At 42.1% G+C, this 125,606-nt stretch overlaps 2 protein-coding genes across 5 annotated transcripts; one reads left to right on the top strand and one right to left on the bottom strand.

The window, feature by feature from the left end:
* Positions 1 to 5,251: 5,251 nt before the first annotated feature.
* Positions 5,252 to 41,823, top strand: CAPN7 (calpain 7). 4 transcript variants are annotated; one of them, XM_068404719.1, is made up of 21 exons: positions 5,252 to 5,441; positions 10,121 to 10,229; positions 11,874 to 12,031; positions 14,269 to 14,336; positions 15,441 to 15,641; positions 17,180 to 17,266; positions 18,212 to 18,338; positions 19,076 to 19,161; positions 20,086 to 20,179; positions 22,262 to 22,408; positions 24,121 to 24,227; positions 25,749 to 25,869; positions 26,112 to 26,256; positions 27,988 to 28,087; positions 29,749 to 29,884; positions 30,338 to 30,413; positions 32,770 to 32,915; positions 33,506 to 33,568; positions 36,205 to 36,335; positions 37,531 to 37,623; positions 37,705 to 41,823. In XM_068404719.1, the coding sequence occupies exons 1-21, from the start codon at positions 5,340 to 5,342 to the stop codon at positions 37,847 to 37,849; spliced, it is 2,442 nt and encodes an 813-aa protein (XP_068260820.1). In that variant the 5' UTR covers positions 5,252 to 5,339; the 3' UTR covers positions 37,850 to 41,823. The 4 variants fall into 4 exon arrangements, with proteins under 4 accessions (XP_068260820.1, XP_068260823.1, XP_068260821.1 ...); XM_068404720.1 differs by lacking the exon at positions 5,252 to 5,441 and adding an exon at positions 8,111 to 8,178; XM_068404722.1 differs by lacking the exons at positions 29,749 to 29,884; positions 32,770 to 32,915.
* A 1,144-nt stretch (positions 41,824 to 42,967) lies between these two features.
* SH3BP5 (SH3 domain binding protein 5) lies at positions 42,968 to 97,016 on the bottom strand. Its single transcript, XM_068404723.1, has 9 exons — positions 96,899 to 97,016; positions 94,740 to 94,802; positions 84,628 to 84,756; positions 63,503 to 63,667; positions 55,350 to 55,480; positions 51,271 to 51,313; positions 48,725 to 48,944; positions 45,139 to 45,396; positions 42,968 to 44,434 (listed from the first exon to the last, which is right to left on the bottom strand). Exons 1-9 carry the CDS (start codon positions 96,977 to 96,979, stop codon positions 44,253 to 44,255), a joined length of 1,272 nt encoding a protein of 423 aa, XP_068260824.1. The 5' UTR covers positions 96,980 to 97,016; the 3' UTR covers positions 42,968 to 44,252.
* Between the last annotated feature and the right edge of the window lie 28,590 nt (positions 97,017 to 125,606).

Genomic DNA, 125,606 nt, shown 5'->3' on the forward strand with positions numbered 1-125,606 from the left:
CAACATACTTAACACGACTAAAATAATACAAATGACATGCGGGGGGGTCCAAATCAGTGACTAATTTTATTATTTATTTTACAGCAGTGACAACTTCTATCACAGTCTTGCTGTACTTGGAACTGTAAAAATAGAAGGAAATTACCTATAGTCTGACTAGACATAAAACAGTATAGTCCATGGAAGCAATGAGATAACACTGTCCTGGCTAACCAATAGGGTCAGCATACGAACAGCATCTCACGTAGAAGGTTTTGAAAGCACCTTGTGAAAGAAGAGCACTATGGAAAGGATAGTCTCTTACATCACTTGGAAAAGAGTAAGAATTTGGAAGGCAGTTCAATACAGGGGCACTTAAAGGTTTCCACACAGTGCCTTTCTTTAACAAAAACATGAAGGAAAAATTAATCATCAGTAAAATATATGGGACGCCAATTCTTAAAATGGCAATTAGGGAGGTCTCTACGGAATCTGAACACAGCATATCCAACTTCTGTTTCTGAACAAAGTGGTCAGCTACCGTAAAAACTCAGAAGTTATCTGGAACTGGCAGGAAATAACAAGGTGAAGAGGTATGCCAGTGATACAAATACTCCAGTTTGTGAAAGCCTACTACAGGAAGTTGCGCAAGGATCTCCTGTCACCGTGTATGTAATAAACAGCCTGTAAAATTAAATGCTGTTAAATCACAGGAGAGAAAATACCACATTAAGTACATAACGGCAGATGATAAACTATCTATCCTTTCTCAGGAAAGACGAGTCAATCTGGAGAGTTCTCAGAACTTCAGTCAATGCTCAGCAGTGGTTAAAAAGGCGAATACAGTGTTACGAGTCATTATGAAAGAAACAGAATAAAGCAGTACACCAGGACACAAAATTAATTATACAACTCTAATACTGCACACCATTCTGGTCACCCCATCTCAATGAAAACATAGGGCAGACTGAAAAGAGCCTCAAGGGTAAACCAAAGGTATTGGAAGGATTCTGTTCAAGCAGAAATTAAATGTATGAAGAAAGAAATAACTGATGAAAAAGATAGCAAAGAAGAACACAAACTTAAGGGCAACCTAAAAGATGCATCAGATGTGATCATTATTTCTTAAAAGCAGGGGAGAGGGGGCAAAAAATTAAACTGAGCAACAGGGGGGGTTTGATTTTTTGGGGTTTGGTTTTGTTTTGTTTTTTAAAAAAAGGGAATGTTATGTCATACAACAAATTTAAACTATATAGCACATTCCCACAAAATGTTTAGAATGCCAAAAGCAAGATGTGCTAAAGCAACAATTAGACTAATTCATTGAAAATAAGCCCAGCAAGAGGTATCAGAAGCAATGATACAAGTTCAACCCACAGGCTGCAGGAAGCTGAGACAAAATACTACTCTGGATTTGCCCTATTTTTGTCCTCTTCCCACAAGCATCAACTGCACTCCAGTCAGACGAATGCAGAACTAGTGGCCCATGCTCTGACTCTGTATTGCCACGACAGAGTGAGTGAAAGTAACCATGGAGGAATTCAAACACAGAGACCTGAGAGTAATACATGTGGCAGACCAAATTATATCATAGTTTTTGGGTTTTGTTTTTTAATGCCTGGGAGCATTAAAAGCTATGGCTGTAGTCAAATGAAAACAGGTAAGGCAATACACAAAACTTAGGTAAGAACCATCACCAACATGCAAATGCCTACCTCTACAGCATGTGTTTGGAAAAATGAGGAGAGGAAGAGGCAAAGAAGCAAGAATCAAAATCAGGAGGCAGGAAGAGGAGCTGGGAGACAGGAAATTATAGCATTATGGGAGACAAAAGGAAAAGAGAGGTGAAAACATCTCAAAGAGGAAGGACAAATGACAATGAGCTGATTCTGCCTAATTAGCAGCAAAGGAGTATGAAAGAGAAACAGAGACCTGAATTTCTTCATCTCATATTGCCTCTGCAAAAATGCAAGAGCTGGAGGGAATAAGATAAAGAGAACATATACAGCTACGATCTTCTCAGAGCATATTGCCTGCAAAAGGCAGGCAGGCAGGAAGGAGAGATAAGAAAGGAAGCATTAGATGAGGTCAGGAAGGAAGGCACATAAGGAAAGGAGATGGTGGGAAGCAAGGGATACTCAGGGCAAATATCACCAAAGGTAAGAAAAACTGAGGCAGCGGAGGACCTGGATGTGGAATCTGGATTTGTGCCAGTGGAAAAAGGGATATAACAGGAAAGGATGCCAGGAGACCTGTAGGAATGTTAGAATAGGAATTATAACAATAGGGAAAAGGAACAAGTGGCGGGGGTGGGGGGGGAGTGTAACACTAACGCAAAAGAGCAGGGTGAAGGATTGGCAAGTTTAAATGCGTACAAGCCCAAAGGAAAATAGGGTTCCCCGGTACCTGTAGAGCAAGTCCTTGTCAGGTAGGTGGAATCCAACACTTGCAGTGAGAAATGGAGGACAGCAATCAGTATCACTGGCAATTACCAGAATATACTTCTCCAGAGGGTGCTCTTACTTATGACCGAGTTCTTACCACAGGTGCATGTACTTAACACTTTTTCCAGCCAACTTCTGAGTGACTGAAGCAATTAAGTTTCTGCCCATCATCATCAGCCCTAATAACGTTTCTCTACTTCCCATTACTGCCTTCTGCACAAATAATAACATCATGTGATATTTAACAACCTTAGTAACTGGACATGATTTTCCACACAGTATCTTGGAAGACAAGAGTTAACCATAGATACAAAAATTTAAATGTCTGGGGTACATCAACATCAATGGAAAGAACTGACGCTTCTTCAGCTACAAACAAAAGGAGCCAATTTTAATATCTGGCTCCAAAACTAAAATGCTACCACAAGCAAAAGGCAAACATTGATACATATGAAGTCTTAGCCACAGTCAAGACCTCACTAACTCACTCTACTTTTTGTAGATTTAAAAGCTTCTTGTAGAATTTTACAGCAGATTAATAAGAAACAGAAACACAAAAGCCATTTATTATCTGAAGAGGGCCAATCACCAGTGACCATTCATTAGTGAAAAATTAATTCTCCCAAGTGACATTTCTGAATCCCAATCAGCTAGAAGAGATCTTAGTTTATGTTACAGAATAAACTTTTTTGACATGCAGATTTAAACAAGGAATAACAATGTCTGTTGTTCTGTCCAGTTCAGTCTCCTTTTCATCATGCATGTCACTCTGGATACTTCAGAGTTGCATTTGATCTGTAAATGATTTAGTCTGAAGCCATGATAGACAAATTAATTTTAAGCTATACGAGTTATGCCACTATGAACATCAAACTGAAACAGTCCTTGACTGAAATTCCTTGTTCATTTTCATGGTATCATTAAGTAAATATTGAACCAGCATGTCTTCATTCAGAAAAATCCTTTCATGTAATCTGGATCTTTCCCGTGCTTAGAAAAGTAGCATGAAACATACTTTGAAAGGAAAAAAAAAAAACACACACCAACCTAATCAGTAGCACAACCAAAAGCAAATCTATGAAGATTACAAGAACTGCCCCCTACATAGCAGATCACAAAAAACAAGTCATCTTTTACACAGAGTATTACTGCATTTTATATCAATGCTGTTTGTAAAGCACAAAAGGGATAAGGAAGAGAAGACGACAGAATGGGAACACTAACTCTGTACATACGAAAATCAGAGAGGAAAAATAACAGATTTTAGTATTTCAGGACCTAGTATTCCTGCACCTCTTACTAAATCTATGATCAGAAAACAGGTTGAAAAGTCACACACTCATAAAAAAGACCTTCAGAATAAGTTGCCAGGCAGTATTTTTACGTCTCATTAAAACAATGCCTTGAAATAAGCTGTATTTCCAGGCAGAAATAAAAGCCTGTAGAATCACGGAATTGCCCAGGTTAGAAGGGACCTCGAAAGATCACCTGGTCCAACCTTCCGTGGGAAAAAAGCATAGAAGAGATTATCTAGCACCCTGTCCAATATAATCTTGAAAACTTCCAGCAATGGGGACTCAACCACATCCCTAGGGAAGTTGTTCCAATGTATGCTTGGTTTTACTATAAAAAATTTCTTTCTTATGTCAAGATGAAACCTCTCCTGATGCAACTTGTACCCTCTGCCCCTTGTCTTTGCCATGTGCCTCCTGGTGAAGAGGCCCTGCCCCTCAAGGCCTGTACCTCATTAAGGAGAAATTCTGAAAGCACAAATGTATAGCTGAACTGCTTTTCACACTAAAGTGCATGCAATTCATGAGTTCACAGACACCACCCTTCTAGGGCACAGCCCTGAAGACACCACTTCCAGAAGCCATACAGACAAGGTTTCCCAGCCCAGGACTCTCAGAGCAGCTCAGCCTCAGGAATTCATCCTGCAACACAGGCTGGGGAGAGGAGAAAGCAGGTGCTATAACACAAACAAGAAATAAAGCACTAGCAGCCACCTCCCAATGAGGGCAGTTTTCCCCTAAACTGCTCCTAAGAAAAAAAACACTGAACAGCCTAGATAACAGATCTAGGTTACAAAACTGCCAACATGAAGCACACCAGAAGCATTAAGATTTTTAGTTTATTTTAAAGAGTGAGCAGTACAATACACCTTTTCTTGTTTTCTACTTTATACTTGTACAACATACAGATACACACTGAAAATGCTCTCTTTAAGACTAGAAAAACTATCCTCAAGAGCAAAACACTAACTACAAACAAGGACTAAAGCACCCACCTCTACAACTTAGGGCTTTGAAGAAGCTACTAAGTACTTCAAGCACCTCCATTAAAAGGTGAAGGGGGGAAAAAAAAAAACAACAAACACTTGTTTTAAAACACTGCAGGAAGCCCTTGACCCTCACCTCTCCCCTGGCTTACACGGGCGGCAGAGGCGGGCTGAGGGGCAGACATCGCCCCGCACGCGCCCTTCCCTCACCCGCCGCACGCGGCCACGCACCACCTCTCCTCCCCGCCAGCCCTCCCGCGGCACGCGCGCGCGCCCGCCTAAACCCGGGAACCCCGCCCTCCCACGCGCGCCCGAGCATGCGCAACGCGATCCTCGCGCCCGCCCGCCATGAGGCCGTCCTCCCACACCGTAAAGAAACCCACGCAACAACCCTGCGGGCGCATGCGCACGCCGCCCCCGCGGCCCCGGGCGGGGCACCGCTGGCCGCGGGTGCCGGGGCAGCCGCTGTCGGGGCAGGTGGGCGTGGCCAGGGGAGAAGGCGTTTGGGATGGGGGCGGGGTTGGCGGCCGTGGCGGGGTTAGGAAGGCGGGGGAAGCGGCCGGGCGGGCGCGGAGCCGGCGGCGTGGTGGGCTTGGAGGGGCGCTGCCGCCGGTGGCGGCACCCAAGGGGAACCGGCCATGGACGCCACTACGTTGGAGCTGGACGCGGTGAAGTTCGCGCAGCTGGCGGTGCAGCGGGACCAGAGCGGGCGCTACCAGGAAGCGGTCTTCTACTACAAGGTACGGGGCGGGGGGCGCGGCGGCAGCCGGTTCCCTCGGGGCGCCCGGTGTCCCCTGTGCCGGGAACCACCCTGAGGCCTTGGAGCTGCCGGTAGGTTTGCGCTCCTCCCCTCAGCCCACAGAGGGCCGGGAAGGGTGGCCCGCTGCGGCCCGGCCCGGCCCGGCCCTACCCTGCCGGCGGGGAGAGGTGCCCTGGGTCAGCGCTGCCTCAGCCGCCCCCTCCCCTCCGCGCGTACGCGCTGCGGGGCCTCGGGGAAGACGTGGCGGTTCCAGTGAGGGGAAAGCGGAAGGCCGGGCGTGCGCCTCGAAAGTTTGCCTGTTTCTGGCGGAGCGGCGTCCTCCAGGGCACGTTGCGACATGCGTTTTCCTTGCGTTTTATTTTTAGGTGGGAACAAGCACTGCCCGTGCGCCGCTGTCCACTGACGGGCTTAGGGGTAGCACTGCAGCTACGGTGCTTGGAAAGTGGATACGGAGGCTTCTCGCCGCTGCTGGAGGCACGACCCCTTCGGTGCTTCTCGGGAAGCGTTGTTGTAACCTAGCTAAAAACGTCTCTGCCAGTTTTATTCCTGGTGCCTTCCTACCCCCGCCAGGCCTGAAAAACTGCTCAGTTTTAAGTTGGAGATGTAAGCGCTGAGCTTTTTGGGGAGCTGCAGGTGGGCATGTTGCAGGTATTGAGTGTGCAGCTGGAGACAACGGTGATGAATAATCAGTCATCACACACGTAGAGAAGTACATGGCGAAATACAAGGTGCTCGACAGTGAGCTACCTTCAGATCGCAAGCTACAGGTGATGTGTTTTTTAACCACGTGTGAATATTCTTTCTATTAGGGATTCAATTTTACTATTTCAATACAGCTTCAGGTTGGTGTAACCAAGGGTGTGATGAGGTCGATTCAGTGTCTTGCTCAATATCTACAGATTTGCTACTGGTATTTAGTGGCTTCTGTGCAACCTTTATGCATTTTTTCACTTGTGTAAGTTGTCTCATTTTGTTGGATTTTGTTTTGCAGTTACGTTAAAGTTCCATATTGCCCTGGCTTTACTTCTCACCAGCGAGAAACCTATGTTTATCCTTGTTGCAGTAATCATTCCACATATTCCATTATCCTGCCGAAGTAATTCTCTTCCATTAACTTGCTAAGAGCTCTGTAGTTGGCCTTTTACTTCATGACTACTAGGTGTCTTTGAAATGTATAAAAAACGTAGCAATATTATTATGATGGCCTACGCATGTAAGTAGGAAAGGATAGGGAGAGTAGTATCTTTTTTTAACCTGGCTGTTAATGTAGGGTGAACTAAGTTTATATATGTAAAGTGTATATATATGCAAATGTTACAGTTACCCAAAATAATGCTGATAAGCTCTGTGCTTATCAGCAACTGTGTGTGTGCATGGTCGGATAGCTACGTGCAGTACTACTTTGTTACGTTGCTCAGTATATGTGGGAGAAATTATCAAATGCTCTTCAGAAGAAAACCGTCTTTTTGTGCAAATAATCGTTCTTGTACACTTTTGTACAGTGTATGGAAAATCTTTTTCATGTTCTGCATATAGGTGATATTTTTGCTAAGTGCAAAAGTGCATCCCTAGCAGTCTTGGTGCACCTCAAGCTGCTAGTGACAAAGAGTGTAACCTAGACAATGTTTTCTGGTTTGCAAAAGCTAGGCCACAGAGCAGCATGATTATGGGCACTGCTTCATGTGAGGAAAGCTGTCTTCGTTCAGCCCACACCCAGGGCTAGACAATGACAGTTGCTTTCTCACCCAACGTCCCGTCCCTGACCAAGGAAGGGAACTGGGAAAAGGAGGGAGACTTGTGGGTTAAAGTTCAACAGATTTAATAAAATAAAGAAACCAATATCAATGCTAATACAAAACACACAAAATTATACTTAGCTACAGAGCACTGGCAAGTTGCTTCAGGAATAGCAATCGTTGAGAATGCAAAAGAGGTAGAAGAGGAGAGCAAAAAGAACCCCACTCCTTACTAGCAAGCTTTACCTTTGATAGTGAACTTGACGTTAATGACATAGAATACACGTGTGGGTCAGCTGCCCTGGGTTTAACTGCTAATGGCCTGATCACCATGGCTGGCCACAACTGAAACAAAATCTAACAGAAACTTGATTCTATAAATTTTATCCCCAGAAAACCAGGACAAAAGCTTTGAATCAAAACTTTGCAGCTAAAATTTTTGGTATTCGGACAGGTGACTCTTGGCAGTCCAAGATTAGATACCGATTCTTGTGTCAGATCAGGTTTGAACACAAACACCTTCACGTATATTGTGATCAGGAGTGAGAGCAACACCAGCAAGTATTGTTAAAGCAGAATTCTTTATGTATGATTTAGCCTAGATAGATTAGGCTTTCCAAACTGTCAACGTTAGATCAAACAAGAGTAGTTACAAAATATCATCTAGTATTTTGGGGGTAGTTTATGCATTTTTTTGGATAGTGCAAATAAGCTCTGGCCTGTGGCCAACTTTCTTATCAACTGCTCTAAGCAGTTCAGAGCCCACTAGTGCAATTACTTGGAAAAGCTGGGTGCTGAACTGTGTTCTGCAAGAACTTGACTGTAAGGATGAAGCATGGGAAATGCTACAGTTTGTTGCCGATAGACAGCAAAAGGACCTGTCTGAATGGAGATCCTATGGCCTGCGAGTGCTGTTTGCTTCCTGCTGTCTTGTAACTTTGATAGATCCCTAGAGGACGGCTGTGTGTGACCCAGCTCAGGGTAAGTTGCTAATGGTGCTTTACAGAAATATTGGAAACGTATCTGGGCACCTGGTGACTTCAGCAAAACTGCTGAAGACTGTTGCTAAGTTTAACTGTTGACCAGCAGTTAGGAACTTGCAAACTGATGATCAGTAGTTAGCTTAGTGTGACTGCAGCACGCTACTCACGCCAAAGAACAGTAGTGGCATTGAAGAGATCATAAATACCAGCTCTGAATTGCACGTCCATCTTGTCACTGGAAACAGCTGGCGTGCTGGCTCTGCGGGCAGTTGGTGAACTGCTTCAGTCCTTTAGAGCCTTAATTAATAAAAGACTGTTTTCACTATGTTTACATCTTAAAACCAGGCAGAACAGTCGTGCTTGAAATCACAGAAGCAACATCAATTATGCATCGTTTTTGCAGCACTAGTTTGGAAATCCACATTTGTTCTTTGTGTCGTGTGTAGACAACTTACCCTTACGATACAGCACCTGTTTTGTCAGTGTGTGCTTGTGATGTGTCACAGACAAATATATACATCCTTTGAGCAGATATCAGTAGTGCAGTTTTTTTCCCCAAAAAAAAGAGTTGTATGCTAGATCTTAACGGTAGTTAATTGCTACATATAAATGGCACAGTACTACTGTTTACCTTTCTGTTGCTGTGGACCTTTTATGTGATGTAATGCGGTGATGGATGTTGACAGGGAATATGCGGTATTTGGTTCTGTGAGCTTGTCAGTGAAAATTTATCCTGATAAACAAGCACATGCTGTATCAGGATCAATTTTAAGCTTGGGCAAACTGGGCAGATGTGTATGGGAGCGAACTGCTCAGCTTGACAAAAATCATGGCCATAAAGCACATGAGAGACACTGTGGCTGTGGCTCTGTGCTCGCCCTGTGCACCGCAGCCTCCCTGAACACCATCTTTGTGGAGCAGCTCTCTAGTTATCGTTCTGCTTCCTACATACTCAGCCTGCTACATGACCGCCTCCTTCTCTCTTCTGCTGCTGCTGGAAAGATGAGCACTGCCACATAAGTGTGGGTTTTTTTCCATGCCAACAATGAGGACAAAATAAGGTTTTTATCCTCATTTTTGCGAGTGACAAATTTCAGTTCTCCATATGCTTCTGAGACTGTGTCAGCTCTGACTGTTTATTACAACCCTGCCAAACGTTGCATGTTTTTCATAAATTTAGTGAATGGATAGATGGCTTGTGCAACTGAAGGTGGTTTTTTGCAATAGATTCGTGCAGTATAGAAGAAGCCTTAATGTGGATAATGTAATGTGCTTCTGAGGGGGTGGCCTGTGCTCCCTCCTGGAAGTAGACTTTCATTAATATCCGGTGTTTTGTGTACACGTGAACAATTAAAAAACAAAGTTTGAGGAGCTAGGAAACTTTAAATTTGTAAACTTTCCAGATTTGATCGCTTTATGTGATTAATACTAAAAGAAAAGACTTTCTAAACCAAGATTCTGTGCATTTGATTTTGCAAAGCTTTTATATTGGTTTACTTTAATTATTATCAGATTAAATGCAAATAAGTAGCATGTAGCTTTTTTTTTCATAAACTTAAATCTGCAGCTTTAAAAATAAAAGGCAGTTTGTGGCTTGTGAGCTTTACTTAACTGATTTCAGTACATGCTTGAAAAATCGTACTTGAAGTCTCCTCGTTCCATGCATTACTCTACAGACAGACCTAAGGTCTGGCCTTATAGAACCTCAAAAGGTATTTTACAGTCCTATAGGTTGTCCCATGTGTGAGAAATTAAACGTGATCTCATTTATAACTTGAAACTTGTTCTTTCCAGCAGAACTTCTGTGCAGCCACTGAGTCTTTTTGCAGATGTAGGGGCTTGCTTTCATGCAACTCAAGGCTGCTGCAGGCCCTCTGTTTATGGAAAGTAATTTTCTAGGCAGCAAACATTAACTTTGTCTCAAATTCTTCTCCCTGCAGGAAGCTGCACAGGCCTTGATTTATGCTGGGATGGCAGGATCCAACTTGGAAAATATTCAAGAAAAAATAAATGAATACTTGGAGAGAGTTCAAGCTCTCCATTCAGCAGGTGGGTAAGGAGCTTTCTAATTAAACCTCTGCTTAAATTAATTGAGTGGAAAGCCTTTTGGTGCTGTGAAATATGTATCAATGATGTTTGCAACGTTTTTCATTATTCTAATTTTCTTGTCCTTTGTGAAGGACCACAAATGCAATGAGCACGTCAGTGTTTTGAATTCTGAAATACATCAGAAATGAAGCAGAGACTTTACTTCCTAAGGACTTGGACGTGGATATTCTTTCCTTTATAATATTCTTAGGAACCACATCTGCAGAGCAAACCTGAAAAAGTAATTAAATATAGGAATAAAAATTGGTCAGAAAGAAATCAAAAGTAACATCTAAGCCTCAGCTGCATGATGGATTTGAAGCAAGTGGGTTCTGGTGTTTATGTAGAATTGCTACCTTTGAGAGGGCAAAAGAGCTCTTTGCTCTCATAAGGGTTTCCTTGTTTGATCCAGTTTCAGTGTTTGTGCTTAGACCAAAATCTCAAGTTTTTGCACACCTGCAATTCTCAGTTAGAATCATTTGGCCAAAAAGGGACCTTGGGAGATCTGTAGACCAATTTCCTGCTCAAAGCGGGGTAGGCATTGAGTTTTGAACCAGGTTGCTCAGGTGTAGTCAGGTCCTGAAGATGCCTCTGGGCCCCTCTTCCAAGGTGCAATTGTCTTTCTAGTGATTTTTTTTTCTTTAATATATCTAGTTGGATTCTCCCCTGTTTCAGCTTGTAGCCACTGGCTCTCATTCCCTTTCTTTGCATTGCAGGGAAGAGCCTGAATGCATTTTCTTGATAACCTTGCAGTTACTGGCAGGTTGTTATTAAGTGTCCCCCTAAAGCCATCTCTCCTCCTGGCTGGACAAGCCCTACTCCCTCAGCTGCTTCTCAAAAGGCCAAGTCCTCTAGCTCTAATCATCATTAGGGACTCAAGATTGGATGCGGTATTCTGTATACAGTCTATTGAGTGCCAAGTAGAGGATGGTAATCACTTCCCCCATTGCCTGTCTGTGCTCCTGCTGACACAGCCCAGGGTGCTGTTAGCCTTCATCGCTGCCAGGGGCCTGCTGGCTTGGGCCTACCAAGCTGTCCCCCAGGACTCCAGGCCCTTCTCAGCAGAGCTGTACCCGGAAGGGTGTTAGTCTGTCCCAGACACAGGGCATAGCATTTGTCCTGGTTGAATTTCCTGTGGTTCCTGTCAGCCTGTTACTTCAGTTTGTCTGTGTGCCTTGGAATAGCAGCTGTGTCCTTGAGTGAATCGGTTTGGAAGGTGCACTCCAACTTTTCCTTCAGGTCTTTAATGAAGGTATTTAAGGAGGTAGACACCTAAGGAACTTGTATATTACCATAGGTGATGTGTTTTCACAAATGATGCAATATTTTACATACTTAAACGTCTTTGTCCTTAGTGTAAATATCCTGAGAGTGTATCTCTGCTTTGGGACCGGGGGGGCCGGGGAAGGACGATGGTACGGGACCAGGGGGGTGTTTTCTTGTCTTTGCAAAGATGTTTTTAGCAAAGTTTAGAAAGATTTTTATTTCCAGCCAAGAAATAGATGTTACCCTTCTGATTAGAACTGCTAGTCTTTCAGTACCATGTTAAGGATGTTTTTACATATCTGATGCTGTAAAAAGCTAAATACTTTCTTTTTCATTTAGTTCAGTCACAGAACACAGATCCTCTGAAGTCAAAACAACAGTTGGACTTGGAGCGTGCTCACTTCCTAGTTACACAGGCTTTTGACGAAGATGATAAAGGCAATACAGAAGAAGCTATAGAGTTGTACACAGAAGCGGTGGAACTCTGTTTGAAAACAGTATGTTAAGCTACAGGTTAACTTGGTGGAATTATGTGATGGTAAGAAATTCTTCCACTTACACAAGAGACTGACCCTTAAAGGCTGGCTTAAAAATGGAGTACCTGTATTACTAAAAACTATTTTTAAATCTCTTTTCCACTGTTTTTTTTCTTTTTTAGTGTTTCTTCCAGTCTTTATGTTGTGCTGCTATTCAACACTTGGGATTTATGTGTTTTTCTTGAACTGGATTATACTAAAAACTAGAAGTATTCTGGGACTTTTTTGATGTTAATTTTTGCACTGGAGCAAATGCAACACTAAAACAGAAATTAGAAGCAGTTAAAACTGAAGATGACTTGCTAATGTGTCAGCTGTATTACTTTCTGACTACATTAAAGGAAGTAATTTAAGGGAAATTTTGGTGTGTAACACTTTCTGAAAACATAACGATCTACTGATGCCAAAACTAGTAAAAATATTACTTGATTACTCAGTGCTCAACATTAAAGCTGTTATGAGTGAATTCAATTCATACTGAAATTAATGGTAGGGATGAATTGGCCTTTACTTAAATGATGGAGAATATAATTACAGGTACTGCTTTTTTCCCTGATGTCCAATAGCCTTAACTAACTCATTACAGGAAGAGCTCACCATCATAATGTAACTCCACCAAGTCTGTTTTTCTTTTTCCCTTCTTTTCCCTTTTTATAATGTAAATATGTGTGGGTTGTTGGGAGGGGAATGTTACTTTTGCTACATGCTGGAGTAGAATCTTCTTTTCTCTGAATTCTGTAAAATGGTTTTATGTAGGCTAAAAAACCCTGGTGATACAGTGTAACCAGATCAAGAGTTAGTAAAACTGCTCTAGTTTTTCCGCTTGAGCTGTTGGGAGCACAACGTCTTCAGTCTATTATAGAAAACCTACTGCGGCAGCATACTGTTTTTCCTCTGCTGTGTTCCTCCTTCTGTTGCATCAGTGCATGCAAATATCACTTACATATATAGAAGTTAGTCTGAAATTATCTCATATTAACACCTGCTTTTATCGGGTATTTCATTAGGTACAGATACTGCTCAAGTTACTTTTAATCTTGACTAGCATATTATTTTAAGATGACTGTAGGCTTTATCCCTCAGAGGGATCAAAAAGTACCTTCTTCCCAGGATGAAAGAAGGTTGAAGGAACTGTGCTATCCTGAAGCTTTTCTTCTGTCTTTCTTCTAAGTATATTCAGGTGGAGAGATGTGTTTTTTCCTTACCCTTGAAAGTACTCAAAGAGCAGCCATTCCTCCTTTTCTATGGCTGACCCCTAGATGGGTCTGCTGATGTTCCATCTCCACTGCTTACCTTCCTACATCTTTCAAAGTCTTTTCCAACCAGGAACTCCAGAGTGTAATTTATTTCCAAATGAAAATCATTGCTTTTAGAGAGTGTTTCTAGTTTTGTTTCTTGGGGTGAAAGTAGCTTGCCTTTTGTTTCCTCAGTTGACCTAGCTGACCTGGGAGAATCAGTCAAGGTACAAAGCTAGAACCTGAAGCCTGCTTGTGGGTGTCGCAGGAGAAGCCACACCTCATGTTGTGCCTCTTGCAGATTGCTTAGCTGCAGTAGCCGTGCTTCATCTGTAAGGAACACAAAAGCATGAACCGGTTGTATGAATGAACTGTCATGGCTGACCTCCCAGCTGGGAACAGAAATTAGCACTCTTGATAATCTGTTTTGGTGCCCTGTCATAGACTATTTTATGCCTTAGACGTGCAAGAACGAGATCTTTAACTTGCAAGCAGTCTTGTTTGTTTGTATTTTATGAAAGTAAACATTCAAATTTATTTTTTTCCTAAGTTACCATGATTATTTTTGATTCATTTGGGGAAAAGAATTGGAACACATCTAAGCTGGGTAGCATACCTAACATTTGCTTTTGTCATCTTTCTGCCTGTAGTGTTTTAATATGGTTAGCCCTTCTGGCAAACTTCTTTATGTATACACTGATGACCATGCTAAAGAATTTTAAATATCACTTTCATTCCATGAACATTCACTAGAACAGCAAAATGATATTTGCTTGCTTAGTATGCTTTTTATGCTTAGATTTAAAAAAAAACATATTTGCTCATTTCAAAAGAGAATTGGAAGAAAGAGCTAGTTACTGTTTACTGTAATCTGTAATTGTAAGTGTGGATTTTGACAAGCTGAGCCTATAAAACCTGTGGGTTTTTTGGATGTGTAGCTTTTTCTTTTATTTTGCACTTAAGGCTACTGAAACTTCAGAAGCAGGGCTCCAGTCAAAACTGAAACAGCTGGCTCGACAAGCACTGGATAGGTGAGTATTGCCTATGTTAGTAAACATACTTGCTATCAGGTCTAAGTACATTCTCTGACTTGGGTTCTCAATCTAGCGTGTCTGTTCTGTACTGCAGAGTAAGGATTCTGAGTAGCCCTAGCTCCTGTGGAGTTCTCCGTGGAGATAGCTGCCAGCTGCTGTACCGCTGAATATAGTAGCTGTTGTGCCAGCCCTCTGGGAATCTTCAGACATGTAGAATTAGGAAAGGAGTGTGTATCCGTTAGTACTGATGCACTGCTTCAGTCTTCAGAGATATAAATCAGAATACTATACTACAGTTTTTGGCTTCTATAAAAATGCTGAATTCAGGCCAGCACTAAGTCAGTGTGTCAGCGTCCCTTCGTAAGAAAGACAGCTTGGAAACTGAGAAATACTTATCTTGATGATAGCAATCTAAGTGTATGGGTAGATCTAATGGAATGGAGTCTGTATCTGAAACAAGTTACATGAGTGTAAGTTCAATGTAACTCTTTTTTAAATCAGCTGTATTATGGCAAATAATGGATTATGTTGGACTAAGTTTCAGTGTAATCCGGTTTTCAGCACTTCTCCATCTGTGTTCAAAAAAAAGCACATATTTTGCATATGTGTGACTATCCAGCAGCTTAATGCAACAACAGCAAAATATGGCTCTTGAATACACAGTCTTCAAGCAGTTGAAATGCTGGGTTGTGAGAATGGTAGTGGGTTTTTACTGCTGTTGTAGCTGCTAGACAAATCCTGAAGGTATGAGAGGATGCAAATCAGTTTTCTCTCTGTGTTTCAGTGATCTTGTTCTGAGGTTCCAGATAATGAACACTTACACAAATTCTCCTATTAGAATAATGTAAAGGCAACAAAAATCTAATGAGTTCTGCCAGAAGTAGCATATATATAAGTTGGAAATGCTATATTTTAATTGATTCTAGAACAGGAAAATAAAGAAGTACTGGCATCAGAAATTTGATTTTTCTTAGGAAGAGAGGTATGGGCATTTGTTCATTCTGTTTAACATGTGGGAACATGAACCAAGCAAATAAATAATTGAAGCATAACTATATTTTTACCATTGCTGTAAACAAAATGCATTTTTATTTGCTTTAGAGCAGAGGCACTGAAGGAATCTATGTCAAAGTCATCTCAGAAGGAGAAGTCAGCTGCAGCTAAACCAAATCAGCCAATCAGAACATTCTTTCCATTGGGACCTGATTTTTCTTTAAATGATAAACCACAGACAATCAGAGCAGTACAAGCTAGTGAACCTCAAGGTCAGAGATACACTGCAGAGGAGATTGAAGTACTCAGGTAAGTTGAAGACAAGTTTTTCCAAAATGTTATCATTTCTGGTCACATCCTTTGTGCATGTTACACAGTAGATTGAAACAGCTGAAGCATGAGGTGTATAAACAGAGGGTTGGAAAACCACCTCTTAGAAACCCCATTGCTGGTATTACCTACACATTAATAAGTTCTTGTGTTCTCTATGGTAATGTAATTAGTGGCTCTTATTCACAGAGCATACTTTCTAGTTTGTATTTAGAAGACAAATTCTTGTAACTGACTGCCGGGATTGTTTTTCATAGCCTTATTTTTGTATGTTATACATAACCTACCTGACCGAGGTCATGAAAGATCTGGCTCTCAGAAGCCAAGGTACAAAGATGTTTTTATAGATTATACAACTACTACTTCACTGGAAATTGAGGAAGCATAATATTTTGTAGGACTGTGACTTGTGTTATGTCAGGTTCCTTTTGCTTTGATTTTTATTATAGGTGGGATAAGCTACAAATAATCCATAAACCTTTAGCCTAAATTGTGAATTTGAAAACTGTCAAAGATATCTTAAAAAAGAAATGCATTGTCTTATAGGTGTTTCAACGTTTTTCCTCCTCCTCATGCAATAAAAAAGATTGACAGAGGTGATGCTCAACATTGTCCAGGATTTGATCATCAAATGTTTAGTCTGCTTGTTGACTTTAGGGGAATTAAATGGACTGAGGATGTAGTCATGAAGATAGAAATGTACATGTGTTGGAAAAGTTGCAGAGCATTAAGAATTGCCTTATTAAAATTTCACTTTTTTCCTCTTGTAGCGCCTGTGCAGTGAATGTTTCTGGTTTTGTGGATGGTTTGAGTGGTTTTTGGGTTTGTTTTTTTTTTGGAGGGGGGTGTGTGGATTATTTGTTGTCGTTGTTTCAGTCTTGCAAGAGAACTTCAAGTTGTTTCACATCTTTAATCATCATTTGATTTTAAAAATATTTCGCATGCCATTTTCAGTTAACTCATTGTTTGAAACTTAAATTACATTCACATTTAAATGATTCTCAGTTTTTAGAGAGTGTTATGTGCACTTTAGTCAAAAATGTCCTAATAAACAGGTGTGGTATTTTTGTTACTGTTGTTTCACAAAGTGTTCCAAAATACTGTCCCAATTAGGTGAAATCTAAGTGTTGCTAATTGTTAATTGCTGTCAACTTATCCTAAGACTCTCTTTAATGAGAGGCTTAAGTGACTTGAGAAATTCTATTCAGACAAGTGTAGTTTTAAATGTGACTTCTAGAACTATGAAGGGGTTTGTAGCTGATAATCACTTCTATCCTGGCACGGTCACTAGTCTGCAGGTATGGATTTGTAGGATTAGTGACTGAGCCATCAAGTACTGCACATTTCAAATCCGTATAAATACAGTGGTTGTTTCATTTTCAAGAAGTAGTCATTTTCAGAAGCGCTGTGTCTTGTTAGTTTTTAAAAACTAATTCTGTTGTTACCTTCTGGAACTTAGTCTTTGAAAGATGATAGATAGGTTTGTAACTGTATTTTTTTTTTCTTATGACTTTCAGGAAGACTTCAAAAATTAATGGCATTGAATATGTACCTTTCATGAGTGTTGATCTGAGGGAACGTTTTGCCTTCCCTATGCCATTTTCGTAAGTGTGGTTCAATTACTGAACTTTACTTTTGGTTTAATTTCCAAAGCTTTCCCATATTTGGTATTTCTATGTTTTTCAGAGTATAAAATTGGTTAAGTAGGCTTTTAAGCATAATTAAGGGAGAGATATTTAAATACTACCACTTCCTTCCTCTTGTCCGATCTTAAAACTTCAGTGTAAGCTGATCCTGCTCTGCAGTGCTTTTGCAAGCCTATAAGTGCAGTGTCTTAGCAGTGTCACTGCAGGCCTGCAGTGTCTTCAGGCCTATAAGGACAACACTATATTTGGCTTTTTGGAGTACTGGGTTTGGCTGGCAGCTTGGGTCCATTTCCTGATTCTGCTGCATGCTAACGAGCTTAGCTCCCTCTGCCTGTTACCTGTAAAATGAAGGTGATGGCCATTTCCTCTGTAAGGGACTATTCTGAGGAAGAGTGATATGTAACTGTTAGACCTTCATTCGTAAGCAATAATAATATGCTAAGATTTCATAGCCATAATAGACAAAAACACCTGGGGTTGCTTTGGTGTTTTTTTTTTTTCTTCAGTTTTCTGCTAAAGGCTTGTCAGTCAGATAAGCTCCAATGTTTTCAGAACTAAAGAAACTTTTTATTATTAGTTCATCATACTGAAATAAAGTGAAGAATTTGAGTTTCTGCTGGTGTGGGTGGCTTTTTGGAATTTCTTTCTCCTGTTCAGTCCTGTATGAAGGAAGCTCTTGGGTTTTATTTCATGTTTTAATATTTTTGCTTTTTTTGCCTAAAAATCACAAAGTTAGCAGTAGTGGTCTTTAAAATTGTTTTACAGCTCTGTATACAAAGCTGTGTAATTGTTCTGTGCGTATTTTGCACCATCTATCAGACGTATACAAGACTGGACATACCATGAAAAGCTTTTTTGAACTGCTATTGACTTATTTCTACTCTTTTTCTCTCTTAAATCTAGTGATAAATGTGGGAAGTTACCGTTATCCCCCAAACAGAAAGCAATGTTTGCCAAGTGGGTGCGACCAGATGACATAACAAATAACCCTACGATGATTTATACTGTATCAAGTTTCAGCATAAAGCAGGTAAATTGTTCCTAAAGTGAAATGTGTGCTGCTAGCAGTTTATTGCAGGGGATATAAGACCTTGTTCAAAAAGGAATCCCCAAATGTGAGAGTGATTTCCTTGGCTCTCATGAGACTAAATAAATAAATAGTATCACTTCAGATTCCATGCAGAATAACCGTGTGTGTTAGCAGTGGAAGTGAAAACGAGAATTTGAATTCCAGCTGAAAATCCTGTTTTCTAGAAATAGTGGTAAGGTTAGTACGAAAAATGGCAAGGTGTACTCTGCAGCAAATTGTTCACTTAATTTACTGCATGGAAAAAATACTGGGCAAGATTTTTAAATTTTTATTTGACAGGAAGCAGAGTGGCCCATTGAGAATAGTGGAAATGTCTTGTATAGTGTTAAGTTGCAGATGGCCCAGGCTATTCTGAAATCGGCAATAGATTATGCCATTGCATATGGTTTATACTACACAGCGTGTTTTGGGGAGGAGGGAGTAAGTGTGAGTGAGTGCTGAGGTATCTGCACTTGCTCTGTCAGTAATAACTCTAACTCTGGTTTGCTTTGTAGGGGCCTCATATTGAGCAAGCATACATTTCCTGGCTTTTTAGTAGTAACTTTGCTTCTTTTGGTTCAAATCCTTTCTCTTTTGAAGGGAATTACTAACTGATGATTTTCCTTCCCTCCACACACCCCGTTTGTCTTTCAGTATCTAAGTTATTAGTGAACATGCTCACTGTTTTTTCTTTATAGACAATAGTGTCAGATTGTTCTTTCGTGGCATCACTAGCTATCAGTGCAGCATATGAAAGAAGATACAACAAAAAGTTGATCACAAGGTAAGTAGCTGTTGCTTTCTAAAATTTTTTCAGCCTTAATACTGCCAAGCTTTTGCAATACGTTCTATGACAGTTGGACACAGTAAAAACTAGCATTTGTTTCACCTTCATCTCCCTGGGACTCATGTGGCTTTAGCACTTCTGAGAGGGAAGTCATCTTTGAATAGATGCGTGTACAGACACTGGAGTCTTAACTTTATATGTGCTTTGAGGAGGAATAAATAGTTTGGAACATTTTGTTTGGTTTAATAGAAATTTTACTTATAATGCTTTATAGGTTTATTTTCCTACTTCGCTATGCCAACTGCTGTGCAACAGGTGGTCCATCTTGCATCTCATTGCAGAATTAATGTTAACAACACTATCTCAGTTCCACTCAACTGGCATTCTGTGATAAACCTGATGCAGGTTTGGTAGACTGCTGGGAGCCCATTGCCAGACCACTGTGTGAACACTGTTCCTGGATTTTTGTTGTTTTAACCTATACTTATTAGAACTAAACTTGTATTCTTTTCAAGAGCAGTGAGTTCTGCACTGTATTCTCCTTCTTCAAATGTTTGACATGTTATTCAGGCTAATACTGTATTTATACTACAGATTTGTAAATACTGTTTGTTTAATAGCAAGATAAATTTGTTTGCCTTGCTTCTGTTGGAGAAACAATTAGGTTACTTATGTTCTTTTTGTCTATATTAAGCAGAGAACTGCAGCAAGAGAAATAAAAATAAAACCTATTTAATCATCACTGCCATTTTTACGAAATTTGAGTTGCTCTTTCATTAAAAATTCCATATTTATGTTCAGTGTAAATTCCAGAAACAAACTATCTTAATCCCACTTTTATTGTTGTCAGTGTTTGTACAGCCAAGTCATTTATGTCACAGTTTCCTCCATTTTGTTTTTCTTTTTTTTTTTTTTAAACAGTATAATTTACCCTCAGAATAAGAAAGGAGAACCAGAATATAATCCATGTGGCAAATACATGGTGAAGCTTCATATTAATGGCGTACCTAGAAAGGTAAATGGCTTTTGGGGAGACAATACTGTTACTGTTTAAAGTTGTGTATTTTAAAGGCTTGATCTGCTTTACTGTGAAGCTATGCTTGCATAGCAAAAACTTTAGATACGTTTTGTTGGAAAGTGATTTTTAATTGTTAAACCTTATGAGATTCATTTTGCTTGTTAAGTATGTAAAAGAACGTAGGTATTTCTTCTACAGACATTCATGAAAATAGCCTTACTCACATTAAATGCATTAAAAAAAATCTTTATATTGCTTAAAAGAATTATGAAAAACATACAGGAACAAAATTATGCATCCCATGTTTACGAATAGGGGATGCAAGTAATCCACTTTTCCACTCCATCTTAGGAAGGAAGTGTCTGTGTTTAGCCCACACCTGGGGCTAAACAATGAGTTGTTCTCTCACCCAATGTCCCTTCCCTGACCAAGGAAGGGAATTGGGAAAAGGAGGGAGACTCGTGGGTTGAAGTTAAACAGATTTAATAAAATAAAGAAACCAATATCAATGATAATACAAAACACACAAAATTATACTTAACTACGAAGTGCTGGCAAATTGCTCCAGGAGTAGCAATTGTTGAGAATGTGAAAGAGGGAAGAGAGAAGAGTAAAAAAAGCCCCACCTCTTCCCAGCAAATCCTCCCTTTTATAGTGAACTTGATGTCAATGATATAGAATACACCTGTGGGCCAGCCTAGGTCAGCTGCCCTAGATTTAACTGCTGATGGCCTTGATCACCATGGCTGGCCACAAACTGACACAAAATGTAACAAAAAATTGATTCTATAAATTTTATCCTCATGAAACCAGGACAGGAAGTTACAGAAATAAAAAGTACAGAGAGGGACGTCCAGGAAGAGTATAGACATGGAATGACCATAGAGGAATAACTCAAATGACCAAATTTTTAGGAAGGGAAGGAAATGCCTGAAGATACATGACAGAACTTCGTAAACTCACAAAAAGCTTCATTTTCTTTTCAGTGCAATACATGAGGGCATAAAATAATATATTTCTTCATATAATACTTATCTGCAGCACTGGTTATTGCAGACCATAGTGACTGATGAATGCTTATGGGAGTTCAAAAGTTGAGTGGTCATATTAATGGGTGGGGGAGTAAGGGGAAGGTCCTTGAAGGCTATTAATTGCTAAGATACAACCTCTGGGTCAGGAAGTCCTTAAGTTGCAAAATTCCAGAATCTGAATGAGTGTTTCAGGGAAGTATCATTTGTGTGTTTGCCTTGTTCTTAATACTCTTTCCAAAATATCTCCTAATGGCTGCCTTTTGTTAGGATGAATGGCCATTTGCTCTTCTGTGAAAAGGATTATTCATTCCTGCACGGACAGGATTTGACCAGAATATGTGCTGTGTTGGTAGCCTGTATTGGTAACAGACTAATGTCAACGTGAAACTGAAACATCGGTTCTGGGAAACTGTTTCAGACCACTACAAATACCAGAGTAATAATCTGTAATAATGCCAAATATATTCTACCTAATCTAAAGAAGAAATGTTAATACTTTCACAACTGGTGCTTTGGCTTTTTTTTTTCCTTTCCAGAGAGAACAACTTTAAATCTGAAGTACAGACTATGAAAGTGATGTGATGCATAGTTCGTTTCCTTATAGATAAATAACTGTTTATTTTTCTGCTGACTGCCAAGCACAGTCCATGCTTTGTTTCCTAATTAGCTGAGGGATATTGTTAGGCTTTTCTCTCCTTTTTCTAACGCTGGTAATTACACCGAACTTTTCTGTCGCTACCTTTTTCAACAAATACTAGACTCTTTATAAGAGTGTGCTGTCATTGTCCCCATTTTACATAGGGGAAAGCAAGGCAGGTGATCACAGGTCACCCAGTGGACCAATGCAAGTAAGAGCTGGCAACAGAATTCCTTGTTCACTTGGGCAAACCACTGCAGGATTGATAGAGGTGTCCACATGGGAGAGCGATGGTCAGATCTGGCTGTCTGAGAAGCTGTATATTAATGAGAGTTTGGTTTTATTTTTTTAAATACTTCCAAAATACTTTGTTAGCTTTATGATGATTTTTCATTTGTTTATTTCACACAGGTAATCATAGATGACCAGCTACCTGTTGATCATAGTGGGGAACTTCTCTGTTCTTATTCTAACAATAAGAATGAATTATGGGTATCGCTAATAGAAAAGGCTTACATGAAGGTCATGGGAGGATATGATTTTCCTGGATCAAATTCTGTAAGTACTAGATTAGTTCTAAGAGGCAAAAATTCCTTAGATCGTTTTTGGGTCAGATTGGATAATCTTGGGTCAAATGACTTTCCTTCTAGTGAAAGAAATTAATTGCTTGGGGAGGCAAGTATTGGGTTTGATGTTTTCTTACATTTTTTTATATTACTTTCTTTCACAAATATGCTTAGCTGTACTTGATGGGATTTATTCCATCAAAATAGAATAAGCAAGACATCTTGATGGGCAGAGTTAATCTTCTCTGACTGCAGGATTGGCACTTATGGTTGGGAAGTATATGTCCCATATATAAATATAGAGTCTGGATGAAAGTGCTGGGTAAAGTCATACATTTTTTGCCCATATCAATACTGCTGATTTTGGTTTTTAACTGTCGTTCAGTAAATAAGACAGTTTTCCGTCATTAGGTAGTGGAGTCAGCTACGAAAGGAACAGGCTAGTCATTTAGTACATGTCTATAGAGGGAGCAAGTACTTTGATCTGTGAAAGTTTGTTTATCAGATTGTTCCACTCATTTACATAAATATGTAATGGGTTCCAATAATGTGGTTACTAAAGAAACAGTCATCATACTGCAGCTATGCTGACGTGCAAATTATCCTTTTAAAGAGGGGTGGTTTACTGAAATGAGTAGCCCACATAATCTTCATTTGTTACTTAGGAAACATTTCTGATTGTAATTTAAAATTCTTTAAAATTTTAACATTATATTTTTTATTTCATGGTGCTGTTCATTCTAGTTGATGTCTTGATAATCGCATTCTTGGAGGGTATGCTAGGTATAGGGTATACTATACTATCACCTTTTGAAAAATGTTTATGGAGACAAATGTGGCTTGTATAAGGGGTAAATGTAGCATATGTTTTTATGTATGTTTATGTCAGTGTTGGGCTGCTTTGTTTTGGAGGACAGAAGCTGGTGAGAATAGCTGTGTTTTATTCTCATTGTCATCCTCTAACTTGCTATCTGGAAAAACAGCTTGACTTGTGACATTTAATCTCCACCCTCCCACCCCCTCTGCCTTATAGATTCCTTGTATAAGCAGGGTTACTTACTGGCTGTATTTACTTGTAATTCGTCAAGTTCCCACCCACCAGTGCTGGTGACTGACACTTCAAGCATTTTTAGTCTCTGCTTTTGCTTTGAGGAGTACAAAGCAAAAGAAAAGGGAATAAGCAATATTTCAAGGAGAAGAAATGGGGAGATTAAAGCATCTTTTTATGGAAATATATGTCAGTGTAAGCTTTACCAAAAAGAATAAAAAACCCTGAGCCTTAGAAGTAAAATTTAAATTATTTAAAATGCATATATAATAGTGAAGTTCCAAATAGTGCTTCTGAGTCTGTGCTTTAGAAGTCTGTGAATCGGCAAAATAAATAGAACACATCATAGAACTGAGCACAACTGATCATTCTGTTATGCTTCCATGGCTCTGCAATTCCAGTTTGTTTCATCAGTTTGCTTTCCAGCTTTTTTGTTTTGAGGCTATTTGGAAATATTGTCCTAAACTAATCAAATAAGATTTTGTTTGACTGTTTTCTTTAATATAATCTTAATCTTGAGCCTTTTATTTGTAGAGCTATATTGTAGCTTGTGTATACTTGGTTTCTTTCAAGGTGCTTTTATAATTTGTCTACAGGCATCATATGCTTATAGATGGATTATCTATTCTGATTTCTTTTGAATGCTTGCATTTCAGAATATTGATCTCCATGCACTGACTGGTTGGATACCTGAAAGAATTGCGATGCACTCTGACAATCAAGCTTTCAATAAAGACAGTACTTTCAGAATGCTCTATCAGAGGTAGAAGTTTGTTCTTTCCTAAGTAATTAAAATGCTTGCTGTGTAGTAGCTGCGTTACCACTGTAAAGTGGTACAATCACCATAGATCCTTCAATAGCATTTTGGTACTACTACAAATTGTATTTTATAAAACCTCTGTATGCTTTCTGGCAGAAGAAAAATTGAGGTATTGGTGGCTTTGATAGAACAGAGCCATAAAATATTGTGGAATTTTGTTTGAGGCTATTTTGCTTCTTTACATATGAAGAAAAAAAAATAGTAGCCCATTTCTTGATGAAGAAAATAGAATATAGAGTCAGAGAAGAGCAGCTTGAAACCAATATCCAAGTTTAAAGTGTTTAAAAAGTAGAAGGAAATGTGTTCTGTGTTCCCACACAGTTCCCCAGAACTTTGGCATTGATCTGCAGTCCTTAGCAAGCAGATACAATATTTCTAATCATATCACAAGATCATGCTTATTATGCCCCATTAGTAAATCTCCTGGAGGAGCAGCAAAAGTCTGTCAAAACTGCAATGCTGATCTGCAGACATACCATAACAATTCTACTCATGGTCAAAGATACAGCTGTCATTTATAAATGTTTTGTGCAACCTGTTTCTTACACATTTCAGTGCAGCAGAAGGGGGATATTCTGTTGACTGAAATGTCTGCATTCATGATAAAAGCGTGACTCTCTTTCTATGGTGCTTTTTCACTTGGTTAGGAGCTCTCAGTTTATTGTCAACAACTTTTCAGATATTCCAGTGTTGCAATTTGGAGGTGTGACTGCAATTAGGATGGGATCTAGCCATTATAGCATCACTATTGTTCACCTGGGCTAGACTGAAAATGTGTTGATCCGAAGTCCAGTGACCCTGTAAACTGTATAAGGACGCTGAGTATGTACTTGGATTTTAGCATGGGTTGGGAAACATGCTCGTGTGTTTTCACAATAATTGTTGCAAAATTAACAACTGCGATTCAGAACAACTGCAGAACTCAGTTGTTGTGAGTTGACAATTCAGACCCTGTAAGGCTTATGCTGGAGAACACAAAAAGTTAGTGTAAGCACCTGCAAAAGTATAGAAGCATGAACTTCTCATTCTTCAAGTTTTGTGAGCTCCTTCAGAATCGTAGGGGTGTGACAGAGTTGTTAATTTGCTATATGCAGTGATTGGCTAGGTGTTGATGAAACCACACTTGTGTTCAGCTGAAGATCTGTGAAGAGTATCTTTAAAAAGCGACACATAGTGAACTTCAAGTTGATAAAAGCTGATTTTTATTTATAAAAAATAAGAAATTTTATTAAAAAAAAAAAATTCGCTTCAAGCCTATACTTAAATACTGAAAGAAAATAGTTCCACTTTCTCAAGCTTTTTCAGTAGTGATTTCTGCTGACAAAAAAAAACTGTATTCCAGTTTTTATAAAGCAGGGTCACGCTAATGGACAGTGTAAAAACATACTATTACAGTGTCTGGCAAATGTTAGTTTGCAAGTTGCAAGATTTTAATGAAGCTATCTTTCACCCCTTTTTGAACAGATTTCACAAGGGAGATGTCCTTATCACAACAGCAACGGGGATGATGTCTGAAGAAGAAGGAGAAAAATGGGGTTTAGTTCCAACCCATGCGTATGCAGTCTTGGATATAAGAGAATATAAGGTATCAAGTAAAACTGAAGATATTTTCAGATGCCTGTTTGAAACTGGTCTGCGATAGGTAGCTACTGATTTTTTGCTCTAATGGCTGACATAGTTTATTTTGTCTTGAGCTCCATTGGGAAATTCCAGAAAGCTTAATGATGCTGTATTTTCTTGAGCTATTGGTCCATATTCCATGATAATATAAATATAAAAATTACCTTGACAAGACAAATCCAGCGATTTTATTTTGTATTTCTTTAGGGACTTCGATTTCTTCAGTTGAAAAATCCCTGGAGCCACTTACGTTGGAAGGGACGATACAGTGAAAATGACACAAGAAATTGGACCCTAGATTTACAAAAATACTTGAACTTTGATCCAAGAACAGCTCAGAAAATAGACAATGGTAATAATGTTTAAAGTCACTGTCTTTTCAGATAGCATAGATCTTTGTGGTGTGTTCCTGCAGGAAGGTGGAAAGAAATGCTTAAGCACAAGTAGAGGGAGAGTAAAACCAAATACTAGAAACTAAATAGCCCAAAAGTTTAGGAAGTATTTGTGTATTTGAATCTGTCATTTCAGGTTTCTCTGGGGTTTAAATAATCTGGACTGTTTAATATATTTCATTCATTGACAAGAAATCACCTCCTTGTTTAAGTGTTGCTATTTCAGTAGCTAGGCATGGGGGAGTTCAGTCAGTGCAAAGATAACATGCTGACAATAAGCTGTGTAATGCTGCTTTTTAATACATGAATAGACTTTTTGTGGGTTTTTTCCTCCAACATTTGCAAATATGTATCAACATGCTTACTGTAATCAGTGTTTAAATTAGTCTTGCCTTTTTTTTGAGGTTATGCATTGTGGAGGTAAGTGGGATTTTATGTCACTGTCCAGAGAAACCACTTGGAATGATGCCCAGTGTTGTCCTGTCCCATCTTCCCTAGGGAGCAGCAGAGTGTAGCATCTGGAAAGTCAGTGTGGGTTTCCTGGTGGAAGGGCAGGTTGCTGTCAGTTTAGAAATTCTGCAGGAGCTGCGTTTTACATTCAGAGATGTCTGCTCTTTTATAGTGTCCTAGTTGCTGTTTGTCCCTCTCTGTGAGGGAGCCCTTTCGTTCAGTGTTGTTTTATTTTGACAACAGTATGCATCCAAAACCATTAAATTATAGCATTTAATGATGAGCCTCATGCAAATGTGTAAGAAAAACTTCTGATATTTAAATATAAGAATAGCAGCCCTGTCTTTGTGACAGTTATGAGAGATTATCTCATTATTTATTTACTGATTTGTTCAGTAAGGAATTTATATTTAGTAGTTAAAGTGTATATAAAATTGCATTAATAATTTTAAGGCAATTGTTTCTTCTGACTGGATTTACATTCTGGTCTTGTTGTCTAAATGTGTGGCTATTCTGACTACACTTTTTTTCAGTGCTGCAAGATCTGCAACTGCCTGTGTCAGAGACTTGAATTATAAGGCTCTTCCCTTTTTGAGAGTTCGTTTCATCAGGAATCTGTCAGCTTGCAGGCAGTGTTGTTGGCTGGAGTTGCAATTAATGGAGCTATGGAGAATTAGAATAAATGCATGAGAATTTTGTAAAGATGAAGCAGATTCAGGGTGCTAAAGCAAGTCACGTAGATGTTGGATAAAGTAGCTTAGAAATACATTCGAACGTACTCACGTGTTGATTGAATACTTGATTGTGCTGGATGACTATTGAAGTAGGTTGTTGAATTGGGGAAACCTGTTTGACTATGTAATTTCTTGGGTGTGTTGTTTTTTTGGTTTGTTTTTGGGTTTGTTTTTTTTTTCAGAAACCCAGGACAGGGGAAGGCAGGTCAATTAATTAATGATGTCTCTTCCAATACAACAGATTATCTCATGCCTTCTGTGTAGTGCTTGAGAATGAAAAGCATTCTGACACCTTCAGAAAGTCTATGATGATAAGCAGACTAACTTGTTTTCTGGGTTTAACTTGTTTTGGGGGTTAAGTTTAAATTTAGAAATTTAGGCAATGCAGATGTTACTACTGAGTTTTGCAGAAATGTGGGTTTATATAAGCTAGATCATTTGCCTGGAAAGAGACTTTTGAAAACCAAGGTATCTGGTAAGGAAACAGTAACAGCATTTCCTTTTTAGGCATTTTCTGGATTGCCTGGGAGGACCTGTGCCAGTACTACGATGTTATTTATTTGAGTTGGAACCCAAGTCTCTTTAAAGAATCTACGTGTATTCACAGGTTGGTCCAAGAGATAAAGTTTTGTGTCGATATCTGACTAGATGTTCTGATGTGGTGTTTCCTTTCATCCATTCTTCTGAGTTACAGCTGAAGAGGTTGGACTCCAGCCATGCTCCCTTGAGCCTACCTTTACACTTTTAAATTCTAAGCCCAGGCTTTGTTTTTGACTACTTCTGTAACATTGTTGAAATTCCAGTGACCTTTTTGATGATGCTGTGGTCCTGAGGTTATGTAACGAGATTCTGACTTCTGTCCCACATCTGTCGGAATAGAAATAAGATTTTTGTGCAGTCTGTCTTTAGGCAGTGACCAGACAGTGCTTGAGTGACCTGGTTTTTATTTGGAATTCATTTTCCTGGCCAGTTGCAAGTTGTTTGTGCAGCGTGTGTCATGTTTATAGGGTGTCTTCACTGATGTCGTAGTTTAACTAATTCTGTTTTTCACCAGTCGTAGTTATCATAAGTAACCTTCCTTGCCTGCTGATTTTTTTCTGAACACGATACCTGTTTCCTACCTGGTATCCATCACTTTCAGTCTTTTTTGTCACCCTGTTTGAGATAAGTGTGTGTCTCGGTTTCTGAAAGCAAGGGTTTCTCTAATTTTCCACTCTGCTATATTTCACTTTACCACTGCTTTCATACTGTTGCTGTGTGTGTTAGCTCTGCACAAGCTACTTCATCCATAGTGCGACTGCTGAGCTTTATCCATAAAGGCTCCTCCCATCTCTGTGTTCAAATTAATTCTAAAATACACTGTGGTGAAGTAACAAGATGAGGTAATGTGTATGCTAATCTCAAAGCTCATCTACTAGTCTGTCTTTCCTTATATTATTAGTGATTGTCGTACCTCTGTGTAGGGAAATGCGTAGCACAGTGGCAATTGCCATAAAAAGTGGAGTAATGATGGTGCTAATTCGAAGCTTGGTTGATAACGGAGCCTTCCACACATGCTGTTCAGTTCTAAAAGTGTGGGAGGGTCAATGGGACTTACGAATAGTTTTATCCACTTCTTTTCCCAGCGTGCCACACTTTGCATTCAGTCATCATCACTTTTTGTTTTTTCATACCTTATTTTCCTTGTCTAGACAGTTCATGAGGCAGGAGGCAGATTTTGCAATGGCATACCTCAAAGATTTTTAACACTTCGTGCAGGCACCCTTCCAAACATAAACCAGATCAAATTTTAAAAGAAAAATTATCTGAATAAAAAACTGGAGGAAGAAAAATGGCAAGCTTTTGGAACTAACCGTAGCTTACATATGGAGTCTTACAGTTACAAAAGCATAGATGTTTTTCCCTTAATAATAAATGTGTGTGCAATCATCACGGTAACTGGCTAGCCTGGGCTCCCTGAATGGCTCAGCTTTTTCTGTGCTTTGTGTGGTTGCAGTCACCATACAAACAGCCAAGCTGTTTGTATTTAGCATTTTTTGTTATCAGGCTTGTATTGTAGTAAAGTAATTTATAAAACAGAATTGTAAGATAATGCTGTTGACACGAATGTGTCACGTAACCACTGTCATAGATTCCTGAAGAAAATTAGCCTTCAGTAACTTTGTTACTGATAACGGATAGCTCTGTACATATGTAGGATTTGGAGTTAGTTTTCAAAGCATGAGTTAGTATCTTACTCGCCTAATAACGTCTCTGTATTACTTTTAGTACTTGGGATGCAAAGCAAGGTCCAGTGAAGGATGCCTACAGCCTGGCTAATAATCCTCAGTACAAACTGGAGGTCCAGTGTCCACAGGGTGGTGCTGCTGTCTGGGTTCTGCTTAGCAGGCACATCACAGATAAGGTGCCAGGTTCTTTCTTACATTTTCTATATTGAGAGTTCTAGAATATCTTCTGTAAATCTTTTTATATAGCTTTCTATGTTATTAGTATATTACTGCTTATATTTTTGTGTTCAAGTATGTACACCTGTGTATATGTATAAATTTTAAATTGAGCAGGTACACATAATTGTATACAAGATTGTTGAAATAGACCCAGAGTAAAAATTTGAGTGAGGTGATTATATTCTCCACCATAAAGGTAATGAAATAACTCTGAACTGTTACAAGTGAAATTAGTGGCAGTTTGTTTTTCAGGTATTTTTTTTAATGAATCGGATCAGGTATCTTAGTAAATACAAATATCAGTGATGTGGTGATCGAAGGGGATGACAGAATATGTACTTGATTCTGCTTAAGCATTAGTTACGTTCCACAGAAGTGTTACAACTCTACTTGATTTATGTTTTTTATAGGATGACTTTGCACACAATCGGGAATTCATTACGATGGTTGTATACAAGACTGATGGCAAAAAAGTTTACTATCCAGGTTAGTGTACCTTAATTGTCAAGAAGATGGTGTTAGAAATAAATGAAGAGTTGCAAAGGATTTTGTGTAGAGGAAAGGCACTTTTTGCTTTAAAACTAGATACCTCACACCAAGAGGTCAATCTTCTGAAACAGTTGTTTCGCCCTGTTTGACCACCTTCAACAGTCTACACTGAAGGAGTAAACCAAGCTGTACATGCTGGAAGCACGCTAAGAGGTCTGTGTAGTCCTGCTGACACTTTGGGGCAGCATTTTCTTTATTGTTCTGTTTATTTTTGCAGTGGCAGTAGTTAATGCTTAGAGGGAACAGATGTTGTGCTTCTGTTTATCTGATAGCATAATTATTTCCCACATTTGTGAAATTATTTAAAGGGTTACAGCTTGCACTAAGTGAAAATAATCAAGGTTAATTGTCCTATGAACTTGGCTTAGTAAAGTACTTAAGCAAGCTCATGAGATACAGCTGAATACTTCAACGTATTTCAAAGTATCAGGTATGGAATGTTTAAGAAAAATATTTAGATATTCAAATTTTATCAAAGTGTTACTCTTGGTCATTATAGGTCAGATTCTACTCACCTTTAGAAGAAGGGGCTTGGCTTTTGGAGCTTTGTTGTAGTTGCATAAAAGCCATGTATGTTTTATTTCAAGACAGATAGCAGGTCCAAAACACAGGCTGAGACACAGAAGGTAAAGGTAATGCCCAGGTTGAATGGATAGTGTAGGCTGCAACTTTAAGGTAGAGCTAATAATATAATATTTTTATTTATTCTTTACATAAAGTTAGAGATCTCTGTAAAAATATTCCTTGGAGTAATTCAGTGAAGGTGCATCCTAAGGCAGGTAGGATTTGGCGTGTTGCTTTTACAGATAGGGAACCTCTTTAGAACCCAGGTTGCGTTCAGGTAGCTTGCTCATGCAACAGGCAATAGCAACGGTTGATTACAGAGTAGCTTTTAAAGCTGCTTTCACCAAAGAGTGGAATTTGTGGGTTTTTTCTCCTATTAGAATGGCTGGTAAGGGTTGCATTGTTCGTCTCTGGTCTTGTGCAGTGAACTCTTCCCACCAGTTCCCCTAGAATCCAAGCTGTCTTTCTGCGGAAAGCATCTGTTGAGACCTGACCAAATCATCATCTGTTTTTGCAAGAGCTGATCTTGTTAAAGCATCTGCTTCTCCTTACAGCCCAAGACTTGCTTCTGGTGTTGCTAGTACTTATAGCAGTGCTGATTTTACATGCTGTCTTACTGGAAACATTCTTAAGTGGGCAAACCAAACACGTTTGTATAGTGGAGGGAATTGTTCAGTTGTGCTTGAAAGAGACAATCTTCCAGCAAGACCACTAGCAAGAACCGGATGATACGTATGTTTTGTCTTGCTACCCAAACTCTTTTATGAACTTTTAATCTCACGAGCTCAAACTCGTTTAAAACCTTTTTCTGTGGAAATAGATTGGTCAAGCTGCAGTATTATTTTTACCATCTGTTAAAAATGAGATCAGAACAAAGCAGGTTAATCCTTTGGCAGTGAGGCCGAGATGTCCCATTGCTAAGCTGCTCATTGTTTTATATTAATCCTTTTCCCTCTCCCATGTTGCTTTGTGGAAGAAAATAAAAGGACCTGATCCTGGGCCTATAGAAGTAATTGGCTAGTCTCGTTCCTGCTTCACTGAAATTAAAAGAAGTCTGAAAAGAACCAATTAGAGGCCAAATAACAAATTACATTATCTACATTGTAAAAGTAAATATCTGGGATGTTTATAATAAGTACCGCTTGTACATTGGTACTGGGATCCAACTACAGCTGTGTAATGATCACAAGGATTTGGAGAGAGAGTGAGAAAATGTGTGTGATTTAGTTAAAGAAATTAAGATGTTTTAAAGTCTTTTTTTACCCAGTGGCCAAAGATTTTGGCAGTTTGCAGTCTGTCCAGCCAGTGGAGAAGGAACAGAATCCTCAGAGAAATTTTTAAAGAGAGCTCAAACATTCCTTATCTTTCTCTTTAAATTTCAACATAATCACCGTAGGTCTCCTTTGAGTAGTCGCATTGGTGGGAGATGGATAAGCTGTTCTTGCAAGTCATGGGACTTAAGCTGTACTTTCAAGTGCAGAATTTGTGTCCTGTCATGTGTGATGTACCTTTCCTGAAAATCCTAGATGCTCTTAAGATTATCTGTCCTTTTTACGAGCAAACCTTGAGGATCTATTCTTTTGAGAGTGCCCAGGTCTGTTTACAGTCTAACCTTAGTACCAACCATCTGACTTTCCTGGCAAAATTCACTGATATAAAATGGCTAAGAAGTTTACCAAGCTGGGGGATTTTTTGATTGGGGAAAAGTGTTTGTCCTTTTCTTTTTCAGCTGATCCTCCTCCGTATATTGATGGTATTCGGATCAACAGTCCTCATTATCTGACCAAGATAAAGCTGACCTCTCCAGGATCCTATACGTTTACCTTAGTGGTGTCCCAGTATGAGAAACAAAACACTATCCATTACACCATCAGGGTATGTACTGTTGATTTCATAATGAAGGTAAACAATCAAACTAGAAAGCGTCCTTTATTTGTAAGTTTGATTACAAAAGTGTACTTCTGGATCAATACTGCTATTTTTGGGGAGGGAGGCTATGAATAATGGAGCAGAACCACTAAGTGCTTGATAATGTTCTCCATTGTAGTTAAGACAATATAGTGTGTGTGGTTTTAGTAATTAAATTTTAGTAATGAAATCAGCTGAAAAATACTTCTATCTCCTAGAATAAAAAATTAATATCTGTGTACAGGCAGAGCACTGGCTCTCTACGTATCCAAAATAAGCCTATTTTAGATCTCAGTTAAGATTTAAAGTTTTTTTGACTTCTGTAAGTCCTTGGACTCAGTATTTGGCTTTTTCTATAACTGCTGAGTCATGCGATGATCAATGCTAGATGTCTCTTTTTGTCACTGAAAAAAGTAAAATGCCGATTGTTTCCATTTTGCTTTTTTTTAGTAAAAATTAAGTAGAACTAAGTCTTGTTAGTCCCAGCTTAACATGTTATGATTTCATATGAAAAGTGCAAGATGAATGTGTGACCAGCTGCTTCTTTTACAACACAGGTGTATTCCTTGTGCAAATTCACCTTTTCCAAGATTCCTACACCTTACACCATTTCCAAACGGGTAAAGAAATATTTTCTTTTTTTGGGTCACGGGATAATAATTCTAGTTTGCCTTTTCCGTATTTGAGATGTACAAGGTTTTTAAATATACTTTTATACTACTGCCCAAAAATGCCAGCTGAGGCCATCTTCTAACAAATGAAACTTCTTAACTAAAGCTTAATCTAAGCATCATTAGCACAAGACCAATCCTGTATTCCAGTTACATATAATTTTCCAAACAATTAGCTGCACTATTAGCATAATTCATACCAACACAGAAGTCCTTGGGCTGGCTCACTCTGTTCACACCACTCTATATGGATGGTGGCTTAACTTCCACTGGCATTTGGTATATAAGCTCTACCTTTGTTGCAGATTGTGTCATTACAGCTGTACCATTGCAGATAGACTGTAAAGCCTTTGTAGAATGGACTGGCCTTTAGAATGTGTACCCTAATATGTAATTACCCTGCAGAGATCAGATAGATTGTGCTAGCACTACTGCAGAGTGAAAACCCTGCAGAAGCATTGCTTGTTTTCCCTTGAGAGAATTGCTTGATCTTCTTGGAAAAACTCCTGGCATGATGGGACAAAATCAGCAACGGTAAACCAAAGGCACCAGAAGCAAGACCGTGACAAATGGACTTAGCATGGCAATATCACAACACATTACTGTTCCTAAATTTTGTGAAGGCATCTCAGAGGTCTGTAACCACTGGGATAAGCACTCGCATTGCCGAACAGAATCAAGGCGATGTACCCACAGTACATTTCGTGTAGAAATGCTCCCTGAGAGGACAGCAGCAGGGGCAAGAGCAAAAAACGTGACTGAAATTAAGTCAGAAGCCCAGGCGGTTTTGGGGCCAGCTGCTGTTCATATTTCAGCTGTCAACATGAGCTGCGGTTATACCTTCAGATGAAGTATAAATATAGCCAAGAGCTCACAGGATAAAGTAACTTGCATGTATTTTCATGTATTAGCAATTTTGTCCTCAAGAAAGAATAAGCCAGCAGCGGTTCACTTTAATCTCTGGGCTGACCGTGCATACCCTGGGGAGTCCTACTACAGGCAGAAGTCTTCTCTCCAAACTAACTTTTTCAGGAAGAGAGAAACAAGACTAGTTTGAGCCACAGTGGAACAGTCCATTTTCTAGGATGCTCGTGCCTGAAGCCAAGGGTTACGTTACTTTGCGTGGTCAGGGGGACACGTTGGCTTGCAGCTAGGCTCTTGTGTTCAGACAGTGTTTCATACCAGTTGTTATTTCTGGAACAGCCCCTTGAAGCTAACCTGTTCTGGTGAATGGCAAGTGCCTAGAGAGATTCCTGGGAACAGTGAGATGATTTGCTTGGTGCTCCCAGAAACCACTGTCCTTTTTAGCTCTTAAAAACTGGGCTTAGTTTGGGGGAATGCTTTAAGAGGTCAAAAACTCATTGAAGGTGACCAGCCTGTTTGAGGCAGGACATCTGTTTTATGTTGTATTATGTTTCAAAAGAAAATTAAGTATGTGGAAACCTCCTGTTAATTATTTGAAGATATCTGTCTAGTATTCAAATAACTGGCATGTTCCATCTATCCAAGGCCAGCTCTGTCATTATGATTAAATACAAAAAGTTAATTACCTGTGCTTAATGCTTATTTGGTGCTTGCTTAGCACTCATCACACTTAAAAACAAGCAGATGATAACTAATTCAGTTTACCAGTAAAAGCAGTTTCTGTTAGAGATCTTATACTAAAGTTGAGAGGTCACCTCTGGAGCTCACCAAGCCCTAGGGGCGTTTCTGGAACTAAGTGCAGCGGAGGTGGAAAAGGCCTGGAAAGCTAACTGCACACAGCACCGTTAGGTTCCTGGGTAGTAGCATGATGGGGGAGAAATCCCCCTTGCTTCAAAGCTTGCAATGTTTGAGGCTTTTGGACACTGAGTGAAAAAATCAAATCACAAGAAAAAATGTTGCTCCTTGCTGATTTGACAGAAAGAGGGAAGTAACAGGAGAAATAGATCTTGGCTATAAATTTGTGTGAACGCCTGGCATGTCTTACAAATCTAACCTTTCCGTTCAATGACTAGCAGGCGGAACTTGCAAACAGATGGCCTGTTTCTCAAAGTCTGAGCAGCATTTTTCCTCTTGTATGTCTTTGTCCTTGCGGAATACGTCCTTATGGAGATCTTGTCCCTGTAGTGCTGGTTCTCAGAGCGCATAGAGGTGAACGGATAGGGCTGGAGGCAGCGATTTCAAAAGCAAAGGTACAACACAGGTAGCATTGTATTTCCTGTACTGCTGTTGTTTCTCATTTAGTGTGACAGAGGAGTGTCTGAGCATAAAAAATAACCTGCATAGTCCAGTAGTCATGGGATAGATAGGAATATAGATCTTTTGTTAGATGCATTTTGTCATAGTCAGAAACAGTCACTTGTTACTTATTTAATATAAGCTGAAAAAGTACAGTACACTTGATCAAAGTAAGTGGAGGACTACAGTGAAACTTTCTGAATGCTTAACACAGTCTTTCACTTGCACTTTAAAAATTAGGAGAGATTACTAAAGTCAGTGACCTCTAAAGTGAGAGAAGCCTCTAGTCTTAAGTTTGTGTGTATAAATAAGCAATACAAACCCTCAGGATATAAAGTATTTTCTGTACTTCTGACTTCTTTCAGGTTAATGGACAGTGGAAAGGTCACAGTGCTGGAGGATGTGGAAATTTCAGAGACACCTACAAAAATAACCCCATTTATCAATTCCAGCTGGACAAGAATGGACCGTTACTAATTGAACTACGGGGACCAAGGTTTGTAGAGGAATAAGCGTGTGGTAACACAGCGAGAGCATTACGTGCTAAAGATAAAGCTGTGTCAGTATCCTCCATGGGGAGGGTGGGAGGCTCCCTGAAAATCCAGAAGCCAAGGTATGGGCGGTGGAAAGATTTAGTACTGTTTCTAACTTCACCATCGATAGTGATTTAAACCTACACGTTTGCTACTTGACCTACAAGGAAAGCAGGAGCCTTCTTTCTCTTTAGTTTTGGGGTCTGAGCAGAGCTAGGCCTTGCACAGAAGGGAAGAACGTACAAAGGACTTTTTCTTCCTCTTAAAACTAATTACAATCATAATTCCTTTTCTTTTGTAGTAGAGCTAATTGCAGGCTCTCAAACAATGGCCTATGCAGTAGCTTCAGCTCTGAAAGTGCATTTACTCTGCCACTAACAGGCTAGAAGTATTGGATGTCAGTGCCCTATAGAGTAGACCTATGCAGGTCAAATTCTTTTGGCAAAGTTCATGATCTACCTCAAAATACCAGTGTACAGCGCTTCTAAACAGCAGCATCTCCTGACATGCAGTCAAGTGTTCAGCTTTTGCAAAACTGTACAGTGGGCACCACAAAATGGCAGCATTTCTCTATGCATCCTCCCCTCTCTGAGGAAACTACTCCTCTCATGGAATGAAGTTGAGCGCAAAGGTGTGGCTCTACTGTTCCACTAATTGAGCGGGGTTTTTGTACGCATTTTTTTCTGCACTTGCAGATCATATTTGGGTAGTTTGAATGACAGGGGCAGTGGTGCCTGTCACATGCATTAACAGGTAGTAGACAAACTGTCCCGAGTTATAGTGCAACACGAGAATTCTGCTGAGATCACAGACATTGACTCCTCTGTGACAGCGATCAGATCACACGCCAGGATCTGTGCTGTGTGGCACAGGAGTGTGTCACCACAAGTTTAACTACTTGAAGTCTGCTTAAATGCAGAGGCAGACTTCTAGCAGGCATTTTCCATGTAGTCTAGTTCCGAACCTGAAATGCATTCTGTCTTTCTCCAAATTCTACATTCATGTCGTGGTAAGTTTGACTTAACCTTTATGTCACAAATGTGACAAAACTTTTAGATGTCTTCCAGTTATACTGTGTAGTTTTTAATAAATAGCCCTCTTCATGGTAATGCTGATAACCCAAAGAACTAAAGTAACAGTCTGTCATGTCACCTGCAGGCAATACAGCGTTGGTTTTGAACTCGTCACCGTCTCAACAGTAGGAGATCCCGGTTCCCACAGCTTTCAGAAAAAGAGCAGTGGTGACTACAGGTAATACTCACTTAATGAAGTCTTAGAGGTTTGAAACATACTTCAGATCTTCATTCTAACAGGTGGTTTCTTTTATCGTAGGTGTGGATTTTGCTACTTGGAAGTGGAGAACATATTCGCTGGAGTTTACAACATTATCCCCACCACATTCCTGCCTCAACAAGAGGGTCCTTTTTTCTTAGATTTTAACAGTGCTACTCCTCTTAAGGTATCACAGCTCCAGTGAGGAGACAGATCTGTGCATTACCATTTGATCTGTCCTACAGTCTGAGAATAGGTGAATAACTCTTGCTACACATAAAGAAAATTACACTCCTAAGTTATAGCCAAAAGCATGGAATCACGGACTGGCCAGTTAATTGTGGTAGACAAGTTAGCTGGGGGTTCTGCTGCTATGGTGTTGGAGTGAGCACTGTTAAATAGGCTTGTGAACAGGCTAAAATGCTTCTAATTAAAATGAACTGGCAGAACTCAATTTATTTAAATTTTTCCACACTTCAAATCAAAGTCTAGTGAATTAGGAGAAAAACTAACATTTGAAATTCTCTTCTCCCAAAATACAGGGTATATGGGTTTAAGATTTTATTCTTAAAAGTAAACATGTAAGAAAAAATATTCTGGTGTATTCTGCTTATTCAGTCTCAGGACCAAATAGCTTTTACTACATATTTGTGCTGCTGTCCTGAATGTTTTCAGCATTGAACTAGTTCTCACATCTAAATGTAAATTTACTACTGCTGAGCATGTAGTATTCCAGACCACTGTGCTCAGCTTATCTAGAACATACATATAGGAGTAAAGGAAAAGGAAGATCCCACTTTAGCTGTTTCTAAAAGAAAAGCAAGGGCTTCACTCATTTTACATGTACTTTGAGAGCTGTTATTTCAGATCTGTATTACTTTAGTACATAATATTACAGCACAAGGTATTCTATGGCTTTCTCCCTGCTAGCTGTAAGACCTAGCTTGATCCAGATCAGCAGTAAAATCGGGAGGTTAGCCAGCAGTAGCGTACAGACAGTGCAGCAGCCCCTTCATTTAGCGGGTGTGAAAGGTTTTCCTCTAAAGTGGCACTGTAAGGCGCTCTGCATCTACGGAGGTAGTCTCATTTGCTGGTGGGAGGAGGCAGGGAACTACCCACCATCAGCATCCACCAAAGAAATGTTTTATTCTCATCGTTCTTATAAGTATTCAGCCTGTAGAGGAAGGATCATTTAAACCTCTCCTCCTAATAAACCACAGCTGCAAGAAATGTATGTGCTGATCCTGTTATACAAGACAGCTTTGAAAAGGTACCTTTTTTTCTTGTAAGTTGAAACCAGTGAATGAATTGAGCACTTGGCCTGTGTCAGCAGTAGGAATAGGGTCAGAGTTCTTAAGAAAATAGTGGAAGTGGGATTAGTGCACAACAAGATTTTTTTAGAAGGCTACTATATGTGCTCTTCCTCTAGAAGATCTATATACATTGTATCTGAAGAGGATTAAAGAGAACTAAGTTTTTAATTTAAATTCTAACTGCCTCACTGATCCTAAAATGCATTAATTTTTGTCTTTTTACAAATGGCAGGCTTTAAAATTCTACTATATTTAACAGTTGTGGGAGAGGGTGTTTTTAAAACAGCCATAGTACCATTCAGGTTGGTTTGGCAGTTTTCTGAGCAAAAAGGCAGCATTTAAATCTTATTTAAGTGCACAGGTGCCATTTGGTCTTTGGGAAACTGAGCACACGTGCTATAGGAGCACCAGAAAGATTATCTGTTGGCTAAAATTGTTCCTGTGGAAGTCTGCTATTAGCCCTCCAGAAAGTACAGATCCCTTTTGTTTCATTTCCTTCATCAGACAGCTGCTTAACAAATGTCTAGCTTTAAAAGGGCACCGAAAACACACGCCTTCCTCACTGCAGTTCTCTCAAAGACCATCTGGGCTAGGAAATTTGTGACAAGTTTGTCACGGCATGACTTACCTTCTTCTGCAGTGAAGTTTTGATGATTATTGCAACAAATCAACACAGGGAACAGCATAGGTACAAGCTGAGCAAAAACCAAATCAGGTTGTTTGTGTATTCTTGGTGTTTGGGAATAGGTGCCAAGGACTGCTTCATCCTGACAAAATGAAAATGTCATTCAACTGCCATTTTCCCTACAAATTTGTGTTAAGTTTTTAGCTCAGGCTGAACCAGAGTGGCAATGGAGTCCTGCATGTATTTTTATCACTTACTTATGAAGTTAGAGGGAGGTAGGAAGTCTCAACTGAGTATATTTTTAACAGTACAAAAGACAGATGCCAGAATGGCCAGCTTTCAGTACTAAGTTCTTGCACCTCCTCAGCTGTTTGACATCAAGCTGGTAGACTTGCCTACAGTAAAATCTGTTCTTCTTCTGTAGTTGGCATCTACTCTGCAGGAAGGGTTTTTTTCTTCCCCCTGCTTCAGCACAAGCTAGTACCAAAGCTTATGCTGGATGAAACAAGCATAAGGCTCAACTTCCATACTGTACTGAACTAAAAGCAAGGAATGTATGCAGTGCCAAAGGATCCTGTCCCCACCAAACACTTCTTACACATAGAGTACAGTCAGGGGGTTGGGCTCATCCCCATAACTGCACAGGATTTAAGCTTAGTATCAGTGTCCTTTATAAGGCAAGTCCTATTCAGACATTGCACCTACACAGGCTACTAGAATACCATCGCTGTACGCTTCCCTTCAGAGGTAGGACAGAACACTCAGGTGGAGTATTTAAAAGGAAATACAAAATAGTCTTATAAATTCTAGTCTACGTATTCTGGTTACGGCAAATGAATTTTACAACAAAATTGTCTTGCTCTTTTTTCTTAGGAAAAAGTGTTCATGTAAACACTTAAGATTTGCATTGATGTCTCTGTCAAATACATACTTCTGTATTTTTTTCCACAAATCTGGAAAAATTATTGGAGACTGAGCTGATGATCCTTAGATTTTAACACAGCCTCAGACCAATATGTAGGGGTTAAGCTTTTTTTCCCCTCCACCATTTCGCATTTTTGATCTGTATGACAGTGAATATTAGATGCTGATGCAGGCATGGAAACATTACAGAGCAAGAGTTCTTCTAGAAAGGAATAAGGCCTGAAATAGCTGCCCAACAGCTCAGACTGTAACAAAGGTACATCGGCCATCTTACTTTACTTCCAGTCAGTCATGCACCTCTCGACCCTTAAGTCTTCTCTGCCTGTAAACATGCAATTCAAGCTTTTAAACAACATTAAAATACAAAGCCTCCTAAAATATACCACCAGGCATCCTGCACTCTTAAGTTGTTTGTCACACCCTGTACAGTTCTGAACTGCTGCCTGAGCTACAGAACGAGGGGGATGATAACTGACAAAATGAAAGTTGCTGTAAGGGGCTTTAAGATGATTTACACTGTTTTTGATTCACTAAGGGAGGACTACTACAAAGAAATTATTTTGAATTCTCTGTCAGTGGAGCAGAGGGTTAACTGGAGATGATAGCCTCTTCAGAAGGTTTGACATTCTCCTTGCTTATGCACTGCAAAGCCTTTTCTGTGTATTTTTTTTTTTTAAATCCTATTTTAAAGCTCCGTAAAGGACCCCATAATGCTGCTGTTTGTAGCTCAGGGTGAAACACATCCCGCAGTTTGTTAGGAAGACACAGGTTAGTCCTTGGTTAATCCAATCCATTAGCTCTCAAAGACTCCATGAGCAGTAGTACCTGGATGAGTGGTATCAACAGCTTCTATCCCCTTGGCCCCACGAGTCTGAGATTCAGTCCTAGTTTCCTGATGCAAGTTTCATGTAACTATTTTGTACAGTAATTATGCACTTGATCACACAATCTATGCGGTGTTTCAACAGCCAGCTAGTTAGAATTAAGTTTGTGTACGTACAGTAGAGGTTTTCATCGCTCAGTCAAAAAGGACATTTAAATTGTTTGATAATACCAAAGAGAAGTACAATTCCTAGGTTAACATTTGCTTTATACATTCTCACTTCAGGGCAGCTGAAGTGATCATGTATACGTTGATACACCAGAGGCTTATTTTTATACCCATGAAGGCACTATCGTGTCACACTTCAGAATGCAAAAAGAGCTCCAATTGGAGAAAGCGTGTTCGTTTGCCTGTACTCCATAGTGACATGTTCCTTTGTCATATTTATCATTATGGCTTTTACTAAGTATAAAATAAAGTTAGTTTTCCATTAATTTATTAGACACGCAGTTCTGCCTGTTTGTTTGCATGTTTGAAGGGTGATTTACCTGCCAGGTCCGGGGGGTTGCCAAAGGAACAAGGCTGCAAACAAGATCTTTGAACAAATCTTGCAGAAATGTGGTGTAAAAGTAAGGGTAGGGTGGGTGCTACACCCTCTCGTACTTCCTGATCAGTGCTTTTACCCTGCTGGGAGCTGAACCCGATCAGGACAGATGCAAGGCAGCATGCATAACTACTTTTATATCCTGCTGAACATTAAATTAATTCATTGCCCAAGTGCAGGGAGTTTGGGTTTCCAGTCAGAACTGGCAAGATGAGAATAAATTCAATAGCAAGAGAGGTTAAACAAATAAACAAAACCAAACCAAACCAAAAAAAAACCCCAACCACCACCAAAAAGCCATCCAGACAACCCAGAAAAGTGTAACAGGTTGATTGGCAAGTCTGCAAAAATAAGATACTCAACCACAAACAGCCTTGCTAATTTTTCTAACTGTATGCAGCACGGACAATAGCTTAACTGCAAAAGTTTAAGTAAGAACATTTAATACAATGTGGCACTTCTGTACTGCTTTCATTTCCTATTTCATACTGTCCATCCCAGCTTTTCTCCAGGTTAATGGTCACATCAGAAGCTGGAACCACTGACTTCTTTCCTCAGCATTTATTGGGCTGGGAAATGCTACCAATGGCGGAGTTCAGCCTTCAAGTCTTCAGAAGATGTAACTGTATAAATATTTAAAGCTATTACAGCTTAACAGCTATAATACGTTGAATCTAATTTTTATGAAAACAGGTTTCTTTACCTCCAGTTCTGCATGGCCTTACAGCAAATTACAGCAGCATTAAGTACAGAAGTGTTAGGTAACAGCATACCTTCTTCTGCGTACTAAGGGAGTTTGGAAAACTTGACTAAAGCTCTGGTCTCGCACAGTTCAGAATAAGAAGTGAATCGCATACGCAGGGATTCAGGGAGCTGGAAGGAGGGAGCAGTTGTCGATGTACTGCGAAGGAGTCTAATAGCAGAGTGACACCGGGCTGTGGTCTTCGATGGGAAGGGGGTAAAGACTAAACTTGCTGTGGGAGAAGATTCGGTTCTTAGCGCTTGAGATAGACTTAGCTTGCACGGACTCCAAATGAACCGTGGAAAACAAAAATGTTTACTGTAGTGTGAAGAATTTTACATTAACTTCGATAATAGATACACAAGCTGTGGCAGGGACGAAATACAACAGGACTGCAAAAACATAGAATAGAAAATGCTTTGGGGGCAATACTAAAATTCCCATCAAATTAACACTATAAACTGACATCTTAGATAAAATGGTGCTTTCAGAAATGCTTAGCCACCAAAACTGAAGAGTCCTAGGATTTTTACTACCACTTATTAGCATAATTACCAGACACTACTACTGCCTAACAGCTGCTGGCAAAACATGCCCGTGCCCTTTCTAGTTTTATTGAACACACTCTCTCGGGCATACTAAAATCCCAAGTCCCTTTGACTGTTATAAAACCCCACACAGTACAACCTACAGAGAAGCTTAAGAACACACTGTCAATCTACACTGGCAATCCCTTTTCTTCATGCATATTTCAAGGGCGAATCCCTTATCATAACTGTCCTGAACACATCTATGACTCTCATTTTCGAGAAAAAAAAAAAAAAAAACACATAAAGTGCTGAAAAATAATACTTCACTTCTCAGGGGAGGGGAAGGGCAAGGGGCCAATCAACTCTTTTTGGTCACTGGAATCACCCTCAGAGTCCAAGCCAGACTTGGGAAGGTGGCTACAAAGGGCCTACCACTGCTGAGTGTTACCATCCCCTTTCTGTCTGTCTGTCTCTTAACACCCGTTTTTACAGGTGTGACCCATCTTTATCCTTTCTGTGAACACCAAGGGAAGAGTGAAGGCTTTTAGACCCCACACATGCAACAGCTTTCCTGTATACAAAATATTTCTACGGTTTCAGCATAATACAGACAAATACAGATGTTTAAAGAATATGCCACTTATACTCAAAGAGATCCACTGTATCTAAAGAGCATTTCATTCTACAAAACTGAAGCCAAACCGCTCTCTGCGAATGTCTGGCTTGAATTTCAGACCCCCGACTGGCATGAATTTACACGGGAACGTTACTAGTTATTGCTTCAGCCAGGCTGCTACAAAACAATTTACAAAGTCTGTGAAATATGAGCACAGCTTAAACATTTGACAACTTGTCTGGCCTACAAAGGATTTACTGAATAAAAACTTCAGCCCTCCACATCAATTAGACTACTTAGTGCAGTTTCAAATTCTTAGAGTAAACGCTTAAGATTTGGCATATATTATTGGCACAATGTTCTTCAAACACTTAGAAGTTCATGTATAAATATTTATACTCCCTTTAATCAGGACAGGGCACAAGAAGGACTCAGCCAATCTGGGCAGCTTTTCTGCCTGCACATATTCCCTCTTTGATTTTCATGCACTGAAGGGAGAGCTGCTTCATTCGGTTATCCAACACCAGCCCCTCAGTGGAGCTGCTTCTGTTGCTGCTCCTGTTCTTGTTCACTCTGTCGCTTGTCTTGTTCTCAGCCCCTTCTGCCCTATCCCCTGCAAAGAAAGGATTAAACTAGATGTTAAACCCGGATTTCATTCCGCAACTTAAGCTTCACGCAGGTGCCTCCGCAGCTCTCTTTGCCAAAGCACACAAAAAAATACAGTAGCGGGAGCAAGATGCGAAACCGAAGCTGGCCTTTGACGCCACACTCGCCTTGTGCACTGCATCAGCAAATTACAGTGTAAGCAGGGTTGGAGTACACGAGAGCAGTGGTAATCCTCTAGCCTGAATTTGTCAGCCAGAGCTGGCAGAGCCTGCAAGAGGTTCCTTTTGGCATGTTATTTCATTTTTTTTTTCCTGGAAAGCAGGATTTTCAGCAAGCAGGATAGTAATTTAAAACAAAAATAAAACTCAGATGTTCTTAAAATAAGCATACCATCAGAATCATAGAATGGTTTGGGTTGGAAGGGACCTTAAAGATCATCTAGAATCCCACCAATCACTTGTGAGAAACCTCAAACCCCTCCACTGAGAGAACTGGGGAACCTTCCCCACCAGGAGAAAAATAATTACAACATTTTAGATGTCATTGTTAACTGTGGGACACAGGGCCTTCAAGAACTGCCTTCGCCAAGGAAGCAGCCAGCAGGTCAGAGCTCAGTGAGCTGGCAATACGCCTAGGGGAGCTGAGAAGGTTTTCCTGCCCCCCTTACAAAGCTGAAAAGCATTGGCCCAGGGTGTACCCAGCTATGCGTACCTCTTTCAGCTTCGCACTCAGGGGAGGACGCCCCGCTGCATTCGCTCCGGGGGCCGAGGACAGGGAAGATCATCCCGAACTCAGAGAGGGACAAAGGGCTGGACAGATCCAGGCTTCCAGGTCGCGTTGCAGGAGGAAACTGAGTGGGCACCTCACAGGGACTCGTAGGACCAGAGCTGAAGCTGGACACCGACTGAGTTTCTGAATCTTCGGATACAAAGCTGCTGCCGTTGTCATCCTCAAACACTTCCGAAGCCACTGCAACATTCAAAGAATATTCCGGTTAGCAAACCTACCCACCTCCTGCACCTTCCCGGGCAATGACAGTTTCTCAGGTTGGCATCTCCTGTACATGCGTGTACTGCTAACCCATGGGCTGCCTCTTTCGTACCCTCCCCGCCTTTGCAAAGCCTTAATCTGGCATTTCATGTCTGTAGAACAGCACACCTGCCAGCCATGCCATGCCAGACCAGTTCTACACATAGAGAGCTACTGCTCCTCGTGCCAAGATACTCTTGGATTTTTACTGTCCTTGCTGCCTCCTGCCCAGCTGACCTTGTCCACTTGTGGTCTTTGGTACATAACTTAGGCCAGGGCCTAGTCCGCTGTGCACGCCTCAGCCAGCACCATCTTCATCCCAGTGCAGACTCCTGGTTATTTAAGGCACTAATTAGAAAGACACAGCTCCAGAGGCAGATTGCTTCCACCTTATCTTCCCACTTTTGCAGTTAAAATCCAGCATGAACTCCCAAGATCTCTTTTTGGATGAGGATCACCAAGCAACACGAAATTAAAAAAAGCCCCACCCACATGTATCATTTTCCCTGCTCATGTTTGCTCAGATCTGAATTCTAATTAAAGCAAACCAACTCCCAACTGTCTGGCTAGATTAAGCTGCAGGCTCTTTGTTAGCAACAAGAGGAGGAATCCATTAAAGAAGGTTCCATTTTGTGCAACACAGGGGTGTAGACTTTGCTAAAATTCAACATTTTTCAGTCCTGGCTCATTGCGGGATGGGGACTTATGAACCAAAGACTTTTGCACACAAGTCGGACCCCTGGGATCAGAAGGTTTTTTAAATGCATCAGCCTCTACACAACAAAAGCGTGTGCTGGAATCCCGCTGGTCTGAAGAAGTCTTGCGAACAACAAGACATTCACAGTGACCTGAGGTTATCTTCAATTACACCTCCTTGCGATTCCTGCCATTGTTAGAGGCTCAGAACCGCCTTGGAAGAGCAGCAGGAGCAAAGCAGCAGCATTAACGAAACAGCTCAAAGGAGAGGTTTCAAAGTAGTTCTTCTGTTACCCCGGCAGCCTGGGGCTCGCGTGCACCACTCGGACACGAAGGGTGCCAACGGCGGCAGCTGCCGCTGTGGTTGTTGCAGAGATGTTCAGCCTCTTTCTGCTGTATTTGCAGATTGCAGAACTGTACTTATACATTGCACAACTGACCTAAAAGGCTTCAAACATAAAATGGATAACAGCATTATCCACCTTCTTGAGCCCCCTCCAGGGCACTTTGTGCTCAGAGACAGTTTGTTGTGGTTTGGGTTTTGTTGTTTTGTTTTTAACGATGTCAAATCCAAGACTGCAGAGTGGCCTTTCTTCTCACATGCTATGTTTTATCAATATATGGTGAGCAATACAGATAACCTGGCAGGGGGTGAAACAAAAAAAAAGATTGGGAAAAAAAGATGTTTCCAGTTACAGGACTGCTCTGCTTTGCAAGAAACACTGACACCAGTCAGTCCACAATAAGCACAACTTAAACTGTAGCTTACTTATCACCATCTAAACTTACTGTAACACGCAGGAGCATCTGCTAGGGCCGAGAAACTCTTGCTGATGATGAGGTGTTTTATTCAGCTCCAGCAGACAGAAATCAAGATATAAAAAGGTTTTAGTGGAAACCCCCCCACATTACAATGCATGAGCGCTTAACTTGTCAGGCTATTTTGGTCATTATGTCTGGCGGGCTGCTAGTCCTGCCCTGTCGTAACCCAGGTCTGCGTTGGCACTAGATGCAACCTGGAGTAGTCCTTCCACCCGCGTCGGACTGTGCAATTCAAAGAGGGATGAGCCTGTGCTCCCAGTGTTTGCTTGCAGCCTCAGCAGCGATCAAGAGGGCCAGCAACTGGTTGCTACAAATTAACTTTCCTGGCTCTTTCTGCCCCTATGTACCAGGCCCCTGAGCTCCTTCAGCACAAGAAAACATTCAACTCAGTTATATCTAAGACTCTTGGGAGGCCTTCTGCGCAAGCAGAGGGGACTTGTGGGTGTCCAAAGAGGCAATCCCTGCCTAACTTGGAAAGGCTCAACCTCGGGACTTCAGGGTGGCAGAAGATATGCAGCCATACCGAAACCCCATTGCATCAGCTGGCCCAGACACCACACTCGCTTGCTGGGGCAACTCAGGTCCCAGCTGCACAGTACTGACGGAGAGGCTCCAGCACATCATGCTGAAAACTCCTGCCACTGCCGAGGATGGAGGCCAGCCCAGGGCTGCCTCCCAGCTCCCACAGTGCAGACAGGCCATACCACAGACCTGCAACGCCTCAGTGCCGGTACACACCAGCATCTATGAGGGAACTGCACGTTCAGCCTTTGGGCACTGGGGTTGTGTAATTATGAACTCCTGCAACCCTGACCTAGACTTTTCCCTGCAGAAATGGAGCTGAAATACAAATTGAACTGGGATTTGTGGGACTGGGCAGCAAAAAAAGACTTTTTGCATCAAGAAAGGGAGAAAGTGTCCAGGAGGGAGGAAAAAGTAGGCCACATGCAATGTCCACCTATCCACTTTCAACCAGAGCCAGGACAAAAGCAAACTCACAATACAATAGACCGTTCCAGCGATTGCAACCCAGGGTCCCTGAATGCCACCAGAAAGCAGAGGTTACCTAGGCTTGGAGCTCAGTGGGTGCTGCTGCCACCCAAGAGAAATGTCTCTCAGACAGAGCCTCTCAGTACACTGCATCAGCATATTGCTGCTTCTTCGCTTCCCTTGTTTGCAGCACATGCCCTGCTGAAATCACATATTGCCCTGCACGATCTTTTGCCAAAGCAGCTTATCCTTACGCCCCTTCTGTGCAAGTGCCATGCTTTTCTGTACCACTGTAGCTGCAAGTTTAGTCCCTCTGCCACAGGCCCAGTGCTACAAGACAAGCGCTAGATGCAAAAGGTCTGTTTCCAAACAGCACTGCTGCCTCAGCAACCTGGCTCAATGATCTGCAACAGCCTGCAACCACCCCAGGCAAGTCACCGACAGCAGCATCACGGGCTTCAAAATTAGAAGCATGCTTTGAAGTGCATTAATTTTATTCCTTTCATACAGCACTGTAAAAAAAACCAACAGTGATGCTAAGGGAACAGCTGATGCACTTCAACTCATATCCTTTCCCCTTGAAAACTGGCTATTAAGGAATACAATCAACTCCTGTAATAATGAGAAGCGTAACCAGTTAGCCACAGTCCCACAACAGCCAGCAAATTTCAAACTGAAGAATACACAGAGCAATCATCATCTCAGCGTTTCTTACGATGCCCATGGGATATTCACAGGCACGGGAGCGCTCCGTACTCACTGGAGATGGTGTCCGACTCCGGTTTACTTGCTGAAAGGTCTTCCACAGAAGTATTGCTCCCTTCAGCACCCACGCCACATCCTCGGGGCCCCATGGCAGCGGACCGTCTCTTCTCGTGAATCTCATCAGAGATCATCTCCAGGTTTTTCAAGGCAGTCTTATACTCTCCCTTTGCCAGAGCCAGTTTTGCCTGCAGGTCATCCACTGTCTTCTTCAGTTGCTAACAAGGAAGACAGGTATTAGATGTGCTTTCGTTACAAATGACGCACAGTATGCAGTTCTCCATTACGTGTCCACGTGGCTTGGCTCTGTACAGGCAAGCAAGCATAAACCAGGGCTGGTATCTAGGTGATGGGAGAGTTCGTAATTCAGTCAGTCAGGTTGGAAGAGACCTGTGGGATCATCGAGTCCAACCATTGCCCTGACACCACCCTGTCAACTAGACCATGGCACTAAGTGCCATGTCCAGTCTTTTCTTAAACACAGAGATGGTGACTCTACCACCTCCCTGGGCAGCCCGTTCCAATGTCTAATGACCCTTTCTGAGAAGAAATTCTTCCTAATGTCCAACCTGAACCTCCCCTAGTGAAGCTTGAGGCTGTGTCCTCTTGTCCCATCGCTAGTTGCCTGGGAGAAGAGGCCGACTCCCACTTCACTACAACCTCCCTTCAGGTAGTTGTAGACTGCAATAAGGTCACCTCTGAGCCTCCTCCTCTCCAGGCTAAACAACCCCAGCTCCCTCAGCCGTTCCTCGTAGGTCATTCAAGAGCACCCCAGCACAAGCAGTGGCACTTGTGAAGGAGACAGCAGCAAGGCAAACCACGGGAGTCGGGACTGCCTCTGGAGTGTGGTAATGGCCCCTGACTAAGCATGGAGCTGGGGTCCCCCCGTTAACATGCAGGATCTCTCATTAACATGAATGCAGCTCTCAACAGTATGTCGCTGCTTATCCCACAACCACCCCTAAGGGTTTGCTGGCAGCCCCTACCTGCAGGGCATAGCGTGGCTGTGGGTTGTCCCTAAAGGGGCTAAGCCTCTCTCTCCTCTGAGCACCAAACCCATCACTTCTTGGTCGCTAAATCCGCAGAGCAGGAAGCAGCAAGCCTCAAACCCTGACAGCTGTAATACAGCAGTTTCCATGTCCCCAGGCACAAACCGCACTCTACAGCAAGGGCAAAGGTGTTGTACACCCTGTCTCCCAAAGGGAAAACACTGCTTGTGTATCTGGAGCTGTCTCAACTCTGGTTTATATTGTACGTTAAAAACAATCTGTGCCATCTTTTGTATTCTATTTTTCACAATCACCCTGCTTCGGGAGGGCACTGAGCAGCTGTCACGGAGGAGCAACGGGCCCCCAGGCAGTGGGCCTTTGCCCACAGAGAAAAGGGGATTTCTCAAAAGAAGCCTCTAGCCAGAGGGATTATTGGGCTGGCACCCAGCCCAGGACAGGCGAGGGTTCGGGTCCATGCAGCAGCAGCTGCTGACCGCAGCTTCGCAGGCAGGCGAGACAGAGGAGCAGAGGGCAGCCCAAGCCTGGATCCTGGCAAGGAAAAGGTGCACGCCAGAGTCTCCGAGGCTTACAAAGAGCTGTTGCATCTCAGGCAGCCCAGGACAGGGCTTACAAAAAAGGTGTGGGACATACCTTGTGTCGCAGGCAAGGAACGGGAATCTTCTTCTAGCTAGGCTCCTCTGACCTAGCATGCCGCTGGAGCCTTCCCGCACCCATGGCCAACAGTGCAAAGCAACATGCTCCATCCCACACACCTACAGCACCAGCCACTACCCTTCAACTCAGAGGAGCCAGGCTCCCAGTTTTTGAGGGCCATATGCAGCAAGTCACTCGAAGAGAAAGAGAGCGATTCTTGCATTTGAATTTTTAGTGTGACTTTGCTCTCCCACCCCTGGCAGCTCCAAGACTAAGGGCTGTAATAGCAGGGATTGCCACCCCATGCACAACTGCCATGCCCACCCCGGGGCCCACCCACTGTGCCCTGCAAGGCGTGTGCTGTGCCCAACCACCGGCTAGACATCATTGCACCACACAGAGTGCAGAAGTGCTAAAAAAGCCCTGGCAGCCTATCCAGCCAAACACCAAATCCCACTTCTGCCAAACCCAAAATTGGAAATTCACATCTGCGTGATGTTTGAGTACAACAAGCAGGTTACTTGTTCTGTTAATTGACCCAACCAGTGAATGGCAAAGAGCACCCCAAGCACAGTGAAATAGTCTGACACAAAACATTTGGGGGGGCGACGGGGGACAACCACAAAACCCCCAGAGACTTCAAACTACAAGAAGTAACGACGGTCAAACCATATTTGTTTGGTTCTGGCAGTAAGCAGCAGGGTTCGAACACTCTTATTTCACATAAGGAAGCAAAGCCTCTCTTAATCATTTATCTTTAAAATGTGCTTAGCACAAGAGGTTTTGTCTTGAATTCGTTTTGTACAGAAACACAACACCGTTGTCAGAGCACTTTAGATGTAATTTCAGGATTTACCGTAAGCAGTAAAGAGTTTCAGATGGATCTGAATTACGTACGTACCTCTAGTAGGACATAGTACTTCGCCTTCAGTTCAAAATAAGGCCTGTGGAAAAAGAAAGAACAATTGTTTACAATCACTGGGACTGAATGCAGAGCACTGGAGTGGGAGTTGCTCTCTTTGTAGCATTAACATTGCTATTTTGTGTTTCACTGTAATCCCCAGAGACTGCTATCTAGATGACAGAATACCTACATGTGCTCTCAATGTCTCTCTTTTCCCCTCTAATATATCTATTTCTCATGGGTCTTTTGACCTAAATACAAATAGCAAAAGTCCAGTTTTTGGAGTTGACAGCATAATTCCCTCAGGCCTAGATTCTGCAAGATATTTAAATGCAATTTCCAGCTGCAGGCATGGGATTCCATCTAATTTTTGAGCCCACAACACATGTAAATTCCCCACAGAAGGTGAACCCTAGACCCCCCCATGTTCAGATGTGGGGCTGGAAGGGCAGTTCTTAGATTTTTCAGTGAAGGAGAAGGGATGAAGGAAGGTCAGAGCACCACATGCAAGGGCACAGCACTTCCCACCAGTGGCCCACCAGGTGCTTCTCTCTGGCTGCACGGCTCTCCAACAGTTTGCCAGGACATGGAGGACAGCGTCACACCCAGGCTGTTTCCCGCTAGAGACAACAAAACTTGCTTATAAGGCTGCAGGAGGACAGGGGCACAAGAGGTGCAGTACAAAGCCTAAGAACCCACATTCCAGCTTTGAAGTTTTAAAGCCCACAAGCCAATATCATCTGATGTAACACTGGACAGCAAAAAAAGCCCTGATTTTTTAGCAGGGCTCACTACCCTCCTCATCTCTCAGAAGCTCTCCTGGAAAGCATGGGAGAGAGAAACAATCAGATATGGTTTTATATGAAATAGAATGTTAACTACCCTCATCATATTTCTACCATGACAGCAAGCCTCTTCTGAGCTCTAAGCCCTACTGCAGCTACTGAACTCAGGAGTGTAAAACTGTGGCTTTCTGATCCTATATGCTTTGAAGGACTGAATTCGCTGCACAGCCATACACAAAATAGCTGAGTTGCATTTCCCTGAGACTTGGTTATTTCACAGCTTCTCTCTTTTTAATCAACCGCCCACTACTGTCACAAGGACCGCACAGCCAAGGCTGTGATGTTTCCAGCAATGGTGATCCAGTCAAACTGCACCTCTGCCTTCCCTCACTGGGACATAACCCTGCCAAAGCCTACACAGATCGATCTGCCAGGCATGGTAAAACATCACAGTTGGGAGTTTGGATCCAACAGCTAAAGGACTCCTGCAGCTGTACCCCAAAGCAATGGGAGGGCAGAGACACTGACAAAAAGGTGTTGCAGGGAAACACGTGCAGGGAAAACAGTGAAACCCACTCACCTCAAATGACCTGATTCTCTCCTTCCTACCCTGGTGTCAACTGGGAGTGAACAACCAGGCTTGAATCCTAACCTCCCATCAGCTTCCACAAGCCTGGGGGAAAAGTCCCCTTTCTATCAGCAAACAAGCAAGTGTGCATTTGTGTGGTGTGAAAAAATATTATACATATATATATATGCATGTATGTGTGTGTGTATACACAAATACAGACACATGCAGGTATGACCAGGCATGTTTATGGGTAACAAAGATGCCACCTAAGCCAGGAAAAGGATACCAACAGCCTGATGTGTAGGAGCTCAAACGTAAACACTCTTCCTCACTCATCATTAACACACAGCCAGGCATCTGATGCCAGCAGAAAGCAATGCACTGGCAGGGAAGGGACTCGCATCTCCTCAGGTCTCTTCATTCTCTTACATCCACGACCCTGTAACTATTGAAACCTGGCCCATGACACAGCAGGGCTGGCGAATCGTTCGCTGATGCAATCGGTGTCCTACATCATCAGTTGTCTAAGTCCATGATACTGCACAGTCAAGCAAAGTGCTTTTTAAGTAGATGACAGGAAGAGCGAAAGGCACTTTGCCCAAGTCACCGGAGCAGAAAGTGACTTCCAAAAACCAGCTAACACAGGCGAGTTCATTATCCTCCAGCTCGGAGGCACTGAGCCAGAAGATCTGGTGACTGTTAAGAACATGCAGCCGTAGGCACATTTATAGCTTACAAGCAAGTAAGCACCCAGAAACAAAGTTAAAAGCAAAACCAAAACAAAACAATCCAATAATCATCCACTCATCAACTTCACAGGACAAAACATCTAAATGACTTTCCTCCAGGCTGTCCCAGTCTTAGTTTCAAATAGTAATGCTTTAAGCATCATTAATCCAGACTGAAGTGAGAAGCAATTGCACATCATCTTTCACATGGGAAAGAGCAACTCATTCAGCATGAGTTTATGAAGAGAGAGGATGGGCAACAGGGGCTTGAAAGGCCCAAGCGTTACAGCCAACCCTCCCGCACCACCCAGGGAGAAGGGCCGAGGAGTTTGCTGGTGTTAAATCCTTCCTGAAAAGCAGCTAGTAGCCAGGGACAGCCTACAATACAAGCAGCCACAAATTCAGCAGCCTCATTTCCCGGTTTTCTGTAGCCACTTGACATCACTAATGTTTTCAGCTCAGTTTCAATTTTCCTTGACATGAAAATTGCAATGCTGAGAGACAACTGACCTTTCCAACATTCCTATGTAGTATGAGTTCAAATACATCCACAATAAGCCCGTTTGTACCCTCAGGCATCTTCCACTTTAATACTAGGTTAGAAGTGGTATTTCTGTACACCCCTTATTAAAGGATCTCCAAAACACCCTACCTAGGTGGTTTATGCTGCCGTCAGCCCTGCAGTCAGACAAAAAGGATTATGTTGGGATTCCTCCACACACAAGTGAAAACCAGCTTGTCCTGAGGAGAATGACCCAAGACAAACACTCCCACGAGGGTAGTTTCAGCAAGGAAATGAAGACTGAGAAGACAAATCACGCAAGAGGCAGCTGGGACATCAGGCTCAGCGCCATCATTGTTATAAAAAGCTATGTAGGACCTCACTGACAACTTATCAGGGTCTTTATTTTAAATGTTATTGTAAGGAAGCAACTCCTAGCAGCCAAACTATTTCTCAGATATTGCTCTTATCCAGAGGAATCTGTCATTTAGTGATCTGATGATGTTTTTCACAGTCCCTGTGCAGTGCTAGACAAACAGCATGCAGCTCATGCTACGAAGCCACGCTGCTACGCTGTTTTAGCAAACATGCTTGAATCTTCCTTAAACAGTGCTAATCCTTTCTTGAATTGAGCAAACACCAATCAAAATAGATTTTTAGTTGACTGATTTCACCAAAAAGTCATTTTTAGACAGAAGGATTAAAAGCTAAATACAGCAAGCAGATTGTTTAGACAAGCTACAGTCTGGAAATATAAATAAAACGACTGTGAAACATAAAGAGGATTAAGAATTGGTTGTAAACAGGGCCAAAATTTTAAACAGGCCCTGAGCAAAAAGCAGTTTCATTTCTCTGCAACAAAGCAAAACTGCATATCAAATGCAGGCACATTTATTAATGACGCTTGCTGCTTAGCTATGCTCTCTGAAGCGCGTTGCCTTCCCCAAGAACAGCTCTCGCACAGCTTTGCCATGGCAGCATTAGGAAGTAAACAAGTCTGATGTACAGCACGCTACTCTGATGCAGTCTCACACCTTTCAGGCTTCTGGCACTTGCTTTGTTGCTCTCCTAACTAAAAACAAGAACTAAACTGCAAACAATCCTCAGCTGCAAAGCATCCACGCACAGAACTCTGCAGCTCTGTAGGCAGCATCTATGTGAATCCCATGAGCCTGTGTCTCAAGTCACGTGCCACCAAAGGGTTCAATGCATTCAAACAAGACTAAGAATATGCCCAGAAAAGGTTTCTTATCCCATTTAGTTCACCAGTCTGTCGAGTCAGGTGCTTTAAAAGACACTTAGGAGGACAACAAATGCAAAGACAAATACTCCAGTACCAATTGTGCTGTGAGGCTGTCATGTGCAGGTAGGAGCCCAAAGGGAGAGGCACAAAGGGCAACGTGCTTTCACAAGTTTGAAAAACCCCACAGAATTGGTCTCTCCTACAAACAGACTTCACCACTGAACTCATCTCCAAGCATAAAACCTACTTTGATTTATTGATGGCTCTTTTCAGCTTCTTCTCCAGCTGTTTCATCCTTCCCATGGCAGCATTGTATTTGGCTGCAGTCTCCTTGTGAACCAACTCACTTCTCGTTTTGGTCTGTTCTGCCTCCATGACCTTCAAGAGTGGAAAATACAGGTTGAGTGGCAAGACACAATGATCCATTTCTTATCATTTTAATCAACAGCATCTTCACAATCTCTCCAATCAGCTCACGTCAGGAAAGTGAGGGTATAGAAAAAAATTACTTTCAATGAACCTACTTAAAAGTCTTCCCTGAAAGGAACAGCAATATGTCAGCTTTGCAAATACCGTGTTAATTATCAAAGAGGTGTTGCAGCTTCTTGCATAATATCTCTCTCAGGAGGTTCAGAAGAGCCTCAAATTTTGGGATCATCCATTTTTTAACCCAGTTAGATATTCAGGAGCAGAACAGCGCTAGCAGAAGTCACCCAGTTCCATTTTAACAGCGTTATTTCTGTCCCATCCTGCTTCTCTCACCGGAGCCTGCCTTTCCCAGCAGGGAGCCGGCAGGCTGCTCAGCCCCACCACTCTGGAAAGGGCTGAAAACCAACCACAGTGGTGGGAGGACTGAAATGCAGTTCAGTCTGAATCACCAGTCACCAGAAAACAGCGTGCCCAATGACTACCTGTTAGCAGAAGGCCAGGAAGCTGGCCTTTCTCTTGGAACAGCTGACCAGCCTCAAATCATGGTTTCAACACTGAAAATGCACAGTTTCGATCCCTGAGCTGACAGCCCTGTCACACAGACGAGGGACGCTATGCCGACGACCAGCCTGCTATCTGGGCAGGCAGATGCTTAATGTGCAGCAGTCCCAGGCCAAGCACGTCAGCCACTCTCCACGGCCTTCCCCAGCCAGCCGGGCTGCTGCCCTGCACATGAGCTAGCAAATTCTTCATGCAATCATTTTGTCACAGCTTTCTAAACAAACGCTCACTACAGTGGCATTCTGCAACAATTAGGAGTCTACAAAAGCAACAGGAAAAGAAATGCCCCTCTATTAGCTGCTCTGCTGCCTTCCCATAGTCACACTTTGCCTGTAATTCTATCCAGGGTACTTTTGTTTTGCAAATTTGACATGTCAGAGGTGTAAGTCAACAAATTTGTTTTCTTTAATGCACTAGCACTCAAGATGCAGACAGGGGGGTAACTGCTTTGTTTAAAGAAAGAAGTGGTGACACCTCTCCACTGGTCTGGCAGTGAGGAGAAGGCAGGCAGTTTTCAGGCTCCCTCTCTTACAGCTCTGAAGGTATCCATACAAAAATGGCAGGACTTCATTTTCTCCAGTACTGGATTTCCAAATGTTTCAGTTGTGAAACCAACTACTCTGCAGCTTCAAGGAAATTTGTACCAACTGGCTCCCACCACCAGGATGCGCATCTGCACACTCTGATCCAGAGAGAGAGAATATTAAATGTATCTTGATTTTAAATAACCTCACCCACAAAGCTCTAATCTCTTGAAAGTGTCCTAGACTTCAGGCTGAACTGAGCAAAGAGCACAGTCAACTTTCACTTGCTTGGGGTGCCACTCCGCTCACGAAAACTGGCACGTTGTCCTGTCTGATGCCTAAATGAAAGCATGAAACTGCGACACACCAAAACTGAACCGCATCAGCGTGAACTGGAAGCTCTTGCTGCCACAACCAGAGGCCACGTTTTGCTCACCTGCATGCACCACTTATTATTAAACAAATAAGTTGCTACAGAACTTTAAACCATGAGAAAGAAAGGTTTCCAAAAGCTTTTTTGATTATACATAAAATAATATGCTCAACTCCAACACCCTTCAACTATTTTGTATACAAATAAGGCATCCACTTTTGAAGAAAGGTCAAAAAAAACCCCAACACAAACACCTACCAGATTCATAGCAGGCTCTCTCCCGGATCCTGAAAACAAGCTGTAGCCTCTTACCTTGAACAACTGTTCAAAAGCTAGGCTGATGCAATGACTTTCCCTAATGAAATGTGTCAGACAAGGCTGCTTTTAGTGTGGAAGTGTCTCAAAGTAACATGCGGTCTCCAAAGACTGCACAGAAGCTGGTTTGCCTTCTTTGTAGTGTGGCAAGGAAACTGCAATTTAAAAATGCCAGAAGCTACAAAATAACAGAGCGGCTGGAATTTGCCAATGCTCAATTAAATGTCAATCCCTTGCATCCGTTCTCGGGGCAAAATTAGCATCAACTTTGATATCTGGGATCAACCACGTGACAAGTACTACCAGCACCAGGGTTGTACAACAGGTTAGGTGTCCAGTACCATGTTGATTTTTCACGTCTTTCATATCAAACATCATAGAAATGCTGAACCCTGCAGAACTGGGATTTGAGGATGACAGATCGTAAACACTTCAAAATATCTGACAAAATACGGAATTTGCTGCCAGCCATATATACCCACGTTCATTACCCTTTCCAGAAAGGAAAAAGGTTTCTATATTTCATCATTGTAAGAAATCAGTGATGTAAGGAAAACCATCTCCCCCACTCCCTTGTTTTCCTGTGGGCATTCTGTCATTGCGCTCCCGTTACCCGCACAAGCCTGTGGAGAAGCCAGAGACAGCCTGTCCCCTTTCCCAGGGACAGTGGCTCAAGGTGCATGTCCTAGACTGAGAACAATGCTTGGAAGACTGTGAGGTATCTCTATGGAGATCCATGGCCTGCCAAGATGCATTTAAGTGTTTCATTCAGGCAAGAAGAAACAAAAAGATCATCCACTCCTCCACAAAAGCCAAACGGCCTTTAAATAGAAATGCTGTCCATCAGGGTAGGTGGACAGAAACAGACTGCAAACCATGCTGCCATCTCTACATCTGGGAGGTTCAATGGCAGAGCAGCTAGGAAAACCCCCCACCTTTTAAAAAGGCCTTAGCAGAAGACAGACAAGGCTTATGGGGGAAAGTAGTAGTTTTTACTAGACCTAGTAATATGGTTGGGGAAAAAGCAGTCTTAAATGGACGTGTAAACAAGCGTTTGGTCACACTTTCTGAATAAGCTGTTTTGTCTAATAAAAGTCATTGTGCTTCTAGCAATAAACCTTCCCTTGCTGATACTCCTAGGCCATCACAGATGCAACAGCATCACTTAGAAAGAGGCAGAGATAAAAATGAGGATGACACCTCTTCAAATTAAGACTGCTCAAGACACCTCTCTCCCCCTTACATTGTGCCTGCCATTCATACCCTTGGGGTGAGCAGGGGACGTACACTTACACAAAAACATCCAGAGTGGGTGAACTTCTAGGATGGTCACACATTCAGTGGACATTTTCTGTAACCCACACCTGTCCTTAATTACTATATCACCTATTCCAGGCAGAAATCATTCTCCCAGGTAGCACAGGCTATAAGATACAACTATTGGAAAACAAAACAAACAAAAAAACCCAACACATGTATCAATCAACTCCTCTTCTCTCCTTACCTACCCTCCATTTCCAACCCAGATGTCTGGGAAAAGAAGGTCAGTGTAGAATATATATTTTTAGTGATTAAGTCTGTACAAGTAGCTTTGTTCCCCCAAAAAAGATTTGCATGATTTAAAGTCAAAGATGAGCTCCAGGCAAAATTTCAGTAATAACAACAGATGCAAAAGAAAAAGTTAATCTGTGAAATTAAGCAAAGCTGACCATCTAAGCCAGAGAATTACTCTGTATAACTGTTTCTTTCTCAAAAAATTAAATTGATGGCTCTTCTAGGGGAAGAATTAGAAATAAAGAGGTAAGAGACAATGCAAGATCAGTAAGCCAGGAGGACAGAATCCACAATACATGGGATTGCATTTAACCCCTCCATTTCCAGGGTGAAGTGACAGAGAGATTAGGGTGGGGAAGGATGTGGATATTTTTGTTGTTTCTTTCACAGACTTTTCCCCGCTGCTTCTTCAAGTATTTCTATCTGCAAGAAGTATCTCTTCTCTCTACATCACGAAAGCACCCACACATTTTACATTGACAGATGGTACTTCACAGTGTAATATCAAAGCGAGCTTCACAAGCCAAATTAAACCAAGATGGAGCATGCCTCCTCGCTCTTCACTCTCCCCTCATCCCTTCCTTTTTAAATTGTCTCGTGATCAAGAGCCAAAAAATTTCTTCTCCCTGCCAGAATTCATGAACCGAACATATCTCAGGAAAGATTGTAAAAGCAGAACCTTTTTAAGATTGCAGATTGCATCAGCAATTAGAAATTAGCAATTTCTCTTGAAATTCATGAAGGATCTTCCTTTCTGCTCCAGCACGTCTCAAACTTGAGGTAACACATCTTGTCAGCACGCTCCTTTTGTACACATTTATGAATGATTTTCAACAGGAGTATAACTGTCAAGGCATCTCTCCTTCATCCCTCCAAAACTCTGCATCCTTTGGCCCTTTTATAGCCCTGCTCTCGGCACCCCAAACTGCAGCATTATAATTCAAGGTACTAGCAGATAGGCAACACACTTCCGCTTCCCAAAAACATTTTCTCCAAATTTTAAAGAGAAACTGCAGTTACCAAAAACCTGGTAAGCCAGTGGCTAACAGTGAACAGTACTTTTCTTCTCCAGGCAGCCTAAGAGCTCATTAAACCTGTCTACATGCAATCTAGGTGACTACATTTCCATTATAATCAACCACGAATTCATCTTACAATGAAGTTGCCCCTCTGGTCACAGGAATTGTTCTCCAGACACCATCAACTTACTGATCAGACCTCCCTTGGCTATAATGGAAGTTCAGACAAGTAACTGGGACATGCCAGGTAATGTTCTAGACACCTGAAACTGATGAGCTAAATCCCAGCCTAAGTGTCATTACACTTATCTCAGATCTGTGGAGAAATGGACATCTAGGAAAAAACCTCAGGAATTTACCCCAAAATACACCTCAAGGTAAGAGTAGAAGCGGGTAAAGCAGCTGCCTGACTTGCAGGATCGCATCACAGTCCTGTGCTTCACTGGGGTCAACACACAGCTCAAGCACAGTCATTTACAGGGATTAGTTGCATCTTCACAGGCAGGCAGGCATCCAGCTCCTGTTTAGGCACGCAGCTTCCTTTGGAAACACAGCTCAAACTGCAAGGTGGAAAAATTGCTGAGTGACAGCCTGTACTCCCTGTACCTATTCATGCTGGTCCTGTCTGCTCCGCAAATAAAAACGTCTTCCATGTGTTATGCTCCCAGCCCACCCAGGATAAGCCAAATTTCAGTAACTCCCATTTCTCATCAGTTTAATTATATGATTTTCTCTATCAGTGGCTACAAAAGCCTTGTTTACGGTAACCTGTTAAACTGTCACATTAAAAATGGTGTTAATAGCTTTTCAGTGTACAAAGAAATCAAAAAGCAATTACAACATGCAACCCTTATCCTCATTTCCTCCCAGTGGGGGTCTGCAAACAACATTTCCTGTTTGGTACTCTGGAACCCAAGCCTTTGTCCACACCCATTGGGTCAAGTGCAAAAGTAACCTGGCAGTATTTCCATACATGCCTGTATAAAGAATAAGTGTCTCATTTGTTCTCTTCCCTACCCTTTTCCTTTATGCTCTCTACAGCTGCTACAGGGCTTGGGGTTTGTTCCAAATTTCAGATTAATTCAATAGAGCCTGCTACCTCTGCCTAAGAATAGCAAATAAACACACTTTACTCTTGCCTGACATTTCTATCAATTGAGAAACAAATGAATTAGTAGCCCACTTTAACACTTGGCACAGAGGTGCTTTTCTGCACTTGATTCATTGCTGTACAAGGCCCAGTGCAAGATTATTCTCTGCCCAGTATGACTGTGATTTATAAATACCCACAAAAAAGCTAGCAAATCCAAACAATTAGAGTGCAAAATCTTTCTCCAAGTGTGGTTTCATATGTGGAAGTAGAGGAATTCTGTTTCTTAACCTTCAGCCTTCACCCTCAGAAACAGTTTTTTCCTTTAGTAGTTTCTAATGTAATTAATAGTTAACGATCTGAGTTAACAGCAACACTGTGACAGTCAAGAACTTTTGTTCTAGTAGATCTCATCCTGCAACCTGTTTTCATTCATAGCTTGGTAGGGAACGATGGCGTTTTCTGCTCCTCGAGGCCCCAATTATTCTGTTTGCTTCACTGAACACTAAGCATTTCACTACTTGCATTCACTGAAACCAAGGAAGTGTTCTCTCTGCTCCTGAAGAGGTTACAAGTGTCAGTCAAGCACTCCAAACAAACTAATGCTGGGTCTGTTCAGCCAGGACTTCCAACAGCATTTTCACCCTTCTTGGCTCTGGCCCTAGCTTAGGACCTCCAGTATGGCCAAGGAAAATCACGAGACAAATTTCCATATAACTCTTCCAAAATCTCCTGTACCCTGGAAAGATGCAGATAGGTGCTTTCTGGGAACTGATACTATTTTAAGCACTGGGAAGAGTTGGGTAACACGCTTTCCGTTCAAGGAGCCATCAGCTGCTCTATACAATCCAGCCTGTGCCTAGGAGATTTTATAACTGCAGTAAGTAAACCTAAGGTTCCTATTTACTGTTCAGCTGTAACCATCAGAGACATTATAATTTGAATCAGTCCTCCAACAAGCACATATTCTGCATTCAGTGATAATATGTATCAATACCACCAGCCATGACTCCACCAAACACTGTCAGCAGCCATCTTCTGCTCTAAATCACTGGGTTTGCCCATCTCAGGTGTACTCCTCTTGCAGACTGTCAGGGAAAGATTAAGGGTTGTAGAAGGACACAGGGATCCACTTAAAATATCTAAGGAAAATTGAACTCTCAAAATTGCTAGCATTTCTTTCCTCACCGACCCCACCACAAATTTTTGTTATGCCAGCTAGAAAGAGGTGGCTGATACGTGGTTGCTCTCACCCTCCACCAGATCTCAGCAGTTTAGCAGTCAGGAGCTCTAAGCAACTCCTTAGATGCTTCCAGTTTTCTCACATATCTATTCTGAGAACCGAAAATTGTGTATGCACTTCTGGACTTTGCTCATATTCAACAGGGACAACAACTAGGGAAAGCGACAGCTGCTGGTGTCCTGGCACACACGCACTGCAAAGGTGGGGCTCCCTTCAGGAACACACAGGGGTTACCACATCTGCAAATACCTAATGATAACAGGGACAATAACACAATCAATACCCTGGAGTTTATTTTCTCTTTTTTAATATATACCAAGTTTTCCATCTCTCCCCTACACACAATCAACATCCCTTTTGTTCCCTGTTTCTTCATCAGGCAGCTGGTTTTTACTATTCACTCTGAAATAGAGGCTGTCTTATAACAGAGAAGCTTCTGCAACCGAACAGAGCTACTGCATTGAGGCCTGCAAGACAATACGAACGTTGTATGGCACGCTGGCATATTTGGAATAGCAAGTTCAGCTTCACTGGCACATTAAGGGAACTCTGACAGAACAAAGGTTTTTAACTTCGATTTTTGGTTCTTTCATGTTAAAAAAAACCTTTCTGCCTTTTCAACAGGAAAAGAGACACGGCAAATGACAGGAAAACTCTTCTTGACAGCTGCTAAAATGAATGCCACCTTTCATTGTTAGACGGTGCATCTCTTCTGTAGATTTAAAAAGACTTTACAAAGGAGGTAAGACCTTGTCTAAATGTGAAAGTTAATTCACGATAGAGCAGTGTGCAAGCTTAAAATGCAACACACATTTTTGAGTAATTCTACATTCAAACACACATTTCTGAAGAGAAGTGCATTGTTCAACTTACTCCATGCTGAGAACAGGCTATACTAAAATTGGAACATGCCCCTGTTTTTCCAGAGTAAGAGTTTCCATAACTTGTGCATTCAGGAATACCCATCCCTACACAATTACTCTGGCATAACTCCAAATGCAGATATTCCTTAAGATATTGTTTATCCCTATTATAGAGAGAGTGTTTTTTTTTCTTTAGAGAGCTACTCCACTAGCTACTATCACAGCCAGATAGAGAACTATAGTTGTCCCAGTAGCAGCCCAAGGCCCAAATCATTTAACCTTAGGCTTTGTAATTTTCTGTAGCTTCATTTCCTACATGTCGTGTACCCGGACCAATACAAAAATTTGGTCTTTCAGAAACTAAGCCTCATACACCACAGGAGAACATAAAATATGGAAAAGACAGATGCTGGGGCAAGTTTGTATTACCCTCTGAGTAGCATGATTGAGCATCTCTTGCCAGGCAGAGTCAAACTGACGTTTGTCATCTTCCAGTAGCCTCTGCTCAGCAAGCGAAATGGTCTCTTTTGCAGCACGCAGCACTTCAGTGGCCCTCTGAAAATCCTGAGTCGCCCTCTGAGCTTCCAGCTGTGCCTAAAAAAAAAGAGAAGTTGGGATCAGAGACAAAGGAACCCTCACAGTCATGTTTAGAAGATCTACCACACTAATCCTGGGAATCCTTTAAAAATACCACACCAGCGTTACTGTTTCCCAACCTTTTACTTGGAAGTGACATATTTCCTCACTGGAGTGAGTACTGCTAAGACAGCAGTTCCCACCCAAACACATAACTTGCAAAGGACCGTCTCATAGCATTGACAGTCAAAAAACACACAGCTGATGGCCTACAAATAAGCACCTGGATGAGAGATAAATACCTTATGATGTACGTTTAATCACTGGGAACCAAAACAAAAGAAAATGCAATAGCAAACTTGTAGCAGGTCAAGAATACACTGAGAATGGCACACCCTGAGTTTAGTCAGGGTGGATTTTTATCTGGTGCATCATTAATCACGCTGAGAAAATGTTTTGAAAGTATTACATCGCTATAAAGCATAAACAAGTTTTCTGAGAAGGTGGCTGCTAATTCTTTGGATGTTCTTCTACTTTGCTATCGCTAGGACACAACTGGTGCAGTAAGTCCCCAGTACACAGACACGAAGGTAACCAAGGGAATATGGAATACAGATAAAGGCCCTGCTATGTCCTTTGGAAACTGCTGCTGCTTTTCAACAAAATAACACGAAGTCTGAGCTTGAAGGAAGCACTTTCAAGTTTCTGCATGCAAGCAGGGTAAAACAGAGTCTTCTGGTGAAATATATGGTTCTTGCTGTGAGAGCAAAGACTCCTCCAAAACAACATACAACATTCCCAACGAAACAAGCACAGCTTAGAAGCCATCTAATCAATGAGCTGCGATGTCTTTTATTCCAGACCAAAAAAAATTCTCTGAGACGTTTCATTTACAGACCACCTTCATCTCTCCTGAAAGTTTTAACAAGGCTCTCACGATATCCGAATCCCACTCCGAACGGTCCTCGAGTACAATGTTCACGTCCCATCTGTCTGGAGCCACCTCTGTTTTTCACAGCTGAGCATCAGCCCTCTGGGGTCCCTAACGCAGCAGCAAGCCCTTGCCTATTCAGACCAAAAAGGGAGAGTAGCCAATAAAGCAGAAATAATGCCAGTCATACTGCAGGTTTCAGTAGTACCGTGGTGAGAAAAGTCAAAAAGAGAGTTCAGCAGCCTGCAGTGTTGTGCTTTAGTACCAGTGACAAAAGTCTTAAATGTTCAAAATAAGTGACTCTACAACAAACAGACAAAGAATATCCATAAACAAATTACTGGTGTGGGCTGGGTTTTGGTTGGTTGGTTGTTTCTTTAAATAAGGTAGACATGTCCCTTCTTTTTATAGAATGGCTAGCAATTTTAACATTCAGGCTTTCAAACATGCAGGCTTCACATTGTCTTCCTTCATCAGAAATTCTTCATTTCTGAAGATTTTGTGTTCATTTGCTGTCTCTTAACTATACCAACACTTTACTGCTCTAGAGCCCTTTTGAGGTTGACACACAAATACCTTGTTTAGCTCAAAAGTAAAATCCTTACCTGAATTTTTCTACATCATATTTCATAAATTTCTATTTAAAAGTAGTATTTTTGAGCTGGTTTGCACTAAAACACCACCCTTCAAATGCAAGCTTAGCATTCAATTAATTGAACATCCAGCACTGTGAAGACAGTTTTCATTTTCACTTCAATGATTTTTTTTTTAAATAAACTGGAATTACCCAGTTTATACCTACAGGAAGTGTCTTTGGCCAGACATGACTGACAGAACAAAATAATGAATAAAAACTTTACATGTCATGATATACAGAGAAGTCGTCTCAGGCTGAAACAGGGAAAGGACTCTGGCATACAGAATACTAAACTGAAGAAGATGAAGTCTTATGAATAAAGGAAGAGGTTTTAATGTGAAGAAATCATGGTCATTTGGAAAGTGGCTAAAAATCCCTGATGCAAAATGGTCAATAAGTAGAACAACAGTGCATTTCACCAGCAAACAGCTGGCTACACCTCCTTAACACCAGCTGCATCAAATATCTTCACACTTGAGACACCACAGTTATTTGTAAAGGTAATGGAAAAACCCTTCCCTCCCTGCCCTGTACCAGGGGAGATGGACTCCTAATTTAAACACAAGTCTCAAAAGGAAATAAAGCACACTAGGTTTCCCTCACAATGTCCTGAAATAGCAGCAAGCTCTTCTTACTTCCTTCCCCCCATCACACAGAGAGGTATTTCACCCCAAAGTGACCATGGAAAAATAGGAGTTATGTGTCAGAGGTCCTTCAGCTATTAGCTGGCGAGGGAAATCAAAGTCATCACAATCAGCACAGTAATTTCCTTCCAACCAAGGTCCTTGATGCACTTCCTTCTGAAGTGGTTGCTGGTGTTTTCCACAGAAGAGATATTCATCTAACCATGCCCTTTGCTGCTTTCAGGCAGCTTACACCACACCACCCTGCCTAAAGCCTTCATGAAAAGCCAGGGCATTCACGTGTTAGTTTCCATGAAGCACTGCACATCCCAAAGCAGCACAGAGCTGTGGGCCAATAGTAGTGGATGAACAGCATCCTGGTGTAAATTCGTCGCTAATACGGTCTCCTAGAAAGTCTAAAAAAAACCCCCTCTCATCACATCTCCTCACCACCCCAGTCACCAGCTGCCTGTTTCAAATGTATTAATACATTTTATAAATTCAGAATAAGCCTGACTAAAGAATATTTTAATTTAGCCACTAACTAACCTAAACCACAGTCCCCACCAAGGACAGGAGAGCCATCTGAGGATCTTTAAACAAGGCTCAACCTAAGCTTCCAACAAAGGACACAGCAAGAAGCCTGAATCTTAGTCCTCAAAACATCATCTGCTGAACTCTCCAAAAATTCACAACTTTTTTTTCTCTTCCAGTAAGTTTGACCTATGCTAGTAAAGGGATCAAATGCAGATAAAGGCCAAAAGTTTTCCATAAAAATAGTTTGAGATGGGATTTTTAAAAGTGAAATAAAATGCAAGACTCCAGTAAGAGCCTGCACCAAGTACTGCAGAACAGTGCTGAGGATGCTGGGAGGAAGAGCAGGACTGATTTTCAAGGAAGACCATACAAGAGGGAGCCAGGTCCCAATAACCTTCAGGCAATAAGGCTGTCAAAGCCTAGCCCCACTGAAGGCTTCAGCTCTGTGGCTGCCCCGCTGCAGGAGCGGGCCTGCCCACGCAAGAGAACTTACAAATGCAGGAAAACAGACTGGCAACCCATTCCTAGCACAGGCAGAACCGCACCAGCAAGTAACTGCTTTCGAAACTAGTAAAACCAGATCCCAGGGGCAATGCGAGCACAGAAGTACAGTTTTCTCACCGTAACTGCATCAGCACTTGAAAGTTTCTGTTGGCACAGATACTCGGGTCAGGGATCAACACATCTACACCAGCAAAAAGCCTGCAGAGCATTAGGAGCTGAGTTACTAAATCCTCATAGAAAACAACATTTAGTGGTAGCTTGCAGTACTAGTAGCTCTTCTGATGAAGCCTCTGAAGCACAATTGGCTGCACAGCACAAGAAAACATTCTTTATGCTACGAAAATCAGAAGCTAAATTTACAGTTCAGCTAGATATCTACTTGCACCTGGACCTGTAGGACATGGAGAGCTGAAGCTGTTAACAGGCAGGCCTGTAACTCTGGCCACGTTCAGCTTCATGTCCTGTAACTGTGTGGGCAAATAGAAAACTGAAACAAAACTGTACTTAAATATTCTCTCCCAGCTGTGTCTGTTGAATGCTAGTCTGCAATGGCAGTTTGGAAACACTGTTTTGGAACACAAAATGCTTTTTGGTTTAAGCAAAGAAGTTAGTCCAAATAGCAATTTAGTTTCAACAGTTCTCTGAAGTCAGTCTACAGTCTTATTTTAAGCAACTTGCTGAAAGCCTGAGAAAGAAAAAACCCAAATGCTAGGGTAAAGAATGATACATTAGTCATTAGAGAAACATCAACAGGTTTGTGGTTTTGCCAATGTGAAAAAGGATACTCAAACACTTTTTAGTTAGTACAGTTACTCAATAATTAGCCTTCATTTAAAACTCCCTCTAGCACGTACAAGTTGTTCTGCACCATCACCGACAGATTGCTCTCACGCTCAGTCTCAAGCCTGCAGGTCACTCAGTCTGATGGAAGAAAGAGAAGCCATGTTCTTCATGGGCTTTTAAAACCACAGAGAACACAAGGAGCTTGCATCTCCACCCAGGCTCCTGACATTGCATATGAACTCCATCGCTTTAGACAGTGGCTGTTTCTCTCAAAAGACCAGAATTCAAAATTCAAATGAAAGGCTGAAAACTAGTTTGTTTTGCTTTCAAGCACAAACAGGTGTTTAAGCGCAGAGAGGTTTAGCCCTGGGGTAGCATGAGGGAAAATGTACCAGGGATGAGGACAAAAAAAATTTCCAAAGGAGGCTAGAGACAAGTGAGATGTCAACTTTCTGCCTGTCACCCACATCGCTGGTGCTTGATGGAGTCTACCTGATATAACAATGAGCATCTCTTTCAAAAAAGTCAGAAGGAGCTAGGCCACTGAAACCCACTGAAAACAAGAAAGCCTTGACACTGTGGGAACTGAGGAACCTGTGCCCCAGCTCCCACTGTCACAGTGACCGGGAGCTCGTTGTGCCTCACCATCAGTGCTTTCTGCCAGGAAACTCAACTGAATGTCTTCACCACTGCAGACCCTTCCCCTATTAGCGTAAAATAGAAAATGAGACTCCTTGAGAAATGCAATTCAGCAGCCACATAGATCTCAGCTAAGGAGAATCCCACTGTCACAGCAGTCTCTGTCACATGCCATCTGCACAGAGCACCAACGCTTTCTGCTGCTGCGTTCATCCCTCCTCTGCACCTCAGTACTCTACAAGCTACCTGCTACAAACAAGTTTCCCACAACAGTAAATCCTTTCCCTACAACAAGCAGCAGGCCAAGGGCTCTGCCCGCTCAGCCCCTCCTCTCTACCTCTCCTTGTGGCCGAGAGCTTTGTCTTCACCACTATACACCCTGCACTCTTCCACACAGGTGATCTCCTCTCACCAGCTCGTCTGCCGCTGATCTCCCTGGCTCCAGTACACACAGCCCCGAACTTCCCAGCCAGCTCCCAAAGACTGAGAGGTGACACGCAGTAGCAGCACTCACAGAAGCAAATGGAACACTGTGATTTAAAATATGTCAATTTTTAAAATAAACAATGATGTAAAATTAAAGGGGTACTGACAGGATTCATAATTACAAGCTATTAATGTATTGCTGGAAAGGAGCTCAGTCCTGACAAATCCCTTTTGGGGGGATAAAAGCTGCACCCTCATGGGCAACCCTCTGCTTATTCTACGCAGAGCTTTGCACAGAAGGGAACCATGCACAACAGCTGCATTATGTTTTTAGCTAAAGATAGTGATGAAAACAAAAACACTAGGCCCCACAAGCTAATAGAAGAAAACAAAACCAGGCACTTTTTAAAACGCAGTCATTCTTCAGGAACTGGCAGCAGCATGCAGAGAGATTTTCAGGCCAGCACAGACATATCTGCTTGTCCACTTTCAAAGCAGAAAACCCTGTACTCTTTAATTATGAAATACCATTTTCTGCTTAGTCCACAGAGCTTTTATTGCCCCAATCCCCCTTTGTAGTCAGGGCCCTTGCCCAGCTGACCTAATAGATGATTTTTCCCACTCTACCACTCATAGCTTGAATCTTCTGCGTTAACATCAACCAAGACGTATGCTCCCCTTCCTCATTTCATCTAATCTCCAATTTTTCTTACTGCCTATGTAGGTATACAGGACTGCACAATATCACTGACGCTGAAGCATGGTACAACACAGGTACATTCCTCTGAGGTTAGCCGACATCTAATGTATCCTGGTAGACACTGCCCAGCCTCTGACCTGTGAGCACATGTGCACACAGCTAACGGCCAAGACAGGTTGCCAGAAATAGATGCAGAGGGTGCATTTTGTGGGGCCAAGCCTGCTACAGCATTTCTCCCCTTGGCCAGCCTCCCTCACGAGAGGACCAGACCACAAGTGCTGGTAAATTCATGAAAAAGGCATCACTAACACAACCAGCAAATTTCCCATCAGAAACAGCAGTCAGTAAAGATCAGTTATTTTCAAGTATTTACAAAATTGGCTTCTCATTTATCTGGGTGAACCTCTGAACCCTCGCTGCCAGGGTCTTGACACCCGCTTTATTTCAGCATCTCAGCGTTATAGCCAATAGAATGCAAGAACAAGTAGTTTATAAAATCACCGTAAGCTCAAGTGTGAAGGGAACATGCAGCTGCTGCTCCGAACAAGGCACCAGCACGTTACATGCTAGCCCAAGGCCTTTGCTCTACAAGTCGCTTGTTTGTTACTGTGAAACCAATCTCTCTCCCACTCATTAATCTTTAAAACAATAGTTTAATTGCTACCAGCAAACACGTACTTGCTTACTACCAAATAGATAATGATTAACTGTGTCCCAGTCACACTCTTCAGAAAGAAGCAAGTTTCAGACGTTTCCATTCTGGCCCCCTCTCATTCTTTAACAACATCCCACGGCTAATTTGCTGTGCAAAGTAAAACAGGCGACATGTTTTAAAGCAGGAGCTTTCCTCCATCAGTCGCCCACAAGAGCTGCCGTAGCGCTGCCTGTCTTCAGGGATCACTCTGATGGCAGCTCCTGCACCGCAGCACCCTGCCCAAGCTTCTGGCAGGGATGAGGACCGCAGGATCACCACTCCTTGACCACGGCATACCTGTCTTGCCCACCACTGCAGTGGGTTCAATAACTCAGAAGCCTACAAGGTGAAGGCAGTTAAGTGCTCGCTGCAGCATTCACAGTAACTGGCTGTTGAGCGCTGCTATTTTGGTTCCAGTTTTCCTCAACCTGTTTCAATGCAGCTGGCAACCAGTCACAAGAAGAACAACCCAGATGTCAATGCAAGGGCCCATAACGCTCAACATCCTAACAACAATCTTGATACTGGCACAGCTGCACCCCCAGTAAATCTGCGGATGATACCAAGTTAGAGGAGGTGGTTGAGAAGGCAAATGGCAGAACCTCAACCCAGATGGACCTTGTGAAACTCCACTGGGCCAAGAGAAACCTCACAAGGCTCAACAAGGAGAAGCGTGGAGTCCTGCACCTGGGGTGGAATAATCCCGTTATCAGCACAGATGGGAAGATCAGCCCTGCCAAAAAGGGCCTGCAAGATACAACGGGTGTCAGGCTGAAAAAGCTGAAAAGGTGCACTCGTGTTGCGACTAAGGCAAACCATGTCCTAGGCTACATTAAGAGGGACACAGCTGGCCAGTCATGAGAAGTTACCATTCCTCCCAGCTCAGTGCTGGTGAGGTTGCACACTGAATACTACATCCAAGCCGCCCAGTTCAAAAGGGGTGTCAAGACAGGGTCCACAGGCCTACAATGACTCCTACAAAGAAACTGAGGGATGTGGGCTTTTTTTGTCTAGCAAAGAGGAGACTAAGGTGTAATCTAATTAGCTGCCAGCTAAAATTCGAGGTGGGGCTGCAAAGATGACAGAATCAAACACATGCTTCTCAGCCATATTGGATGATATAACATGGAGCAACAGCCACAGACAGCAGCTTTGAAGTTCAGGTTGCACATTAAAAAAAATCTTTCTTACCAGGAGGGCAGCGTGACCCACAGACAGGTTACCCAGAGAGGTTACAAATCTCCATCTCTGGAGGTTTTCAGGACTTGGCAAAGCCATGGTTGATGCAATCCAGCAATGATGACAGTTCTGCTTTGAGCAGGCTGTTGGGATCAGGTGACCTCCAGAGGTCCTGTACAACCAGCATTTCTATCAAATACCACCATTTTTTCTAACAGTTTCTCAAAAACTAAAGAACATAGTTGCAAAAAAATTTGCAGTGATGCTGAATGTTCTGCTAGAGTCTCAGACCCACGCATTTATTTTCTTGAATAAACAGACTAGTGGTGCAGTTGGGGGTGGGGGTTTTATTTGCCTTTTTTAAGGACCATGACCTTCCTTTCCCCTCTCCCTACAGACTAAAAACTCCAAGCCAAACCAGAACTGAGAGGTAGTAAAAAACCAGAAATCCCTTCTTGCTACAGGCCATGTACAGATGCTTATAAACAACTTATAAAATCCAAAGCCTCAGGAGTGACCTCATTTTGGCAGATCTGTGAGGCTTTGTGAACTATATATTAATCTGTGATGATTGTTTGCATTATTGACAGAAAATACAGTCTCTCAAGAGTCTGAAACACCCTTGTATTCTTTAAGTTGTTTATTGAAAAGGTATAAAATTGTACATGGGTTAAAATTTGCTTTTTCAAAAGCAGATTTGAAGATTTTTTTGGGTGGAGAAGGCGAAAGGGAGAAGAAGGTGAAAATAAGCCTTGCTAGAGCTTTTTGGAGCGCAAACCAGTTCCTCCCTCTCGCATAACTAATGAAGTGCCTGTGCAATACAATAACCAGATGTCCCTTAGTCTCTGCTTTTGATTAGGTGTCTTGTTCTTGTGCTGGGTTTTTTGGTCCCATCCATGCATCCACCCCTGCTCTTCTAACAGCTTAATTATTACAGAGCTGACCTGACTCCTGGCTCCGTTTTATTTTCCTGGTAAACCTGTAGTCTATAAAAAGGCACAGGAAATAAGAGCAGACCTACAAAGCATGTTCTGAGAGACATCTAGCTCTGTGCTAAAGTCAGGTGATATGTGTAACTCCCTTAAGACACAATCACAAGCCATATTCTAAGAGAGAAAAAGTTCAGGGCACCACCATCAGCTTACTTCATTAGCTACTTCTGTTACCAGCATACAGACAGCTGGTCTTCTCAAAGACAGAATCCCACCTCCCTTCTTTAGGAGCTATGGAAGGAAATCAGAAAGAAAATATCTAAACATACAATTTCCTTAAACTCTGTTAAGATTAATCCTGGACTAGATTTTGTCCCTCTCTCATTTTTCATTAGGTGGTTGTGAGATGCTGGTCTGCTTGGAGTTACTCACACTAATTAACAAGTTTATGGCACCAGAATATGTCAAATTGTTTATCCCAATACCATCCAGACACAGCCTTCTTGGAGAGTCACTGCCATCTGCTTGTTAGTTGTGCACTTGTTTGTGGCCAAAATTATAAAGCTGCTGCCTTCTGGAAGAGGGGATCATAGAATATGTCCAGGTTTTTCTTTCCAAGGTAAAATATCTTATTAAGAGAGAAAAATATCAAGATAATCCTCCCCACAATATGCACCTGCATTCTGAGAGCTTAGGCAGTGACTCAGCGAGTCTAGGGTTTACAGCTGGTTTCTAGGTTTCCAGAGGCTCTACATGCTCATCTGCATCTGGCAGCAGCCTCCTTTGCTGAAATCATGTATAGAAGCAAGGAACAAACTCCCACAAATACATGCTGCAAGATGTATACCGCCTGCCTTAGTGGATTTTGCTAATTATCCAAGATAATAAACATTCAGCACATACAGATGCAACAGATGTGTTCAGGAGAAACACCAGATCATTGTCTCATCTAATTGCCACCGAAGCAGCAAATGTTTGTAAGCAGAAGTTTCCAGAGGGTTGGCAAGGAATTGGCAGCCTGGTTCTGAAAGCACATCTTGTGCGGGCAGGCATACCGACATAAGCAAAGACAAGGCATGCGGGTAGGTGTTTCACCTGGGTGATGAGCTGTTCTGGACATGTTCTCCCAGTCCCCAGAAAGCCTCACACCCACCAGCAACTGCCAGTCCTCAATAGCAGAGACATGCTTTGGAAGAAAGGCCCATGCTGACCTTGTACATCTTGACTGCATGCTCACAGCTACTTTTGAGACAGTCATTTTCCTAAGGGATCTGTTGAAGATAATTAATTTATTGACCCTTCAAATTTTTTCCTAGTGGAATTATAGGACTCCATAGCATGTGCGAGTAACAGGCTTGCTTCACTTAAAGAAGAAAGTTGCGGGGTGGTGTCCTGGACAAATGAAGGGCTAAGTCCATTCCTTGAAGGAAAAAAGGTAGCAGCAGGAACAGACCAAATTTCAATTCTACTTCACAGCAATAAAATTCTCCTTTAAGAACAAATCATTAGCACCCTATACCAACTGAAAAGAAACAAAGATCAGAAGCAGACACAGCTAAAAAAGAGGGACATTTCTTCCACATCCTGCAGTGAAATTTACTTTCTAACAGTAGAACTGCAAGTTTGCTGCAATTAAGAGAGATTTTTCTTACAGAAACCAAGACAATGCAGAGCCATTCCCACACATGCTACAGAGGAATTAGACTCTTCAGATAATCTTTTCCCGCAGGAACAGACAAGAGCTCATAAATTTGTACTGTTTTACTAGAAGCCATAACTAAACACACCCAGAAGGCAGTAACCAACATCCATATCGGATTTGTTTTGGCAGCAGCCCCTAGCATGAGCATTTATCACTTCATAATAACCTCCCACCTATTTAGACCACTGTACACAATAAAGATTGGGGTGGCTGAACAACATCCCCAAAGTTGCAAGACTTGTGCTGCCTTCAGCAGTCATCCCTGAGCAATTATCATGCAAAACAGGTACATAGGATATCACTCTGACCTCAAGTTACCTGGGCTCAAATGCCAGCTACTATTTTTAACAGATGATCCTGTCTGTGACTTAGAATCTCTTGAAATAGCCTTTACTAGTGGTCATAAAAGACTGGGAGGGGAAACGGCAAGAGAGAACAAAGCAAGGCAATCTTTCCTATAAATTATCTTTTTTTCAAACGCTGCAGATTTGCCTTTTGGCAAGAGCTTTGCAAAGTGCTACAGCTATGCAAAGGAACCCACAATCTAAACCTCTTGGGTTTTTCCGAAGTGAAGAGGATGCAAAACAATGTTAATCAAATCTTCAGACAACAGCAGAGGAGAAAGGAATTCATCTCTGTTTTCACATCCCAGCATCCTTTGAGAACTGCTCACACCTTGCCTCCAGTTCCAGTACCTGCCATTTCACCTCTGGCTAAGCATAATAGCCAAATCACTTGTATCACTTCTTTCTCTCTAAATCAGCTGACATCTAACAAAAAAAAACCCAAACTTGCCTGCTCTAGCCCTTTCCTTGTTATTCCAAAGAATGGAGGGCATTTCTACATCAACTTACCCCAGTATTGCAATATTTCAGATCTACTTGCACAACACTTCTAATATTTCACAACAGAAAAAGAACAAGAAAAAACATTCTTGAAGGGCAGGGAAAATAATTAGGTCATTGTATTCTTGACAATTAATGGAGAGGAGGTTGAACAGCTAGCTGGCTTTGTATTGCTGCCATCCAGAATAGCTATCAACTGATGGATGCTTTGTGGAGCTGGAGAAAGCAGGAGAAAGACACACCAAAAAAGAAAGTGTTTTTTTTTTCATCTCTTCTAGATAAATTCTTCAAAACACTTAGACGTAAACAGTGTTTTCTTCTACTTCTGGAAAGAAAAGCAGAAGAGGGAAGAACCTCTAATTTACAGTGCACAGCTAACAAATTTAAATAATGGAGCCCTCCAAGGCACATCATCCACTAATTATGAAAAGACCAATTACAGTTTTTGCATCAATAGCTTATAAAAACTAATCATCCATCAACAGAATAGTGCTCACATAAAACAAAAATGTAGGATGTATAAATACCAACCTAAAACAACCAGACCCATTCACTGGGGCATAGAAAGCACAGATAGACACAGGAGGTCTAACTTTTAGAGGGGGCACACATATGCACAGAATTTATTGATAAATTCCAACAACCAAAGGGCTAAAAATTAGTTCCTACTATCCAAAGGTGCCAAGAACATAGTATTTGCAGATGGTTTTGCTACAGATGCCACCTAGTCTGCAGGAAATATAAGTAACAGAACACTATATATGAATCGGGTACGGATTTTTTTTTAGTTTATCTGTGAAGTAGGAGCTGTCAGTGTTCCCAGATGCGGAGCAGATTTCCAGCTGCTCAGGATTAAGATGGCAGAAACCTGCCAGTCACACTGACCTACTATCCTGCATTAGCAGGGTTGATGGCAAGACACACACATTCAGAGCGTTCTTTCACAGATCAGATCTTTGGCATAACTTTCCAAATGCGACCAGGCAACATCTGTTATCTTCTCAGTGCTTTAAGGACAGCTAGTTTGAGACACTTGAACATCACAATGCTCAACCAGATGACAGAGCCAGAGCACAAATGTAAAATTAAGGTCTTAAAGTTTAAGTAAATAAATAATAGCACTAATAAATCAGCCAGGCAAAACCCAGCTGGTTGACCCAGGTAAGTCTCCCTGAGCTCCCTGCTTCCTAGGCTTTGTCACAACTTTGTCCTGAAGGAAAATGCAACAGAACCATAACGCAAGACTTAAAATGCAGTTTTCAGGTATTAAGCATTCAGGTGGAGCAAAGTGAACACATCGAGCACAAGCTCCATCCGGCAGCAGTGAAACACTGAGCCATGCGTACCCAAACGCAGGGTAGAGATTCCTACACGCTGCTCCCGGGGTTTCAGTCACAACTGTGCAAACATTACAAGACAGCACAAGAGGCACTCCATTAAATTTTGAGTGTGGCAAAACATTTACTTAACCCAAAGTGCATCCTGCTTCAGAAGTAAAGTTATGAAACTCGGTGGATTCCCTGGTGGAAGTCCAGGAAGTGACTCCTCACCCTCAATAATAAAGTTCCTGATGCCAGATTCCCTTGCTTGGCTTATTTCCTCTTCAGACGGGTGCCTGGCCCCACAGCCAGCCATGAGCCATGTCGAAAGGGAGATGAATATACTGAGAGCGCCCCTTGGGATCACAGCAATGGGAACTCCACATTTCACAAGAGGACTGACGTCACATTGATACGGTTTCCCTGAGATTTAATGATGTGTTTCACAATAAAAAACGAAAGAGTTGGTGGGAAGAAGGGGTTCAGGTCTGGAGCAGGTCCACAGGGAGCAGAAAGGGAAAAAGGACACATAAAACTTCTTAGGCCAGCAGGTACAACCCACAGCCTCTACACCTTATCCTTTCAGCCAGCGCTTCTTGCACAGCTCACCTACATTTCCTCTCCTTATCATTTCTTTACAGTGCTGGGCTCCCCAGTCGCCCACGTGGCAAATTCCATGTCTCCTTTCCCTTTGGAGCACCCAGCCATCTCTTCCCAGGCAAGGCTTGTGCTGCCTGTCTCCCTCCCTCCCGTGCCTGGCCTGCCCCAGCACCAACTGAGGCCATCACATCAGCTCCCACTCCACAGACAAGTTTCTCACACCAACAGGTAAGTCCCAGTTCAGGAAGGGAGCTGCTCCCCTGCCTCCGAGTGGCCTCTCCAGCCCACCAGCCTAAGTAACCCACAAACAAATCGCAGCCATTTCTGTATGGTTAATTTACACACCTGGGGAGCAAGCTGCTTCTCACACCATTCACTCCACCTTCCTAAACCAGAAATCGTCACCTCCTCTATCCTCACACTACTCTGAGGCTTCCCAAGAGCCACCAAGGCAGCTGCAATACAGCATCTTCAATTAAAAGGACAAACTATCAGCATAGGCAGAGCACAAATAACATGACCTACGCTGCCAGCCTCGACTGATTATTGCAAATGGCCAGAGAAGCAACATCCTTACAAAATACCTTCTGCTGGCTCCACCATCACAAACATGGGTGGAAATACTCTTAGGAGCCTGTGACAGTTACTGACCCCACGTTGACAGGAGTTGTTCTCATTTGATAAAAGGGACGCTTTTGCACACATTGTTTTCTACTGCTTTCTCCATGTGCAAGATGAACAAACTGTAAGAGAGACCAGAATTAACAGTCCTTTAGCAGCAGTGCTGTGCAGACTATCATTAATTACCAATGAAAACACAGCATTGAACTATATCCATGGAAAGCAGTCAAGTGTTTTGGGTGTTTGGGTTTTTTCTTAAACAGTTGGAAGGATTTATAGAAGGTTTGTCAAAGTCAATTTTCAAGTTTCTGTATCCTTGCTTTGAAAATACGAATCCACCAGATAGTTTTTTGGTTTCTAAACAGTTAACCAGAAACACTCCTTCAGCCAGGCAAGGTCAGTTAGTTGCTCCACTGTAACTGTGCCAATAATTTTGCTTTTTACGAGCTCCATGGCAAGTTGCCAAACAGGAATGCAAGTCTGTCACAGTTCTGCTGACATTTCATTTTTGCTTCTCAAGTTCCCTCTCCCTCCACCTTTTCTGCCAAGATAAGCTTACCAGATAATACGAATCAGTCTTAACTCCTTGTTGTCTTAAATATGAGCAAGAGGACTTCAGCTCACAGAAACAGGATCGAAAAGGAGATTCCTTATGACATGGCTACCTCCAATATACCGATAGATAACACATCTAGTGCCTAGGAACCAGAGGGGAAGACCTGGTGTACTGGTTTTCGCTGCAGTAGTGTTAATTTTCTTCATAGTAGCTATGGGGCCATGTTTTGGATTTGTGCTGGAAACAGTGTTGATAACAGAGGGATGTTTTAGTCATTGCTGAGCAGTGCTCACACAGCATCGAGGCCTTTTCTGCGTCTCACACCGCCCCACCAGCGAGGAGGCTGGAGGTGCACAAGAAGTTGGGAGAGCACACAGCTGGGACAGCTGACCCCAACTGACCAAAGGGATATCCCATACTATATGACGTCATACTCAGCATATAAAGCTGGTGGAAGAAGGGGGAAGGGGGGGATGATCAGAGTGACGGTGTTTGTCTTCCCAAGTAACCATTATGCGTGACGGAGCCCTGCCTTCCTGGGGATGGAAGAACACCTGCCTGCCCATGGGAAGTAGCAAATTAATTCCTTGTTTTGCTTTGCTTTGCTTGTGCGCGCAGCTTTTGCTTTACTTATTAAACTGTCTTTATCACAGTCCACGAGTTTTCTCACTTTTTACTCTTCCAATTCTCTCCCCCATCCCACTAGGGGAGAGGGAGAAAGCAGCTGTGTGGTGCTTAGTTGCCAGCTGGGGTTAAACCACGACACCTGGATAGCCACCACTGTTGGATCTCGACCCAGGAGCTGTCACCCACACTCAATGCTGCCCTCCTGTCTACAGCACAGCCAGCTGGTGCTGTGATCCAACTAGCTCTCACTCACTGAGTGAATCTGGATGGGAAACTTGGTGCTGCAGGAAGCAACACTGGCAAGACCACAGTTTCCAGTTCCTAATTAATCTTCAAGGGTGACTGGCAGCTTTGAACCTCCAAGTTGTGTGAATTTAAAAAGCTTTTGAATCCTGAGCTAAGAAAGTTACCATCTGTAACTTTCCACAGGTGCCACGTTACTTTCAGACATCTCAAGATGAACACCTAGAAACTGAGATGCAACAGCCACTTCGGAAAGTTTCATTCATTTATAGGCACTGCAATCCTGACTTCTGCAAAGAATGGTATCAGTCTCATCTGCTGAAGAAGAGTCTTCCAACTAGGTAAGTGTGCTTTTATCTGCTTACACTCCTCCCACCTTCACCCTCAAGTGCCTCAGTTCCTCCTCAGTTCCTGTTCTGCAAGATTACAGCAGCTACTTTTCATCCTGATTCACTTTGGATACAAGATTCATTGAACCACTTGATGCAGGATTCACCCAACAACTTTCAAATGGCTAAACAACCCAAGACAAGATGTCTTAACTCCCCCTGCATTTAAAGATGTACATACCTCAGGCTGCTTTTCAAATGCACCTACCTCTTACCACTGACTACAGTCAGTGATTAAGGGCCCTAAGTTTTGTGAAGACAGGCCAGAATGGAGACCCAGGGTCTGAATATCTGAAAGCTCGCCCCTAGTAATTCTTTACCCTGTCAGCTGATTTCTTCGAACAGATGTGGCAATCCAGTATAAAATATTACATGACAGAAAGATTATCAGTGAGGTGGGAGGAAGGAGCTCTACTACATAAAAAGTTGCAGTGAATGGGACAGGTTAACTGTCCTTGCTGAATACAATCTACCTGTCAACTGCATTTCCTCTCAGGTATGCCTAGACTTCATCAGAGAAGAACCGTTGTACACAGCGGTTCCAGCCTGTTTTACCAAGCCTTTTGAGATAAGAGGGTGCTGCTTGAGAAAGCATGCCAACAACATGAAAAGAAGAATTAGTTGTAAAGCTGAAACGAGGAAGAGTGACCCAAGAGGAAGCAGAACATGCATACCCTCCAACATACTGTCTCTGAATACTTGCTACAAGTGTTAGTGAGAGATGCATAGAGCTATGGCCTAGCATAGATCTTTCATCTATTTTTGTCTGCAGCAAGTTTTCTGACACACTTTTGTAAAAGCTAAATGAGGTGGGGAGGGGGGCGTGGGGAGGGGAGTATCACAAAGCAAAACCATGCCCCTCACAAATAAGCTCAGTACTAAAGCTGAGCAAAGCATCTGCACCTACTCCCAATCTGAGCCAGTACTGAGAAGTAACTCTTCACAAAAAAAACTCAGTAATAGGCGCTAAGGCTTAATTAAAAGCAACATTCCCAGGGCTTTTGTTCAGGTTAGGGTCACTACAAATGCACAGATTGTTTTATTTGTGGGAGTGGGTGGGAACACATTTTTATCAGACTTTTTTTTTCCAGCAGAAGCAAAGCAGAAAGGCAAGTCCTTCGTTCGGTTTGTCCCTGGGTTCACAAGTGATGACGTACGGATAACAGTGTTTTAATGGCACCTCTCACCCAATGACCCTAAAGTGCTTTTACTTCTCATAATGAACTCGGCTTCACAGCAGCTTGACAGCTCCATTATACATGGGAACTAAGAGAGAGACCAAGTAATTTATCTACGCCACGCAGCAGCACAAAATCAGCTCCTACCAGCCCAGTGATTTATGCAATAGACCACACTTGCTTTTGCACAGCATCCTGCCCCAGAGCACGCTGTCACTAGGGAGGTAACACACTTCTCAAACTCTCTCGCCTGCTCAGGCACTACCGCGGACATTATTGCGTAGGTGCTTTCCAGCTCCAGCCCTGCAAAATGCTAAGTCAGCAGTGGCTTAAGAACCTCCTTACCTCAGAGGCTCAAGACCCACGCTGTTGTTTACATTATTAATGTTTCCTGGAAGCTTCACCCTTCTTCCCCATTACCTTTGGGCAAGAAAAGTGTAATTCTCCGACTAGTCAACCAGGGAAGCAGATTACCAGCAAAAAAGAAAAAAAAAAAAAAAAACACACGGGAAGATTGATCATCCCAACACTTAGAACCTGGACAACCTTCTGGATTATAGGAATTTCATATTATGCAACGTGGTCATTGCTTGTGTACATACACAGTCCTCCACCATAGGCCAAGGTTCTTCCATCGAACATGTGCATTATGGCATAAGTTTAAAGAACAACATGAAATGACAATATGCCAAATGCAAACAAGTTCTTGCAGCAGAAATACATTAAAATTTGATTAAACAACAAATTTGGATCATAATGCTCCAAAAAGTAAGGTGTGCCCACAATCAACACAAAAGGCCCACTGGTATACCTAATGAGGAATCACAGCAAAGTTGTCTTGGCAGAAGTTGCATGAAATCTACAGGGAAAAGAATATTAGCCAGCTCTCACTTCAGTCTCAGCAAAAGTTGAGTATTACTACTTTGGTGCCAACAGAAAGCACCCCGGATTCCCTGTGCCACCACTTCAGAGGACAAAGCACTCAAATCCTAACGCTAAGGGACCATTGTTCTGTTAAAGCAAAGTCTCACCCTGAGATAGGCCAAGCTTAAACTCTCTTGGCGTACATTACATAAACAAGATGCTACAGGACTCTTGCATGGGAGAATTAATTTGTTTCGAATTCATCATTTTCTGGCAATAGAGGATTGCACAAGATGGGGATAAGGGTGAGGAGACGAAAGGGCTCAAGGTCCTAAAGTTTCTCCAGGGAAGTACTTGACTCAGGGATCTGTTTTTTTGCTGACCCCACATCAGTGCCCTGTACCATTTTAATGGGTTTTATCTTAATAAATGAAACATGTACTTCCAGAAGAGAATCATGCTGGTGCCAAGTGAAAACAAGCTGCTTGGTATGACTAAATACAGCTTGCAGCAGCCAACTCACCCTACAACTGACATCTTAAATGCAAGTAACTGTAGAACTGCTGCATTTCTGCCAAACTAGATGTCACTAATTATGCAGTTCTTTGTTCCCAGAAGACTTCAGTTTATAGGTCATATTTTTACTTCCTTTTACCGAGAACAACAAACAAGAATTTACACTTCCCTTTCTCTTACAAGCACAGTCATACGTTTTTCCCTTATTGTTTAATTAAAGCGGTTTCAACCACCGAGAACCTTGTGCCTATGTTTTCAGAGGCAGCCTAATGGCTCTAAAATAACTGTAAAGACAGAAGGTGGAAGACACTCTTCAGAGGCTAGATGTATTTATAAATTTGAACAGAAAAATGTCAAGCTATTCCCATGATTTCGCTACAATTTTACAAATCAAAGTATAAAAGAAGGATGTGAGCTGGCACGTAAACATATTAATATTCTGGTACATTCCTCCAGTTTCATATTTCCCTACCCACTCCTTCGCCCCGCTATAATATAGCAAATTTGCTCCTAGTTAAACAGAACTTTTCTAGAGTGAATTAAGACTAGAAAAACTCTTTAGGCAGATGCTTTACTGATTATTGGTACTAATCTTTCCAGTCTCCTAGTTTCTAGATAGATTCGCTGTCCTTCAATGCCAATATTCCTCTTGGCCCTCACATTTTCTATTTCAAGATTTTATCAGACAAAGAGCCAAAGGGAAACCAGAGACCATCTTCCAGCTCTGTCTGCTGAGCAGACACGAAGCGGGAGCTCTGTTTCATGACCAGCTCCATAACACAAAATGGAAAAAAAAAGTGAAATAAACAGTTAGAAGGGGAATCCCTGCTTTAAAAAAAAGATAAAATGTTATCAAGGAATTAAAAAAAAAAAAAAAAAATCGAGTGTGTAGCAAATTAGCAGATCTGGGATAAATAGCATTTAAGTCTAGCTAATGACAGAATGGATTGGGAAAAAAATACAGCTCTCTCTAACAAGTCCAATACCACACTAGAGATTCTACAAATCTAAGGACGTTTGGGTTTCTTAGAGGTCTTGCAAAGCACCTTTGAACCAGCATGACTGAATGGATTTCAGGGGTAGCAAAGACATAGCATAAAAAATTCCATTTTCAGGACATAATCTACTGCCAACTTCAGGACAGAGGACAAAGGACAAAGTTCATTACTTTCAGCACCTGATGTTATAAACCTCAAAGTAATCTGATTTTTTTTGTACTGCAGAGTATGCATTTCTACCATTGACTTTTGCAAGTATAACTCTTGGAGTCCTATGCATACTGTGCCTTACATCACTATGTATAGTAACAGAAGTGTAAGATCATACTTGAGGCGAGGTTTTGGGGTGGTTTTTTTTGGTTTTGGGGGTTTTTTTGTTGTTTTGTTTTGTTTTTTTTAATTGAACATACTAATTAACACAAGATAAACAATTCCTTGATCTTATTTGGTTACTAACTTCCTCTGTTTCTCTAGCTCACTACTGGTTTATCTCTACCACGCACCATAGGCCCCATGAGCAGGGATTGCTTTCAGAGCAGTTACAGATGAGTGGAGGATACCGTGCTTCCTGTGCTTTGAAGCAGAGTTTACCTATTTGCTACACTGCTTCTAGTCTGAAGGATTAAGCCTAATAACCCCTACACATCATCCCCACTGCCTGAGACAATGGCTCCAAAACAATGCCGTGCGATTTAAAGGATCAACATGGTCACATATTATCTTGCATGCCACATCCCATCAACCCAATTCCTGCTTCATCAGCTTTCAAAGCTTGCACTCATGTCTCCCTTTCCTGTGCCTTGTTCTGAGGATGTATTCCCTTCTCTCCCCTTCTCTTACCCTGCAAGTTTACTTTCTGCCTTCTGGCACACACCTACACTACTTTTCTCATCCCTCAACCTCATCCCCTACCTGTTTTTATAAAAAAAATCCTTCTGTAATTTTCATGTATTTCACACATGCTACCCTATCTCTCGTTCTCCCCTTGAACACAATCACATTCTGACTACCCAGCCACAGATGCCACCCCACATATCCTTCCAGCCAAGCACAGAAGCAGCAGCTCTAGGCAACTCTTCCTCTACTTCTCTGCCTCTCCCTGCCTTGAGAGAAAATAGAAGTAGCACCCAGGAAGAGCCTCCCCCTCGGCGAAAAACCAAAAAGCATCAAACACCAGCAAACCCCATTACAGACACCAAGCAGAAGCACTGCCTAAGCCACCACACACTCAACTCTCAGCTACTTTTTCCCTAAAGCGAGAAGCTGCCTGACATCTCACAAGCTTTCTTGCTTTCCCTGCAGCCAGTAGATCCCACCCTTACTTTCACGCCTCATCCTTCCCTGCCTCAACTACAGAGGCCTATCAGTAATCAAGTACTAGTTGGGGCAAGGGAGGTAAGGTCCTAACGACAGTACAGAAATCAGAGCTCAGTTTCTCCCCAAACCAACACACTTTAGAGCCAGACTTAGCACATTCCTGCTTCAGCAGAACCTAATCAGTACCAAACCCTGCAGGTTTCCCCAAACCTGCCCCACTCCAGCCTCTTTCCCAGCAGCTTCCAGTTGCAGCCATTTAGCTGCTGAGCATTTTGCTTTAAGACTAAAAAGCAGTGTACACTGTATTTTCAAATGATTACAACTACTGATAGGAAAGAGCAGGGCTCTGAAAGGCCATTGATAACGAGAACAGAACTAGTCTTTTGCTATTGATCGTTTGTGTCTTGCTGTAGCTGTTCCTGGACTGAAGAACATGTGCAGCTGTGGCTGTGAAGACACATGTTTGCCATCGATTCATACGGCTGACATGCAATTCAAGACATAGACCAGTTTCAGCCAAGTGCATATGCTTAAGATGTTATTAATAGCAGGAAAGCAATGCAACCAGTACGTGTTCTCCAACTACCAGCACAAGCTTAAAAGGCAGAAAGTTCTCACCTGCCTGGCCACCCTCCGAGCCTCCCAGTAAGGCTTAGAGTCTTCTACAGCTTTTCCGATCTTCTTTACCAGTTCATCCAGTTTTACTGTTGCTTCGACCAGCACGGAGCGGAACTTCTGGCGTGCATCCTTCAAAATGTTGCAGAAAGGAAAGAAAGGACAAAGACAGATTAGAGCTTAAAATTTATTTCTACCTGTTTGTTCCTACCTTCAGGTTGCTCTTTAGATTCACACACGAGCTGACACATTCAAAACAGTTACTGGCATTTGGACTAACCCAGAATTCTTCAGTAATAACAGGAACACGGAACTGCATCCAAAAGCTAGCACCCTAGACACCAAATCTTTGTCTTTCAGAGACACCTTTTATACAAAGCCTGTTCCCCCCAGAGACACCAATTCACAGTGCAAACTAGGATGGACAGGATCTGCTTTCTGCAGGAAGAACTGGACACTTCCCCCACGGTATATTTTTGAGTCAGCTCCTCTTCCCCTTTTATAAACACACCCTACTTACTTCAATAGCAGCAAAAAGCTTCCAGGTCCTTGTGGCAAGACTTCCTGCCATAAAAGCCCACCTTTTCAGCTATGGTTTGTATCAATGGGTAAGGACACCTTTTTTCCATTTAATTGTTATTATTTACTACATTTAAGAAAAGTAAATTCCAGCTACTTCCAAACTGGATGAGTCGCCTTCTTTACATGACTAGCTGAAGCAATTAAAATACCTTCTCTGCTCCACTGAAATTTCCATACCTTTAAGCAAAGTGATTCTGATTTCAATCTCAGCATCCAAGACAGACTCTAAATCAATGCAATTATCACAGAGAGATGCAAATTCAGGCTGGGACCTGGCCCAGGATTTAAGGAGATGAAGAGGAAGGGCCATGTGAGCTCTTGACAAGCCTTGTAATTCTAATTAGAGAGCAGGATTTACGCAGACTGCTGGAGTGACATGTTGATTATCAGGAAGCAGCTGGCTTCAAGAAGTGCTCCAATTCGGGAGTTTTTTGTCATTATTGTTGCAGATTTCTAGAATGCACAACTGTTTATTCATTGGAAGAATTAAGATACAATGGAACCTACCACTATGCTCTCAGAACTGGAAAAAACCTGCAACAATATATTAGTTTTTACAGAAAAAGCAACATACTTCAGTAAAAGCTTCTTTACTTCCTTTTTAGTGTTATCTAAAACCTTAACCAGCATCAGTAATATATTAGTCCAATGCAAATAGCTTTAGATTCTTAAGGTACTCCAATTTATTATAGGGAAGTATTCAAATGGGTAACAAGGTCAAAGATGGAGAATTAAATGCACATTAACTTATTATTTTATTAACTCCAATCCAGTCAATAATCTCATTTCTTAGTGAAAGCCTGAAATGCATCATTCAAACAGTATGTATCGAGTCAATGATTTTCTCAGTGAGAAGAGTTTGAATATTTCCAATTAAAGTACCAGACCATATATGGTTCACTGCTCAAAATGAGTTTCACAAGTAACTGAAATAAGACTGCAAGGAAGATGACTATATTGCAAGAAAAACGTTAATTATTGAAGTATATTTAACAAAAATTTTTTCCTACAATGTAGGAACAAAATTAAAAACTCAGTTCTAAATGAGTGAGCCTGAAGGTTTGTTTTTCACTTTGTGCATGCATATTAGGATACTAGTTGTGCAAAGCAAATAGTTAAAGAAAAACATAAATGTATGCACATGAAATAAAAAAGCCCTATGCAGTGATTCGTCAAAAAATTCAGTTCCCATGTTGGTAAGATAAGCACTTGGACAAAGAAACCATCACGGCCAAATCTGTGCTTAGAGACATACACCAAATTTATTCATGTAATAATTATGTACACTCTTATCCAACAGGAAAAGGAGGACCAGTCTCCACCTGGAGTTTCAAAAAAACAAACTAAAAACCAGCAAGGACAGAGCAATCAAACTAACGGCAACTTCTGTACCCATTAATCTCCCACCAACTCAGATGAAGCACAAATTACTAAACTGTAACTAATCCTATAACTGGCACCTGAGGCATAGGTCTTGCAAGCGGTTAAGCACACGTTTATCCATGAGCACAGCCCCACTTCACACAGGAGCTAGCTGCACAGAATAGCTGAAGAATATACTGGTGTGAACTTCCAGTTTATCATTTTCCCCGAAAGATGCCTGCTTCCTATTTTGAGGCTTTATTTGGGTCCGAGCATCCTCATTTTTTCCAGTGAGGAAGCATAATGAAAACCAAAACACCCCAGAACTTTATACCTGTGTCATCCATCACATGACTGATTTTAAATGACTTTTACTCTCAGGCTCATGACTGTCAGGAACACAAGCCCGCAGGCTCTGCCACCTTCTGCATGAGAGAATAAGCAGATGCTCATACTCTGCTGGGACCAGTCCCCCTACCAAAGGTTTCCAGCCATCCCTTCAGACACAGCAACAAGATGCTGAGGTCTCTGAGAAGGTGTAATGCCAAACCCATGCCCTCTCCTGCACTACACACACCACTTTTACTCTCCACTAGCCCCAACTACACTGCAAAAGCAAATGATCCCACATTGTATATCTACACCACGTGTGCTCCTGCGGCAGCCCAGTGCATTCACACCACCCAGCCTCCTCAGTCCAAACCAATTCAGTTCTAATGGTCTCAGGGACCGCAGCTCCTATCTCGGAGCTATGGCAACATCTCCCGTGAGCAGGGGCACAGCTCCCTCCTGCAAACACATGGCCGTGCTCAGTGCATCGGCTCAGCATGTTGGCTCTGCCATGTGCTGGCAGAGCATCTGTAGAAGTCATCACTCTTGGGACAGCCCAAAATTCCCCCAGCAGGTGCCCCTGGGGAAGTTTAAATAAGAAATACAGGTGCAGCTGCTATTTTTACTCTTCATGTGAAAATGGGGAGGTAAGAAGCACCAAGGCAATTGCACCAGGAGCATTGGGCTTGGTGCATTTGCTACTTACATGACATGAAAAGTAAATCTGTGGTTCATGGGAATGATGGGCCTGCAGTCAAGGCAGCAACCTGGGAATCAATTTAATTCCCTGCTCTATGTCTGGCTTCCTGTGTTACTGTCAGTGAGCCACTTTGACCCACATGTGAAGTGTTTCAAAGCTATAAATCCTCTTAATGGTGTTTTCTGTAAGAATACTCACGTCAAAAACTTAGAGGCTCAGGAACAGCACAGCAGTGCAGTTCATTCACGGTCCTCGGCACGAGGGAAGCCTTATATCTGTGTTAGGCAGACGTCCACACCACCTTCGACTCACTTATCAAATCCTCCTGTGCGATGTGCCTCCCTACAAGTGTTACTATTTAACTGCCAAACTCTTGCTTCGTTCAGACCTTTACCTAGCACACGTGGGTAACAGAGAAAGGAAAAGAGGACAATTCCTGCAACTTGCTGCCATGAGCAAAACCGAGACAGCGCAGCAAATGCCATGCAACTTTGATAGCACAGCCCTCAATTCCTAGTTTCTGTATTTCACCTCCTTGAAAGATGATGCTTTCCCAGCAGAAATGCTAGTTACTGATAAAAGCAAGTACGCAGCCTTAGGTACAAACCCTGTGAGTCACACTCACCATTTGTGGGGCTTTTTTTTTTTTTTGGAAAACACACATTGGTTTGTTTTTCTCATCACTGGACTGAACATATACACAGACCAGATAAACTGTAACAGAAGCAATGCAACTGACAAAAGACATCTCAAACACCTAGACAACATCTCAAAAGCAGGTTTTCCCCTCTACTCACTCATAATCTTCCGTGATCGTTTTTAAGAACATCTTGTTATGATCTTGCAAACAGAAAGGTGAAATTGAAAGCTGACTGGCTAACATTTCCAACGTTTTCTCCCTCCTATTTGCTCAAATGAGATGATGATAAACGCTTTTAAAGCTGGACAAAAGCCAGTTAAGGCACTTCACCCTCAACATGTGTTGCAAGGTGCAAAAAAAAAAAAAAAACAACAAAAAAAAGTAGCAGTTGAAACTTCTCACTTAATTTATAGTCTTAATAACTAGACTCTCACTACCTAGATGTCTGTCATCCACACACCCTAGCAGGCACAGCACTTAGTGCATCACATGAACAGCCGCAGTTTACTTTTCAACATGTTCTACGGCTGCAAGAGCTCCACTCTCATCAACTTTCTTCCTGGAAATCCTTTGCACTTTTCTCCCAAATGACAGATTTCACAAGCACAGTTTTAGGGAGCATGCCAGACTTCTACCCCATATATGCTTTAGCTGCAACAGTTCATTATTAAAAGCAGACTTTGTTTCCAGTGACTTGCTGTTGGGCAGCTATTGGCTACCGCACCAAAAGAGGGACCACACTTAACAACAGGCCATCCATACAGCAGCATTTTGGAGATTCACCCACAAGTGCGGAAAGAAACTAAAATACAATTTTACACTTACACTGCCCCTGTTGGAGAATGAAGCACGCTTGTTTTCCTTCGTCATGAGTGATGGTGATGAGCTGGTGTCAGATGCCAGATGACAGGTAAATAACTATTTCTGCCCATCAAATGAAGTGTGTATTTTCAAAAAATTTTCTTTTTAAAATGAACTTAACACATCAGCTGGGTATGAAGCATCTTAGTACCAAGCACATCTAAATTTCATTTACAAAGTTTGTCCTATGACCTTTCTGACAATTTGGTGTGCAGAACCTCTGACCACCCATTAAACCAGCCTGGGAGGTGCATAGGAAATGCAATTGCCGACTGAAAGACAGGCTTCATCTATTTCCAAGAGGCAGGCAGTATCCATACCTCCCCTCCTCTGCTACAGAGACCTACCAGCTGCAAAAGCTAATTTCCAAGTTAAAATAGTTTCAACAATGTCCAAGTGTGAAAGCAGGTAGGCTTCCCAATTACATACACACCAGACAGATGCTCAGAAACCTACCTCAGAGAGTCAAATGTGTTAATGACATTTTTAACACCTATCTGGTGCCTGAGCAGTTCAAGTAAACAAGACTGACTACCAAACCTTAAAAACAAAGTGCAAGGAGGGGTTAAGTATCTCAATTTTTAAGCATGGAGAAAAGCGTTTTCTTCCACACAGCTACTAATTTACGAACTAAGAACAATAAAAATTGGTATTTGGAAGTTGCTCTAACCTCCCGCAGTCTCAGTTACAGACTGAGACTACAAATACACGAGTATTTTTAGTCCTCTTCAAACAGAGGAAAGCAGGCAGGGGAAGGCACTGGGTGCTCCTTCCAAAACAAGATTTCTCTGCCTAACCTCTCCTCCCTCCCTCAGGCTAGAAAGCCATCTCTGCTTCAAGAACGTGAATCAAGTAAAGCCCTTTGACTCACTGGGGCGACAAAATCTTTCCAGAGCCATAGCAGAGGAAGGAGCCTTTCCTTACTCATCCATGGATGAAAGCAGAAGGCAAAACAACAATCAATCCACACGCAAAAGCCATTTCCTATGGAAACAAATAGATTATAAAGAGACATAGAAAATCCATCATGCATGTATATCGCACTCCAAAAACAAGCAGGAACACCAGCCAGTGAGGTGCTTCTTCCTTATCTGTGTACTCTTTTGTGGACACTGGAAAATGCTGCACAGGGATACTGATAAGGCAGCGGATGTTTCTACAGATAGACTTTTTCCTAGGCCAAGCAGGCGTGCTCACATGAGATTCCAGCCATTCATAGACCATTTTTCTAAAACTTAACAGATTGAGGATTTTTTTTTAAAAAAAGTTTACTTAACTTGAAATATTGAGGATTTTTTTCTAAAAGTCTACTTAAAATTCTTGTGTGTGACAAGGTCAAAAGCTTGAGCTTTATCCCAAAACCAAGTATTTTAGTGAGGAAGAGCAGCAACTCTAAATAAAATAGCCCTTCCCCTTCTGAGAGGGGTTCAAATGCTGACAAGGCTTACAAGTGAAAGCGCACCACAGCTGATACAACCCTTTCCTCCTTTGACTCTATCCAACACCAACCCAGGGTGACCTTTAGGATAAATCCAGGACTAAAAGTAACACAAAGTCTTGCAGATCAGGACTAGAGGATCTAGGCAGGCATATAAGAAAGATCCTAACCAGGCCCTACTTAAAACAAGCATGGCTGAAAGCAGCACTGTTCAGCTCCAGTTTTCATGTGCCGTTGTCTCCCCTTAACAAATACTGGCAAGCTCCTAGCTCCAGCAACACAAAAACTCTCTAACAAAAACCACATTTGGGATATCTGGGATTCCAGTGGTAATGTTAATGGTATGTGCTGTATTTCCCCTCCCCGCAATGCTGCCAGAGGGTCCCTGGGTGAACATCTGAATTGTACTTTCAGGAGCCAGTCAAAGACGCGTATGAGTTAGCTGGACAGGCAAGTCATACGCATTTGTTAAGTACATTTGCAACTCCTGATGCCAGTTCAGATGGAGATGCATTCCCAATAAACAGGAAAAAATCTCAAATAGCAAGGCACCGCTCTAACTTGCATTTGGCCAAAACATACTTGTATCTCCCCTGCGAGATGTTTCCCCCACCTCTTCACAGACACTTCAAACATAAACAGGGATGTTAGCGAAGCCAAGTGTTAAATCCCTCGGAGGACCCTTATCATCCTTTTGCTCTGTCAGTAACGCTCGGTGTTGCACTTAGTATGAACAGCATTATGGATTTTAAATCAAGCCTAATCAAAGATTCATTAACAGGCAATACATTAACGCAACACATAACTACCAGCCACTCAGTGCCCTTTAGCAGCTCCACAACTCCTGAACAGGCTGTGAGCATCATCAGGTCAGGACATTTCTCCAGCGTTTAATAGGATGGGTCAAAAGAGCAAAAAAATGATTAATTATATGAAGTAAAAGAATAGATATAGCCAACTTCAACGTATCTGTTCAAGTCACGCCACACAGGTAAATCCACCCCTCTCACAGGTGTTTTGGGTGCAGAACTTATTTTAAAATAAGATTAAAAAAGGGCAGGCTGATCAATTTAAAACAGATCACATGGCAGTTCAGGTGTAGAACTTGGAACTTTTTTAAAAAAATAATGGCAGGCTGATCAACCCAAAACAGAATTCTGCATTTTGTCACCTCTGTGAGCAGTAAACGCCAATATTTTCTACATCATTCAAACACGGACACATCTATGGCTACACCAAGAGTGTGTAGTCTCAAAATCCTAGAAGTCTCTACTGATTTCAGCCCCATAACATTTTAACTTCCGTTTTGCAGATATAGACCTGAGGCACAGCAAGAACAAAAACACAGGGTTTAGAAGCATTTAACACCTACAGCCTTTTTTTCCAGTTAGGGGGAACTGGAGGCAGTCAGCAGTTCCATGTAGGACAACTCGTGCAAAGCTACAGGAAGTCCAGAACAGACTCACAATGCTTAGATGCCACAAGGTTACTCCTCCTGCTTATCAGAGAGTACATCAAGTCACAAAAATACGGGTGTCTTTTTCTGAACTTCCTTCAGAGAAATATACCTTCTATTCAAAACGTTCCCATTGCTTTTACAGATTATTCCGAGAAAAAATTCAACAGTGGGAATGTATGGACCACAAAGAAATGGTACATGAAGCTGGCAATCAGCATCTTGTGCTGTAAATAGCCTAATGATACTGTCTATGTTCCCATTAAAGTCAACTATGATCAGATATTGAAAAGATGAAGAAAATAATAATAAAAGAATAGGATAAATATAACTCCATTGTCTGGTTAGAAAAAGCCCACATCTTTCTTCTCATGAAATATCTTGCAATAGCAGCAACACCACAGGCTAGGAAGGCGTAGCAAGAGGGACCCAAAGCAGCTAGTAGCAGCCAAAATAGCAAATCTTCAAAGGCAAACTCAGCATGGCTCTCCCAGAAGCCCACGTTCTCAGCAGCGTTCAAGGATTTTGGTAGTCTTTGAAGCAGAATGATCCCATTTCTAAACTCCCTCTTCCAAACTCTGGATTTATCCTATAAGGCTGCTAGGCAAAGCTTTCTCTTCTTGTCCAGAGTATGAATGCAGGGGTTTTCTTCTAACCACAAGTTGTGGGTTTTTTTTTTTAATATCTTTCCTCTAGAAAGGTCTTAAGTCCATTTAAAATGCATTTATCAACACGTATATAAATCAAGCCTTGCTTACATCATCCAACTGTATTTGTCCTCAAAATTTAAGCAGATCAAAAGTAATGAAGATCTTTCTGGATTAAAAATTATGCAGTTACATGATACACAAACTGGCTTCAATCCAGTAAGATTTTTGGATGAAAAGTGAAGAGGAAACATTCATGAAAGCATACTGTTGATGATATTTCAACTTAATTACATCAAACATTGCTTATAGTAAGTACTACAGACAGATCTGCAGTAAACATTTAATGACATAGAGGTAGAAAACATCATATAATCATTCTCTGCACTGACACCTAGTATTTCTTAGACTAAGTAAGCAATAATGTAAGATCAAGCTAATGTGGAAACACTGCTCTTTTATTTACAATGATATATCCAGGAACCTCTCAGCCTTTAGAGCTCAGCATGTGTCACACACACAGTAGCTACAAATCTCCAGGTTCTACAAACACTTGAACACATGAATAAAATTTTTAATCAAGCAGTAAAATCCCATCTTAAGTCACTGGGACTTATTTCATGAGTATGCATTTGCATTATTATTACTATTCTATCTGCTTCATAATATGTCCTCAGTGCAAGGTTATGACAAGATTAATGAAATCCAGGCAACTATCCACAGCACCATCTTTCAATTTCAGTACCTCAGCATGAAATAAGAAGACTGAAAAGATATAATGATTTTTTTGAATCTATGTATATAAAGAGTCCTGAAGTCCATTTAATTGGTACTGTTGCAGACTAGCATACTGATTTTTAAAGTTCACTCATAAAATTTAAATCAAGCTAGTGACACTGAACAGTTTTAACAGCTGAAATATAGTTTAACTTTGCATAACAAATAGTCCCCCATTCCACTAAGTTTATTTGCCAATAAATTCATGATCTACATGCCACAAAGCACAGAAAATGCAAACAAGCTGGGAGAAGAAAACAGACACATGACAAGGCTGCTTTGTTTCCAAAGAAGTTCATAACCCTATATTCTGTTCAGTGCACACAGTGGATACTCCAATATTTTTATAAAATTTTAAAATACTACCAGGAACCATCCCATGCTCCAGGTACCCCTCTCATGAAAACACACATACAAGGCAAAAAAAAACCAACACAGACTTTGACATTTGGAAGATGCAGAACAGAAATCTATAGATGTACTTTTAGAATATGTTCATCACTGCAATCTCAGCATGTTTTGATACAGTATTCAAAATATTGTAATGTTATCAAAATTATTTAGGATGTAAAGTAGCATTTTATGCCATTTTTCCTTTAGCAGCATATTCATCTTACACTTCCACTGGCTTTATCCTCGTCGTTTTGCAGTTAACAAAAAAAAATTTAGACACATAAGTAGGACAGTTTGTTTCGATTTGTTATTAGATCAATAGTGCTGAGCCTTCCAGAATAACTACCAAGTAGCTGAAGCTCAGATCTGGGGCTTTACGAACGATTTCTTCAGAACTTTCTATTAGATTTTTAATTGTCTAAGAAAGCCTCTTTTTCCAACTAGGAAGTCTTTTCCTTCAGCTCCTTCAACTTTCCTTCATTACTTTCCTTACTCGGAAAGTAATGACAAAAAAGGCAAAACTAACAAGCTAAAAAAACAGCCACCAAGGAGGAGAACCTGGCAGGTAATTGTATGGCAAAGACCTCTTAACCAAATAAACTTTCACTGTCTATAATCACAAGAACACAAACCCAAACCAGTGACTTGTAAAAACAGAACTTGTCTAACTTTACTTTCAAAAGCTAAAAGCAGGGTTTGGCAGGGGGGGTGTTCTCCACGTGGGGTTTTTACACTGTCAGCATCCCTCTACCTTCTCCCTTTCTGTTCCAGCTGTTAGCTCAATTCACACCTTTAAAAAACCATCACCAGACTCTTACTGCCAAATTACCATTCAGGATTGCACAATTCAGGAGGGAATCTACTCAAAAATTCTGTTGCTCACAAAATCCAACGTGCACAAAAGGAAAATGCAAGGATGAATTCTGTACCTCCAGCTCCGTCTCTCTGCGATTGATATCATCCGTAGATTGATTTAGTTTTTCCAGCTCCCCCTAGACAGAAAGAAAGAAAAGTCAAAAGCATATTAAGAAATCAGGGGAAAAAAGTGAGAAGGCTCATTCAGCAACCCCACTGAAAGCTCACAAGGGCTGTGGCTTACAAATTCAGCGAAAAGAGAAAACCTTGAGACGTTCAGAATAACTTTGCCACTGGTCTTTTATTTTGCTACTTACAAGAAAAATAATCAGAGAAGCTCTATAGTTTTATTTTAAGGCAGTACATTTCCTGTTCTGGCTTATTCCTTGCTATTAAAAATAAACATAAGGTACAGTAAGTTCTGCCTTGTTAATCAATATAGCCAGTATCTGCTAGTTTCCAGTGAGATACACCCCCTCCCCAAAAGGATTAGCATAAAGTTAGTACTATCACCGGAGACACAGAGTGAAAGCACAGCATTGATAAGAAACATGCCTTGCAGCACGAGAGGCATTTTACTCTGGATTTTGGCAAACCACTTTATAACACAACCAGTCAATGGGACATATGATTATGTTTACTTTGTCTGCCTTCGTGCCAACATTTTGATCTCTTAACAGCATAAACAAAGGTGTTAAATCCCTTGAATAAATATTTACTAGAGGTGGTGTTGGCATAAATGAAGTTACTGTAAAAACAAAACTCATTCTTAATGACTTTCTTACCACAAAAAGCAACCCTCAGGAGCAGACTCCAATAGCCTTATTTGAGCAACACGTTACTCCATGTGAGATCCTACAATTTCAACAGGAGTGTTCTCTAACTCAAACGTTATTTAATTTTCAACTGGTGTAACAGAATCTGCTGTGAAATGTTTAGCTGTATAAACCGAACACTGTAAATTGATTATCACTTGAGCTATTTCCCACTAGATTACAAGAACTACTCTGGTTACAATCAGAAAGGAATTAATTGCAACGGTTTAGTTCTCTTATCCTCAGAGGTCAGATTTCATTTCCAGCTCCTAGGATTTGGAAGATATATATTTGTATATCCATGTTTTCTGAAACAGACACTCATACAGAAATTACCTAATTGCCTTTTACTGTAAGCCTAAGAACATTATGGCTCTCACAGAGGCAGACACAGCAGCCTGTTTTTTCAATCAAACAGAAAACTCAACAAAAACACTGTTTTGCCAACAATGTGCAAATCAGGTATGTGGAAACATGCTGCAAGCTGAAGAACCTAAGGCCACCATTAGATCAGGAGGCACTAAGGGAGCTCAGCTGCTCAAAACCAGGGCAGTTACAGGCTAGCTTTTGGCTGAGGGCCTCGCTCTGTGTAACATGTTTTGTGAATTTTGCAATTGCTTTGCTCAGCCCTGGAAGAGAAATGCTCACAATGGAGAAAAGAATGACAATTACACCAAGGAAGGCCGTACGCCAAGGATCCATCCTCTCAGCAACATACACACATGCTTATATTCACTCATGACAAATGGTCCAGCAACGCTGGAGGCAAAAGCCTTAAATCTGCAGAGACCTAAAAATACATTTCATGTCAGGGACCACAGCATGCTGAAGTTTGCACCAGGCAATTGATCAAGACATGATTTTGGGGAGAAAAGCTTTGTTTAGAAACCATGCAAGAATAAAAAGCATTTCAGAAGGCATTCATAGAGAGGAAACACCACCTTCCACTAAAGCTCCTTTTTTTAAACAAATAATTTTAAAAATAAAATCTATGTTTTCCCTCATTTACGAATTTCTGAGCATCAGCCCTGTTTCACGAGCAAGGTCACACTGTCATGGTCAAAAAGAAAAAGGGGAGGGGGATTTCAGGAGAAGGAAGGACGCCGACGGAGCCCGGCGCAGAGCTCTGCCCGGGGCCGCGGGGCAACAAAGGGCTGGGGCGCCCCGGGGCCGCTTCCCACCGCGCCCAGCGGGCTCCGGGACACCCGGGGCTGCTGAACCACCGCCGGGCACGTGCAAATATATATATATGTGTGTGTGTACGTACGCATATATATGTATGTACATATGCGTTAAAGAGCAAAAATAAAAAATCAAAGGCAATCACTATAATAATTATATATATTTGAAAATAAAGGTAAAAATTAACCCACGCACACCCCCCCCCGGAGAGGCCGGCAGGGCGCGGCGCCCCTCACCTGGATGCGGGGATCCACCTCCTCCTCCTCGGGGCGCGGGCCCTCCTCGGCGCCGCGGCCGCGCCTGCCCCCCGGCTCCATGGCGGCGGCGGCGGCGGCGGCTGCCGGCACCTCCCGCTCCGCCGCTGCCTCCTCCGGCTCCGCGGCCGGCCCGGCCCCGCCTCCGGCGGGGAGCCCCTCCCTCCCCACAGCGCCCCCCGCCTCTTCGTGCATTGGCATCTCGAGGAGGAAATGAGCGCAGAACTGCGGGGTTTATTCTTTTTTCTAACCCTCCTCCCCTCTCCTGCCGCCCGTTTTTGTCCGTTAACGCCTGTGTTTTCCCGTGCTCGGGGCTCGCCCCGCCCTCCTCCCCGCCGGGCTGACCAACTGTCCGCAACTGCAGTGCGTGAAACCAAAACGAGTAGTTGCAGGTGGAGGGAAATGCTAACGGTACCTTGCGTGGCTTTTGTCTGTTTTAATTGTTTTCCCTTCTTTTCTTCTTTCCCCTTTTTCAGGCTCTGCTGGGGTCTGACGTGTCTGTGGAGAAGAAAAGGGGAGAGAAAGGGAGGAGATAAAAATGGTGAAGCCACTTTCAACAACCTTGAAAATTCAAATGAAATTCAGATTTCTATTGTGTGGCAGCTGAGCAAGCAACTATTGTACCTACTGGATGCAGCAGAAAAAGACACACTAAAGACATGTCCTTTTGTTGTCAGTAAAAAGGAACTTCTTGCAAGAAGCACTGATCCTGGGTACATGCACGGCGCCTGGCTAGCAGAGCACTTCAGATCAGGGTCTCCTTAGTCATGGGGGCAGTGCCCAGACTGGCACCAAAACACTAATGGGAAAAGAGTGGGCAACCCTTCTGACTAGCAGTGTACCAGCAGGGATGGGTTCCGGCGCCTCTTCATCTCGCTGGCCTCGGGTACGGCTGAAACCCCCTTCTGGGAGCTGCAGCGAAGAAATACAATTTTAAACAATTACTTTCTCTTCCCTTCTCACAGCAGCAAACCCAGAGAAAGCCTAACAGCGCATTCCCTTGTCGTCAAAAAGGACAAACATGATGCCTTGTCTCTTCCCTCCTCAAGACATGGAGAAGACAGTCCCACCAGAGCACATGGGCCAGGCTACCCACACAGGAAAAACAAGGCAAGAAGTGGCAACTGGCTGAGCCAAAGCCCTTCCTCACATCACGCCAACCACACAGAACTGCTTCCTCACTCTCTCTGGGTGGGTAACAAGTCATTTCAAACAGATGTGGAATATATCTCCACCTTAAAAGTATCACTTTTGATTTAGCCCCATTTCTGCTAGAAAACTCCTCAAAAGATAACAGAAAAAAATAATAAAGAATTAAAAAAAAAGTTCCCAGACATGGTGAAGAAGCTTCCTTTGAGAGAGTGAAGATGAAAAAAAAATCTCAGCAAAACACAAGAAAATAAAAATTCATGTTCCAAAGGTGAAAAAGGAGGTAAAAGAAAAGCATTCAAGCTCTTCCAAACACTGTAAAGCAACTGGGGGGAGAAAAAAAAAGATGGGAGGAAGAGGAGAGTGGCACAAACATTTGAAAATATTATAAACATGCAAAGTGACACCAACAAACTAAAATAACCAAGGAACAGAGGAGGTGTTGCAAAAATGCAGATGGGTTGTTTGCAACATCTTCATTTCTCATAGCAGAAGAAATCATGTCAAGAAAAAAAAAAAGAGAAAAAGCAAAAAACCATCAGCCAAAGCCAAGTGTTTTACCCTTATTGCTGTCCATCAAGGGAATTCAATGTGCAAACACAGCCAGAGGTTCCCAGGGCCCCAGCATCTCTCATCCCTGGTGTGCTGTGGCTCATGCCAAGACCGTGATGGTCAACTGTCCAAAGTTCTCATCATCCTAAAAGCGCACAGAAAACACAAAGCAGCATATGGCAGAGTTAATGCTGGCAATCCCGCTGTTATTGCTTACATGTCTAGAAAACAAGGCTGTGTAAAACAGCTACTCCAAATCCTACGCGGGCTGACTCACGGCAACATCACACAAAGCACTGCCTGCTCTTGGGGTATGGAAACACTCCCGCGCAGACCATGCTCTCCCCAAGGGATTTGTAATGCTTGCACGAGGACTCTGTTTTCCCATTGCCACCGTGACAGTCCCCATGATTGTCACAGCTCAGAAAACCTCCAGCCAAATTCATTAACCTGCTACCATCAAGGCAGAGCAAGCTGTTTCTTTCCTCAGTCGTATGGTGGAATGAGCTTGTTGGGAGAGGTGCCTGCAGAGCTTAGCACTTTGCAAGAGACAGTATGAATACACAGGCCTTTCCCCATGGCTCCGAAATCTCACACAGATCCCTGGGGTCATTGAGATTATCTTATATCAAACCAATACATCAGAAAGATTTACATTAAAAATATCACTGAAGAATGCACAGGTCATACATTTGTCATCACTGCAGACATCACTAAGGCATAAACAGAAAAATGGCCTTAAGAGAGAGATTTGACAGAAAAGGGAAAGGGAGACCCATCAGTACACATGAAGATCAATAAAAGACTGAAGAATATTATTTGCATGTTCATTTTTTTTCTCTTCCCCATGAAATAGTTGTGGCTGAAAACGCTGTCACATGCAAAGGGTGGCAGAGCCCCTGGAGTATCCGAAGAACAATCCTGCACAGCACGTAGACAGGCTTCATGCTCTCCTTAAGTCAACACGGCGCAAGAAGTCAACTGCGGACGATGGCATTTGGGTATTACTTTTGCCAAGTCATGAGTGATCTCATCCCAGCAAATGTCTCCTACATGATCTTTTAAAAGCCAGACACCTCCCCAACCTCACCCCACTCCCAGCAAGCCAGTCATACTGACCTTTTCGCTTCCCCCACAGGTCCCAAGTGTGCCAAGGCGGCTGAGTAAAGCCTCCACGAGGCTTGACCGAGACAGCCTGTGCTTTCTCCTGTATCAATATTTCAAAACCCTGGTCCCAAGCATTCAATATTTGAACAAAGCACTGTGCAGTTAAGGCAGGAAGAAACAGCTCACTCTTTCACTAGTGGAATTCCAGAGCAGCTGCAGCAGAGGGCTGCGGTTTGACACGACCTACACTGGAGATGGTACAGCTCACCTGAAAAGCACGAGGAGAGGTACCGCTGCAGGGAGAGACGTAATTCAAGTTACTTCTACAATCAATTTAATTGCACCAGGCAGCGCCTCTGTGTTGCAACGTGACAGCAGACATTTGGGGTACAACTTTATCATTAACGACAGATCCTGGAGCACATAAATTCGTGGGCAAGGGTGATGCTCTGGCCAAGAGCACTACTACAGTCTTATTTTGGGGGGACGTTGCTAGATAACCCCATTTTTTTGTCTCACGGAAATCCCCAGTGTGCAGGCAGCATTTGGCAGGGGAAAGAGGGAAATGTCTGTACTTTGAGGGAGGAGTACAGAGAGGAATTCTCTCCCTCCTAATGGAAGATGGTTTGTAGATCATGTATTACATCTCTGAATAGACATTGGGGAACTAGAAGTTGCATTTTAAATAAAATCACCTGGGAAGAAGTATGCATCATTGAAGAACCGCTTGGGGAAACATACTAATGACTGCAGTTAATTTAGAGGGAGAAAAATCAAAATGAATGGATAGTGTAATTTTACATATCTTTGATAATGGCAGATTCTGAATGGCTTTTAAGGAAAGGTTGGGTTTTTTTGAAATCTCACCCTACATTCAAATTTCTGCTCACACTTGCTCTCAAAGTTTGCTTCTGCCCAAGCACTAGAGGCAAGGATCTAAAACACAAATCAAAGCTGTATTTCCTTCCTCAGAAAGAAGTATCTCCGCTTTTTGAACACTGATAGCATATTGAGCAGTGTTAAGGACTAATTACGGCACATTTGATTACTGAAGACATAGTTCATGGAAGCCTTTGTGGAGAAAACAGCTTGAGAGACAGAGCCTTGCTTACAGAACACTGCCTCTCTCCTCCAGGGGACTGGAGAAACAGTTCTGCTCTGAAAAATCCTTCTGCTTTCATTGATTATGGTGCTAGAGGCTAACTTCCAACTGGTCTCAAATATTGAAGCACTGTTGCAATTTGGTTTTAAATAACTTACCATCAAACAAACACATAAGTATAAACACTCCAGTTCTAAGGAGGAAAAAAAGTGGATAAAACATGGTCCCCAAAATACATTTATGGGCATAAAATCCTCCATGTAATTTCTTAACTGAAGTAATCCTGAAGACCCGTTTACTACACTGACTTTTGCAGTGTTACACCAGAAATTAGTTTAGCTCAGGGAACATCTCATTTAAAAACAAAGCCACCATCTCCCTCTACCAAACTGCAGCAAAGACATTGCTTTATCAACATTTGAACACCACACACTTTCCTGGTTTTCAGAAGTATATTGCACTTGTTCGAAACATTTTTAAACATGAAGTAGGATCTCGCCCGCACTTGGAGTACATTTGAAGATCTGGTCCTCCAGACCTTAATCTTGGGTAAGAGGCTAAGCGCATACATTTTTTGAAGATATGCACTGCATTTATGGAAGATTTTAAATTCCCTGGATGCACATTCAGGGTATTAAACACTTAAGAAGTGGTCAGGATCAAAATTTCCTCTGACTTACTTCTCAAGCAAATTTTCATGCTTCCATACTCACAATGGTTGCGGCAGGCTTGTGCTCTGCATTTTAGGAAGTGCTAAAAATCAGTTATCTTTTTTACACCAGTTTGTAAGATGCTATTGCCTTATGAACTTGCATACAAATGATGCACACAGAGAAACATGAACAGAGCTTGAGCATCTATGGTGCAAATAATTGTAGATTTCCCCACCTACAAGGAATGTATTTAAAGAAAAAGCTACACTCCAAAATACCCTTTAATTTCACTTCTTTTTAACAAGCACCATTTAAGGAGGATTAAGAATACCCTTTAGGCTTCACAGGGCTACAAAGAAAGGAGGCTCATTTAAAGAGGTACAATCTATTTTCTAGCCACACTAATCTTAATATCTTTCATAAAATCTAAATACAAGGATTATTAGCAAAATTACCTGCTGTGCCAGTTTCTACCGGATATACATTTATAACCCATGAGCTACTTCTCTTATTATTCTGAAGCCTGATATTGATGATGATACAGATAGTGTGAGTGCAATATAGTTTTCATATACACACACATATATATATACATACACACACTCACACATACTATGATATATATATAAATGTATGACTAACAGCTTGATGGATTTCCCTGCTTCTTGTTGTTTCATTGAGAAAGAACCGCCATCACCACAGGACCTATTTTCTCCTCCTCCAAGCTGTCTTTTGGCAAGGTGAGTGGTGGGTGGAATTTCCCACTGGAAACCATCCGTACGACGACACTACATCTGCAGAGGAACAAAGCAGTCCTGCTGCTCATCTGGCTAAAATACAGTGTGCTGCTATTGCAGATTTAGGCATAGTAACATGAGACTCTCTCTCAGATCTGCTGCTGAATGATGAGGAAGATCTCTTTTACAGTGCTTGATACTTGAACAGGAAAAAACCCTGTTCTGCACCCTTTTAAGTTGAATACATCCACCCACGTTCCCACTCCTACTGCCTGCTTTCCTCGGTAACTAGTCTCCCACCAGTTTCAATGGGAGCAGGATCAAATGCAAAGGTGTTAGTCTGTGCTCAAAATAAGGCCTTAGACAAGAGGTGTTGCCTTGTGAGAGCCAAAATGAAATGCAAGTGCAATTCTCTTCTACCCAGCCTGACAATTCAGTAATGCTTCTGCAGTGGTGCAGATACATCATTGCTATTCAGTATAAAAACACCAACCCTCATCTTTTATCCTTTATACTTAGACATCTATGCAAACCACATTTAAAACATTTATTTAAAAAAACACCTCTAATTCCCAAATGACATTAGCCGTGTGCAAGAATACATCTCATTTTTCCACTCCTTTGTTTGCTTAATGTACAGACTGATTCCATATTTGTGGCTATTTAACTATATTAGTAGGTTTCTCACTGGTAAATTTAAAGGATAAAATCCCCTCACTGGTCTCTTGCCACCAGCCCACACTGCTCATGATACCAAACGCAACATTGATAGATGAAGGCAGGAGTCCCTGCAACACAGCACTATGAAAACCTGATGACAAACAAGAAACTCCAGGTAGTGATGCTCCTGTGGGTGTGGTTCAGGGTAGTCATGTGCTCGGTGTACTTCAGTGAGAGCCATGAACAGTTGCTCAAAGGTGGCAGTTTCCACGGCCCTTCCCTCACACAGGATGGCTACTCTATGCACTCAGCACAGAGTAATTTTCCAGCTCACCATGAAAGGGGCTCGTTATGCCTGCCAGTCACTGGCAATGCTCCTGAGAGGTGCTTTGTGACATTGATCATGGGTACCTTCCCACCACCAGTGAGTCATCTCCTGCGGAGCAAAGCTACCCCATGCGTGCAGGCTGGAGCACAACTCTGTGCAAAAGCAACCTGGTGATCGCTGAAAGCTCTCTGACCACCAGCTTCACGTCTTAGTAATCTTGCTATCAGACACGAAATTCACCCCTATCCTATTTTAAGCTGCTGAGCGCACAACATTAACACCTTGAGCCTCCAGAACACCTTTCATCAGAGGATCTCAGACCATTTGGACTTGATGATCTTAAAGGTCTTTTCCAACCTGAATGATTCTATGATTCCTTCAAGCATCAGCTATCCAGGGAACCTTTCCCTTTGGTTTCCTGCACAAATCCCATTTCTTACAGGTGTTAATCGATTAAATAGAGGGAAGCAGCACAGACATTTCAAGAACAAGGATGGTCCAGAGGATGAGGAAATCAGACACCTATTCAAAACGAGCTTTCAAGCAGGGGGCTGACTAGACCAGGTAGCTACAGAAAGATTTGGGATGTCATTATTATCATGATCAGCTCAAGTGCAAAGAGAAAAGACAGAACCCTGGTCTCTATGTAGAGAAAAAAAAGACGGGGGCTGGCAACCGAAGGGGAACTCCTGCCTCTGAGTTGTGAAGGCAGACTGGCAGCCAAGAGGGAAACAGCTGGGAAGCCCAGAGATGGGAACAGGCCCTTCCACAGCCAAGCCTCATTAGCAAAGTATTAAGAAAGGTCTTTGCACGGTCTCTTTGCTTCCTAACCACATTTGGCTGACCCATAAGCACTGACAGGAGAAACAGGAAATATTTTTTCTACCTTCTTCTTTAGTTTCCTTTCCAGGCCTGTTATAGCCTAATTTACCTTGTGCCAGAAAATATGAGCTTATCAAGTATCTAGATACACAAAAATTTGTCAGTTTAACAAATTTGAGTTTGATGCCTGCAAGATCCCAAGTGTCCACACTTCAAGTGTCTCCTTCCAGATATGTATGGAAATCCACAAGCCTTTAAAATATTGAAATAAAAAAAAAAATCTGTCTCAGCATTGTAAAAGTGAAATGCTTCTTGTGTACAAATCCCCTTTCCCCCTCTCCTACCATTACTAGCAAGATTTTCTGCCCTCCACCCACTGCCTGGCAGAATCATACTTTTCAGTGCTTCCCCTTACATAAAAATCGAGAGATTGAGCACGTTGTGTGTAGGAGTGAAGTAGAGTCTGTTTTAGCATCCAAATTTATACATGAGGAGAAGAAGTAGTGATTATCTTCACTCCCTCTCCTGCCTCCCCCCATGCCACAACCCGCAGGGGCGTGCTGCTGCAGAGCCACATCCCCGCACTTCCACCTCAATGCCCAACAGCAGCCCACAGCAGCACCAAGGCTGTGAAACCCACCCCAGTCCAAAGTCAGTCACACAGGGCAGGTTATGAAGCCCTTGCTGCCACAACCGTGCTGCCAGCACTAGCTGACCACATGCCTCACATCTTCAAGAGCTGAATAAACACTTCTGTATTGCAATGCAGATACAGGCTCTCCAGATACAGGCTCTCCCTCTCACCTCTGCTTCCCACTCCTCAGCTCTGTCATCTCTACTTCTCCCTCACTATCCAGGCTCACCCTCTTCTTTTCCACAGTCTTAATACATCCCCCTTCTCTCTACCATCTCATATATAATTTAATCCATTGCTTTCCTCCTTTTCTTCCTTTGCTTTTGTCCTTCTTTTCTGTCTGCCTTCTTCTCACCTCCCCAACGTTACATCCTGGAGATCTTTCTCCCAGAGGCAGAATTTGCTGTTCACTCTCCCTGGCTGAAATTATTTCTCTCATTTCTCTGTTTCACCCCATATTTCATTCACTTCCCCACACTCCCAACTTCCCACCACCAAAACACAGTCTCAGTAGCATTCTCGCAGCATTGCAACCCAGACTAAGGCACCAGTCCTCAGGCTGACCTTCACCCATCCCACCCTTCATCAGCTTTTCCCCACAGGTCCCTCAGCCACGCAGACAAGGCAGGCATAAAGTGGAGGCTGCTAGGGCTGCCTCAGGGACCTGGGGAGGAACAGGGGCAGCAGCAAGAAGAAACAGTGTAGGTTCTGCAAAAAAAAAAAAATGAAAGCAAAACTGCCCACTGCTTTGGGGACTTCTGAGGATTAGGGAATATCCTTACAGCTTCTACAAATTGACATTATACCTGGAAAGTACAGCACAGATATGCAGGAGCGGGGCGGGGGGAAGAGTCTTCAGATTTTCCTGACACTGAGTGGTTCAGATCTGCATCAACTGAAGAGCTGTGAATGCACAAGATCAAACCTTTAGAGTTACCAGATTACAGATATCTGCACCATGCGCTTCTGGTCTCACTATTAGCTGAACTGCTTCAGATTTTTCTTTTTCACCAGCAGGTACAGACAAGTTCCAGACCTCGGCTTAAAAATATTAATTCAATATACCAGCAAAAATCTGTTTCCAAGGCCAGGCTAGCTATGGTCTCTCCTGGATGGTAAAAGCAAGTGCTACACCAGAGAATGCCAACAGAAGTAGCTTTGGGTAAGAGACTAAGAGAAGACCTGTACTAACATTATTATTATACCTACTTTTCAGGCAAAGCCATGAAGATATAAAGAGGCTAAATGACTCCAAAAAGGTATGTAAGAATCTCATGGCAAAATTCAAAAACAGACGCCAAGAGTCACTTTTTAAATTCTAGTTTAACTTCTCTCCTGGACTCACTTTTTTGGCACACTTCATCCTTAGTCCATTCCTCTAGTTGTGCAAAATGCCTTCTCTCATTTTCAACTAGAATGACCTATTTAGCAGCCATGACTTACTGTATGGTCCTTAAAAAAAAAATCTAAGATTTCCATAGCACAAGTTACATAACTAAAAAAAACCAAGAAAATTCTCGCTATGGCGATACATTATTTCCAAAACAGACTTCTTTTGTTCTTATGTAAACTGTTCCATAGCACTTGCAATTAGCTATGGTTCAACACCAGTGTTTGTCTAAATGATGCAGCTACGTAATTTGAACGCCCACTTTGGGGATGTGTTCCCTTGCCTGTTGTAGAGACTGAAGAATTCTTGCGGTACCACCTGGAGTATGCTGATCCTCCCCAGAGCAGACCAGTCTCTTTTGCCACAGAAAACATGCTTAACCCTAGGAAAGACTAACATATGGTGCTGCAAGTTCTTCTCCACTGAAATCTTTCCAATATGTGGACAGTTTTACAAACCCACTGAATAAGAGTCTGTAGGGGCAGAAGTGAAGCATTTCACCTTGGGAGTCCCTGCAAGTCAGGAAACCCAGCAGTCAGGAAACTCACTTCTTTTCCTTTTTTTTTCTCCTTTTTTTTAAATGCCCTCTAGACCTCCGGAGTGGTGGGTACATGGGATTGTTATGTGCCAGGTAACAATGGCTTCAAATGACTGGATTCAAAAGCTGCTCCCTTTCATCCCAAAAGGCCATTCATTGTTTTGTTTGCCTTGTTCCGTTGACACAAGGAGGTAAGGCGACATTTCCCTTATTCTCAGCCAATGGCTATATCAGAACAGCACTTTTCCAGCTCAAACGTGCAGGCAGGCCATTTCCCAGCTATAACAGGCAGTGCCTATCCCAGAAGCAAGCTCCACAACAGCAGGAAGAGATAAGGGGGTGCACTTCAGCCCTCCGGAAAATCCTGCCCAAGAGGACCACAGGGAGCCTGACAGATTGTCCTTCATTAACACGCAGATGAACACAAATCACTCCACACTGGGGACTATGTTCCTCTGATCTAAAATGTGACCCCTGAGCCTCCCTTTTAGCCCCTTTGGCCTTTCCTCCAATTTCCTTCCGTCTTTTCATTTCCTACCCTCCCACAGGGTAACTGCTGGCAAGTGAGCTGATAGCACCAGAAGCCATACATACACCCCTGCACCCACACTTCTGACCAGCTGCCAAGGCCCAAGCAGCTCTCCCCTGATGCTAAGTATCTGAATTCCCTGGAAACGGTAGGCATGATGAATACCTGGGGCAGGTTCTGGGTAGGGCAGTGGGATTTTACACGTCCGAAATTTGATCTGAAAGGGTACCTTCATTTCTCTACACTTTTCACATTGTTTTTTGTAAAAAAGAAGTGTTCAGGCACTGTGTCTAGGAAAGGAAAGGATGCCTAGGTGATTTGTTGTCAGGGCCATTTCAGCAAATGGTCTGAATGGCTCAGGAACTCAGCATGGTCACCAGCCAAGATGCAGGTAAGGAGGAAGGTAGTTGAAGGGGTTTGTGTTTGACAGGTACGTGAGGATCATACACCCCTCATTCGGAGAAGGATCCACATATTGCAAAATATTCTGAGAATATGTTTGACATGCAGATCTCTCAAGAGCAAGCCTACCAGAAAGGAGACGGATCTGCCTCCTTGGTCACTATCACAAGAAAAGGTTCAGTGTGCTCAACACCCTGGGAACCCGGAAGGTTTGTCTCTCAGATCTCCCAAGCACATTGGAAAAACTGCCAACAGTGCAAATGCAGTCCTGACACATAGGGACAAAAGTTGCTCTAACTCAGCCTGGCATCCACATCGCTTCCCAGTCCCAGCAAGCAGGACTGTGAGGGAGTCCCAGTGTAACAATAGCTGCAGTGGCGCCATCGGTCCTCCCACTGCTGTTGTGCAGTGCAGGGGATGTGCATGGATGCCAGCACAGGAACACCCTCTCCAAACAGCAATAGATTAAATTGATTTTTCAGATGCAGGGCTTTGCAGAGAGCAAAAGGAACAAAGCAGATGTCAGGAGGCCTGCAGTACAGCTCTCCCCTTGCCGGCACCCCTTTGGAGCAGTAATTCCTTCAAGTGGGGAAGGGGGGAAAAAACAACCACCCAGCAGCGTGCTAATCTTCACAGACAGAGCAGCTTTAATGCTGTCTAATCCTCCAGAGGGAGGAAACAGCATTTCCTTTGTGCCAAGGATATCAAAATGGTTGAAGGTGGCAATCTCCACTGATACTAACTTTGTTAAAGGAGGGGTATTTCCACAAGCCCTGAGAAGGCTTGGTCAAGAGCCAGCGGGAGACACATTACTATGTAAGTATCTACTTGTAATGACAGAAAATAGCAGGCAGTTGAGAACTGCTGAGAGAATATATAGGCATTAAACATGCACACAAACTAGAGATAGCATATCACAGCCACACATATCAATTATACACCTATCAAACAATAGCACAGCAGCAGCAACGTGAGGAGCTAATAATTGCCTTTTATTCTTTTTAAATTTGGTTCCTGTATTATTTTGCTGCAGCTATACAATTAACTTGTATTCTGAAGGGGGAAGCAGTGCCCCTGGGTTGGTGTTACAAGAATGCCAAACCTTCTTGAGCCACTTCCTCAGCAGAGAATGATTTTTCCATGTAAATTGGATGCAGAAGTGAAAGAAAGGAGATGAGCATTCTCAGTAAAATTCTGAGTAATAGGACCCTGCATTTAATTAAACTTTGCTTTAAGTAACAGTAGTATTCACATTCTACTCACAGACACTTTCTTGCATCTAAATATCAAACAACTGTCACTTCACCATAGCGCTGAATATAAAGTCAGTTCCTAAACACCTTTAGGTAATGCACAGGAAACATCATCTTGAATTCTCATTGGTATGTCAGTACATCTCATCCAGCCTTGCCTAAAACACCTTGGAAATAGCAGCTTGCACTATGTGCTACTGCCTGGACGTTCAGAGTCTTGTTGTAGAAATCAGCAGAGACCTACGTTATTTTTTAGGATCAGATAATTTTGTTATTTATATTTGGTCCTACAGAATTTCTGAAGTGCTTAAAACAGTTGCACACATTGCCTCCTTCTTGTGCAAACTGGGAAATTAAAACTCTGACTCAAGGATCTGAAATACAAAGCTCTAGTATTGTAACAGAAGCAGAAAATACCAATGCATTCATCTCCCCTTCCTGGAGAACAGTTCAATTATAATCATGTCCCCAAGCAGATTTTGCACTGAATCACTGTGACATCTGCTACGGAAATGAACACAAATCTATATCTGCATGCAGCAAATACATTGGCAAGGTTGCAACAGGGGGAAGGGAAATTAAGTGTCACTTTTCACACAAACTAGAAAATGACAGCTTGTCACATCCACGAGTAAATACTAGCAGAAGTGAGAGAAGGCAAGATGCTTCTTCACCTCTTCCCTCCACCACAGTGTTACAAAGATACAGATGAAGGACAAAACTGTGTCTTATCCCCTGCCTACAATAACAGCATCTGGACATGTATCACCCCCTGGGAACACTAACAATAATGGATCATATCTGCCACTCACATACGTTAGCAGAGCTCCACTGAGTTCAAGGACTGCCCCTTCCCCAGCTGAAGAGCCAGTCCAACATGCCAGAGCTGTGGGGACAGAGGCCAGAAGAGCCCCAAAGGGTGAACGTGCACAATAACCTCCTTCGGGTCACTTACGGAGAAGGAGGATTGCCCGTAGCCTTGTCAGCAGCAGGGACAATGTTATGACACAGAAGCAAGGGGTTTAGTCATGACTTGCCTACGTGCAAAAATCATGGTATAATGTAGTACCACCCTCTTTGTATAGACAAAGACACCCAGAAGAGGGGCAAAGTTAGCTCAAATTCCCCTGTGTTTCCCCAAGGACAGGAGTATGCCCATGGACAACTGGCTGCAGAGCCACCCACATGCTATAGCTTGCTTGCCTTTCTTAGCCCATGGGCACAAAGGTGAAGAGCTTTCCCACCTTCATTCAGTCCAACATGCAAGGCTTTACCAGTTGCATCACATGTCAGGGCACAAGGTTGACTCCCAACTGCAGGATGGAGGAAGGGCCATAGTATGAAGCTACTGATAGAAAATCACCTTGTAGGAAGAGGTCCCTTCACTCCAAAACCTACCCCAGCTGCACCATAGCACTGCGGCCTCTCCTCCATTCCAGTCACACACAAGGCTGGACATGAAGGCAACACAGCAGAGCATGTATGAGACTCAAATACCAAAATCTCATGCAGGATGTACAAGACGGATCTGACCTTACACCCATATGGGAAACAGCAACACCATTCTAAGCTCCTTTTAAGCTAATGATACCGTTTACACAGGGTTACAGTAACTGCAGCTGTTTGGGGAGGAAACAGGCTCTCTACCAAAAATATATAAATGGATACAAAAATTCTGCATATCACACCTTCACCTATAAGAAATGCATTGCATTAATAATTAACAGTATCTCATTGCTGGGGCAGAGCAGCACAGCACCCTTTCATCAATTATGGCTTGTTTTCAGGTGCACCTTCCCCACACCCAAAAGCCTGTGTTCAAGATATATATTGTATGTGATTCATACAGTAAGATTAACATGACTGTAAAAAGGGTATTATTTCAATTCCTTTTTAAAGAGATGTACAACCTTGCACCCACTCTTCGTTGTGCTTTTACAGTGAGAATTTGTTCCTAATTGGTATCCAAGTGTGCAGAGTCAGATCAATTCCTCTTCAAAAGAGAGTGCTGCTTTTTATCCTGATGAAAACAGATACTACAGACTTCACTTACAGAATCTGATTTTTAAAATTACTGTAATCAGGCTTTGATGGAACCACTCTGATAACAGATGTGTGGCTAATGTGTTTCCTAATTTTATGATAATTCAACTACAGACTAAGTAAATAAATGGCTTAAAAATAAGCGAAACTTTAGGAACTGGACATTGGTGATGAATGCCAAATTCAGAGCTCAGAAGTCTCCTCTGGAATGTTATTAGTCCATATCCTCCTACTTCTCCACAATCCTAATGTTTAAAACTTAAAATAAATGTACACAAAGAAAACTTTGAAATTTGGACTCCTGACCTGAATTTGCTTTCTCATGCCAGAGATAAACTTTAAGCTTTCAGGAGTTACATATTTACGGTCTGATTTCACAACAAAGAACGTAGGTTCTTCTATTTAGTAGAAAAATAGAAACACTTTCTCTAAGAAAGCTGTATTCTATAGTTTACAATGAGAAACTGCTTGAAAAAAAGTAGAAAAGGAACAGTAGGGGTTTCTTTAAGCTATGTAAAGAAAGGTTATTCTTAGAACTCAAGAATTCTTTACATTGGAATAATTTAGTAAGCGCACTGAAATACTTTATTACTAAATCACGGTTTTCAGCCAGGCACTTTAAATTGGTATTTTCACAAATCCACACGGTCTAACTGGAGGGCTGTTGGCTAGAGCCATTCCACTGCCTTTTTCAAAACAGAGGTGGAGAACAAGCGTATGATCTGCCAGATACCTCCTCCTGTGCTTGCCGCAGCCTGACCCAGAGCCAGGCTGCTGCTGCCACCCCTGCCTCGAGCACTGAAATGGAAGATTGCAATACGAGCACGCACAGAGACAGCAAAGAAACACCTGTATGCCCTGAAGGGGAAAAATAAAAGCAGAGAAAGAAATGAAATCTGAGTTTTAAAACTACTTTTTCCTTCCAAAAGATGTATTAAAAGAGTCTCATAGCTGTTTTACACATAGACTGACAAGCAATAAAAAGTCAGCGAGAAGTTCAAAGGACACCGATGGCTTTTATCTGCCACAGTTTGCTTTCGAGTCTGCAGTTCTTTGTGGTTTCTCAGATGAACAGATCTCTCTCCTAGGTGTTTCTATCACGCCTACTGACTTAGATTCCTATCCTGCAAATACTAACAGTCATTACATACATGCATTCTTGTCTGCAGTATCCAGAATATATTTTATGTGCATTATACCTAGGCCATCTTTAAAAACTACAAGCAGTGAAGAGGGACACACATGAAACACAGCAGAGTTTCATGAAATATTTCTGTTAAAATACAAAAAGTCCAGCAGTTTTTAAATCAAGAAATCCTAAATAGGCTTCCCCCATCAACTCCAGGTAACATGGTACATTTCCCACCCCGTCATCTACAAGAACTGCGGGGGATTCTGCAGCTTCTGCATAGTAGAGCCAAATATCCTCCTCCTGCCAAATCCTCCTCCTCACAAAATGGCTTAAAATAGATTTACAGTACAGCCTCAGTTTGGGGGTCTTACCGTCTTATTTGTGCCATTGTTTCCAGTTCTGTAACTCAGAGGACTGGGAACTGGGATTGCACTTCTGGTAACGAGAACTGAGTTTGTAATACAACAGCCTGAACCAGGACTCCAAGAAAAAAGAAAAAGGAAAATGATGCAAGTGGGCTGCACATTGGGAAGACAGCATAGAGTGAGAGCTAAGGCTGCACACGAAACCTTAGTTCCACACTCCTTGCTTATTTTCTGTTCTAATGGTGTCCAAAGTGGGTTTTTGTCTTTCTTGTACTGCATTTGTTCCCTACTTTAAGGCCAGCTGAACAACAAATTTTTTTGTAGGGACCTGAGCAACTCAAGGCAAGAAAATGAAAGCTTTCTTGAGAGCTAAAACCAAGTCTTACCAAATGAGCAATCCTCACTCTTTATACCGACTAAGAGTTTGAGCCTCGCGCTACTGTATGGTATGTTATACCAAGAGCCTTGAGCCAGCTAGAGGTGCTCGGGAAAACAAGAAGAGGGGAGTCACCTCTGGCTGCCTGTAGCTCTTAGCCCAGTCTGACACCCAGGCTACGCTCCTGCTCGAGAGCACAGAGAACCACAGAGCTGAAAACAAGCAAACACAGCCAAGAAACTCCAGCCTCAAGGAAAATCAGAGCCTACCTCCCTCTGGTCCTTTTCTCATGTCCTTAACAGACTGAGAGAGTAGCCAAAATACCCTCAGAGCTGCTTAACCCAGCATTTGCTCCCTTGTCCATACCCTTGCAGGGCAGCACAGCTGGCAGCCTTAGCTCTAGATAGTCTCAGTACACAAACTCAGCAATATGCATCTGCTAGTGAGCCTGGCCTAGCACTCTCTACTGCTTAATCCTCCCCTGCCTCAAGAAACAGGAGCTGATCTTTAAGTTTCTCCAAAGAGGTTTTTTGTGTGTAAGGCACTACCATCCATTTGCTAGCCAGCTTTAAGTTAGTTAGGCAAGAGTTACCTAGCCAGTATAAATCCCACTGGCCAGGTAACTCTTAGGAACAAAGCAAACTGCTTAGAGCACAGCCAGCAGTAGCACTTACGTTGTCTTGCACCGCTGTTGACTTTTGTCTGTGTTCATGTTACAGTAAGGATCCTCCCCTGAAGCAACTCTCTAGGTAATAATTAGCTCTACCTATGCTTCTCTGGCGGTTACAAGATCCCACAACTTTTGTTTTTTGCAACCAAAGCAGAAGCCCACCAGCTTGTGTGCTTTTTCTCATACATGCCTGAGCCAATAATTCAAACAGGCTTCTCCTCTGTTTTGCCAAACAGCTGAAGCTCATCCTCAAATCTCACTTCTTCTCTTCAGCTGGGCTGCTCTTCTCAACTCTACTTTCTGAAGGGAACATGACCCCAAATTAGGAAATAAGCACTAGTCCTGGCTCTACAGAGAACAGGTGCTTTCTTTGCACAAATGTGTGCAAGCACCACTTGGCTGAAAGAAATTAGAACATAAGCTTACAATGAATGAGGTTTCCTCTCTTTCTGTGCAGCCTCACAAACCAGGCTGCATTACATATAGGCTCACAGACCAATTAATGCAATTTAGGCTCTTTAGTAGCCAAAGAGCTTGCTCAGATGGGAACCAACGACTGAAGGGAAGAAGCTGGATGACATACTCTACACAGCTGCATGTGAAGAGTGACGTGAAACTGTTTGAACTCACTAGTCAGCATAACAAGGAGCCAGAGAAGGCTGTTACTTGCTCATAAAAGAAAAATAATCTGAATTGTCAACATTTTTGTTAGTGCTTAATAGAAAAAGGAGAAATTAAAAGAAAAAAAAGAAAGATATGTTGAATAAGGGTATAATAAGGAGCAATTAACCCCATGTTGGGTGTAGAGCAATTTCCTCCAGCACATCCTCTTTGCAATTGAGACACAGAAGGAACCGGGACCAACAGAGGCAGCAGTGCTTTTGCCAGAGCATTTACCAGTAAAGCTTCTCTTCCATAAATGATAAGAACAGGGGTGACTGAATCATAGAATGGTTTGGGTTGGAAGGGACCTTAAAGATCATCTAGTTCCAACCCCCCTGCCACAGGCAGGGACACCTTCCACTAGACCAGGTTGCTCAAAGCCTCGTCCGATCTGGCCTTAAACACTGCCAGGGAGGGGGCATCCACAGCTTCTCTGGGCAACCTGTTCCAGTGTCTCACCACCCTCACAGTAAAGAATTTCTTTCTAATATCTAATCTAAATCCTGGTAGTTTCAGCACAAATTTGGGTTCCACTGTGCTAAGTACCACATAAACATACAGGAAGTCAAACCTGCCCCCAAACATTTGCAGCCTAAAGGTAATAAATCTAGAGGAGGAAAGAAATCTTTATCACATACAAACAGCAAATACTAGTTACATGGCAGCTTGTATCACTGAAGGGAAAAAGAAGCCAGGCCAGTCAAGTTACTGAAGGGAAGGAGAATTAGAAAGAAGGACGTTACAGAAGAGGGGGGAAAGGGCTGGATAGGAGGTGACTTGCTTATGGGCTAAATTCCCTGGTTCAGAAATCACCCTGAGCCAAGCAGGCACAGAGGTCTGCCTCGTGCAGTCTGCAGGCTGCAACCACGCACTCCTGTGCGACATGGGACTCTGCAGAGGACCCTCCCAAAAGGTGCAGCACTGCTTCCCTTCCCAGCTGTGCACAGCCAGTGCTCATCAGCATCCTGATCACTCAGAGCTTCTGTCAGTTAATAAAGTATCTATCTCACAACTGTCTGTGAGAGAAGGAGACCCATGCAGTGACCCAGGCTGCCAAAGCAGCTCTCTGTACAAACCTTTGCTCCTCTTACCATTTATTGTCCTTTGCATTTTCCAGTGAAATCCCTCAAGCGCCAAGAAATCCCAAATGGCAACTTAAGGCTATCAAGATAAGTATACTCCATAACACAGCCACATGGGCATACCCACGGAGACCCTTCTGGCTCTCCCCCTGCCCGCACAGCTATGATCCTTTTTAATGAAAACTAGGACTTCAAGAGAGAGGAGGGGAAATGGTGCACAAATAAGCTTATCCCAACATTCAGTCATTTGGGGGCCAGCACGCAGGTCCGAGTCCCACAGTTTAGCTACAACCATAGAAAGCAGGGTCACAGGAATGCCCGAGGTTTGAATGCATGCACTGTTTTTAGGCTAGGAGCATCTTTCAGAACTTTGCTGGCGCACTAAGCTTAAGAAAAATATTTGACATCTTCAAGCATTTTTCTTCTAGGTGATGGAAAAATGCTCCCTTTCTAAATGCTTATTAAATTTCTTTGGGTTCATATATGAAGGGGATAATTCTGGGGTTTTGCCCTCTCCCACAATAGTGAGCAAATGGGCAAACAGGTATCCATTCAGTTAGCTCCCCTATTGATTTTGTGATCCCTAGTGTAATCAATCTGCCTGTCTCTTCCCAGGCTTCAGCCTCAGGGCAAAGAGAACTTTACTAAAGATACGAATTATGGGACAGTTGGACTATCTCTGTTTGGTGCTGTGTTACAAACACTGCTGATCTGTGAACACACTCCCAAATTCTTTTTTTTTTTTTTTTTTTTTTTTGCCTCCTGCTTCTCAAATGGGTATGTCCATGTCAGGAGGTCAGCTGGTAAGTCCCAGATTCCCACAACAATTACTGTCTTCCTCCCTTCTGCCCCCCAGCAAACTGTAATAGTGCCCACTCGCAACTTATCAAGATAGCCAATTCACATCTCTTACCATCATCACTTAGGCTTTATCTGTTTCTCTTCAGCCTTACTGGCACTGTTTCAATATTCCCATTTCTGATGTTATATCAGTTTGTGCCCCACTGGCTACCTCATTGCTAACACACATCCTATTTGCTTTAGGGAAGATTAGTCTATACAGCTTCAGCTGCAGCATTATCCACTTCTCCTTCCTTCCTGAAGCTCACTATCCTCCAGTCCAACCTATACTCACTGCTGCCATTAGCAAATAATACAACCCACAGGTGTTCTTGTGTCCTTCTTTCAAATGCTACATTGTCCTGGCTCACAATGTTCGCCACAGTCTCTGCGTCGTCACATTTTGTTTCTTGAGAATCCAGTTTTGAGCTCTGGCGTGCCTTTCCACATTAGATCTCCTTACTTGTAGCCTGTAGTTCTCATTTTCTAGTACCTCCACAGTATTGGACAGTTGTTCAGCCTTTATAAATTTCATAAACTGGTCTGGGTGTTTTCTTCTGCTTTGCAAATTACAACAGTCAGTTTTGTGTTCTCTAGTAATAATCTTTCTCTGATTGTTTTGTCTCAGATCCCAGTCACCATATGGCAATTCATGAGGGATTATGTTAACTCCCCTGATGGAAGAAGAGCTGGTGCCTCAGTTGGCATTTTCATTCTGTATTGCCGTGTTAAAAACAAAACAAAAAACCCCACTCTCCTCTCTTATCTTCATTTGGTCATGGGGGTGAAGCACGCCTCAAAAGTCTGAGAGACATCGACTGATTCAGAATGTGAAGAAAAAAAAAAAATCTCATGACTGACTTCATTTTTGCTGGTACCCACTGTCTGCATAAAAGGCTTTTTCAGTTGGCCTCTGCCTCCCCAGAGAATGTCAGCTGTGGTGGCATTTTTAGCTGTGACATTTTCCCCACTCAGAATATTTTCTTAGTCCATTATTCTCTGTGTACCATCTGCCATACAATAGTCACACACTGCCAAGAAGCCTGGCCATAGTCTGCCTTATTCAGTGGACGAGCTCTAATTGCTTAGCCTGGCACAATGTGAGCCACCACACAGCACGGCATCCGATTCCAACTGCTTGTGCCATGGTTTCTCAGGGGTACAATGCTCCAGCACAGTCTCAGAGGCAGCTGTGAAGCTGTGACCACCAATTAGTTCCAACACAGAACAGTCATGCTTCCATTCAACTTCTGTGAAGAGAGGAGGGAGCAACCACTCTGTAGGTCTCTGCATGCCTTTTGTTCTCAGTTTCACGCTGGGAACGTGGCAGAAAGGAAGAGGCTGTGAGGCTGGGTGCCAAGCAAAGCACTGCACATCCTAGAGACAAATTGTCTGAGTGATTCTACTGTCCTGCCTGGTGCTAGAGAGCGCTGGAGGTGTGGGGAGCAGGAAGGCTGGGGTTACGGTGTTGTCTCTAGCTGTGTATTGGATGCAGCCTCAGTAAGTATGTGCCAGGATCATCCAACCTGTTGAACAAAGGGCAGATGCCAGTTTTAGTACCCCTCTTGCAGGCTGTACAGCTGTTGGCTCTGAGCATCTACCTTGGTGCAAGCACTGTAGAATGCAAGCACCCAGTCTCATCCTTCTCCCTTGTGAGTTGGCCATGGCTCCTTGGAGCCACAGACAGTGACACAGACCAACCTGCCAACAGAAACACCACAGCCCAGGCTCAACATCCCTGCTCCAGTGCTGTTTCCGTGTCTGCTGAAAACAGATGTCAAGGCTGAATACAATCCTGACCTAAATGGGGAAACTTACAGTCCCTCAGCTCTGTGGCACCCCAGCCGCCTGTGTTAACCAGAAAGGGAAGACCTCTTGTCCTGCCCAACTACACCAGTACACTCTCAGCTGGCGCTGTCTCTGGGTCTGGTGCTCTCTCAGCCTGTACAGACACATGAATGTTGACATGACAATAACACGTTTTCTTTTTGATCACTGGCTATTTAGAGAGGAAGTGGTAGGGCAGATACTGCTTCTGGAAATCAGGACAAGTTTGGTGGACTGAGAAGGAAGAATAATACAATGTGCTAGGACTCCAGTACCACACTATTAATAGTCACTTGTAAATCCCTACTGCAGTTCCCCATCAAAGTAACCTGTGGGATGCTGTCCCTCCATGGAAGTCAGTAGAAACTGATGGCACAACTCAGCATTTTGTAGGATCAGGCCCTTGGTAATAAATAAGAAGGCTCTGAGCAAGAAAGCCCACAAGACAACTTACCAGACAGGCATACTGCTTGGAGAGGGGCCAGGAAAGAACTGCACCTGAAGAGGCTGCCTGTGGGAAGAGAGTCCTTTGTGACACTTCTGGGCTGAACATACCGGTTAGTCCCGCTCACCACTGTCTTGGGAAGTAGGAGAAAGCAGCTCTCAGTCTGCTCCATTTCTGCCTATCATCCAGTTGCTGGGAAGGAATCATCTAGGATACAGCCTCTGCGCTTTGCTTGGTGACAGGTTTCACTCCAGGAAGCCTTTCCATGGAGCTCCTTATTTTGGGGTTCACAGATCCCACTCACTTGTGCAAAAAGCAAGGATAAGCCAGTGCTTAATAAAAAACGGGAAAGTGTAGGAAAGGCAAGGAGAGGAACTGCGTTTTTGCAAATTGGTTTCTGCCCTGGCAGATAAATAGCTTTTATATTAATTCAAATATTTAATATCCAAAAGAATTACTGTTGCATAAAATGCAGTTGAAGCAATTTTACATGTAGCTTATTAGTGCTGCCTGGTAACAGATTACACTAAATACACAATGTTTAAAGTGAGATATAAAGCCAGCAAGATGTAAATGTCACTTTATTCTATTCTTCCTCTTTCCCTTGAAATGTGAAGAGCTTGCTGGAGACAAAATGGGGATTACTAAAGTAGGAGAAACTGTAAAATGGCAAATTAAACTACAACCGACCTCACACAGTAATTAATGAGAGAGATACAGCCTCTCTGGGCATGTGCATCTTATGCAGCTCTGCTTGAATGGCTGCTCAACTGGAGAGCAGCTCATCTAAAAAACAAAAGAAGTGGGAAGAAAACAGAAGCAGTTCATATAAACAGAAATTTGTCTAATATTTTTCAAGAGTTAAAAAAATGTTGTGTTAAGGCACTGCATTTTGAAATCTGTTTCTTAAGTCACTGCAGTTTCTAAGGTAACAGTTTAGTGGGACTCAAACAGAAACAAACTGCAAGTTGTCAATGCAACAAAATTATTGCCTCATGGGTAAAGGCAATTAGGATCCCAGCTGCCACTAACAGCAGCAGTATTTCAACTTACTCTCCCTCACATTGTGCTAAGAACATTCCTTCTAAATAACAAGTACCTCTGAGATGCAACTATATTTTCTTTAAAAAAAATTATTTTCTTTCTTCAAGATCCAAGAGCTATTTAAGTAGAGAAAAAAAAGATGACTTAACTGCATATAAGATAAGACTCTAGCTGTCTTGTCTATAGTTAATCATTACCAGGCTCTTCCTAACACTGTTTTAAAGACTTAGACAATTCAGTGCCAGGGTTAAAGGATTAGTGGCTAGTGGTTAGTGGCTAGTGCCATCTTGTGAACAAAATCCTAAACACCCTTCCTTCACCCTTTCCAGTCAAACCATACCTATGCAGTAGAGTGGAGGAAAAAAATCTGACTTTTGCACAAATAAGTAATTTCATAAGAGCTCCATGTTTAGGCATAAAACATGAGACTAAGCCTCCAATCAGGACAGATAAGAGCTTGACAAAGAAGAGAAAGAATAAAGTTATTTTACAATACAGCTGATGGTAAGAGAAGCTATTCCTTTTCCTCTGCATTGCAAACAATACCTAATGTTGCCCTTACTCAAGAAATACACATCATGTCAGCCACAGATTTTGCTAACCAATACTGACAGACAAATTTTCCTTCCTTTTTTAGATCAGTTTCTTTTTTAAAACCTATGTTTCTTCTGCCCCCCGGGTTCAAACAGCAGTGGAAGACAAGGTTGCACTAAAACTATCGAGTACAAAGGGGTTTACACGATAAATCCAGCAGGCTGCCAAACACAGGGATCATGAGCTCTCCAACCTCCCTACAGACTCCACAAGAGTTGGATTTGCTGTGTTCTGACCAGGAACAGAGTGGAAAGACAGAAGCCATCAGGTGAAGAGCAGCACTGCCACTTCTTGTAACATACTAACATTTTTATTATAGTGTCTGATCCTGGCACCATGCAATTGTAACTGAAACACTCCTGCTTGAAGCAAAAATATTTATTTTGTATCCCTCATCAAGGCACTCCTGTGTCTTTTTGTCCTCCCTGCTCTCCTCCCCCACCCCATCTCACGGATTTTGGGTACCTACTTCATCAGTTTTTATGATCAGGTTTGACTGTATCAGTGGATCTTCTTTTCCCAACATCAAGGATCAGCAAGGGGAAGGATGCATTAGATCTCCCATCCTAAACTGCAATTCCCTTTGCCATCTTGGAGTTGCAACAGCTCTCGAGGGAGTCAGATGAAGTTTTCCCATTGACTTTGACAGAAGGAGTTGTTTACCATGTCTGACAGAAGGAGTTGTTTACGATGTCCATTTCCAATCTGGGAAAGCACCTTCCAGTGTTGCCCTTTTACCCAATCCTTTCCCTTTCAAGGACACATTGTGGTTACCTCTTCATCTTCTACACTTGGAAAAACTTGATGGTTGTAGCAGTAGGAAAATAAGAAGACTTAGAACTTGCACCAAATGTAGCTGCTGGTTTCTTATGTACCATTTTTCACTCCCAAGATCCTTCCCTCTTCCCTATGGGGCAGAAAGTGAGAGGCAAGGCTTGAAACCACCCAGGAAACAAACAGCAGGGTTGGGAATGGTACTCTTGTCTTCCAAATTGCAGTGACAAGACATTCAGGAACCATGTTTTCCCTCATCAGAGCTAGTATCTCTCATTAACAACGGATCTGCTCTGCAGCAAGATGGCTTGCTATTTAGATACTGAACCAAGATAAGGGAAATAATTTCTTCAGTCCCATTTTCACAGTAATTTAAATTTGAAGTAGGGAAAACATTAATCTCTACGTCTTATCACAAATGGGGTGTCCTTCCTTCCTTTTCTTACCCATCTTGCATAACTGAATGGTTACAGTTTTTAGGACAGGGATTGTCTCTTACTCTCTGTGTCTACAGCACCCAGAACAATGTTGTCCCATTCATGGGTTTCTAAATATCACCACAGCAAGCATGGAGTGAACATTTTTAAAGGGGTTTGTTCAAAAGAATCCTCTTCAGAAGATGCCATACGTTAAAATTGACATTTGGGCTCCATTCACCCTGGTTTCGGAGACTCTTCCGTAGTCCTGTACAATCTACCATTTCAGCACTTCATATTTCTTTCCACCTCCTGTAATATTCAACACATGCACCATAAAAATCAACAGCAATAAAAACTTAGCTAAAGTAAGGATACACGATGTTAAAGGCTCCAGGAAATGTCAAATCAAACCACAAAAGCAAATTTCTCATACTTTACTCATATTTATGACTCATACTTTACTCATATTTATGAACGTAGTCAACAGTAACATATTCCCAAATCTCTACAAGGCTACATGAAATAAAACTGTATAATAACAGTAACAGATAGTTACACTATTGGTACCTGTGCTGCAAAACCATTTGAGTGTCCCTGGAGCAAAGTCTGGCATTGCACATCTTCAGTTTCGTTTGGTATTTAAATACTAATAATGCCACTGTTGCAGATACAGTTTGACTTGCATACTTTTTGAGCATGCCGGGAACATTCTAGCTCCTTTCTTTACATTTTTGAGAGCTGCTTTTTTATTATTATTATTATTTAAAGGATGTTCATCTTTGGATTTTTATTGCTTTACTGCAAAATGCTGCCTGACATTGCATTTCCTGCCAAATCATAGGCTCGCCTGGCACGTGAACAAACCGTGCTGCTGCTAGCGTTGACAAAACAGTCTTGCTCCTTCAATTCATCCATCAGTCACTCACAAGAAGCCTTTCTTTTACAGAAGTACTAATACACCTTAAGATGTGTTATAACTGCAAAATCATTCTGTCTCACTGATCTACTATTGGTGACCAGATCAGACAAAGAGCTCCCACAAGAAGTCTGTACAAATGAAGCATAAACTCTGCATTATGGAATTAGGGTAAAAACTCTCAGTATCAGTACCAGCTGACAAGCTCATCCTGTCTTCAGTGGGCTTTTGAGAACACCACTGCCCTACTTTAAGAGATGTATGTGGTGCATGTTGTAGAGTCTGTTCGTGGTATTTTCTTTTTCCTTTAAGGTTCAGTTATGTTCTTTTTTTAAAGCCTTTATTTAGTGGCTTGGAAAGGATCTGTTGAGTAAAAGGGCAGGCTAATATTTTGTATAGAGGAAAGTCTGTAAGAAGATTTTTCAGTATTTCTAAAATATATTCTGGCTCTCTATCAGCTTCTTTGTTTCAGTTTACTTCGAAGTGGGTTCTTCTCTCTTCTGAGTTTTATTCTTATTTCTAACAGGCTTTCTCTTGGCCATCATGTCCCAGCCAAGTACAGATCAAGAATATACAGATGGTTGCTGATCCTTAATTTATTAGCTGCTTTCAAAAGCAAAACCAAAGCCTGAAACTGTTACTGGAAGCTGATTCAAAGCCAGCAAAGGTCTTTAGTGGCATACGCTGTGGAGCAAAGAGGGTATGCTACTGTATCAGGTGGAAAGTCCAGAACATCTCCATATTCAACTTTCAATAAGTGACTCACATTCATCCAGATAAGAGGTTACAAACATGACGTTCCCTGGGGTGAGGTCCTAAAAGAACGTGACAGAGCACCCTTGAATGCTGAATGTGAAATCTGTGTTTAGATACTTCAGCCAGCTGGTCACAGCTAAGTCTAAGAAGTTGTAGAGGATTTCAGAACTATCTTTCTGAAGGTAGTTCAGAAAAGAGTAGTGGTAATGGTTTTGTGGCTTCTTCAAAGTATTTTTATGTTCCTATGAAATTTGCTTCACTAATAAAACCAGTAGAACAGAACATTTACTGTATTTGTGCAGAAACTAACTCTCCTTTCCTTCCCCCCATCCTCTTCCATCCTGCTTTTGAACACCCTGGTTTTAGCAAAACAGCAACAGGTCTCTTACATTTAAAAGAAAAAGGCTTCTATTAGATGATAAAAATTCCAATTAAATGTAATATGTCACACAAAAGCTTGAAGTCAAAACTAGAAAAAAAGCCAACAAAAGTGCACCAAAATCCTTAAATTTCAGATGCACAACAATCCCATAAGCATGAAGATATCATTACCCCATTGAAGAGCAGCTTCTCTGCTATTCAAGATCTACTACAGAAATCCAAGGGTCCAGAGAAGTTGACTGTAGAAAAATACTGAGTGAAGCCTAGACAGTAGGCAGGCTGTGACTTGCTTACTCTCTGACTTTTCTCTACAGCTGCCCTCAGTTATTCCCATTCTAAGTTCTCTGGATACTACAGTCATCAGAAACCTGAGCTGGAGTTGATATGGGACATCTAGCTTAAACAAGGATAAGACAGTACAGACACCCCTGAGTGGGAACTCTGAAAAAGCACTGAAGTGACAGTGAAGTATAAAGCTTCTTACAAGTCAAGAGAGAAAAACAAACCTGGATTTATATTTTCAGTCACACAGCTGCCTTTCCAAATCTTTCACTTCATGTATTCTACAAGCATGCACTGGTTACACCTGCGTCTTTGGCAAAGACCTTCAAAAGCAACCAAATTTTCCAAGGATGAGACCTAAGACTTGCTGGAAAAGGGGGTAAATGTTCCCAAACAGAATCATTTAAGTAGGAGCACAGAAAAATCACTAGTCGCTTGGAAGAATCTCGTAGCCTTTTTCTTGTGCCCTTGTCTTCCCTGATTTCACAGCAGCAGTATTTTCTCGCCACTGTAAACACAATGAATAGTGCACATCAGCCTGGGAAGTGGGAATGAAAGAAGTTCTCTAGTGGAACATCTTACCTGGCTAATAGCTTTTATCTTTGCAAGTAATGCCTCTGTGTGCGTCCCCACAGTGTAGGCTCACCATCTGCCTTTGTTCTAATAAATGAACCCACATTACAAATACAGAGCGCAAACATACTCATCTCCTGAACCTACTGCACCCAAGGGCCAGATGTTTTTGCAGAATGTATAACTAGTAAATGTTTGCTCCCAATGTTTGAAATGGATCACAATCTTTCCTAATAACATCAAGCATAACCAGTGAAAAATTCATCACAGCTACACTATGGGATCTAAAAATCCATAAACAAAAACTTAACCTACTTTCATTAACTGTATCTTAACACTACCTTTCCAATATAAAATTCTGCTTCCCAGATAGTCTTGCATATATTACTAATATAGCACACAATTCGATGTCGCCCTTGTGGCTGTCTGTAACATTAGTCTAGTTCTGGAAGCTGCAGGCTTTCACTCCCAACATTTCACCTTTTCGATGAACAACTCTTTTAATTGCGTGTCATCTCTGGCCTGTGAAACTCAGAAATGTTTTTTCCCCCCAGAAGTTTAAACATAATCTTACCTTTTTTCCTTCACATTCTGATTCTCAACACTGATATCCTCTCCAAATATATACGTCTCTTTCAAATAACTCTTCCAGTAAAACACTTCCTAATTGGTAATTTGTATCTCTCAATATATTAGATGTATAAACTGTACAACAGGTCAAGAAAAAAAAAAGAACATCAGTTAGACCTATAAATGACCTTCCAGATTTCATCTACCAGTTTTCTCCTATGAGACCAAGGCTGTATGTTTTACAGCTGGCTGCTGACACTTCTAGATGCTAGAGTTTCAGGTCCCACTTTCACAGCACTTTGTTTTGTAGAAATGATGCACAATCAACCATGGGGATAGTGTTGTATTAACTGCTTAAATATTCTGCCTTTGGAAACCAAGGAACCTTCAGGTACCTGAAAGATGCACAGAGATAGCCCTTTAGCTATCAAATGAACCACACAAAACCACTGTGATACCACTACTTTAACGTTCAAATGGATTTTCCTCAGTAACCCATATTTCTAAGGAAAGAAAGCTTATCCGTGCATACAGTATATGCACAATACATGTGTGGATTTCTGTCTAGTCTTCGCCTGTTGTGAAACACATTGGACAATATCAACCAAATTTGACAGAACAGTAAAGGACACGAAATGTCAGAAGACTCAAAGACATTATATTTCTGTACATTTGATGAAAATAGCCAACAGACAGACCATACTCATGTCCTCACTGAGGCACTGCTCCATTTACATGATCCCTTAATATATGCTCTCTAATTCCAGTAGGAGACATCAGAGAATCCCACACTGGAAGGCGACATTTAGGATTCCCTAACCACAGGAAAAGCTTTAACCAGAGTTCATACTCTATGAAACACCAGAGAATGTTATCACAGCGCACCAAACCATAAAAAAATTAAAAATAAATAAATTAATTAGGTTTTCTTAGTCCCACTACTTCAATAATTATTTGCTTCTCTTCTAAATATTGCTCAGAACAGGGTGGTGGCATGAAGTAAAGCAGCTAGCTCAGGTTAAGGGAAACAAAAGGTCTTCTACGGACAATTGAGTCATTCTCAGCAGCCCCCACTGATTTAA

The sequence above is a fragment of the Nyctibius grandis genome, chromosome 7 (assembly GCF_013368605.1).
Source record: "Nyctibius grandis isolate bNycGra1 chromosome 7, bNycGra1.pri, whole genome shotgun sequence".
In the NCBI taxonomy this organism is placed as follows: domain Eukaryota; kingdom Metazoa; phylum Chordata; class Aves; order Nyctibiiformes; family Nyctibiidae; genus Nyctibius; species Nyctibius grandis.

Excerpts from the sequence above, each read along its gene's own strand:
- CAPN7 (XM_068404719.1), top strand. The coding sequence starts at position 5,340 with ATGGACGCCACTACGTTGGAGCTGGACGCGGTGAAGTTCGCGCAGCTG. Across the intron at positions 12,032-14,268 it reads TGGAACTCTGTTTGAAAACA|GCTACTGAAACTTCAGAAGC; the intron begins GTATGTTAAGCT and ends TTTGCACTTAAG. Across the intron at positions 17,267-18,211 it reads GCCTTCCCTATGCCATTTTC|TGATAAATGTGGGAAGTTAC; the intron begins GTAAGTGTGGTT and ends TCTTAAATCTAG.
- SH3BP5 (XM_068404723.1), bottom strand. The coding sequence starts at position 96,979 with ATGGAGCCGGGGGGCAGGCGCGGCCGCGGCGCCGAGGAGGGCCCGCGC. Across the intron at positions 94,803-96,898 it reads AGGTGGATCCCCGCATCCAG|GGGGAGCTGGAAAAACTAAA; the intron begins GTGAGGGGCGCC and ends CTTTCTGTCTAG. Across the intron at positions 84,757-94,739 it reads GCAGAGAGACGGAGCTGGAG|GATGCACGCCAGAAGTTCCG; the intron begins GTACAGAATTCA and ends AACATTTTGAAG.